Source organism: Lynx rufus, unplaced genomic scaffold (assembly GCF_022079265.1).
Source record: "Lynx rufus isolate CCGP_SWC_20201006 ecotype Redwood Valley unplaced genomic scaffold, mLynRuf1.p SCAF_3, whole genome shotgun sequence".
Taxonomy (NCBI): Eukaryota; Metazoa; Chordata; class Mammalia; order Carnivora; family Felidae; genus Lynx; species Lynx rufus.
In genome coordinates this window covers 150329129-150473307 of record NW_025814845.1, presented here as the reverse complement: position 1 = coordinate 150473307, position 144179 = coordinate 150329129, and the positions used below count along the sequence as shown (strand labels likewise).

Sequence of the window (144179 nt, the reverse complement as noted above, 5' to 3'; positions counted from 1 at the left end):
CTCCAGCTACTGGGTTGCCTCCAAGCTAGACTCAATCCAGCGAACCGAGGACCTCTGCTGGGCTTCCGTGGTCTCTGGCAGTCTTGCAAGCCTCCTGTTCCCTTGTGTGAACTCTATATCCTGGATGCCCTTCTCGCCAGCCTCTCCCATACAGCTTTTTGGGCAGTTACCTGTCACCTCTTGGGCTCTATGTCTACTTAGCTCTGGTCATAGTAACGGGGCCAGGTGGCTCTTCGCAGCTGTTTGGCAATCCTTAGATTCATTCTCAAGTTGACTCCCACCCACTTCCCCTTCCCCTTTTAGCAGATAGATGGTGCCTCACCCCTCCAGGGGAAGAGGAAGAGCCTGCTTTATACCATGTGGTACTCCCTGGTGCCTTGGAGAGAGGATGGGGCTGGGAATCAAGAAAACGTGCGTCATTCCCCCCATCACACGGGGGATTTGGGGGCATGTCACATGTCCTCTCTACCCTTCTGCTCCTTCCCATAGAAAACGAGGGCAAAATCCTCCTGAATAAGACCATCCTTTCTGAGTATCCAGCTGCAGAGGACACAAAGCGAACACGCAGCAAGTGTGGGTTCCCTTCCGGGGACGCTTTACACGCACAGTGATCCCACCAAAGGACATCACTACCTGTATTTTGCACACAAGGAAGTTGATCTGGGGAGATGACATGAATTGCTCAAAATCATGCAGCAGAAAGGCCAGGATTTGAACCCAGGCCTGCTTGGCTCTAAACCGGACCCTCCGTCTACTCTGTCCTGCCTTTCTCCCTGCTTTTCATTCTTCCACTTTTCCATCTTTCCTTACTGTTATTTTTCCCTCTGCCTGTGACATATTCAGGGCTGTGCCACTATGAGAAAGAAAAGCCCCACAGTCTCAAAAAGAAAGGATGTTCTGGTAGACACTGCAACGTAAATAAACCTTGAGGGCATTATGCCAAGTGCAAGAAGCCAGTCCCCGAAAGGACAAGTACTGTATGATCCACTTCCATGAGGTTCCTGGAGTGGTCAGATTCCTAGACACGGAAAGTAGGATGGGGGTTGCCAGGAGTTAGACAGAGGGGGGGAAGGAGCACTTATTTTTTTTTTTAATTTTTTTTTCAACGTTTATTTATTTTTGGGACAGAGAGAGACAGAGCATGAACGGGGGAGGGGCAGAGAGAGAGGGAGACACAGAATCGGAAACAGGCTCCAGGCTCTGAGCCATCAGCCCAGAGCCTGACGCGGGGCTCGAACTCACGGACCGCAAGATCGTGACCTGGCTGAAGTCAGACGCTTAACCGACTGTGCCACCCAGGCGCCCCAGGAGCACTTATTTTTAATGGGGACGGAGTTTCAGTTTGGGAAGATGAAGAGTTCTGTGATGGACGGTGATGATGTTCGCACATCGTAAGTGTGAGTGTGCTTAATGACAGTGACCTGTACAGTTAAAAACGATTAAAATGGTAAATTTTATGTCATGTATAGTCGTCTGTGTAACCACAATAAAAAAAATAAAATGAAAACAAGTACAGTAAAATTCCCATGGCCCGATTTACCACTTCTCTCCCTTTTTCCAAACTCCTAAAAGGAGTACATGAAACTTATGGTTTCCTTTCCTAAACTCCTCACTACCTCATCCCTTGGCAGTCAGGCTTTCGCCCACCCCTCTGCAGTGACCCTCTCCTGAAAGGTCATCCATGAGCCCTTGTCCTCCCCCAGGGCTGGCAGGATGAGCCCTGGGTCTCAACAGCCTGTTGCTGGCCTTTGGGACACTGTCCTCTGTGTTTCTGACCAGCCCTTTGTCTCCTTGCCTGCTGCGGGTTCCCTCTGAGCCTGTCTCCCGGCCCTCGTGCTGTGTGTCCTCCCTCCCAAAGTGATCTCATGCATCCCCCTTCCCACATCTGTATCTCCACCTCTGGCAAGCCTCTGGGCTTCAGATCAGCCTTTAATGCCATGGGAAGGCCAACTCTGCCTAGACATCCTGCCAGCAACTGCAGCTCACGATCAGAAACAGACTTCATTTTCCTGGCACTGAACATCGCCTGCTTCCTGCTTCCGTCAGTGGCTCCACCACGCCCCTCGCCACTGGGCTTAGGCCTTGGGTCATCCTGGACCTCAGTACTCTTGTCCAATCAGACATGGTCCTTGGCCAGCCTTCTCTGAGTGTGTCTCTTTATCATTTTCTTTCCTGGGCTTTGTTAGTTTCCTGAGGCTGCTGTAATGAAGTACCACAGACTGGGCACCTGAAACAACAGAAATCTCTTTCTTCGGAGTTCTGGAGGCTAGAAGTCCAAGATCAAGGTGTCCATAGCGTTGGTTCCTTTTGAGGCCAATCTCCTCGGCTTGTGGATGGCCATCTTCTCCCTGTGTCCTCGCACGGTCTTCTCTTTGTGTGTGCCTGTGTCCTAATGTCCTCCTCTTCTTCTTTTTTTTAATGTTTATTTATTTTGAGAGACAGAGAGGGAGCACACGCTAGCAGGGGAGGGGCAGAGAGAGAGGGAGAGGGAGAATCCCAAGCAGGCTCCATGCTGTGAGCACAGAGCCCGATGTGAGGCTTGAACTCATGAACTGTGGGATCATGACCTGAGCTGAAGTCAGACGCTTAACCTGCTGAGCCACCCAGGTGCCCCCTGATATCCTCTTCTGGTAGGACACTGGTCAGATTGGATAGGGCCCACCCACATGGCCTCATTTTAACTTAATTACCTCATTAAAGACCCTATTTCCAAATACATTCCCATTCTGAGGTATGGGGGTTAGGGCTTCAACATAGGAGTTTGGGGGTCATCACAATTCAGCCCATAGCACACGATGTTGTGGTGGCCTGCTGCCTATTTCTCCATCCCTTGGCTCAAAGCTGGTGGCCATCGTCATGCTGCCCCTGCTACAGTCTTCCTCAAGCACAGTTGTAAGCACACTGCCCTCCTGCTCAGCATCTTACAGAAACATTTCTGCACCCTTGACCTGGCACTCAAGGACCTCCTCACTGTGGCTGTAACCGGCCCGTCTCTGTAGCTCCCCCACCAACGACTCTGCTCTCTGACCACGCTGAGCGGCCATCGTGGGGCGGACACACTTGTGCTCCTGGCTCACTGCACCTTTGCCCTGCTGTGTTCTCAGGGAGGAATCCTCTCCCCACATCTCCGTCTTTTCAAAACCTACCCACAAATGCCACTGCCTTCCCTGAAAACCCACAATCCTTTACGTGTGCCACTAACAGCACTTCTCTTCTTCCCTAGCTTCTCACTGGGGTCATATTTTGTCCCAGCAGTCTCCTGGAGGCCAGGTGGGAAAGATCACAGTATTTTTTCCTCACTTCCCCTTGCAGGGTCACTGCAGGCTGGCTGTGTCCTTCAACCAGAAGATCCCAGCTCTGGTCAGGCAGCCCTCTCTACACACCCCGTTCGTCTCCAGGTTCTGGTAACCCTTCCCTGCCCTTGCCTCCTTCAACTCTATAGACAGCAAGAAAGCCAGCTGGCACTAGGCTCTGAGTACTTCCCTGGGCCATAGCTTTGCAGATAGTCCCTCCATTAAACGTTCCTCGATTAGTCTAACCTGACTGTGCCATCTGTTCCCCCCCCCCCCCCCGCCGCCGGGACATGGATGGCTATGCCATTTTCACCCAGGCTTACCAAGTGCAAATCAACCTGCTTTTTTTTCAAAAATACATATTGAAATACTGATACGTGCTGTTCTTAAGGGGCTGAAAATACAGGAAGATGCAGTGTTGCCTCCATGGGGTCCACGGGCTGGCAGGGGAGGCCGGCAGTCTCATCTCAGGGCAAAAAGGTCTATGCAGAGACCATAAGGCGCAGTGGTGGGGGACCGGGCACTGGAGGAAAATGACTTGATTTGACTCCTGGCCCCTCCACCTACCAACTGGTGGCTCTTTGGCAAGTTTGTCATGCCTCAGTTTCCTTGTCTGCCAAGTGGAGGTAATAATAGTTACTTCACGGGATATGATGAGAATTACAGTACAGTTTCTTGGCACAACTTGGCACATAGCAAGCACTGCATAACTACTGTCCATTAGGTAAACACAGGGTGCTGTGGAACCACAGAGGAAGGTGACTTATTCCAGCTATTGAGGTTGGGATGTTGAGATTCGCTTCTTGCCTATTCCTTTGGCCTTACCTATAGGACTAAGTAAGTTGGAAACTACCAGGTTTCTTCTAAGGAGGAGGAACCTCCACCAGAAAGAAATGTTTCACTGAGCCAGAAAAGATTTTCTCTTGCAATTTTTCCAGCGCATCGAGTCTAGAAAGGATGATGTCTTTTATCTAGGTGAGTCTTTTAAAAGTTATTTATTCCATTTTATTACTGGGTTTTACTTTTTAGAGCAGTTTTAGGTTCACGGCAAAATTGATGAAAAGGTACAGAGATTTCCCATGAACCCCCCTGCCCCCACACATACATAAGCTTCCCTCATTATCAATATCCCCCATCAGAGGGGTACATTTGTTATAACTAATGAACCTGCCTGGACACACCCTTATCACCCAAAGTCCATAGTTTACATCAAGTTTCATTCTTGGTGTTGTACATTCTATGGATTTCGACAAATTTGTAATGATACGTATCCACCTTGATAATGTCATACAGAGTAGTTTCACTGCCCTAAAGCTTCTCTGTGCTCCCCCTACTCACCCTTCCTTTCCCCCTAACCCCTGGAAACCACTGGTCTTTTTACTGTCTCCATAGTTTTGCCTTTTCCAGAATGTCATATAGTTGGAATCATACAATATAAGACTTTTCCAATTGGCTTCTTTCACTCAGTAATATGCATTTAAGGTTCCTTCCTGTCTTATCATGGATTGACAGCTCATTTCTTTTTAGCACAGAATACTGTTCTATCCTGCAGACACACCACAGTTTATCCATTTACCTGCTGAAGGACAGCTTGGTTGCTTCTAAGTTTTGACAATTATGAATAAAGCTACTGTCCAAGGTAATCTTTATGAAATCAGCCAAGTGAAGGAGGGGAGTAGAGGTGAGCAGGCAGGGGGCAGAGGCAGGGAATCGCCAGAGAGAACAGTAAGGGGGGGACTGCAGAAGTTTGGGGTGGTCGAGGAATCGCCACAGCAGATGAGAGAGGACAGTGGGTGTGTTTAGAGCAAGCGTGAGGGCAAGGCCAGAGCCCCTGGGTGCTCTGAGCACTTCCTGGGCATCGGTCAGCTCCTCTGGGTTTCTTTTCGATGCTATGATGTAGAAAGAATTTCAATGGCCTGCTCTTCAGCACGCTTCCTCCAAGGCACAAAGTGGGCAATGGCTTTCTACAGGGAGACACCACGGCAGGAGACTGTGACTTGACCAGACAAAAAACATGAAGAAAACTGCAGGAAGCTCAACTCAGAAGCCAGAGGGCTACTAGCACTTGCTACGTCCTTCTCTCCATTTGTCTTCCCGAGGATTACCTTTTGCTCTTCCTCCCCCAGGTGGATGGTTTAAGATGCTTTATCATGTTTTTAAGACTATGAATGTGGCCGACCTACCTCACAGCCATTTGGGAGCTGGTATGAACTAAATTGTGTCTTCCCCCCTCCGAAACCAAATTCATATGTCAAAGCCTTAACCCACAGTGTGACTGTATTTGGCGATAGGGCCTTTAGGAAGGCAACGAAGGTTAAATGAGATCACAAGTTTGGGGCCCTGACCCGATAGGGCTGGTGTCCTTACAAGAGGAGACACTGGCTCAGTCTCTCTCTTCACAGACACACAGAAGAAAGGTCGTGTGAGGATAGAGCAAGAAGGTGGCCATCTGCAAGCCAGAGAGAGCACTCTCATCAGGAACCAAATTGGCCAGCACCTTGGTCTGGGACTTGCAGTCTTTAGAACTGAGAAAATGAATGTCTGCTGTTCAAGCCACATAGTCTGTGGTACTTGGTCATGGCAGCCTTAGCACACTAGTAAAGGGGCTTTCCCAAAAGGAGTTCCCTCTGTCACCTGGCTTTGTGGTGTGGCCTCTGCGGCCCAATCGTCAATGACTCTTCTTTGGGTCAGCACAAGAAGGCTGGCTGTGACTCCTCCGGATGCCTGTTCCTCCAGAGGTAGGCACAGAGCAATCCCCAAGAAAGACAGCCTCACAGACCAGTGACAGAAGGAGGAGTGAGACCCTTTCCCCCTCCCCAGGAGGCTGGAGTACCAGCAACTGTGAAGGGCGTGAGATTGTACCCTCCTCACAAGCTTATGAGTTAGCCTGCATGGCCTCATGTTTGCTGGTAGAAGATACAAGACTTCGGGGTCAGAGACAAAGGATCCTATTACAGCCACAGCAGTACCCAGAGTATTGGGGTTTGTGCTCGTCTCCCAGGGCCCAGTTCCCACAGGGCCATGTGATGAGGGCCAGGTGCTTCCTGTAGAGGCATAGGGTGGCTTTACTGGGAGTAAGCTCAAGCTTTGTGAGCCTTTTTTTTTTTTTTAATGTTTATTTATTTTTGAGGTGGGGGGAGGGGCAGAGAGAGAGGGGCACAGAGGATCCCATGCAGGCTCTGTGCTGATGGTAGAGAACCCGATGGGGGGCTTGAACTCGTGAACCGTGAGATCATGACCTGAGTGAAAGTTAAATGCTTAACCAACTGAGCCACCCAGGCTTCCCTGTGAGCCTGTCCTTTATGGTGGACAGTAAGCATGTCTGAACATTGCTCCAGGGGAGGCATTATCTTTCTCACATTAGGCAGCCAACAGACCTGCCCTTCACTGCAGAGGCCATACCCTGCTCTCTGTCAACATGGTTTGCTGTGCAAACACCCTGATGGTATATATATGAGATCTAGATTCTAGCAGCTTTGCTGCTCTGACTGACCCCTGGCTGGGATGAACCCTAAACAGTCTTAATATACTGCACTACTTATTATCCACAGTAAATGTTCCTTCCAGATCATTGAAATTGTCTGGAAATCTACACTTGACTATAAATAGGTCTGATATCCTGTGATTTCACAATATGTCTGTTTTAAAAATGTAGGTTTTATGATTATTCAAGTATGGTAAAGCTAACAGATCATGGAAGATTGCCATTGGAATGATCTCTCTCTTTTTTTAAGCAATTAACATTTTTTTAAATTTTTAGTAATCTCTACACACAGCATGGAGCTTGAACTCACCACCCGAGATCAAGAGTCGCGTGCCCTTCTGACTGAGCCAGCCAGGTGCCCTTGAAAGGATCTTTTGCTACTCACAGATTCCAAGAGGAGGGAGTACACTGAGCTATGTGTGTGGGGGGGGGGGCACATGGGGAAGCACCAGAGTCAGTCAGGGGGCAGAAACAGTGGAGGGAAGTATGGTCAAAAGTCTTTATTGTGGTTTCTGTGGGAAGAAGTGGGTAAGACAGGGGAAGAAGGGCATAGGATTGGCTATTCTGAATAATTTCAGTGGGCTCTGGGGTCATAGATGCTGTCCTTAGTTGTCTGGTACTGGCCCTGAGGTGAGTAGGGCAGGTGGATAAAGGCCTAGAGAGTGATAGATAGCCTAATAGAGGAGGTGGTTGGAGATGTGGGCTCCAGATTGGCTGGTTTGCATAAGAAAGTCATGATTTTTGCTGACTCCTTCACTCTAAGAACTGGCAGCCGTGGGAGGGGCCTTTGCTTCAGGGTCAGCAAGGCCCAGACGTCAAGGCATCAGAATAAAAAGACCTGCTTAATGCAAATTCAAATAAAAATAATACCTCCCTGTGAAGTCCTAACTCCTGAAGAATGTGGAAACTAGAAGGTGCATCAGGCACCTCTGGAATTAACAAACATAACATCTAGTCCATTCCATGAGTCGACACTTGTTCATTAAATAGCTGCCATGAGTGAGGCACTGTACTGGATGCTGGGGAGACAGGCGTGAACCCAAAATCCCTGACCTTGCCTCGTGGAGCCCAGGGCTGAGCTGCCAAGCCCACACAGGGACCAGCTACACAGGGTCTTGAGCAGTTGTCTGTGGAGCATAACAGCCCCCTGGGAACACTCACTTGCCATCTGAAAATGGAAGGTGCATTTCTCTGGAACACACTTGAGCCTGAAGGCAGAGTATGTCCCTAACCACAGTGGCATATTGGGCTGGAAAAAATGACCTTGCCTTTTGGAACTCCTCATCCCACCAGAGACATTTCCAAAATTTCCTCAGCAGCCCCGACGACCCGCCTGAATCCTCCCATCTGGGCCTCAGTGTTATTTCTCTGTCAGATTCGATGAACTATGGCTGTAGCTGGTACAGTCCATCACTGCAGTTCTCTGGTGTGCTCTTCTGGAAAAAATGGGAAAAAAAAATTTTTTTAAGTGTTTCTGCAGCTCAGAAGTTCATTTGTCTTAGTCTGTTTGGGCTGCTATAATAAAACGCCATAGACTGTGTGGTTTATAAACAACAGAAATTTATTTCTCACAGTTCTGGAGGCTGGAAGTCCGAGATCAAGACACCAGCAGATTCAGTGTCTGGTGAGAGCCTACTTGGTTCATAGACAGCTGTCTTCTCACCATGTCTTCATATGGTGGAAGGAGTGGAGAAGCTCTCTGGGGTCTCCTCTATAAGGGCCCTAATCCCATTCATGACCTCATCACTCCGAAAGGCCCTACCTCCAGACACTGTCACATTGGGGGTTAGGATTTCAACACATGGATTTTGAGGGCACCCAAATTTCAGCATAAATAGCAGCATCCTAATTTGGGGTTCCCCTCCACTGTTATCTTCCCCCCACCCACCTCCCCCTTCTCTGGTGGGAAGAATAGACTGCTTTAAGAATTTCCCTCTGTAAGAATTTCCCTCTGAGGCCAGGTTGTCTTCAAGCCTTTGATGAAGGCACAGACAGGGGCTCAAGAAAATGCAGGCTACTCATAATTATGCAAATATAAACTTCTGGTAAAATACACACCAGTGCCCTAGTTTTAAAATCCTAATGCAGTGAAATGTTTCAATTTGGGTTTCTGGCAACTACTATGATCATCTTAAGAGATGTATAAATACATGTAAATAAGATATTAACACCACAAGATTGTTTTAGATCATTTCCCCATCTGGTTCGGTCCTGTAATTGTGTGGGAAGGAACAGTTCTTGGAATCTGGCCTGAGCATGAAAATACAGAACAGAACGATCACTCAGGGTTTGCAGCAGCCTGCAAGATGCTTACCTCTGAAAGCCAATTCCAAATTAAGTTATAACATCGTTGTAGTACTCATAGGCATTAGGTCAACATTGTATTGTTGCCGGGGAGAGCGTTTCCAAACCCGGTTGATTATCGAGCTCTCTGGAGAGCTTGTAAAAATTCACATTCTGGGCTCTGCTTTTATCATCTCTTATGATAGTATAGGTGTGAAGTGGGGGCTGGGAGGCTGTATTTTTCAGAAGCTGCTCAGATAGATACCTGTACTGATAAGCTGGTTCGAGACCCGTGGCTTTATTCGGAGAGTCTTTCTGTTCTAAGTAGGGGCCCTTGTCTGGGCAGCTTCAGCATTACCTGGGGGCTTGTTAGAAACACCGACTGCATTTTTACAGCAGCCCCGGGCAATTTGCAGGAAACTGAAGGAGCCCCGGTGGAGGGGATCCACAGGCCAGGTGAAGTCTTTGGGAGACCGTGATGATTTCACCGTTAGCAGGTCAGGAAGGATGTTATAGGGAAGTTGGGCTGCTAAACAGATTGAAAAAAAAAGGCAGGGCAAACCTATTGCTTCTTTTTGACCAACACAGAAATGGAGGAAGCAGGGCAGAAAGGATGCAGGGAATGGGCTACACGTGTTCTATCTCCCCAGTCTTACCAAAAGATGAAATACAAACTTGATTTTTGGGGCAAATCTTTGCTGTTATGTACTCATTATTTGTATCGAGCGCTATAGGTATTCACTGCGGGTATTTGTGGAGCGCACTAATACTACTTGTTTTGTGGGGGCAGTTCTGACTCAACCGAGGCAGCTTGGTGCCAAAGAAAGCCTTGCAGAGATAGGCTGGAGCGAGCACTGGGTCCCAACTTTTTGCTAACCCACTGTCATCTTGGGAGAGTCACGTGGGCTCCCCAGGTCCCAGGTTCATCATCCGTAACACATCTACGGCTCCCAATCTCATCCGACCCTATGCCCTGTTTTGAAATGAACTTTTGGAACATCCTCTTGGCAATCTGAAAATGAAAATCATAGATATACGGATATGTAGAGAACTAGTTATAGACCTAATTTTTATAAACCACTCTGATGCTCTAAAAGTAATTTAAATAGGAAGTTCAAGCGAATAGGTTATGAGAAAATAATACATATTGTAGTACACAAAGGCTTGGGCAGTGTATTAACCATGTCTTTGATGGTCTGTATTCTGATGCTTTGACATCTGGGGCCTTGCTGACCCCGGAGGGGTCTCCACCTGTCTCAGAGCTAGTGAATTTCTAGAGCTTGTAAGCAACTTGCCCCAGAGCAGGCTTCTAAAATGCAAACCAACCAGTCCAGAGCTTACAACCCAACCAAGTCAGGCTTGAGCACTCCGGGCCACCATCCACCTGCCCTTATCACTGTGGGGTCAGGTACCAACAGCTAGGGACAGCCGTTATGCCCCAGAGCCTACTGAAGTTTTTCAGACTAGCCAATCCAAAGCCCGCTTCCCCTGCCTCACTTCTTCCTTCCCGTGGAAACCACAATAGAGATCCATGTGCACATTTTTTCCTTGCTCCCTCTGCCTCCTGACCTACCCTGTGCTTCCCCAAGTGGGCTCCCCATAGCACAGTGCACCCCCTTCTCTTGGGATCTATGAGTAACAAGCTATCATCTCAATAGTAGTCATCTCCTGGTCTGTTGGCTTACTATACCCTGAATTTTCTATTAATACAAATATTTTAAGAACAGAACTATATGGTGAGACATTTGAAAATGGTTTACTGCTCCCACTCACAATGAATAAGCTAAGATTTAACAAAAGTTGGGAGATCAGGAGCTATTTCCTAGAAGGACAGAGGAAAAGAAAGCAGAAGAATGTTACACAGAAGGATAAATGTTCACGGTAAGTATTAACAAAGCTGAGTGATTTGTATATGATAGGACAAAGAGGAAAAACCTTAGGTAGGGATAAGATGCCAAGAAAAGTTATAGACTATATAGGAAAAGGAAGTAGAATATTTTTTAATGTTTATTTATTTATATTGCAAGAGAGAGAAAGTGTGTGTGTGTGAACACATGCGTGTGCAAGTGTGGAAGGGGCAGAGAGAGAGAGGGAGAGAGAGAATCCCAAGTAGGCTCCACGCTGTCAATACGGGGCTTGAACTCACAAACTGTGAGATCATGACTTGAGTCGAAATCAAGAGGTGGACATTTGACTGAGATACCCAGGCACCCCAGGAAGTAGAATATTCTTGCAAATCATCCAGGCTTTATTTATAAGTGTAGTGTCGAAACAATTCCTTTTGATGACGCGGGATTTGGGAGTGATGGACTGTCGTGGAACAGACTTCCCAGATCTTGAAATCCCATGACAGATCGGAGGGACATTCTCTTTCGAAATGTCTGGCAGGACACTGGAAAGTCTTATGGGACCTGGGTAAATTCTTCCTTGTGTAACCTGTGCTGGCATCGAAGGACACTCAGTGTCCCTCCCACTATACATCAGTAGCCACCCTCCAATCATTGTAACAGCCAACACTTCCTCCATGGGCTTTCAAGATACACACATTGGGAAACCACTAAATTGGACAATCCCCAAGATCCTTCCAGAACTAGCTCATTTCAATTCTATGGTTCTAAGATTGTCGGGGCTTCACAGATGAAGTATGTTGCTAACGTTCTTTAAAGTTTGAAAGTTACTATTGCTAAACACCATAAGCCATAGCCATGAACTGAGCAGAGCATGTGAAGACACAAAAGTACCAAAAGCATGGGAAAATGGTGACAAGCCAAGCCACAGTGGCTTACTTTTGACAGCAAATCACAACCTTTAAGTGAACATCAAAAAACTACTTTTAAATCTTACCACCACAATCGGGCAGGTAACTATAGTTCTGGAAGCACAGTTTGGGTGGGCCCTCCTCCAGCCCCACAGCTCTAAGATGCAGAGCTGGTATTATGTCCGTAGTGCTTAAGAACTTGGCTCTGTTATGAGACAGAACTAACTTCAATCCCAGCTTTGCCACTTGCTAGCTGTGTGGCTGTGGTCAATTTACTTGACATTTTTGAGTTAGTTCTATTGTAAGTAAAATTGGAATCAGATACCTGATTTATAGACGATTGTAAGGCTGGGATAATGCATACAAAGGGCTGAGCTCAAACACGGCAGTTAATAGACAACATAAGCTAGCGTTGATTTACTCTGTTTGCTATTTCTATTTCAAACTGTCCACCAGAGGGCGGCAAACCCGGTTCTGGAATTTGAAAAAACTGTTGTCCAGTTCCCCGCCTCCCCACCCCGCAAAAATTCTGTATTTGTAAAACATGCTCTAAAAATCCTAAGTATTGATGTCTGAGAAAAAGAATTTAGCAACATTCCATTTGTTTGCCCTTTCACCCTTGAGGGATCTTACATCTAAAATAAAAATGCTCAACTTCAAGACTTGGTTTAAACAAAGATAGATGTATAACCTTGTAGCTTTGAGGCTACCTCTTAAACTAGTGACAAACCAAGGACAGAGCTGTGACAGCAGTGTGACTGTGGGGCAGGCAGTAAGGAATAGATCTTTTGCAGAGAACTTAAAAGTCAGTTTTTCAGATCACTCTGCCAGAAATTCTGAATGATGTCAGTGATAAAATTCTCCACACACAAAAAAATCTTTTGTTGTTCGAAGTTCTAAACAATTTCTGCAGGTATGATTGCATTTTAGTAACATATACATAAGTTCCACTTGGTACATTTTCTTTTTTCTTTTCTAAAAAATTTTTTTGATGTTTATTTTTCAGAGAGAGTGACAGACAAAGCATGAACAGGGGAGTGGCAGAGAGAGAGGGAGACACAGAATCCAAAGCAGGCTCCAGGCTCTGAGCTGTCAGCACAGAGCCCTACATAGGGCTCGAACCCATGAACAGGGAGATCATGACCTGAGTGGCAGTCAGATGCTAAACTGACTGAGCCACCCAGATGCCCCTTCTTCTTCTTCTTCTTTTTTTCTTTTTCTAAAGTACAGGCACCTCCTTTGGGGCGAACCTATTCCAAGATGTCCTGCCCTTCACAACGAAATGAGAACTCTCTCCCAGGGCTCCCACCAGCTTCTCCGGGATTGGTTGCATTCCTGCACTACATTTTCCTATTTATCCATCAGCAATTGTATTCTGTCTGGAAGTTAATGCAGAGAACTCCCAGTTGTGCAGAAGTTCCTGCCACATGGACCCAGCTCTCTGCATTTTCCTTCTTTTGTACATTTCTGTCCGTTCAGAAACATGGCAAGGGTCTGTAAAGCGACAGTCTCCAACCACTCTGCTTAAATAGTAGACTCAAGGGGTACTTGGCTGGCTCAGTCAGTATAGCACGTGACTCTTGACCTCCCAGTTATGAATTCAAGCCCCACATCGGGTGTACAGACTACTTAAAAAACAAATAAAAAAATAATAGGGGCGCCTGGGTGGCTCTGTTGGGTGAGCATCAGACTTCGGCTCCGGTCAGGATCTCACAGTTTGTGAGCTCACGCCCCACATCAGAGCGTGCTTCAGATCCTCTGTCACCCTCTCTCTCTGCCCCTCCCCTGCTTGTACTCTCTCAAAAATAAGTAAACATTTTTAAAAAATTAAAAAATGATAGATTCAAAACAAACCGTGATAACACGGTGATTGTAAGGATGAAGAATAGGCCTTGAGATGTTTCACTTTTAACATTCTACATGATACAAACTTGGAAGTTTTTGTTTGAGTTAAAAATTTGAAACAGGGGCGCCTGGGTGGCTCAGTCAGTTAAGCGGCCGACTTCGGCTCAGGTCATGATCTCGCGGTCCGTGAGTTCGAGCCCCACATCAGGCTCTGTGCTGACAGCTTGGAGCCTGGAGTCTGTTTCAGATTCTGTGTCTCCCTCTCTCTGACCCTCCCCTGTTCATGCTCTGTCTCTCCCTGTCTCAAAAATAAATAAAACGTTAAAAAAAAAATTTGAAACAGTTCCAGCTAAAGGGTAAATAAGTCACAGGATGTAACACACGGCATGGTGACAGTAGTTAAGAATACTGTGTTGTACATTTAAAAGTTGCCAAGAGGGGCGCCTGGGTGGCGCAGTCGGTTAAGCGTCCGACTTCAGCCAGGTCATGATCTCGCGGTCCGTGAGTTCGAGCCCCGCGTCGGGCTCTGGGCTGATGGCTCGGAGCCTGGAGCCTGTTTCCGATTCTGTGTCTCCCTCTCTCTCTGCCCCTCCCCCGTTCATGCTCTGTCTCTCTCTGTCCCCAAAATAAATAAAAACGTTGAAAAAAAATAAAAAAAAAAAAGTTGCCAAGAAAGTAGATCTTAAAAGTTCTCATCACAAGAAAAAAAATTGTGACTGTGTGAGGTGATGAATGTTAACTAAACTTACTGTTCTGACCATTTCCTAGTATATCAAACTATGTTGTATAACTAAAGCTAATACAATGTTATGTCAGTTACATCTCAATAAAAAAGAATTTTTAACAGTAAAACAGAGAGAAAAATGTGAGATCTAATATCTTCTAGTGGCAAGGGAAATTTTGTTCATCCATGAAATAGGTTACTAAATTTGAATAATGTTAAATTGAAATTTTTTGTCCTCAAAGTTGTGTGATTTGAAACTATAGACTGAATCCAGATTACTACTGGATATTCCATGACCATTATTAAAAGTAATTTCATTGTATAGTGGAAGTGGGGGAGTGGATATTAATTAGGCTAGGTCCCCTTTGGTCTCAGATTCCAAATAATTTGCTTTCCTTCCTTTCTAGGAGGTATCCAGCTGGTGACAGCCATTCAAGAAGAAAAGGAAGTCTTTCATATCAGGAAACTGAACACTGCTTCAGAGAAGCTGGGAGAGCAGTGCTCTGCTGGGAGAAGCATTTCAGAGGTGCAGAGACATGACTGGGGGCTCTAGCCAGGCATGCGCCTTCTTCCCCCTCCAGCCCTCGCCGCAGAGATGGTGTTTGACTTTCCCAATCATGCCCAAAGCCAAGCTCATCCCACTCCCGCACCTTCCGTTCATTTGAGAAAGCCCTATTTGGGAAGATTTCAGAGTATCTGACAAATACCAGCAACTCTGGTCTGTGAGATAGAGGAGGTCCCATCTATGCATCCCAGACGGAGGGGAAGGCTCAGGGAGGGGACCATTCATTGAAAGACCCGCGGCACGTGTGTTCTGGCCAGGAACACGCTCCTGATACACTCCTGATACATGCTCCGTGATACGTGCATCTCGTTAAATCTAGACACACTCTTCAAAGACAGTGTAATTCACCCCTCACCCTGCGACCCCTGCCTGGAGGTCAGTTTTTACCCGTGGAGGGAAACTGACAAGGTTTCTGTCTCTTCCCCTTTGCATTGTTGCAATGTTTCTGCCCCTCAGGTTTGCTTTGGAACCAAGATCCTGCTCCAACTTAGAGGATGTCTGGGAAAACCGCCTTCCTTCTTGTCTGCAGGGCGGGTTACCCCCAGCCCTAGTCAGCTTCATACCCCAGTGGTTTCTGAGCTAACAGCTATTACCATTTATTAAGGATAGGACTGCATGTCAAACAGTTGTACCTGCTTTATTTCTAATTCTTGCCATGACTTCAGTTTGTGGGTAAGGGGATTGAAGTCCAGGAGTCAAGCTAGGTTTTTCCATGTCACCCAGCTCACGATATGCACAGCAAGTCCTCAGGGAAGGCTCATGGGTGACAGGTACTCTTCCAGGGGCGGTTCAGAAATGAGCTCAGTATTCCTCTCCTAAATCTTTTTTCAAAAAAGGTTTTATAATTTTTTCATTTCATTTCATTTTATTTTTCATCATGACAAATGTACTCTTCAATCCCCATCCCCTATTTCCACCACTGGAAATACCTCCCACCTACCTCACCTCTGGCCACTATCAGTTTGTCCTCTATAGTTAAGAGTCTGTTTTTTGGTTTCTCTCTCTCTCTCTCTTTCTCTCTCTTTTTCCCTTTGTCCATTTGCTCTGTTTCTTAAGTTCCAGACATGAGTGAGATCATATGGTATTTTTCTTTCTCTGACGTAGTTCACTTACATTATGCTTTCATGCTCTAAGCTTTTATACATTATTTTTAATTGTGGTAAAATATGCATAACACAGGATTTACCATCTTAACCATTATTTATTTATTTACTTAGTGCAAGCAGGGGAGGGGCAGAGAGAGAGAGAGGGAGAGAGAGAATCCCACTGTTGATGCAGAGCCCCACTGGGGGTTCGAACTCATAAACTGTGAGATCATGACCTGAGCTGAAACCAAGAGTTAGACGCTTAACCGACTGAACCATCCAGGTGCCCCCCATCTTAGCCATTTTTTTTAAAATAATGTTTATTATTTCTGAGACAGAGAGAGGCAGAGCATGAGCGGGGGAGGGGCAGAGAGAGACGGGACACAGAATCCGAAGCAGGCTCCAGGCTCTGGGCTGTCAGCACAGAGCCCGACGCGGGGCTCGAACTCACAGACCATGAGATCATGACCTGAGCCGAAGCCGGATGCTCAACCGACTGAACCACCCAGGCGCCCCTTAGCCATTTTTAAGTGTACAGTTCCAAGGCATTAACTATATTCGCATGTTATGTAGCGGTCACCACCTTCCATCTCCAGAACATTTTCATCTGGCAAAACTGAAACTCTGTCCCCATTAAACTCTAACCCCACATTCTCACCTCCCCTCTTCCTCTGCCAAATCTTATAAGGCAGACCCAATTATCATCACCATCCCCATTTTACAGATACGGAAACTCAAGCCTGGAGAGATTCCATAACTCTCCCGGATCCTAGCTAGTAGGTGACAGAGCTGTGATTCAAAGCCAGTCTGGCTCTGGAGGTCAAAAGCTTAATTACTCTATGGCCTCAGGGACATCTAACCAATACTATGCTTTTCTGTCTTTCTGCTATTGACCCTACTCTAGAAGATCAAGAAACAGAGCCTAGAAAGTTGGAACAAGTTGCAGATAAGTCCTGGTAAAGGCAGGAGGAGGATTCGTGCTCAGACCGCTTGGATCCCAGGCTGATTGGGCCTGTGGTTTCCTGCACAACCACTCAGATGACAGCAGTGAGCCTCTCCCTTTTGAGTCCCACTCTCTGCTTCCATCCATATCCCAAGGCAGCTCTGGTTGTCTCCTCTCAGTCCCGTGTGCAGTCACGGGCTCCAGTTTGCCTGTGATGAGGGAAGTAAGACGCCGGGCTTTGGCCAGCAAGGGGCAAGCTGGGCCTAAAATGAGATGTCCTGTCTTGAGTCTTCCGTAGCTCAGGGAGACGCTGTCTGTCCTAGAGCAGGCTGTGCTGATCATATCAGACCGTGACGACTGAGAGTTAGGGTAGCCATATAATCTATCTTCCAAACTGGAACACTTTTGAGAGTGAAATGGGGGGAGGGGTTATGAATAATTACACTGGAATAATGCATTAGTCAAGGTTTTCCAGAGAAACACAACTAATAGGATATTTATTTGTTTATTAATAATTAATTAATTATTGTAAGAACTTGGCTTCCACGGTTATGGAGGTTGAGAAATCCCAAATCTGCAGTCAGCAAGCTGGGAACCCAGGATCAGATGGTGTAGTTCTAGTTCGAATCCAAAGGCCTGGGATCCAGGAGAGCTAGTGTGAGGAGGGCAGGAAAAGACTAAAAGAGAAAATTCTGCCTCAGTCGCCTTTTTGCTGGATTGAGGCCTTCAACTGATTGGATGGGGCCCACCCACAGAGGGGAGAGCAGTCTGCTATACTCAGTCTTCAGACTCAAATCTTAATCTCATCTAGACATGCACCCTTACAGACACACTCAAAATAATGTTTAACCACCTATCTTGGCCTCCTGTGGCCCAGGCAAAATGGCACATAAAATTAACCATCACAGGCAACAGCATAAATGAGGACTGTGCTGGGAAAACTAGGATGTATTGTCACCCCAAGTAGTGTCCTTTCATGGGGATATAACATGAAAATGCAGAGGCCTTCCAGGAGCTATTTCATAAGGATTCAGTGGTATTTTTTGTTTGTTTGCTTTGCGCAGAGGAATGAATTCTCATGAGTAAAGAGGAAAGAGACCAAAACGTTTCAGTTTCACTCACTAGATTAGCCAATTTGGTTTTGACACTTGTATCAATGTGTTTCACATTTCTGTGTTTGGGAAATGTAGATACAGATATGAACAGTAAAACTGGTAAATGGCCCCAGAAACCAGCCTGATAAGGCAAAAGAACAGTTCAATAGGGGTGCCTGGGTGGCTCAGTTGGTTGAGCGACTGACTTCGGCTCAGGTCATGATCTTGTGGTTCTGAGTTCGAGCCCCACATCAGGCTCTGTGCTGACAGCTCAGAGCCTGGAGCCTGCTTCGGATTCTGTGTCTCCCTCTCTCTCTGTCCCTTCCCTGCTCATGCTTTGTCTCTCTCTGTCTCTCAACAATAAATAAACGTAAAAAAATTAAAACAAAACAACAACAACAAAAAAACCAGTTCAATAAAGTGAGCCTCTGTCTGTGGAGTGAGCTGACATCATTCTCCAGGTTGGAAAGAATGACATACTGTCCTGATGTCTTTGACAGGATAAGGGAGTGCTTTGTGACAGGGAATGACTTCACCTACTCTGAAAATACACATGCTTATGAAGACGTAGTCAAGAAGCACTGAAAATCCAATTCATAGGGACCCAGCAATGTGTAATGTCTTTACCACACCTTTATAGATATTTGAAGGTTATGCTGGTTGCAAGTGAGGCAACTAGTTATGCAAATGAATAAAATTTCCCCACCTCTGGACATTTTTGCACTTGGGTGTTGATTCTTGCCTTTGGAGCCTGCATATGTTCCTCGAGCTTGAGGTATGTATATTCTTCCAGATATCACCAAATGGCCATTTTGGGAAAATCAAAAATGGTAGTCAAAAACCATTTAGGCCATTTTGGGAAAATAAAAAAACCCACCTGGTTCTCAATCTGGGGCTCGATGTCAGAAATACAACTAAAAGGGGCGCCTGGGTGGCTCAGTCAGTTAAGCGTCCGACTTCGGCTCAGGTCACGATCCCACGGTTTGTGAGTTTGAGCCCCTCATCAGGCTCTGTGCCGCCAGCTCGGAGCCTGGAGCCTGCTTCAGATTCTGTGTGTGTCTCTCTCTCTCTCTCTGCCCTTCCCCCACTCACACTCTGTCTCCCTCTGTCTCAAAAAAAAAAAAAAAAAAAATATATATATATATATATATATATATATATAAAGAAATACAACTAAAACCAAACTGAAAATTAGAGGAAGAGGTTTTGCAGGACAGTGAAACTATTCGACACAATACAAAAATCATGGACATGTCATTCCACATTTTTCAAAACCTATGGAAGGTACAACACAAAGAGTGAACCCTAATGGAAACCGTGGACTTCAGTTACTAATAATGTATTAGTATTGGGTAATTATAAAAGAGGTACATTATAATACAAGATGTAAATAATAGGGAAAACTGTGTTGGCTTGGTAGGGGTGGGGTAGGAGTAGATGAGAACTCTCTGTAAAGTTGTTTTGAAAGTTTATTTATTTATTTTGAGAGAAAGAGAGCGCATGAACTGGGGACAGACAGACAGAGAATCCCAAGCTGGCTCTGCACTAACAGTGCAGATGTGGGGCTCAAACCCACAAGCTATGAGATCATGACCTGAGCTGAAATCAAGAGTCAGACGCATAACTGACTGAGCCACCCAGGTGCCCCAAGAACTCTCTGTACACTTAAAAATGCTATAAAAAATAAAGTCTTTTAATTAAAACAGAAGAGAATAGTTAATTTATTAAGATACAAGCAAAGGTACAAGAAAACAAGAACTATCCATTATCTTGGCTGCATGATTAACTGGTCTCATATATTTTATAACAACAATGCCCAAAGGTAATATTACAAACACTAGGAATTTGCATAAAGTCCGGAAGTATCCAAAAGGTGAATCCAACTGTGTACAAATGTTAGTAGTCTTTTCCAGAAGCCAGAGCACCCCCTAGAGTGGGGACAATCTCTAGGGGCTCTACAGCCAGCACAGAAGGGAAATCACAAGTCACCTGGGAGAGCAAAGTTCAAGCCCTCAGCCGGGAGCTCACAGTCCTCTGTAGGATCACCCAGAGGCCTATCATTTCCTCGTTGCGGCAAAGCTCACCAGTAGGTACAGGGCTTGTCCTGGGCACAGCCCTACCCTGCAAGGTCCCATGGCAATCCTGAACAGGTACCGTGCTATTGCGGTGGGGACCCCTCCCCGCAGGCCCTGATGGCCCATCGCCTCTTACTTCCCAGGGCTCCCCCATGACTTGCCTGGATTGGCTTTGTGCCCAGATAATGTTTAAATGCTGATGCTATTTAACCCTTTGAAACTCTAATTTTATACACATTATTCATCTTACCAGGCATGTTATTAGGCAATGTTTATAATAGATCGGTTTTTACTATCTTCACTGAGTGTCCTAAAGATACATGTGTTTGCTTTTTAAATTTTGTAAACATTTTATTTACTTTTAATGATTTTTTTCTTCATTTTTTCATTTTATTTAAATCCAAGTTAGTCAACATATAGTATAATATTGGTTTCAGGAGTAGAACCCAGTGATCCTCACTTACATACAACACCCAGTGCTCATCCCAACAAGTGCCCTCCTTAATGCCCATTGCCCATTGAGCCCATCCCCCCACCCAACACCCCTCTGGCAACCCTCAATTTGTCCCCTTTATTTAAGAGTCTCTTACGGTTTGCCTCCCTCTCTGTTTTTATCTTATTTTTCCTTCCCTTCCGCCATGTTCATCTGTTTTGTTTCTTAAATTCCACATGTGAGTGAAATCATAGGATATTTGTCTTTCTCTGACTGACTTATTTCACTTAGCACAATACATTCCAGTTCCACCCATGTTGCTGCCAGTGACAAGATTTCGTTCTTTTTGATCGCTGAGTAATATTCCATTGTATTTATATACACCACATCTTTATTCATTCATCAGTCGATGGACATTTGGGCTCTTTCCGTACTTTGGTTATTGTTGATAGCGCTGCTATAAGCTTCGGGGTGCGTGTGCCCCTTCGAATCAGCATTTTTGAAGCTACGTGTGTTTATATGGACAAGAAGATGTAGGCCAAAACAACATGAGCATGGGCCTTATTTTCTCTTTATTTACAAATTTGAAATTTTTCCTTTGAAAATTTTCCAGATACATAAAGATTACTCCCTAATTACCTCAGTGGATAACTTAAAGGTCTCAAGCTAAGTAAGAATCTTAGGATTATACTTGAAGAACATATAATCACTGTTTTTATTAAAAATTTGTAAGAAGGGGCGCTTGGGTGGCGCAGTCGGTTAAGCGTCCGACTTCAGCCAGGTCACGATCTCGCGGTCCGTGAGTTCGAGCCCCGCGTCGGGCTCTGGGCTGATGGCTCAGAGCCTGGAGCCTGTTTCCGATTCTGTGTCTCCCTCTCTCTCTGCGCCTCCCCCGTTCATGCTCTGTCTCTCTCTGTCCCAAAAATAAATAAACGTTGAAAAAAAAAAAATTAAAAAAAAAAAATTTGTAAGAAAAACACGACACTTAAAAATTGACCCAGGCAGTAAAGGTGGAGTGATTGATTCTAAAGGCTCACATAATTTGCAGTGTTTCACATGCAGCCATTAGTTGTTGCAACTCTCATTAAATACACATGCTTACATTTACAGTCTTTTACAAAAATTTTTATGTATTTATTTCCTAATGTTTACTTTTTTTCTGGGAGAGAACGAGAGACAGAGTGCAAGCTGGGGAGGGGCAGAGAGAGAGAGACGGAGACACAGAATCTGAAGCAGGCTCCAGGCTCTGAGGTGGCAGCACAGAGCCCGACGCGGGGCTTGAACCCATGAACCTCAAGATCATGACCTGAGCCAAAGTTGGATGCTTAACTGACTGAGCCACCCAGGTGCTCCCTCACTGAAATTTCTATTGAACAGTGCTGATTTAGAGCAATTCTCTGAAACATGGCTTACTACAGGTTAAGCACGAACCCCTACATTAACTTGTATGTCTGCCCTTACAGCTTTTCCCTCTCTCTGCCCTCTCCTTGTAACAGTTTTGTTGAGATATAATTCACATTCCATACCCATGGCCTATTTAAACTATACAGTTCAATGGTTTTTAGCACATTCACAGAGCTGTGCAGCCATCACCACAAGAAATTTTAGAGCAGTTTTATTACCTCAAGAAGAGATGCCATATCCTTTAGCAATCATCCCTTAATCCTCACCATACATACCCTCCAGCTCGGAGCAATCAGCAATATATTTTCTGTCTCTCCGTGTAGATTTGCCTTTTCTAGACATTTCATATAAATGAAGTCATACGACATGAAGTCCTTTATGATTGGCTTCTCATTTAGTATGCTGTGTTCAAAGTTCATCCACGCTACAGAATGTATCAGTTCTTCACTCCCTTTTGGGGCTGAATAATATCCTATTGTATGCATAGACCACATTTTGCTTATCTACTCATCAGTGGATTGACATTTGGGTTTCCACCTTTTGGCTGTTATGAATAATGCTGCTATAAGCATTCTTGTATACATTTTGATTTTAGACATCTCAAGTGGTAGCTCATTGTGGTTTTGATTTATATTTTTCTTATTTCAAGCATTTTTCTTTAAAAAAAGGTTTTTTTTTAAATGTTTATTCATCTTCTGAGAGAGAGAGATGGAGACAGAGTGTGAGTGGGGGAGGGGCAAAGAGAGAGGGAGACACAGAATGCAGAGCAGGCTCCAGGCTCTGAGCTTTCAGCACAGAGCCTGAAGTGGTGCTTGAACCCACGAACAGTGAGATCATGACCTGAGCCAAAGTCCAATGCTTAACCGACTGAGCCACCCAGGCACCCCTGATTTCAAGCATTTTTCATGTGCTTTTTGGCCATTTCTGTATGTTCTTTGGAGAAGAGTCTATTCAGACCTTATTCATCTTCAATTTGGATTATTTGTCTTTTTATTCTTTAGTTGTAAGAGTTTTTAAAAAAAATGTATTCTAGATACAAATCCCTTATCAAATATATAATTTGCACATATTTTAATCCATTCTGTGAGTTGTTTTTTAAATTTCTTGATAGTGCCCCTTGAAGTGCAAAAGTTTTTAATTTTGATGAGGCCCAATGTATCTATTTTTTTGCTCATGTTTTTTGTGAAATATCTAAGAATCTATGTCAAGATCCAACATCATGAAAATTTGGCCCTATATTTCCTTCTAAGAATGTTATAGTTTAAATTCTTACATTCGGGTCTGATTCATTTTGAGTTAATTTTTTGTATATGGTGTGAGGTAGGGCTCCAACTTCTTTCTTTAGCATTTGGCAACACAGTTGTTCTGGCACCATTTGTTTAAAAGAATATTCTTCCCCACTGAATGGTCTTGGCACCCTTGTTGAAAATCAATTTACCATAGACATATGGTTTCTTTCTGGGCTCTCAATTCTATTCCATTGATCTATAACCTATTCTTATGCCATTATCACACAATCTTGATTAGCATTGCATTATAGTAAATTGAATTCAGGAGGTGTGAGTCCTCTAACTCTGTTTTTCTTTTGCAAGATTGTTTTGGTTATTCTGGGTCTCTTGCATTTCCATATGAATTTTATAATCAACTTGCTAATTTCTACAAAGAAGTTAGGTGGGATTCTAATAAAGATGATGTTGGATGTGCAGATCACTTTGGGGGGAATATTGTCTTTTAAACAGTGTTAAGGCTCTCAATATACCAACATGGGATACCTTTCCAAAATTTCATTTAACGATACTTTGTAGCTTTCTGAACATAAATTGTATACTTCTTTAGTTAAATTTATTCCTAGGTATTTTATTCTTTTCTGTAAATGGAATTGTTTACCTTATTTTCAGATTGCTCATTGCACGCATATAGAAATACAATGGGTTTTTATGTGTTGATCTTGCATCCTGCAACCTTGCTGAACTTATTATTTCTAATTGTTTCTTTTTAAGTAAATTCCCTAGATTTTCTATACATAAGAGTATGTTGAGTGTGAATAGAAATAATTTTATTTCTCTATTTTTTTAATCTTTTTTCTAATTTGGATGGATACCTTTTATTTTGCTTTATTGCCTAATTGCCTTACTAGAACCTTTAGTACAATATTGAATAGAAGTGGCAAGAACACTTGGTCTCATTCCTGATCTTAGGGAACCATTAGTATAATGTGAATTGTGGTTTCTCATACATGTCTTTTATCAGGTTCAGGAAGTTCCTTTCTATAGTTTGTTGAATATGTTTTCTTTTTTATTATTATTATTTTTTAATGTTTTGTTTATTTTTGAGACAGAGAGAGACAGAGCATGAGCAGGGGAGGGGCAGAGAGAGGGTGAGACACAGAATCTGAAGCAGGCTTCAGGCTCTGAGCTGTCAGCACAGAGCCTGACGTGGGGCTCGAACTCATGAACTGTGACATCATAACCTGAGCTGAAGTCGGAAGCTCAACCGACTGAGCCACCTAGGCGCCCCTAATATGTTTTCTTTTTTCATCAAAAAAGGGTGTTAGATTTTGTCAACGGCTTTTCCTTCATCTACTGAGATAATTATGTGTATTGTTTTTTTATTCTATTGATACGGTGTATTACATTAATTGACTTTCAGGTGCTAAATTAACCTGCATTCCTGGGATAATACTCACTAGATCATGGTGTGTAACCCTTTTTATATGCTGCTCGATTTGGTTTGCTAGCACTTTGCTGAGGATTTTTGCGCCCATATTCATCAGATATTGGTCTGTAGTTTTCTTGTGATGTCTTTGTCTGGTTTGGGTATCAGGGTAATACTGGCTCATAGAATGAGTTGAGAAGTATCCTCTTCTCTTACTTGTAAAGAATTGGTATTAAATCTTCCTTAAATGGTAGAATTGACCAATGAATCCACCTGGGCCTGAGCTTTTTTTGTAGGTAGTTTTTTTTATTACTAACTTAATGTCTTTATTTGATATAGGTCTGTTTCAATTTTCTATTTCACCTTGAGTTGTTTTCAGGTGTTTGCATCCTGCTAAGAACTTGTCCATGTCATACAAGTAGTCTAAGGTCATCTAACCCTAAATGCATCCGACCTCATCATATATAAATTATCTATATATCACCAATTTTTCTTTTCTTTTTTTTTAATTACCAGTTTTTCATAATATTCCTTATAATCATTTTTATTTATGTAAGGTTGGTGGTAAGGTCTCCTCTTTCATTCTGACTCTAGTAACTTGAGCCTTCTTTCTTTCATTCTTGGCCAATTGTTATTGATTTTCTCAATCTTTTAAAATAATCAACTTTTGGTTTCATTGCTTTTTTTCCTATTGTTTTTGTATTCTCTATTTCATTAATTTCTGTTCTAATATTTATTTAGTATTTCCTTCCTTCTGCTTGCTTTAGGTTTAGTTTCCTCTCTCCAGGATCTTAGGATGGAAGGTTAGGTTATTGATTAGAGATCTTTTCTTTTTTCATATAGACATTTTCAGCTATAAATTTCCCTTCAGGCACTCCCATAATGGCATAAGTTTTGGTATGTTGTATCTTCACTTTCATTCATTGCAAAATATTTTTTTAAATTTCCATTATTATTTATACTTTGATCTATTGGTTAATTAGGATTGTATTGTTTTAGTTACCACCTATTTGTAAGTTTTCCAAATTACTTCCTGTTATTGACTTCTAATTTAATTCCATTGTGGTCATAGAACATACTCGCATAATTTAAATCATTAAAAACTTATTAAGGTTTGTTTTATGGTCTAACATATAATCCATCCTGGAGAATATTCCATGTGCATTTGAGGAGAATATACATTTTGCTGTTGTTGAGAGGAGTGTTCTACAGCAGATTCTATTTTTAAAGTTGTTATGTAAAATTTCAAATGCATACAAAAGTAGAGACAGCTTATGGTGAACCCTTCATGTACTCACCACTCAGCTTCAATAATCTCATGGCCAATTTCAGGAGTTTTGACAGGTAATACCTCGGTGGTTCCCGATCACTGTAACAGCTTGGATTCTCTGGTCAGTGATGGCTTCCCAGGTGAGAAGGTCAAGGGAGACAAAGATCTTTTGGCATGCTGCCAAAATGTCCCCCGCTCAGGAGTTGAGGAGCAAGCTCTGAGTAGTGGGTAATCTCTGTTGGACCTCCAAAAGTGTTAACACAAAGGGAAAACAGAATTAAGCCTTGTCAAAATTTTACGGTACGTATAGTAGACAATCAAATAACAGATCCCCTGAGGGTCTTGGAGGAAAGATTTTTAATGCAGAACTATGTTGTTTACATTAGGTTGTTTGCTAAAGTAAGTGCTTGTAAAATACTATCTTGTCTAATATCAGTTAAGATTTTATGGCCGTATCTTAGCATGTCTTTGCAGAGTGTCGAGCAGATACTCTGTAATTTTTGTTTGTGTATTACAAATCATGGCAGGTCTCCGTTATTGCTTGTAAAGCTGGCAGAATGCTTTCTTGTTTGCTCCAAGGTCATACTTCTAACACCCCATTTCTTTCAATCAATACATTACAATATTTATTTTGCTTCATTTTGTAACGTCTTCAGGCTTTTCCGAATGTTTCTACTGTTTCTTCTTTCCCTTGACTGTCGCTCAAGTGACCGTTTCCTCGTGTGTCTTATAATTTATCATTGTGAGATCGTGTTCCATGGAGCCTATCTGTAATAGTTCTTTGACTCGGGTTTAAGGTGTAATCCTTGAGTGAATATTTACATTTGTTTTTGCAAGCACCTGATGTATTAGCAATCCAGGATGTCTTTAAAGTAAATGATCAGTTTGGTGCTTCCAAGATTCTCAAACAGTATACATTCTGGTCCCACACCTGTGTGAGGGTAAAATGCAAATTCTTAAACATATTTGTCTCCCTTTCACCTAGAGGAAAGGGCAAGAGAGACAGGTTTCCTTAATATCTCAAGAGAGAAAGGATTTTTCCCCTGGATTACCAAATGAGGTGTGGTTTTCAGGGTCCCAGCCTTATAAACAAAGGTCTCTAGGTAGGTAGACTTCTCACCTGTGTGGGTACTAGGCTTTGTCTCCCTTTCCCCTCAACAAAACTATTCATTTGTTATTTTATAAAACTTTTTATTTACTTTAAGAGAGAGGGAGAGAGAGCATGCACAAGCAAGGGAGGGGCAGAGAGAGAGAATTCCAAGCAAGCTCCACACCGTCAGTGTGGAGACCAACTTGGGGCTCAAACTCAAGAACTGTGAGGTCATGACATGAGCTGAAGTCGGACACTTAACTGACTGAGCCACCCAGGTGCCCCCCTTAACGAAACTATTTAAATGGAAACTCCAAGCCTCCAGATGTTCCTTGAGCAGTAACTCTTCCATATCCTTGCTTGTTTCTCTGAATCCATGATTTACATTAATTTTGGTCTTTGAGGATTTTCTTTTACTAAGCTGGCTAGGCACTTAATAGTTTGTTGTTTTTTTAAATATTTGTAAATATTTGTTGTTTTAGGGGCACCTGGGTGGCTTAGTCATGAATCATCTCACTTTGGCTCAGGTCATGATCTCACGGTTCGTGATTTCCAGTCCCACGTCGGGTGAGCCTGAGCCCCACTTCAGGTAAAAACACGAGCCCCGCTTTGGGTAAACCCCACTTTCTCTCTCTCTCTCTCTCTCTCCTGCTGCCCTTCCTGGGATTCTTTCTCTCTCTCTCTGCCCCTCGCTCACTTGCGCCCTCTCTCTCTCTCTAAAAAAATTGTTTTAAAAATAGACAATTGTAGGTGTCTTATGCTAAAAGGATTAATAGGGTTTGCATTCTGCCATATTGCTGAGCATGGTTTCTTTAAACTTAGAGCTTTATTTCAGCTAGAACTTATTTAAAAATTTTTTGATTATTTATTTTGAAAGGGGGGAAGGGAGGGAATGAGTGGGGGAGGGGCAAGCAGACTCCACACTTGCAGCACAGAACCTGATGCTGGGCTCGAACTCACAAACCATGAGATCATGACCTGAGCCAAAACCAAGAGCTAGACACTTAACCGACTGAGCCACCCAGGTGCCTCTAGTTTGAGATAGGGCTATATTTCACTTTTGTAGACTCAAACGGCATAAAAGGAAAGGTGCAATGGGAAATTGGCACTGAGTGAGTGTATGTTAGGAACTTTCATGAGTTCACCTTTACGGACAAAAGGATACACAAAAGCAAATGTCAAGTAATAAACAGATTGCCTTCATAACTTTGGTTACTGTCTGCTACCCACACTAGTCCTGATTCCTTTTGATACAAAAGGTTGAAATGACCTTTATTCTTTTTTGTAGTGCTTCGTTCATTGCATTTCCTCTGTTCTCATACACTAGCTTTTTCCTGATGAGCTTTCCTGCTGAGAAAAACTTCTACTTGTTCTTCCTGACTCCTCTAGGAAGGTGGGACCTAAATAAAGATGGGTGATTAGGATCGTGGATAGATTCAAACACTTCGGACTGAGTTTGGGTTCACATAAAGGCAATCTGAGGGTGCTAAGAGAGTAAGTATTGAATTTTCAAGCCCATCTAAATACAGAAACTTAGAACCCAGGATGAATCCCATTGCAATTAACTTTGGAGAACCATCCTAATTCTTTGATATATCAAATACATATAAATAAGCCATTGACCAGAACTTAAAGGTGGTTTTGCTTCACAGTGATTTAAATTACAATGCACAACCTTTTTAGAAATGAGAGAACACTAAGTGGAGACTATGTTCTGTTTAAAGGTTAAAATATCCAATTTGGGATTCCTTCCTACACTTTGGAATAGAAAAAGTTTAGTCTCTCTCCTTTTTGAGAACACTGTATTTTATTGCAAACTAGATATTGTAATTAAGTTATGTCTATATGATAGAAGTCTAACAGTCTACTTTTACTTTTTTTTTTTTTTCCTGCAGTGAAGCCTATATATCCCTTTTCTTATTTTCTGCTTCTCTACTCAGAAGTTTCCCCTGTTTACTTATCTCTACCTCGCTGGGCTTCATGAAGCATTTGCCATTGTGTTTCCATAGTGCTAACTTACAGACATTCCAATAACTACACACTCCCGATAGTTGTTACAGTCACTATTACAACAGTTCTTCAGGTCCTGCTTTTGCACTTGGCTGGGCACTGCAGAATCATAGCAACCTCAGAGATGTTGTCGAATAAGAAGACAGCTTCCGCCCCCCCCTACCCCCGACCAGCTTTACTGAGTTATTGATGACATAGAACATATGTAAATTTAAGTTGTACAGTGTGGTGACTTGATACAAGCATGTACGGTGAAATGATTTCCACAGTAAGGTTGGTTAACACATCCTGGATGTGCCTTTTTAAGGCTGTGTTTGAGACCTAGCCTAGCTCCTTCTCCTATATGATCTTTTTTTAACATTTTTTTAACGTTTTGTATTTATTATTGAGAGACAGAGAGAGACAGAGCATGAGCATGGGAGGGGCAGAGAGAGGGAGACACAGAATCCGAAGCAGGCTCCAGGCTCTGAGCTGTCAGCACGGAGCCCGACGCGGGGCTCGAACTCACGAACTGTGAGATCATGACCTGGGCCGAAGTTGGACACCCAACCGACTAAGCCACAGAGGCGCCCCTCCTCTATAATCTTTTTTACTTAAATTGTGCAGAACTACCATGAGGGCTCTAAATGGAAGTAGCTGCTCCCATCTCAAGAATCGACCCAGTGGGCTGTTTGGCAATCATCTATATCTTCTCGGGTGTTCCAAAAATTTGGCAAGGACCTGGCTTGTCTGTCAATACCCTGTCTTCCAATAACCCACTCGAATTCGAGAGCTGGACTTCTCACCTGTATTTGGGAAAGAGACTGAGAATAGCATCATGTTGGGACATTTTAATGGCTGTCTTAGACGTCTAAAAGACCGACAAGCTGTGACTGGTAGTATTCCTGTGTCAGGTATTATAGTTCAATCTGATGTCTAGCAGGAATCACAGGTCTTAAAACCAGTCAGTCTTGGGCACAGATTCTAACTCATCCACCAGCTGTGTGGTTTGCACTTTAAAAATTGTTCCCTCATCTGGAAAATGGGGATAACACTAACCACCTCATAGTATTGTTCTGAGGATTAAAAAATAATGTGTGTGAATGATGCCCCCCCCCCCCCGCCAAATATCCAGGTTCTAATCCCTGGAACCTGTGAATATTACTTTATATGGCAAAAGAGACTTGGCAGATGTGATTATTAGAGGCCCATTGAGAGGATGTGACCCACCAGCTGGACCCAGACAACTGGAGGCTCTTCACCCCCTTCCATGTGCTTGGAATGTACATTCTGCCACCATTTCCACAATGGTGTTTTCAAGAATGCAGCCTTGAGAGAGCAATGTGTTTTTGAGACCACCTAGATAGTATATGTGATCAAACCCAGTTAAGGCCTCTGTTTAAACTTTAAGTTTCTGGTGGGTGAGCATGGAGATCCACTGGTCTTGCAGCTGCCTGATAGGAATCCTGTGTGAATTTCCCTTGTTTATTACACCTGTCATCTACCAATCTGGAACGGTCTGCCTCTTTCTTTGGTCTCTTCTTATGCTCCACGTATGGGGACCGATTTGTAAACCAACAGTAATTAAGTCGAAGATCTTAAGATGGGGAGATTATCCAAGGGGCACTTGGGTGCCTCATCAGGTTAAGCGTCCAACTCTTGGTTTCGGCTCAGGTCGTGATCTTGCAGTTTTCTGAGTTCGAGTGCCTTATCGAGTTCTGCGCAAGCAGCACAGAGCCGGCTTGGGATTTTCTCTCCCTCTCTCTCTGCCCCTCCCCCACTCACACTGTCTCTGTCTCTCTCAAAATAAATAAATAAACTTAAAAAAATAAAAAGATGGGGAGATTATCCTGGATTATTTTATTCAATCATAAGTATCCTTATAAGAGGGAGGCAGAGGGAGCGTTGACTACAGAGGAAGAAGGCAAGGTGGCTACTGAAGCAAGATGCTTTGAAGATGGAGGCAGGAGCCCCAGGCCAGGGATGCAGCTGTAGAGGGTAAAAAAGGCAAGAAGCCTTTGGGAGAGTGTGGCTCTGCCCACAAGCACCTTGATTTTAGCTTAGTGAAAATGATTCAGAGTTCCAACTTCTATAACTGTGAGAGAACAAAGGTGGGCTGTTTCAAGCCACTAAGTTTGTGGTAATATGTTACAGCATCCATAGGAAGCATACACAGTATGTAAGGGCCAGAACATAGTAAATGTTCAATAACTATTGTTGCCTCACCTCCCCATCACATACATACGCTAGCCACCATTAGTTGAATACTCACTGTATCAAGGTGACAGCATCTGCAGCTTCAGAGTCACCTGAGGAGCTAGGGGAACAAGCATAGGCTCCCAGAGGTTCTGATTCCATAGGTTTGGGGAGGAGCCTGGGAATCTGCATGTTTCCCTCTGCCCCCGCCCCCCGCCAAAATTCTGATATAAATGTTCTGCACACAGTGTAAGAAACACTGCCTACAGCTAAAAATAATCTGCAGTCACCGCCAAGGTGACCTCAAGGGGGTGAAGGCAAGCAGGAGGAGGCTCTCTTCAAAGGCAGTTCAAGAACAAGCTACAGAAATCAGTCTCCACACCTGTAGGGGCGGCCTCCAGCATTCCAGACCTGCCCTTCTAGAGGACCTGTACAGGACACCTGGGAATGAGATACACTATCAAAATGCCCTTTCCTGGAATCTATAAAAATGGTCACAGGAAAGGTCTTGGCAATCCTCCTAGGAACAGAAGGAATCTGCATTTCTCACCATCATAAACAGTTCAAATTTACAGGAACGGTCCTAGGAGTCAAGGAGAAGGTGCCCAGAGGACCAAAAAACAACAATGCCCTGTTTCCAATTTTATCAATACTTGAGATGTAGCCAGCTGTGTGCTAAGCCTGTGCTGGCCGCTTTATGAATTTCAAATAATTACATAATTCCATTTCATCCTCTTGACAGCATGTGGGGCCAGTAATTTTCATTTTATAGGTAGGAAAACTGAAGTTCAGAGAGGTTCCGTAAATTGCCTGAGGCCACACAGTTGATAAGTACTGAGGCAGGCCTCCACATTCTTTCTCTGAGTCGACTGCCTGTGGAAGAATTCTGGATTGCCACAGGGTACAATCTGACCCACACAGCAGCATCTCTCTGCCACTGGCCACTGCTGTCCCCAGGGTGTGCCCTCTGATAAAGTAGTATGGACCTAGGGGTCCAGCCTGCTTAGTCCACGGCATTCTCCAGTTTCCTCCATTGATTTTCTTCTCCCATGGTGGGCAGGCATGGAAGCTTGTGTCCAGGATAAGGGCTACTGCCAGGGTGGGGAAGCTATGAGGACAAACTGATGAGCTGTGGCTCAAACACGACCCAGAGGCGAGAGTCATGTCACATGGAGAACCATGATGGAGGAGTAAGGGACACCGGAATCACCCGGATTGTTCTTGTCAATTTTGTCTTAATCTTTTGTGCTATATAGGTTTTGTTTTTGTTTTTAAATAACAGGATGACCATCTGTTCTAGTTTGCTAGGGCCACCATAAGAAAATACCAGCCTGGGGGCTTAAACAACAGTTTATTTTCTTACGTTCTGGAGGCTGGAAGTCCAAGATCAAGGAGTTGGCAGGGTTGATTTCCCCTGAGGCCTCTCTCCTTGACTTGCAGGTGGCCATCTTCTTCCTGTGTCCTCACATGGTCTTCCCTCTGAGAGTGTCTGTGTCCCACTGTCCTCTTCTTATAAAGACATTAGTCATATTGGATTAGAGCCCACCCCCAATGACCTCATTTAACTTTAATTACCTCTTAAAAGACCTTATTTCCAAATACACATCCTGAGGCACTAGGGGTTAGAACTTCAACATATGAATTTGGGAAGGACACAATTCAGCTCATACCTGCCTATTCAAGCTTTCTCCCACTCCTCCTCAAAGGAGAAAATAGTGGTTAAAGCACAGATCATCAGAGCTTGGCTTCATTAAGTCCTCCCCTATCATTTTCTCCTGCATGACGATAACCCGCTAGCTTCTCTTATGTGTACCTTAATTTCCCCTCTTCCTGCGTGACTAAAACAATGAGAAGATGCCACTTGGGTTGAATGTACCATCATTCCAACAACACACTCAGCTGTAATAGAAACCTAAACATCATCTTCGTCTTATATTTCCATGGCACCTTACAGTTTACAGCTTTATTTCATAAACAGTACTCAATGCTTAGCATAACTTGGTTCTGTAGGAGTTGCTAGCCTGATTTTGCAGGTAAGACAAGAGTAAAAGTAACCATCCCACCCCTATGTGACTAGTAGCGTGTGTTAATATGATCTGTTGAGGCCTCCCTCTAACCCTAAACACACATAGGGGAGAAAATGTTGTTTTACTACAGAGTCAATTTTCCTACCAATGGCCAGGATGGGTAATAACACTGTTTTTTTCTTTTTCTTTTCTTTTCTATTCTATTCTTTTCTTTTCTCTTTTTCTTTTTCTCTTTCTCTTTCTCTCTAAGAATGAATTCTCTTTGGTTCTTTAGAAAACAAGGGCAAATAACTATCTTTGGTGATGGTGGTAGAGGATGCCCCAAGGAGATTATTCCTTTGAAATCAGTAGTGTGTCAGAACTTCCCTCACCTTGCTTCCCCAACTTTATCTTCTGGCCTTTTGGAGCTGATGACCAACATGGTTACCCCTTTTTTGATTGTTCCTTTATTTCATTAACATTTGCCCAGTGTCCTCTATGCACCTGGCACTGTGAGGAGCTCCGAGAGGGGAGGAAGCACTGAGATAAATAGGATATAGACCTGTCATTCTAAAAAAGCATATGGTCTAGTGAGAAACTAATATGACTGGGAATATTACAAAGGAGAGAAAGGAGGGAATGAGTAAAGGAATGTCAAGTGTGAGCCACATAGATATGTGGCCATATTCAGTTTTCAGATTTAAAATTTGATGGCACAGAGGATGAGGCGCATTTAAAAAATATGTTTCATGTTTCCTTGGTAGCGATGACAGAAAGTCTCTCCTCAGTCAGACTCTAGTCAGGTCATCTGGGCCTTCTTGATCAGGCCTCATCCTTGGTCTGTAAAAACTGCAGACTCTGCACAAATGATTTTATCCAACCCCCTTCTTCCCCTCACCCCCACTCTGAATCCTTGAATACACACTAACTTGATTTCTTTTTTTTTTCAAAGGATACATGTACCCCTATATTTATTGTAGTATTATTTACAATAGCCAAATTATGGAAACAGCCCCAGTGTCAATGTAATGGAATATATGGTCCATCAATGATAGTAATATTCATATATATTTTTTATATATGGATGATCTTTTTTGTGGCTGAATAATATTCCATTATTGTATATATTTTATATACACACTAACTTCATTTCTAACAGTTCAAGACCACATCCTTGGATGACCCTTACCCACCTTAAAACACAAAAGCTCAAGGTGGCCAAAAGAATTTACTGTTTGGGTGCCTGGGTGGCTCAGTCTGTTGAGCCTCCTACTTCAGCTCAGGTCACAATCTCACAGTTTAGGAGTTCGAGTCCCACATCAGGCTCTGTGCTGATAGCTCAGAGCCTGGAGCCTGCTTCTGATTCTGTGCCTCCTTCTCTCTCTCTGCCCCTCCCCCGTTCATGCTCTGTCTCTCTCCCTCTCCCCAAAATAAATAAATGTTAAAAAAAATTTTTTAAAGAATTTACTGTTTGTTCTAGCCAACACCTGATGATAGGCCCCCGTCAGCCTCTATGGAGCATTTGCTAAAAGGGGCTTACAATTGTGAATCCTTCCTCTGTCCCTCTGGATGGATATGTATCTCCTACAACTCAGGAATGAATTTCTCACAGACCTGAAAGCCATTCTTTTGAAATACAATCCTCAGGAAGTATAGGGCCCCTGTCTCCCAGTCTGTGAGAGGATAGAACCTTAAATTCGATTAACTGTCCCCTAACAGACACAGCTGGCCTAATAGCATTTACACTGACCAAGCTTTTGTAATTTTTCACTTCCATGCCTCTGTGCAAGCCCCCTTCCTATTCTCCCATTCTCCCTTGGAAATGCCCAGTCACCTCTGAACAAACTGAACTTGAGTTCAGTTCACTCTGGACCCTTCCCTACTGCAATAATGTATTACTGATTACAATCTGTCCTGACCACTTTAGCTCGTGTCTGGCTTTTTTCATCTTTGACACTGATAATGACAGAATATCCTCTTAAATCTTCGGGTAAGAAATTGAAAGTTGTATAAAATAGACTTCCATTGCTCCTTAGAAACAAAACTCTGAGGGAGGGACACACACACACACACACACACACACACACACACACACACACACACTGAAACCAAGGAGAAAAAGTGACAGTAAATCAAGGTACCGGAGACTTTTCACCAGGGAGACACTGATTAAAAATGCAGCAGAAATCCGGCAGAGGATGCAACTACCACATCTTTCCTGGTGCCTAGTCACATACACCTCCATTCTCCTTGGGGATGAGCAGATGGAGGAAGTGGAGAGCAGAGGCCAGATGAAGAGACATGTCCTGGGCCATTAGCTGGTATGTGTAGACAAACTGGCTTTTCATTCTTTTCCTGTTCCCCAGCCATCCTATCTCAAAAAATAAAAACTAAACTAGACTTAAGTGATGGAGAAGGAAGCTTTGGCAGTAGAAAGAGCACTGAGGGGGCGCCTGGGTGGCGCAGTCGGTTAAGCGTCCGACTTCAGCCAGGTCACAATCTCGCGGTCCGTGAGTTCGAGCCCCGCGTTGGGCTCTGGGCTGATGGCTCAGAGCCTGGAGCCTGTTTCCGATTCTGTGTCTCCCTCTCTCTCTGCCCCTACCCCGTTCATGCTCTGTCTCTCTCTGTCCCAAAAATAAATAAACGTTGAAAAAAAATTTAAAAAAAAAGAAAGAGCACTGAGAAGAAAGTTATAAGAAGGAGCACCTGGGTGACTTAGTTGATTGAGCATCTGAGTCTTGCTTTCAACTCAGGACATGAGCTCAGGTTCATTAGATTGAGTCCACGTCAGGCTCTGTGCTGACAACACGTAGCCTGCTTGGGATTCTCTCTCCATCTCTCTCTCTGCCCCTTCCCCAATTGTGCTCTGTCTCTCCCTCTAAACAAACAAACAAACAAACACCCAAAAAAAGAAAGCCCCAAGGAAATGGGTTTCCTTCCTGGTCTGCCACTCACCAGTTGTTTGGTTTTAGGCACGTTGTTTTGCATCTCTGAGCCTCGGTTTCCTCATCTGTAAAATGAGAGGGTTGGATTAGATTATTCTATTTCATTTACATGTATTTATTAAATATTTATTATGTATCCATCACTGTGCTCAACTCTGGGGCTACAAAGATCAGTGGAACCCAGTCCTTGCCTTTATACAGGTGAAGGAGTGAACACTAGAGTGTCCCGGAAGCCACGGACGAGGGAATGGGGCCTGCACAGGGAAGTAAGTGAGTTAAAGAAGGCTGACAGGGACTCAGAGTCTACCTGAGAAGGGCAGGTTGAGTGTAAAAGAAGGCTAGGAAAAGGAAACTGTGGTCAGAAGGTGGAATTTCAGGATTTGAAAATAGATGTACAGTAATTCTGGCTGGTATAAGTTTACACTGTGTGGACTTGAAATTTTGAATGCATGATTTGGCAACTCATATTTGAACTCCTACCAGTAACCCCTTACAATAAAACAATAAAACAATAAAAAAAAAACAATAAAACAATGAAGTTCACAGCAGGAGTCACTAGTGCCCAGTCTTTCCGTAGTCTTTGATGATCTTTTGGAATCTAAACTTTCTCAGAAGGGTCTTCAATTATACTTCTCTGTCAGGGCTGTATTAAAGTCAAATTGCCAATCCAGGCCACTCCAGACTAGATACAGTGCTAAGCCACAGCTCCAAGTCTGCTATGGTGTTTAGCTGCCAGAACTTGCATTAATGACCATTATATTACAGTATGTCTTTTTTTTAATTTTGATTCTTTCAATCTCAATTTTGAAAAATGTCTGAATATAGAAAAGTTGGAAGATTGGTACCTGAGATATCCTTAAATCCTTCCCCCAAATTAACCAATTATCAATAATTTGCCACATTTTCATCCTGTGTGTGTGTGTGTGTGTGTGTGTGTATTCTCTATGTATGTGTATATGTGTGTGTTCTCTCTATGTGTGCATGCATATATATGCACACATATACAATCCATATATATTTTTCTGAAACATTTGGAAGCTGCAGACATCGGGATACTTCATCTTTAGACATTTCAGCATGTATCTTGAGAAAGAAGACAATTTCCTCCTACACAATCACATTATTATTATCCCATCTATAAAAAATCAACATTAACTCAATAACGTCAACTAACATACAATCCATGTTCACACTTCGCCCCAAAGTCTTCTGTAGTTTTTTGGGTTTTTTTTTGGGGGGGGCCAGGGATTTAATCAAGTTTCTTGCCTTGCACGTGGTTATTACATCCCTTTCTTTACCTCCTATGAATCTGGAATGGGCCTCTTGCCTTTCGCTTTTGTTTTGGTGTTCCATGGCACTGACTTTTTAGGGGAGCCCAAGCCAACTGCCTTGTAGAATATCCCATCCTGTGGATGTGTCTGGTGGTTTCTCAGGCTTAGATTCGAGGTAAGCACATCTGGCCAGGGCATATCCCAGGAGATGTTGTGTGTCTATTACTGCCTCACAGCAGGAGGCTCAGAATGACTGGATGTTGCATTGTTGATCACTTGGTTATCGTGACGATCACCAGATCTCTCCATTATAAAGATATGCTTTTCCTTTGGTAATTACTTTGTGATCTGTGGGGTGACACTTGTGGATCTGTCCTCTTTGGGTGGTCATCTCTGAGAAAAAACGATGGGGTAAGAAGAGCAGAATAGGATGGGAAAGGAAAGGACAGTGGAGGAAAGCCAAAGGAAGCACAGTAAGGGAAGACATAGGGAGGGAAAGTGGAACAGTTGTCATAGTCTATTGAACAAATTAAAGGACTGAAAACAAAACTACATGTCACATTTAAAATTATATCTAAAGCCTCCTGTAAATAATGTGGGGGAAAAAATGGGAAGCGACGTAGCTGGCACTGAAAGAGTCGAGGGCAGACTGAAGTTGCTTCCCTGCTTTATTGGACACTGACCCCAACTTAGGTTCAGTGACGATAAAATAAACTCCAATAGTGATCACTTAATTAGCATTGTTGACATTGCCACCTAGTAAAATCTCCCACTTCTTAATTATGCCTTTATTTTAGATGTGACTCTTTATTTTAATTATATCCAATTAGATGTAATTGCATATTCTTAGTTCATTTCATTATGGCTATGAGCAGAGAAGCACTTTGCCAAAAAGAGTGTGTTGACTTTCTGAATATTCTCTTTATTCCTCTTTGCAGCTGCCAGAGTGTGCAGGGGTGGTTGAGTTCATACATAGGTTTCCCACTATCAACTGCATCCCTGTGGCATGCATTCATTTGACATTGCTCCTGTTGAGACATGGGGTCTACACCCTCTCCCATTGAAACTGGGTGGGGTTTTGTGCGGTTTAAAATCAAGACAGTGCTGTGGAATTGACATTATGTGACATCAGAGTCTAGGTCATAAAAGTTGATGCAGCTTCTGCTTTACCCTTGGGAATATTCACTCTGGACTCCAGAGTGCTTTGTATGCAGCCCAACTGCCCTGTGGCCAACTTACTAGGAGAAATACCAAATTGACTCCCAAGGAAACCATGGGAGAGTCCCGGAGACTACAGAGAAGGGTGCTGGGCAGTGCCCAGATGCTTCAGCCTCTCCCCCTCCTACTACCCCAGCTCTAGCTACCAACTGCTGGATGTTGTTTTAAGCAACCATGCTTGGGCTGATTTATTTTATGTGCAATAGCACCAGTCCCTCATCCGTCCAGTTTGTCACCTTCTTCTAAGATGCCGGGTTGCTGTTCTGATTGGTTCCAAAAACCAAAGTGGCTCAGTGAACAGACATAAGGAAAGTGGCTATTAGAATGTATCTGAATATAGGCCCATCGATCATATCATTGTCCCCAGAGCTCTCCTTTTGTTGTGGTTGTGTCATGAAACTTTAGCCCTCCTTTGCTGACATAGCAGTGGCTATCTTCTCCTAACACCCACAGCTCAGGATCTCAACAGACAAAAGCAGTGCAAAGTAAGTCTAATTACATTAGTGTGATGGCACTGAACTTTAGACTCGTAAGTGTTGTCTTTGGGTTTCTGCCTTTCTGCTTGGTTTTGCCATTTAAAGGACATCACCATCCCTTGGGCTCAGTTCTCCCTCTCTGAGCCAGGAACAATTCCACTCCAACCTACTTCACCAGGTCATTGAGAGAGGCATATGTGATAACATATTTGAAAATATAACGTGAATTGTAACATAGTGACCAAACCAACCTAAGAAATTATCATCATCACTGACAAGTTATTCATCTGCTTTTAATTTCCTCATCTGCAAGGTGGGAAAAATATAATACCACCTTCCTCCTACTCTCATCAGAACACTGCTATAAACATCTGCAATAATATCTAAGATCAGTCAGATTTGGGAGGAGAGGCCAGGGTGAAATATGTTCAGTAAAATACAGGGTATCTATTCAACAAATATACATTGAATGGCTTCTATGTATAGACACTAAGCTGGTTGCTGGACATACTATAATCAAGAAATGGTCCTTGCCCTCAAGGAGCTTATTGTCTAGTGGAATGTTATGGACACCTCAGGAATCTATTTCAATACAGTTTATTTATTTATTTTTAGGCTTATTTATTTATTTGAGAGAGAGAGTAGGGGGGGAAGGGGCAGAGAGAGAGGGAGAGAGAGAATTCCAAGCATGCTCCACACTATCAGTACAGAGCCCGATACCGGGCTTGAAACCATAGCTGTGAGATCATGACCTCAATCAAAACAAAGAGCTTGGACATTTAACCCACTGAACCACCCAGGTGCCCATATTTAGTTATTTTTTTAATGTTTATTTATTTTGAGAGAGAGAGAGAGAGAGAGAGCAGGGGAGGGGCAGAGAGAGAGAGGGAGAGAGAGAATCCCAAGCAGGTTCCACGCTATCAGCACAGAGCCTGAGGTGGCGCTTGATCTCACAAACAATGAGATAACAACCTGAACTAAAATCAAGAGTCGACGCTCAACCCACTGAACCACCCAGGCGTCCCTCAATACAGTTTATTAAGAGGTGAAATCAGGGAAAGTAACCAAGGTGGGCTCAGGTCTCATGGGTGGCAATGGAGCATGGTGGTGAAGAGCACAGAGTCTGAACCTAACTGCCTGGGTCTGACTCCTCCTTCCACCACTTATTTCTATCTGTCCTGGGAAAACTTATTAAGATCTCTGTGCCTCAGTTTCCTCATTGGTAAAAGGAGAATACAAACTAATCTCAGAAAATTGTGCAAGGACTACATGAGCCAATACATGCAAAGCATTTAGCACAAGGTCTGGAACACAGTGTGAACTATTGTTACCATTACATAATGCTGTGGAGCCTACATAAAGTGGAGCCCATAGCTTTGGGGGTTTTGGCGGGTGTGGAATCAGGAGAGGCTTCCTAGAGGCAGTGACAGCTGAGAGGAGATCTGAAGGATGACAGCAATTAGCAGGCCAAGGTACAAGGTATTGGGGGTGAGGTGAATGTATACTAGGCAGAAAGAACACCCAGATTCTTTAAATCAGTGCTTTCTCAAACTTTGATGTTCATAAAAATCATCTAGGCATCTTCTTTAAGTGCAGATTCTGATTCAGTAGTTCTGGAGTGAAACATTCCTTTTTTTTTTTTCTTTCTTTTTTTTGAGAGAGAGACAGAGAGAGTGTGAGTTGGGGAGTAGCAGAGAGAGAGGGAGACAGAGAATCCCAAGTAGGCCCCGTGCTGTCAGCACAGAACCTGATGTGGGGCTCAAACTCATGAAACCATGGGATCATGACCTGAGCTGAAATCAAGAATCAGACGCTTAACCGACTGACCACCCAGGTGCCCATGGAGTGAAATATTTCTAATAACGTTCCCAGGGAATGCTAATGATGCTGGTCCCTGTCCTACACTTCCCCACCAGAGCAAGGTTTGAACTGGGTGCAAAATCTCAAGAGGAAACTGTCAGTTATTTAAGGATAGCTGGTGTGCAAACTGCTGGGAATGGGGTTTGGGAACTGTCGTGCCAGGTAGAGAGAGAGAATAGGAACGATGAGATCTGTGATGCTGATCACTGCCTAAGGGGCTAGATCACAAAAGGACCTACAAGAAAAGAAAAAAGAAATTTAGAACATAAAGAGGGCTTTAGCTACCAAATGGAAAAATAGTCTTGAGGGAAACCCTGTTGGAAGAAATGAGACCAACTAAGAGGCTTTCTCCTTAAGTACTGTGAGAGATGGTGGTGGCATCAGCCTTGGTGATGGAGAGAGGTGGGGGATTTCAAGAGTTATTAGATCACAATTTGGTGATCGATTTGCTTACGGGATGAAGGGAGGGAGAACACAAGGAAGATAGGCACGAGGTGATCAAGTTTGACTCAGCTGCCTGCTACAGTCAAGCACATGAGAAAAACTGCTCATCGATGGCACATACAGGCAGTGTCGTCTCTATCTCAAGTGCTCCTGCTACTTTTGGCAACTGTAAATCAGTTTTCTTCAAACTACTTTCAAACGCTCCATTTCTACTAACTACCCAAGGCCTGGTAGAGAAACACAGAGCCAGGAAAGTAAACCTGTACTTCAAAATTTCCGTACTTACTCTCTTAGTTTTTGTTCATTAGTTGTGCAGGGTGTGTTGGCCTTCCCACATTAGCTGTTACTTTTTGAGGGCAAGTGCTGATGACCCAGTAGGCACCTAATACATGCTAGGTGACTATTTGATAGAATACAAGATGATTACACATTAATGCCATTTATTATCTCACAAAATAATAATAAAAGTAATAACATCTGTAAGGTGTTGAGTGTTTTACATGCATTATAAATGCCATCATCTTCTTTTGTTTATCAGAATCATCTGAGACCCTTACAACCAGGCTGTTTGTTTTGACTCCAGCCTCCTCGAATTTAGTGTAATAGAATGGAAGCCTGTCCTATTACTGTTGAGCTCGACTGCCACCTACTGTTGGGTACTTACTACACACTTACTACTGTTGTGTACTTACTAAGTTCACAAATGGCGCTCCGTCTCGGCTCTATTCTTTGCTATTGAATATTTGTTTTCTACAGATCTCAGGGGCTTTCTATGCTTTGAGTTTCAACCCAGAGTAGGTGTAATTTTTTAAGTTTCCGGTGTTCCATTATAGCAATCCAACATGATACTGACAATTTTCTCTTGTGGGCAAAGAGTTTATGCCTTTATGGAATATTAAACATTTTAAAATGTCATGACACACTGGTTTTTTTTCATAGGCTTTTTTTTTTTTTTCAGTTAAACTGAAAGAAAAGGTCACAGAATTTTGGAAGAATTTTTCCCTACCTCAAGCAGACATCATTAACTTAAGACAAGACAGACATCTTGGCTACATTCCATTCAGAGTGTAAATCTTACTCATCCTTCAAGGTCATTGTTTCAAATGATATCTTCTCCATAAAACTTTCCCTGATTCCTCATTCTGGAAGTAAATTCTGAATTGTTACAATGAATCACAAAGTGGAAGGACGATAAAAATTCCAATTCAAAAAATAGCTTTATAAACCAATTCCCTCATTTTCTCTTTTCTGTTGGTTCCTTTTTTTTTTTTTTTTTTTTTTTCGTTTGGAGACAAATAAAACTGGACTCTCAGCTGTAACAATCTTATTAAGTGTTTGTTTTAATAAAGGAACATTTTAGGAAGGGCAAGGCCAGAAGCAGGGACACTGTTGGGTGATGGGGTGAGATTTTATTTATTTATTTCTCTATTTATTTATTTATATATATCAGGTGAGATTTTAGGCAATTCATTTTGACTTTGATTGCTGTGAAACTTTAGCCTATCCGTTGTCCTTAGGTACTAGATGGTGAGGATTTCAAAGGTTAATGAAGTTATGAAAATAGTTTAAAGAAGGGGGCACTAAGCAAGAAGAATTTATTTGAGTAAATTTCTGGTATAATTTAGGTATCTGGGAGTAGTTCAGTGGCACTGTATTTAATGGGGTGGCTATGTGGTGGTGACCAATGTCCTCCCCGCCCCCCGCCCCAGGTACCCTGATTTCACAGATCTAGATGGAAGTCCAGTCTCCGCTACAGACTATTTAGCAAGTCATTTGAGCTTCCTCGCAGGATAGGATTAAATTTTTCCTCTTCTGCGCATTGTGTGTTATTTCTACCTAGGTCCCTCTCATAGGTGTTTGCATGCTTTTTCTTACTCTCGTTCAAGGTCACAGAACCTTGGCGCGGCGCTCTCTGGGAGTCTGCGGTGCCGGCCCTGGGTTCCTCCCTTACACCTGCGGTTTCTCTACGGTCACAATCACTGATTCGATCGCACACTTGCCATCTCACGGAGAATGGAAGAAAATCCTCACACTTTACGTCAGCCCCACGTTGTGACGAGCCCTTGCAGGGACTACTAAAGTGCGGGGAGGCAGGCAAGGACCTCTTCTCGTCGTCCCTTCTTCCCCGGCCTTTTCTGATAAACATTTGGAAGGGGTGAGAGGGACGGCGGTGGGCGTGAAGGCAGAAAGGCTCTTCTTCCTGGTAGGAACACAAACCTTCGGGTCCTTGTTTCCGGAAACATTCTCTTCGGACCTGGGGAGGGGACCGACTTCCGGCTCTGACTTCCCTGCCTTTCGAGTTTCGAGCTCCACCGCTTCCGCCCGGAGTTGCCCTAGGCCCCGGCTCCGAGCAGCTACTTCCGCCAGGAGTCCCAAGCAGCTCGGTCTCGGAAACTGACCCTAAAGCGGCCTCCTCCTTCTCCCTCCAGCCTGCCCACCTGAGGCCGGGTCCCCAGGTGGCGGCAGAGGCTTGCTGGGCCTGTCGCGGAGCGTTCTCTCGGCCCGAGACCTGCACCTGGGGCACCGGGAGCACAAGAGAGACGCCCGGGCCTGGCCCAGCCCCAGCCCCTGTCTTCCCGCGGCCAGTGACGGTGGCCACAGGCCTCGCCGCGCCCACCCTAGCCTGGGGCGGGGCCCGGCCTCCCCGCCCCGTCCCCGCCCCTCCGGCCTGCCCCGAGCCAGGTCAGTCTGGTCCCCAGCCCTGCGGCGGTGTAACCGCCTCGGACCTCCGGGACTCTGCAGTCCCGTGGCTCTGGCCGCGGGGCAACATGGAGTTTGCGGAGCTGATTAAGACCCCGCGGGTGGACAATGTGGTGCTGCACCGGCCTTTTTATCCCGCCGTCGAAGGGACCTTGTGTCTGACTGGTCACCACCTGATCCTGTCTTCTCGGCAGGACAACACCGAGGAGCTGTGGCTTCTCCATTCAAACATCGACGCCATCGACAAGCGGTGAGTGCCCATCCCACCCCCTTCCCGTAGGGAGCTTGGGGGTCCTTAGGTGGACGTTTGAGGCCACGCGATTCAGTGTTTTCCTTGCGCCCCATCGCCTAACCCGCCAGCAAAATTGAGCCCTCTCTGGCCTAGATTGAGGATAGGAATTTTAGAAAGCAGAAAACCATTCAAACGAGATGCCTGATTTCCGTTAAATCTGGGTGGAATTTCCAGGGTTGTCACATGGTTATCCTGATTATCATTTTTAGTACATAACATCATTTGGGTGGATTTTCAACCTTAAAAAAAATTTCTTCTTGCACCATCATATTCCTTGTATTATTGATTATTGATTGCCCGTCACAGTTCTTGAAGTGGTTGAGTGTGATTTAGGTAAAGTCTTTAGTTGCCACTTTTGAGGAAAACTCCAAGAACTTCGTGTGTAGTGTCTAAAGTTCACAAAACTTTTTTTTCCTTTCCCTCAAACATGTTTAGTTGATCATATTTCTCCTTATTTCTTACCTTCTGGGTCATCAATTGAATACTTCCTACTATAGGAGATTTAATATCTTTTATTTATCCTTACTAGGGTTTGCTTTTGGAAGAAACAGAATTGGCTCTTAATCAAAAATATTAATTCGTTAACCTCTTTTTTTTTTCTTTTTGCACCCCAGACTCTGTCTTTCCAAGGTGGTGTCTCAGAGTCAAAAAGTTATACATCCATCTGCAGTCAAAATTCTTACTTCCCCAATGGCTCTGTGTACTTAACTCTAGCCAGGAGAAAGTGAATTGATCATCCACTTTACACTAAAGTGTAAATGAATGACAACAGCCTTTTTTATCACCTCTCAGGAAAACTTGGATATTAAGAAGATTCCTAGAGGGGTTATGCCTTAAAAGAAAATAATTTCTAGTGGTAGAATTTGAATGGTATGGATGCATTGGTGACAGATTTATTTATTTTTTTTCAAGCAGAGGATTCTTGCTAGACTCCTCAGATCAACCTTCTCCTGTGTAAAAGTTTTCGATGGTCTCTTCCTGGCCTGCATAATAAAGCATAAACCTCTTAACTCTGTCATTTGTGGTGCTCCGTGTCTGGCCCTAACTTACTTTTCCCACTTTGGTTCTTGCCATTCCCTTTCACGAACCCTTTTTATTAGCCAGTCCTCACTCTTTATTTTTGCTCGCCGTGTCCTGCATTCTCTTGTGTATATCTTATCGATGCTCTTCCTTCTGCCTGGAATGCCGTGTTCCTCCCCAGTTTGTTAAAGATTTATTGAATGTTGTTAGGGTCTAGACATTTTGGGAGGCTTTAAGAACATCGAGATGAATAAAATATAGTTCTTGTCTTTCAGGACTTCATAGGCCATCATCCAACCTCTACTCGTCTATCAATATTTAGTTTAACCCTGTTAACTGCCACCTCTTTTTGTAGGTTCTTCCTACAAAGAAGGAATTTCCACAACTAGAAGTAATTCTCACCTTGAAATCCTTTAGTCTGTAATTATACCTCTTTAATAAGTGTATGTTACCATTTGTATTTTGATAGTTACATAGATGTTAGCTCCTTGAAGTCAGTACTTAACATTTGGTTAATTTTTATCTCTTTCAAAACTCCTAACGTGGGCAGATAGGCATATAGGAAGTATAAGATGGATTGACCCCCAAATGGTCTGTGGTGCTATAGAATACAAATTACTTATTTATTTTTTAAATTTTTTAAAAATGTTTTTTATTTATTTTTGAAAGAGAATTAGACAGAATGTGAGTAGGCGAGGGGCAGAGAGAGAGGGAGACACAATATGAAGCAGCCTCTAGGCTCAGAGCTGTCAGCACAGAGCCTGACGCGGGGCTTGAACCCACGAACCCACGATATCATGACCCAAGCCAAAGTCGGATGCTTAACTGACTGAGCCACCCAGGTGCCTCTGAAGCAGAGTTTCTCCTCACCACCAACTCCCTTTTCTTTTTTTCTTATTTCTTTTTCTATGGTTGCTTTTCACACTTTCATTTCATCATATTTACGTAGCATTTACTACATGCCAGGCCTGGTAAGGCTAACAAAGTATATAAGACATGACATTTTAACCTGTTAGGGCAGAAATGACAAATTGTGTATACATTTACCTTTTTCCCCAGGAAGCAGCATGATGTGATGGAAAGAACACGAGCTAGGTGGTCAGACCAGAGTTTGTTTAATTGTTGTGGTCAAGAAATACTTCCATGTGTCTTCTATGTGCTGACCACTGTCTGGGCTCTGCAGGTACAGTGGTGACTAAGGTTGAAGAATTTGTGTACCAGTGGAGGAGATTCAAATAAATCAACAAATAAGTAGATAACGATGTCAGGTAATAAGTTCCGGGAAGGAAAATAAAGAAAGATGGGAGGGTAGAGAATGCCAGTGTATTTAGAAAGAATTTCAGAGAAGACAAGTGACATTTAAATGAATGACATCTGAATGAAGAGAGAAAGCTAGCAGTGTGAATATGGGAAGAAGGAGCATTCCAGCCAGAGGGATCAGGGAATGCAAAGATAGGAATATGCTGGGATTAGACAAGGAAAAACAGAGACCAGTTGGCTGGAGGGCAGTGAGCAAGGATAGAGGCTAGAGGCATAGCAGAAAATGGTTGGAGGGATAAGCAGGGGCCAGATGGTGTAGGGCTTTATTTGCCGGTGTGATGGATTTCACAGGAAGCCCCTGGAGAGTTGAAAGCAAGGAAGTAAGAGCAGACAGACTTTGTAGATGATTCCGGTCGCTGGCAGAAAATGGATTGCAGAGGGGGAAGAGTGGAAGCAGTGGGCCCAGTTAGGAGACTGTTGAATAGTTCAGGGAAAAGGTGGTGGTGACTTTAGAGTGGAAGCGGGGGCACCTGGGTGGCTCAGCAGGTTAAGGGTCGGACTTCTGCTCAGGGCCTGATCGCACGGTTCGTGAGTTCGAGCCCCGCATCGGCTTCTGCACTGGTGATGCAGAGCCTGCTGGGAATTCTTCCTCTCCCTTTCTCTCTGCTCCTTTCTCCCTTTCTCTCTCTCTCTCTCTCTCTCTCTCTCTCTCTCTCTCTCAATAAATAAATAAATAAACAAACAAACTTGGAAAAAAAAAGGAGTGGAAGCAGTAGTAGCGTGATCAGAAGCAGGCCAGTTTGGGGTGTGTTTTGAAGGCTGAGCTGCCATGCCTCGTGAGTGAGTTGTAAATGCGATGTGAGAGGAAGAGCAGTATTAAGGATGCCTCTTTTAGTGCTGCCTCCGGTGGGGTAGGTGTCCTTGGACAAGCCACTTAACCTCTCTGAACATCACTTCTATCACACAGAGGAAGACAGCCCTTCTTGTATCTAGTAGTAACTTCTATTTGGGTAACACGTCACAGGCTCATGTAGTGCTGTCATGCACGTTGCATACATAATTTGATGTGGTCCTTTTAGCACGCAAGGTGTTACACAGGTTTTACAATTATACCTTTTTCTTTTCATGGACCTCACATGTAGAGAGTTGAGTTAATCCTACTCAGTTGATGATGCGTCATTTTCAGGATGGATTCATTACAAGGTTTTCTTGTTGTTTTTTTTTTTTTTTTTTAATTTGATTCGTCTTCAAGCCCTAATTTTCATGCCTGTTTTCTACCTCATCCTCAGTCCCTATAGGCAAGTAATGCTGAGTGTTGCTATTTGTCCTTGGATATATGTATATTCCTATAAAATATATAGCACTATCATGTGTGAGTTTAATTTACCTCAGTATGAGTATGTTGCAGATCTTGTTCTATTTCTCAACATTAACTCAGTACTCTTGTTCAGGATCTCTTCCTATTGCTGTGTGTACATCCATTTCACTGCTTCTGATGGCAGAATAGAATCCCAAATTATCTACCACATTCTGCTTTTCTGACCCTCCAGAGAACCTCCAACTTCCTGCTGTCATGACATATTCTGCCCCTCCCCCGCTTCATGTGTAAATTCTCTCTCTCCCTCTTTTTAAAAAAATTTTTTTTAAATGTTTATTTATTATTGAAAGTCAGAGAGAGTCAGAGCGTGAGCAGGGGAGGGGCAGAGAGAGAGGGAGACACAGAATCCAAAGCAGGCTCCAGGCTCCGAGCTGTCAGCACAGAGCCCGACGTGGGGCTCAAACTTACAAACCTCCAGATCATGACCTGAGCTGAAGTCGGATGCTTAACCGACTGAGCCACCCAGGCGCCCCTCTCTCCCTCTTAAAAAAAAAAAAAAAAGTGCTTAAAAGTTAGGTTTGTTGTCTTTCTAGCATTGATTTGCACCGGTTCTGTGTATACTCTTGAGGTATTATTCTTTACTTGGACATGGCAAATGTCTTCTAGTCTCTCACCCATTTGTTGACTTTTCTGTGGTGTTCTTTGTTGAACAAAAGGCCTTAATTTTAATTCAGAATTCATCAATTTTTACTTTATTGTTTTGCTTTTTAAGTCATACTGAAGAAGATCGCTAGGATATTCTCTACATTTTCTTCCATATTAGCTTTATCCTTTTACCCTTCACTTTTAGTACTTTAATTCATTTGGATTCTACCTTCATTTCAAGTGTTTTTCTCCATGTAGCAAGCCAGTTTTCTTAATACCATTGTCTAGCAACCCATTCTTGACTGATGCATCATAACATATATCAAGTGGTTTCATATATGTATAGCTTTCTCTGTGTCCCATAAGTTTTGTAATGTTATGTGTTTGTTTCCATTTGTTTCTATTTTTTCTAACTTACTGTGTGATTTTTTTTCTTTGATCCATTGGTTGTTTATGTGTTTAAAAAAATTTTTTTTAATGTTTATTTTTGAGAGAGAAAGATAGACTGTGAGCAGGGGAGGAACAGAGAGAGGGGGAGACACAGAATTGGAAGCAGGCTCTGGGCTCTGAGCTGTCAGCACGGAGCCCGATGTGGGGCTTGAACCCACAAACTGTGAGATCATGACCTGAGCCGAAGTCGGACGCTCAACCGACTGAGCCACCCAGGTGCCCATGGCTTGGTTGTTTATAAGTGTAGTGTTTAATTTCCATAATTTTGTGAATTTTCCAGTTTTCCTTTTGTTGTGGATTTCTAATTTCATCCCATTGTATTCAGAGAAGATACTTTGTAAGATATCTATCTTTTTAAATTTATTGAGGCTTTGATTTGTGGCCTAACATATGTCAATCCTGGAAAATGTCCCATGTGTATTCTGTTGTTGTGTAGCATGTACATGTCTGATGTATCTAGGTGGTTTATTGTGTTAAGTGTCTATTTCCTTATTTATCTTTAGTCTGGTTGTTCTAGCCACTATCATGAATGGGGTATTAAAGTCTCCAACTATTTTTTCCTTCAATTTCTGTCAGTTTTTGCTTCATATATTTTGGTTGCCTGTAATTAAGTGTGTAATATTTATAATTGTTATATCTTCTTGCTATGATGAATCTTTTTTCGTATATAAAGCCCTTCCTTGTCTCTTGTAACCACTTCTGATTTGAAGTCCATTTTGTCTGAGGTTAGTATAACTGTACCTATTGTCTTTTGGTTACTGTTTGTGTGGAATATCTGTTTTCTGTCTTTTCACTTTTCACCCCTTTGTGTCTTTGAATCTTGAGTCTCTTGTAAGACAGCGTATTGTTGGATCATACATTTTTTTAAATGTGTATTTATTTTGAGAGCAGGGAGACAGAGAGAGAGAGCAGGGGAAGAGCAGAGAGAGAGAATCCTAAGCAGGTTCCATGCTGTCAGTGCAAAGCCTGACACAGGGCTCCATCTCACGGCTGCGAGATCATGACCTGAGCTGAAATCAAGAGTTAGGTGCTCAACCAACTGAGCCACCCAGGTGTCCCTAAACACATTTTTTAAAAAAGTTTTTTATTTTATTTTGATAAGAGAGAGTGTGTGAGTGGGGGAGAGGGGCAGAGGGAGAGGATCCGAGGCAGGCTTCACACTCAGTGTGGAACCCAATGCAGGGCTCGATCCCACCTGAGCCAAAATCAAGAGTAGGATGCTTAACCAACTGAGCCACCCAGGCACCCCCAGATCATGTTTTTATTCATTCTTCCAGTCTCTGTCTTTTGATTGAATGGTTTGTTTAATACATTTACATTTAAAGTAATTTTTGATAAGGAGGGACTTCTGTTACTGTGCTGTTTGTTTTCTTTTTTTTTTTAATTTTTTTTTTAATGTTTATTTATTTTTGAGACAGAGAGACAGAGCATGAATGGGGGAGGGTCAGAGAGAGAGGGAGACACAGAATCTGAAACAGGCCCCAGGCTCTGAGCAGTCAGCACAGAGCCCAACGCGGGGCTGGAACGCACAGACTGCGAGATCATGACTTGAGCAGAAGTCAGACACTCAACCAATGGAGCCACCCAGGCGCCCCTGTACTATTTGTTTTCTATATGCCTTATAGCTTTTTAGTCCCTTAATTACTGTTCTATTTTGTAGTTGATTTTTTGTAGTGAAATATTTAAATTTCTTTCTTGTCTACTTTTATGTATATTCTGTAGCTATTTTCTTTGAGATGATCATAGGCATTACATTTAACATCCTGAAGTTATAACACTCTAGTTTGAATTTATACCAGCTTAACTTCAATAGCATACAAAAAATCTACTTCTTTATAGGTCTGTCCCTACTTTTTTTTTTCATTGTTAATGTCACAAAATTACATCTTTATACATTGTATGCCCCCAAACATAAACTCATAATTATTGAAAATGCATTACTCTCTTAAATTATGTAGTAAACAAAATTTGGGGGTATAAACCAAAGTTACAGTAATACAATAATATTAACTTTTATACTAATAATTTTTTCTTTGAATGTACTAATCTGTTAAATCATGTAGAAAACAGAAAGTGCAATTACACACCATTATTACATATTAACTTTTATAATTACCCATGTGTTTACCTTTATTGAGATCTTTATTTCTTCATATAACTTCAAATTACTGCCTACTGTCCTTTCATTTAATCCTGTAGGACTCCCTTGAGCATTTCTTTTTCTTTTTCTTTTTTTTTAAGTTTATTTTGAGAGAGAAAGCATAAAGTGGGGAGGGGCAAAGAAGGAGGGAGAGAGAGAGAGAATCCCAAGCAGGCCCTGCACTGTCAGCAAAAAGCCTGATGCAGGGCTTACACTCAGGAACCATGAGATCATGACCTGAGCTGAAGTCAGATGCTTAACTTACTGAGCCACTGAGGTACCCACCCTTGAGCATTTCTTGTAAGGTAGCTCTAGTGGTCATAAATGCCTCAACTTTTGTTTATCTGGGATTATCTTAATTTCTCCCTCACTTTGGAAGGACACTTTTGCTGGATATAAGATTCTTAGTTGACAATTTTTTCTTTTAGCACTTTGAATATATTAGCTCACTGTCTTCTGGCTTCCAAAGTTTATGATGAGAAGTCTGTTTATTATCTTATTGTGGCTCCCTTGTATGTGACAATTTACTTCCCTCTTGCTGCTTTCAAAATTTTCTCCTTGTCTTTTGAAAGTTTGATTAAAATGTGTTTTGATGTGGTTCTCTGAGTTTATCTTATCTGGATTTTGTTGAACTTCTTGGATGTTTATATTCATGTCTTTCATCAAATTGGGGAATTTTTCAGCTATTATTTCTTCAAATATTCTCTCTCTCCCTTTCTCTTCTCTTTCTGGGACTTCCACAATGTGTATGTTGGTTCTCTTGTTGGTATCCCACAGGTCCCTTAGGCTCTGTTCTCTTTTTTTCAATCTTTTCTCTCTGTTCCTCAGACTCAATAATTTTCATTTTCTTATCTTCAGTTTCATTGATTTTTCTTCTGCCTGTTCACATCTGCCTTTGAATCCCTCTCGTGAATTTTTCATTTCAGTTATCGCACTTTTCAGCCCCAGCATTTCTTTTTGGTTTCCTTTTAGGTTTTCTCTCTCTTCATTGATATTTCCATTTTGTTCACACATCACATTCTTGACTTTCTCTACATCTTCCTTTAGTTCTTTGAGCATCTTTAAGACAATTGTTTTAAAATCATTGTCTAGTGTATCTGCCATCACGTCTTTTTCAGGGAAAGTTTCTGTTGATGTATTTTTTTCCTTTGACTGTCCCATACTTTCCTGTTTATTTGTATGCTTTGTGTGTTTTTTTTTTTTTTTTTTTTTTGGTTGAACATTGAACATTTGATCTAATAATGTGGTGATTCTGGAAATCATGTTTTTCTCCTTCCCCAAGGTTTGCTCTTTTTTTGTTGTTGTTTTGTTGTTTTTACTTATTGTTGTTGTTGATGTTGTTATTTATTGTTGTAAGCTTTCTCTATGCCAAGGATCAGCCTAGAGTATAAATTTAAGGTCATCTTAGGGTTTTTTCTGAGCCTTTCCCTGGGCATTTACAATCCTAATTTTCCTGATTTATGTAATTGTCTTTGAATGTCTTAGTCTTTAATGTCTGTCTCCTGAAAGGAGAAGAGTGAAAAACGAAATGCAGGCAGGGAGGGGAAAGGGGACTGTTGTTTAAAACTCTGGAAGTCACTTGTTGGGGAGAGGCTTACAACAATGGGGAAAGATGCAATAACAGATGCAATAACCAGATATCCACTGGCCTCTGCTCTTCTGTGATCAGAAGCAGCAATCAGTTATTAGCACACAAATCCTGATATTTGTAGGACAGGATCTCTTTTCTCTGATGTTTGGAGGACAGGGTCTTTTTTGCCCAACCTAGCTTCTGCAAGCTGTTTGTAAGTTGCTCCAGGAACGTGTGCACAGCTGCCCACCTCATGGGTAGGATGCATAGCTGCTATTTTGCTAAGAGCTGAATGTATCCAAAACTTACCATCCAGGTCTCTGGAACTCTGGAAGTTGCAAGCCTTAATAGACTCTACAGTTATAAAACAGTCACATCAAACAGATCACGCCAATGAAATTGCTGTCTAGGTTGGGAGACAGATTCCTGGTGCTTTCTATTCCACCATCTTCCCAGAATCTTTCCCTTTACTGAGTTTTGAGTGTTTTTAAAAATATATAGTTTAGGGGCGCCTGGGTGGCGCAGTCGGTTGAGCGTCCGACTTCAGCCAGGTCACGATCTCGCGGTCCGGGAGTTCGAGCCCCGCGTCGGGCTCTGGGCTGATGGCTCAGAGCCTGGAGCCTGTTTCCGATTCTGTGTCTCCCTCTCTCTCTGCCCCTCCCCCGTTCATGCTCTGTCTCTCTCTGTCCCAAAAATAAATAAACATTGAAAAAAAAATTAAAAAAAAATTAAAAAAAAAATAAATAAAAATATATAGTTTAGATACAAGTCTTTTATTATATAAGATCTGCAAATATTTTCTGTCTGTGGCTTGGCTTTTCATGCTCTTTAACAGTGTCTTTCAAAGAGAAAATGACTTAAATTTTGAAGAAGCCCAATTTACCAGTTCTTTTATAGATTGGGGTTGCGGTGTCTTATCTTAGAAATCATTGCCTAACCCAAGGTCACAAAGATTTTTTCTCTTTATCTTCTAGCACGTTTATAGTTTTAGGTTTTATCTTTATGTATATGATACATTTTGAGTTTTTATATATGGTTTATCATATACATATATATGTGTGCATGTACATATATTGCATATAGATATCTGATTGTTTTGCCCTTTTTTCAATGCATTGTCTTTGCATCTTTGTCCATATATAAATAGAACTGTTTCTAGACTCTTTTTTCTGGTTCATTGATCTGTTTATCTTGATGCTGTTACCACACTACCATACTGTCTTAATTACAGTAGCTTTATATTAAGTTGAAATTATGTAGTATTACATAATTGTTCTAATTAAAATTGTGTCTATTTCAGGTCATTTGCATTTCCATATGAATTTTAGAATCAGCTTGTCAGTTCCTTTAAAAAAAGCCTCTGATTTTGATGAGAATTGTGTTCAATCTGTTGATAAATGAATTTGGTAAGAGTTAACATTTGATATCTTAATATTGAGATTCTTAATATTAATTCTTAATATTAATTCTTAATTCTGCCCCATGAACAAAGTGAATCTCTCCATTTATTTTATTTAGGTCTTCCTAAATTTCTTTCAGTGATGTGTTGTAATTTTCACTTACAGATCTTAGGCATCTTTTGACAGATTTTCCTCTGTTCCACATTTTTAGATGCTCTTTCAGATGGTATTTTAAAAATTTCAATTTCTAATTGCTCATATGTATTAATTATGTTTTTTACTTTCTGTATTTTATAATACATTGATGTCTTAAGCCCCTTGCAGACCTGGAGTGGGACTGCTTCCACTCAGGGTTAGCTATTTCCTAGAGATAGCAAGAAAATTGCCTGCAAGCACACCTTTGATATGCAGACCAACCAATCTCAAGTCCATACCTGCATCTGCTTCCTCTTATCAGGCTTCTGCAGTCAGGACCACTATTCTCCTGTCCTAAATTCTTCCAGGGCCAGGTACCAGACAACCAGGGATCACTGGTATAACCCAGAGCCTGACAGAATTATTCAAACTCTAATCCTAAACTTGCTCGGCTCACCTACCCTGCCTTTCCCATTCTTTTCTGTGAAACATCACAGAAGTTCTGGCCCATCCTTTCCTCTCGCTCTTTCTGCCTCCTGACTGTCCCAGATGCTTCCCCATGTGGCTCTGAGTGACATAGTTTGCCTCTCCTGTTGGGAAATGTGAGTAACAAAATAACTTTTCAGTGACAGTTATCTCCTGATCTATCAGCCTCACCATCCTGAATAAAACCCGAATCCTGGGTGTTTTAAACAATTGTTGCGATAGTGTATAGAAATACTATTGATTTTTGTGTATTGAATTTGTATCTGGCAGCCTTACTAAACTCATCTTTTAATTCTAATAGCTTTTATGTATTTTTCATTGGCTTTTCTAAATAGGCAATCATGTCATCTGCAACTAAAGACCATTTTATTTCTTTGTTTTCAGTCTGGATGCCATTTATTCATTCTGGTTTTGTTTTTTTGTGTTTTTTTTTTTGTTGTTGTTGTTGTTTTCTTTTGTTTTGGCCTTATTGCACTGGCTATTAACTGTCAATACAATGTTGAATAGAAGTGGTGAGAGTGAACATCTCTGTTATTTCTGATATTAGTGAAAAAGTATTTAGTTTTCACTGTTAAGTCTGTAATTAGTAGTAGGGTTGTTTTGTTTTTGTTTTGTTTTGTTTTGGTAAATGCTGTTGAAGATGTTTCCTTTTGTTCCTAGTTTGCTGAGAGGTGGGGTTTTTTGTTTTTGTTTTTTAAAATCAGGAATAGATGTTGACTTTTGTCAAATGCTTTTTCTATATCTATTGAGATGATCATGTGGTGTTTTTCTTTTTTAATTTGGCAATATGATAAATTGCTTTGATTTTCAAATGATAAACCCCAATTGTTTATGATGTATTATCCTTTTCATGTATTGTTGGATTTAATTTGCTAATATTTTGTTTAGAAATTTTGCATCTGAGTTCATGAAATATATTGGTCTGTAGTTTTCTTGTAATGTGTTTTTTTTTTTAATAAATATATTAGGGTTATGCTGGCCCCATGGAATGAATTGATAAATAATTGCCTTTTCTTCAACTTTCTGGAAGAGTTTGTCTTGAATAGTATTTTTTCCTTAAACGTTTTGTAGAATTCATCAGTGAAGCCACCTAGACCTGAAGGTTATTTTGTTTTTGTTTTTTGTTTGTTTGTTTGTTTTGGTGGTAGTAGGGAGGAGATTTTAATGAACATTTCAGTTTATTTAATAGCTATAAAACTAATTAGGTTCTCCTTGAGTTTGTGTCTTCTAGGAATTTGTCCATATCATTTCCCTTGTTGAATTTATTGGCATAAAGTTGTTACTAGTATTTCCTTTAATGTTTTTAATGCCTGTAGAATCTGTAGAGATTCTCGTTTCTCTCCTTACTGGTACTGGTAAATTGAGACAGATTTTCTTTTTTCCTGATCACTTTGGCAAGTGGTTTATTGCTTTTATTGTTTTCAAACAATCATTTTTGCTTTTCTTGTTCCCTATAATTTTCTTTTTTCTCTTTCATTGATTTTGGCTCTGATCTTTATTATTTAATGTCTTCTGCTTTGGATTTAATTTGCCCTTCTTTTCCTAGTATCCTGGAATCTGAAGTCACTATTATGAAACTTTCTTTTTTAATATAGATGCTCTCCTCAGACTATCAGCCCCACCCAGGTTCCCTCTCCTGTGGCCTGGAACTCAAAACAGTAAACTGGGGTATTTGTAGGACTCATCTTGTTTCCCATCTCCCAGAGATCTCTGTTCTTTGTTGCTTGATGTCCAGTGTCTTGAAAACTGTTCTTATATTTTGTCCAGTTATTTTGGTTGTTTCAGGTGGGAAGGTAAGTCTGGTCCCTGTTACTCTACCTTTGCCAGAAGTAGAAGTGCCAAGAATGTGAGTTTTCAAAATAAATTTTATAAGCGGCATTCTAGTGTGTTGATAGGTTGTGGATGTCTGGTGGAATTATCTTTACTAGGATTTGACCCGTGCTGATAACGTCTGCTTGTCCAAATTAACAACGCAGTGGTGAGAGGCATAGGGATGCTTACAATTCAGATGGCGTTCAGAAGAGTGGCTGTAGGAGATGTCTTTCTAAACTGGGCAAAAAGTAGGTTAAATGAACAGCATTTGGACAATCTAAGAATTCCTAGTTAAGGAATACCCAGAACTATTAATGGAAAAGATTTAGGGCCAACCAGTGGCAAAGCAAAAGAAAAATCAGAGCTGTTAGCAAGTACTGACAAAACAAAACAACTACAATAAAAGATGAAAATTCCAATAAAGGTAAAGTTACATTTGCACAAAATTTACTGATACAAAATTTGTGATTAGATATGACATTGATTTAGAGTAGATATTGCAAGCTAATAGTTTTTAAAGACTGAAAAAGAGATATTTATATTTAAAATCAACTATTAAACTTGGAAGTAAGTAAAATCTGAAATGAAGTGTTTTCCTATGTTTCAGAAATACCTCTGTACAAACACTTACCACATTAATTACAGATCTTTTTTCTTCATTCTTTGAAGCAAGGTCCCAAATAATTTTCATTAAATGAATTGGCCTAGTATGAATTACTTTATGAATTTGAAATGTTTTTAAGTACATATATTTAGAATAATTTATGGCTCACATTTTAGTAATGCAGGCTTGCCTCTTCCCTAACTAGACTAATTGGGGAGAAGAAAGGTGAATGTAGATGGTAATTCTTTTTTCTACATTCTTTTTTCAAGGAAATAATCATATGCTTAAAGATAGAGACATATATAGGGGTGCTTGGGTGGCTCAGTTGGTTAAGCATCCAGCTCTTGATTTCAGCTCAGGTCATGATCTCTTGGTTTGTGAGTTTGAGTCCTGTATTGAGATTCACACTGACAGTGTGAAGTCTGCCTAGGATTCCCTTTTCCTCTCTCTCAAAATAAATAAATATACTTTTTTTTAAAAAAGATAGAAATGTATATGTTCCTAAGCATAATTTGTAATTTTTTACAGATTTGTGGGACCACTGGGTACCATCATCATAAAATGTAAAGACTTTCGAATAATTCAGTTGGATATTCCTGGAATGGAGGAATGTTTGAATATTGCCAGTTCCATTGAGGTAAATGTTTCAGAAGCAAAATCTGGTGAAAGTAAATAGTAATAAAAAAGAACCTTATATTCTTACTCAGTATAGCTCTTATGTTTGTTTTACTAGATATTTGGTCATGTTCTATGACTCACATATTGAAAATTGTTAGGAAAAGCCTCACCCGGATTCATTGTTATAGGAATGTATTAGGATTTTATTGACTTACAGCAGTTTTTAGTGTTCTGGGTTCCTTGTTCCTCCAGGTTCACTCATTGTAGCATTTGACAGAATTTCCTTCCCTTTTAAGGCTGGATGATAATCCATTGTATGTGGATATGGTAAGGCTTTTGTTGGAAGTTACTTCTTTTATCAAAGCAAATAATTATCACCAGTGATTATAGCCCTGTGTTTGTTTTTAGCAAGTCTGAAGCAAACAGAGAATGTTTGCTTGTCTTAGGCAAATGTTTGCCTAAGACTAAAAAGTGTGTTTGTTTTATATTTGTATAAACAGTATTGACTGTCTCTTCAGATTTCAAATAATAGAAATTTTACTTGGATAATTTAATATTTAAATTGAGGAGCTCACTTCATTTTCTTCCCCATTCAAACCAACTATTTTGGTTTACACTCAAATTTTAAATTGCCTTATTTTAAATCATTGCTACTAAATTATAGTAATTAACTTTATGTTTATGGTATTTTCTAGATAATTATAGACACACTGATTTCTTTTCCCTCCGGCTATGAGTGACTAATCTGGTCTTTGTATCCAAAACAAATGCTAGTGGCTTAACTATTAAAAGGAGGCAGAAAGGTTTAAAAATCTAGAACTAGGATCATGTTTGGTTTCTAAACAAGAATAGAGAAATAAAAAAACAACTGTTGTGGTGCTGAGAAAATGGCATGTAACCATTTTACCTTCTGCCTTTGCTAAATTTTCCCTAAAGGAAATGAGAAGATGAGCTGAACTGTTTGTCTTACATATCTGTCATTTGGAAGTGACAGAGTAATGTTGATTTGGCCACATTCGCTAACATGGGTAAGAAACACAGTGTGGTTTCTAGGCAGTTAAGCTGAAATACTGTCCTGCTCTTTGGGCGAGGAAATGCTACCCATTTCATTTCAGCCTGTTTTTTGTTTTTGTTTTTTTTTCAGTTGTGGGTTTTGGATTTTCACTGGCCAGTCTGCATTTTTCTTTTTATCTGTTTTATGGGTTACAAGATAGCTGGTTGGTGGGTGTCAGTGAAATCGCATATGGTGAAGGATAGTGGTGAAGAAATATAGGGCAAAGCTATTAACCCACTTTCTGATTGCATTTACTTAGCTTTGTTAGCATCTGACACTAATCAGTTGTTTCATTAGCTGTATATAGTACCTAAAATCCTTTAGAAACTGATTATATAGAAACCCTTACAGCTGAAAAGAAGCTATGAATTACGAGCCATTCTCCTAATTTGACCTTGGGAAGTGAATGCTCTGCTGGTTATTTTTATAACGTAGTAAATGTCCATAGTGAACGTGGCCTCTTGCCTTTTGCTGGTATCTAATTTCTTTCCCATCTCCCCTATATATCTTGATATAACTTGGAAGTAATAAGTGAATTTCTTATATAGCACAGTTGAACTGTTCTTTGCAATCAAGAATCCATATACCCAAATATATTCTGCTGCCATAAATAGAATCCCACTGGAGTAATAACTTGCAAGTGCTCATTTTTCTAAATCGTAGTAGGAAGGCTGATGGAGCTTTTTTCTATGTAGTTTCTACTGTCTTTTGGAGTTGAAATGTTTTCAGTTCTTTCAGCGTTAATGAGTTTAAAGGAAAAGTCCTACCTCTAGCGGTACAAATTGTGATCACAACAAGTCAGAATATGAGTGCTTATTATCTGCTAAAGTGACTGCTGACTTGCATTAAAAATCACGGGGCACCTGGGTGGCTCAGTTGGTTAAGCGTCCGACTTCAGCTCAGGTCATGATCTCACCCTCTGTGAGTTCGAGCCCCGCATCGGGCTCTGTGCTGACAGCTCAGAGCCTGGAGCCTGCTTCAGATTCTGTGTCCCTCTCTTGCTCTGCTCCTCCCCCGCTCATACTGTCTCTCTCTCAAGAATAAATAAAACATTTTAAAAAGTTAGAAAAAAAAATCATGATTGTACCAGTATGCAAACAGTAGGAGGTTCCTTAAGAAATTAAAAATGGAACTACCATGTGACCCAGCAGTCTCACTTCTGGATATATAGCCGAAGAAAACAAGATCATTATCTCAAAGAGGTATCTGTACTCCACTGTTCATTGCAGCATTATTCATATTCGCCAAAATATGGAAATACCCTAAGTATCTGTAAACAGATGACTGGATAAAGAAAATGTGACACATATCTATATATATAATGGAATATGATTCAGCCTTAAAAAACAGCAATCCTAATATTTGTGACAACATGAATGAAATTGGAGGGCTTTGTGTCAAGTGAAATCAGGCAGAGAAGACAAATAATTGCATGTTATTACTTATAGGTGGAATCCTAAAAAACAAAAACAAAACTTAATAGAAACAGAGTGGAAAAGTGGTTGTTGCAGGCTGGGGAAATAGGGACAGGTTGGTAAAAGTTACAAACTTGCAGTTATAAGATGAATAAGGTCTTAAGATCTAATATATACCATGGTCCCTCCAGTTGATAACACTGTATTGTATAACAGACATTTTCTAAGAGAGTAGAACTTAAATGTTCTTAACAACAAAAGGTAAATATGTGAGGTGATGGACATGTTAATTGACTCAATGGGGGAGTCCTTTCACAGTGTGTCAGATCATCACTTGAAATATCTCTTAGTTTTGGTAGTTTTACCTCAGCAAAGATGAAAAAAGATTTTTTAAATATTGCAAAAAATATCTTAAACCAATTAAAAAAGTAAACCAATTAAATAATGTTTGTCCTGAACGATGACAGTTCTGGCCTAGGTCAGATGTGGACACTGGCCATTCTGTTTCTGTTTAGTGTGATTGGAAGCCAAAGACTCTACAGGAGTGGATAATGGATTATCCAGCCCTGCTTCTCCATATTTTCTGTTTTATGAGCTCTGGGGGGAAGTTGTCATGATTTATGAACAGACAGAAGAATAGCTTTGGATGGGGATGTTTTTGTTAAGTTGTTGAACTACATGTCCAGTCTATTTTTTACTAAGGCTTGGGCCCATTCTTTTGTGAGACTGATCCTTCTGTGACCTAGAGGGAGGTAGCTTTATTCTGAGAGTTTTGGGGAACTAGCATGATGTTGGGGCCCCGCCCTCCTCCAGAAGAGTGTCTCCATAATTCCTGGAATTTGAATTATGCTAATTGATTTTGGTGCCTTTTTTTGCGGCCATAGAAGTGCTTTTCATAACTCCCCTGTCAGAAGGTTGAAATAGCCTCCATCACCTGGAGGATATTTCATCTGTCTGTTCCTCCCATTTAGTCAGATTTTCTTGGTGGTATTACCCAGAATTCAAGAGTTCCAGATGAACACAGGCTCTTTTGGGAACCATAGAGTTAATGCCGCAGCTTGAGAATGGGTCATTGTAACATAAAGATGATATGATACATGACCAAATGGCATATCATTCTAAGAAGGTAGAACATGAACATTGATGGAGCATATGTGGTGCATAGGATATGTGAAGCATATAATTGCCAAGATCAATTTCAGGGTTTATCATGTGCCAGGCACTATTATTAACAGGCCTGTTATATACGTTATCTTTCTTAATGCTACCAATAGCCCTATGAGATAGGTATTTTAATTCCCCCCATTTTTGAGCTAAGGAAATGGAGGCATTAGAGTGGTTACATTAGTTAACCATTATTGCACTGGGATCTGGAATTTGAGTCTAGCAGTTTGGCTCTAGTCTGACTCTTTGGCCACTTACCTGTGACACCCTTATTTATGGTTATTAACAGACACTGATTTTATGTAATTTACATATGTTGATACAGTTGATAGCTGGGATTTTGAGCCATGACCTTGCTTGCTAACAAAATGTGTTTATTTTCTGATTTCCAGAAATATTTGGACCTTTTTATTAGGCTTTGTTAAGTGGTGTCAAAAGGAGTTATTTAGTTTTTCTCCTAGAATAGGTGTACACACTTTTCTTGTCCTTGTGTTCATTCAGCAAATGATAACTGAGTGTATGTTATGTGCCAGATACATACCTTGTTAGATGCTAAAAGCATGGAAATTAGCTTCAATAAACTATATATCTAGTGGTAAGTGCAACGTTAGAGAAATATATTGGGTGTGTATCATTATTGATCATATTTAATACCAATTTGGCAGTTAGAAAGTGTTGAAATTGCGGTATGTTCCTTTTCCTTTCTTTAATTTCCTTTTTATGCCCTAGGCACTGTCTACCTTGGACTCTATCACTCTGATGTACCCTTTCTTTTACCGACCCATGTTTGAAGTGATAGAAGATGGCTGGCATTCTTTCCTTCCTGAGCAAGAGTTTGAACTCTACTCTTCAGCTGTGAGTTAACTTTTCTGAGAGATCTATATGTAATGAGAAATAACCCAGCACCTTACTTGTGAAAATGATCACTTCCTTTTGACAAGTAATAAGGTGTTGTTGGCTTATCTATGCCTAAAAGAAATTTCTGGTAGTGATTAGTAATGCAACTTCTGCCATTCAGAGATTTGCGTAATTTATTTTCAATGCTGTAGCTCAAGTGATTTTTCCACTAGTGGATTTGCTGTATTCCAAATATTACTTTTTTAATTTCGAAAATGACATTGATAAAACATTAAGATCTTCATAAAGGTAATCCTGACATGTTTGAATTAATTGTTGATTATTTTAAAAGTGTCTCCATAGATATAATTTTATATGTAGTAATTAGGGTCTGAGCTATCCCAAAGAAATCTGTTGAACCCACTGTGTACCTAAGACAGCATTAGAGAAACATAGATCACGTTTGTTTCTGTGGGATAATTTTTATGTTTTTAAAACTTGGGTTATTAAGACCATGTTACTAGAACCAGGTTTTCTTTCTCATTCTTCACTATTTTACTTCTTTCTTTTTCCATCACACCTATGTAAATGGACCCAGTGGGGGTGGGGCGGGGTATGGGGATGAAGAAGTAGGGACCAGGGTGCTATGTAATTTAAAGAATAAAGATGTTCATGGCAAGCAAAGTGTCAAAGGAACAAGAAGTTCACATTCTTATTTATGGGGCATTTTTGTGTAGTTTGTGGATAACTACCTGTATTTACACTTACATTTAGTGTTTTTATTGCATTACAAACTGCATAGTAAACATTCTTTTAAAAAAAATTTTTTTTAATGTTTTAATTTATCTTTGAGAGAAAGAGAAAGAGACAGAGAGCAAGCGGGGGAGGGGCAGAGAGAGGGAGACACAGAATCCAAAGCAGGCTCCAGGCTCTGAGCTGTCAGCACAGAGCCCGACGCAGTCCTTGAACTCGTGAGCTGTGAGATCATGACCTGACCGAAGTTGGACGCCCAAACGACTGAGCCACCCAGGTGCCCGCATAGTAAACACTCTTAAATGCATGATGCTTTTCTGTTGTGTCAACTGCCACCTAATGGTTACCTTAGGGGAATCCTCAATTATTTCCTAGGTGGCAAATGGCTGTCACATGCTGGTCAGAAAGAGAGATGTCTGGATGATTTGCTTGGTTACCCAAAACTGTCCATACAGATGACCTGCCTGTGATTTATCTTGGAGATAGGTGCTGTGAGTGAACCAGTGTAATTCTACATTCTACAACTCAACATTCAAGTTAGTCTCCTATTCTGTGCAGAAATCTCCTGTTCGAAAAAACAACCATGATGTTGTTGTTTAGCCTCTGCTTGAACTCTTAGTGCAGGAGAATTCGCAAAAACACAATGATGCCCCGTTTGGGGACAGCTCTTATGCTGAGCTGAGCTCTGTCTCCCTGTACACAGAGCCAATGTTTCTGATGTTACCTTGTGTTACCCAATTTATCTTAATCCTCTACCATGAACTGTTCCTCAAATTAAGAACTTTTATGTTCCCATGAAGTTTTCTTTTCTGTAGATTAAATGTCAGTATTTACCTCAACTTTTCTTCTAGTAACAGTGACCTCAGGTCCCCACACTATCCTGGTTGCTCTTCCCAACAGGGCCTTCAGTTTGTCATTTATTCTCTTAAACATATGGTACCCATAACACTTGGTGTAGATTGGAACTATGGCTGGTACTTTAAGGCAGCTTAAGTTTGAATCAGCATTTTTGAGAATTAAGTTACTAATGAAATAAGTGAAATTTCCTGCATCTCACATGTGTTACTAAGGGATCCTCCCTATGTTTCTGTTATTTTATTTACGTACTAATTTTTACTCAGATTCATTACTTCTCCTTGTAGACATTTTCTTTTTGGCTCAGCTAATTATTTAAGCACTTTGTATGTTTGAAGTTCTGGTATTTTCCTGCAAATTTTGTAATCCACAGATTTAATGAGAACATCTTCAATGCCTTGTTTGAGGTATTACTAGATTATGGAAATTTAAGATGAGCAAAGCATGGTTCCTTCCTTCTACTTGTTCAAAGTCTAGCAATTATTTAAGTAATCAAGTACAATAAAAATAAGTGCTGACAAAAGTATCCGCAAGGCACAGGGAAAATGCCATAATTAAATTTGTGTTACAGAAAATCAATTCTGAAGCAAAATGCCAAGAAACTGCTTAAGAGGCTACTGTAATAATATAAAGGTGGTTGGATATAGCACAGAAAGATTCAGAAAGTAGAATTAAAAGGCGTTGGTGACCCACTTACTGGATGTGAAAAGGATGCTACCACTGAGATAGGAAAGGCAGAAAAAGAAATATGTGTAGAGGGAATGAGTTCAGTTTAGTTTGGGGCATGGCAATTTGAATGGCCTGTATGGTACACGTCATTGAATGTATACAAGAGATAGTCTAGAGCTTACTTGAGGGATGTGTTAAAAATGAAAAACTGAGACTAACCAGCAAATACATTGTAGAAACCATGAGGAGAAACTGAGATTGCCTAAGGAGCATCTAAAGTAAAAAGGATGCTAAGGATTGAACCATTTAAGAGGTAAATGGAGGAAAAATCCAAGAAAAGAGCAAGTTTCACGTAGGAGGGAGTCAACAGTGTGGACAGCTTCTTACTCATTGTTTATTTTCTCTTTCACGGCATAGAATATAAGCTGCTAGAATATTAACTTTACAAGGGCAGGAACAATGTCATTCTTGTTTTCTACTGTATTGCTAGCATATGATCAACGAAGAGTAAATATTTGTTGAGTGAATGAATGTAGGAATGTGTATTTATTCAGGATAGGGCAGAAGGACAGGAAAGCCTTCTATGTATCATTAAAAATCCTCTGCCAGGTTAGACATCTATCACTTAATATTCTTTGAGTAAGTTTTTTTTTTTTTACCATGTAAAAACTTTATAATATTAGCCAGTCCCTACTTCATTATTATGTCCAAAAGAAATGTGTGGTATTGAATTAGTACTAAAACTAGCTATCAGGATATTGTGGGTTGCATCCCAGATATATTATTGGCTGCTTGACTTTCTGGGACTCCGATTCAATGTCTACAAAGTGAAAGTATTGAACAAAGTGATCTCTAGAGTTCCTCCTATGTTAAGCATACTTTTTATTCTAGGATATCATGAAAGATTGTTTCAGGTACTTTGTTGAAGTACACATACACAGTATATGTGTACTCCCCCAATCTACCACTTTAGAAATTATATATAAAAAGGTGATGAGGTCCTCCTTTTGATTGAGTAGCTCCTATCTCACAAGACCTCCTGCAGAGATAGATGACAAACTATGAATAAAACACAAAAAAACTGCCATCTGAAAGCTCTGGTAATTGAACAGAAAGCAGCATTATTTTGGAGGAATCAAAACATAGAGACAGTGAATGCCAGAGTGGGATTTCTCTTTGGGCGGCTTTGTCCTCAGGTCAGCATAGTTGTGGCATTGATAATGTGGAACAGCTAACGTTCCAATAGAAAGCCCACCTTCTTCTGGTGGGAGGAGCCGGGTGAACCGTTTGGGGCAACCAGAGAGCCAGAGAAGGGGAACCTTGATTTTGTGTGCAGCCTTGAACTTCAGGCTGATCTTGAACCTTGCTTGCATGGGGTAGACTGAGATCAGTCAGAACCAAGATCTGAGCTGCCATGCACCTCAGGTGTGACAGAATTTGCAGTTTAAATCTAATGAAGTTATTTGCCTACTGAAACAAAAAACATGAACTCTCTTCAGAAGACTATAATAGAATGCAGGGTTTCCACAACATAACATTGACAATGTCCAGGGTACAATCTAAAATTGAGCTAGGGGGCGCCTGGGTGGCGCAGTCGGTTAAGCATCCGACTTCAGCCAGGTCACGATCTCTCGGTCCGTGAGTTCGAGCCCCGCGTCAGGCTCTGGGCTGATGGCTCGGAGCCTGGAGCCTGTTTCCGGTTCTGTGTCTCCCTCTCTCTCTGCCCCTCCCCCGTTCATGCTCTCTCTCTGTCCCAAAAATAAATAAACAAAAAAAATAAATAAATAAATAAATAAAAAATAAAATTGAGCTAGGATATTATGACCCATTCTGAAGAAAAAAGTTGACAAGTACCAACCCCAAGATGGGTCATATGTTCAAATTATCACACAAAGACTAAAAAGCAGCTCTTAAAACTGTCCAATTTCTCAGAAAGGAAAATATGCTTAAAACCAAAGAAAAGACAGATAATATCAACAGAGAAATAGAAAATATTAATCTGAAATTAAAAATTCACTGGCTGAGCTAAAAAGTAGAGATGACAGAGGATAGAACCAATGAACTTGAAATTAGAGCAATAGAAATTATTTAGTAGAAAGAAGAGGGAGGGAAGAAGTTACACTAAAATAAGCAGAGCCTCAGAGATGTGGAACAATATCAAAATGCCTAGCATATGTGTAATTGGAGAACGAGAAGGAGAGACTAGAGAGAGTAAGGTAGAAAATATATTTAAAGAAATAATATTTAAAACTTTCCAAATTTGATGAATGAATATAAATTCAACAAGATTCAGCAAGCCCCAGACAGGATAAATTTGAAGAAAACCATGCATAGGCACATCATAGTCCAACCATCAAAAAACAATGGTGAAGAGATCTTGAAAGCTTCCAGGTAAGAACACCACATTACATACACAGAGACAACAATTTAAATGAACGTGGACTGTTGATCAGAAATCATGGCAACCAGAAGAGAAAACTATAAAGTGCTGAAAGGAAGAAAACCTGCCAACCTTGAGTTTTGCATGTGGTGAAAGTATCTTTCAAGAATGAAGGTGAGACATTTTCAGATTAAAAGGAAACTAAGAATTTGTTGCCAAGAAGACTTTACCATAAGAAATGTTAAAGGAACTTCTTCAGACTGAAGGGAAATAATACCAGAGGGAAACTTGAATATTTAGACTTATTGAAGAATATTGGAAATGCTAAATACGTAGGTAAATACAACAGGCTATTTTTTTTTTCCTTTTTAATGTCTTTAACATATACGTGATTATTTGAATAAAGGTTACAGCTTGCCTCTGTGATGTTAATAGTGTATGTAGATCTATTCTGTTTGGAAATTGTGGCTTTTACTAAAGGTGACTGCTATGGTGTGGCTGTTTGGGTAAATCTACTTGTACAATTTTAAGGTTTTTACATTTTATATAATGTGGGCAAATATTTAAGTTAAAGATATATATTGTAATACCTAGAGCAGGGTTTCTGAACTTTGGCACTATTGACATTTACACTAGATAATTCTTTGCCGTGAGAATGTGTCCTGTGCCTTGTAGGATGTTTGACAGCATCTTTGGCACCACTAGATGCCAGTGGGATTCTTTTCACCCCACCTATAGTTGTCTCCACACATTGACGAATGTTATTCCTTGGCAAAATCACCCCTGGATGAGAACCACTGTCCTAGAACAATCCCTTTTTAAAAAATGTGAAGAGGTATAATTTAAAAAGTTAATACGTACATCGAAATGTAATTCTAAAAAGTATTTAAATCTAACAGAAAGTGGGAAAGAAAAAATAGCAATAGAAACTGAAGGGACAAACAAATAAATGGTAGTCTAAATTCCAGCCATATCAACAACTATTTTAGTATTAATGAGCTAAACACTCCGATCGAAAGATGAAGATTGTCAGAGTGAATTAAAGAAAAAAATGAATTAAAGATCTAAACATAAGCCATGTACAAAAGATGCATTTTGAATATGAAGACATAGGTTGAAAATAAATAAATGGGAAAACATGCCATGGACAAAAAAAGCAGAAGTAGCTGCATTTACTCCAGATTAAAAAAAAATACTCCAAGACACAAAATATCAAATAAAGAGGGTCATTCCATAATAATAAAATTTTGAAGATAAAACTATATATAGCAAACATTGATGGAAGTTATGAGTAATTCTGTGATCATGGTATGAGATTATTAACACTGTCCTCTCAGCAATTAATAGAACAGCTCGACTAAAACAAAAACAACTAGACAACAACAAAACAAGACGTGGAAGATCTGAACAACACTATCTGATATTTATAGAATGCCATTCCTAACTTCTGTACAATATATACAGTATTCAAGAGTACATGGTATGTTTCCCAGGAGAGACTGTATGCAAGGCCATTAAATAAATTTCAGTATTAGAAAAATTGAAACTGTACAATGTGTAATATCTGACCACAAAGGAATTAAATTAGAAATCAATAACACTAAGGTATTTAGGAATACCCAGAATATTTCTAAATTAAACAAAATGCTTGTAAATAATCTATGTGTCAAAAACGAAATCATAAGGGAGATTAGAAAATATTTTGAACTGAGTTATAAAAATGCAACATCATAATTTGTGGAATACAGCTAAAGTTTAAAGAGAAACTTACGGCTTTAAATGCTTACATTAAAAAAAAGAAGAAAAGGTCTAAAATCACCAAATTAGGCTAGGGGGAAAAAAAAAAGCAAAGTAACTAGAAAGAATGAAACCATAAAAATAAGATCAGAAATTGATAAAATACTCATAAGCAAGTTTAGTAAGGGTGATCAATATAAATATACCCACAATATAAATATACCCGAACTAAATTATTGGCAACAAGCAATCTGAAAATGAATAAAACACTTGGGAATAAATTTAACAAAATAGGTACAGATTCTGTACACTGGAAAACACAAAACATTGCTGAGAAGTTAAAGGATATCCAAATAAATGGAGAGATACACCATGTTCATGGATTAGAAGACCATAGGGTTAAGATCAGTAGTGGGCTGACTTACATAGTGGACCACGAAGTAAATATTTTAGGCTCTGTCGGTCATGCAGTCTCTGTTACAACGACACCACTCTGCTGTTGCAACGTGAAAACAGCAATAGGTAACATGCCAATGAATGGGTAGTGCTATGTTCCAATAGAACTTTATTTATAAAAACAGGCAGTGGGCTGGATTTGGCTTGTGGACTATTGTTTGCTGACCTCTCATTAATATCACAGTTGTTTCCAGATTGCTTTATAGATTCAGTGCAATTCCTATGAGAATTCCAATAGGTGTGTTTAATAGAAATTGACAAAATTATCCTAAAATTTATGTGGATATGCAAAGTTACTAGAATAGTCAAAACAACTGTGAAAAAGAAAGGATTTACATTATTTGATTTCAAAACTTAATGTAAAGTTATAATAATCAAGAGAGTGTGGCATTGGTATAAGGGCAGACTTATTGACGAATGGAATAAAAGCTAAAACTATAAAACTTCTTGAAGAAACCACAGGAGAAAATCTTTATGACCTTGGATTAGGCAAAGATTTTTTAGATAGAACACCACAAGTGACTGAAAAAAGATTAATGATTTCCTAGTTTGAGATGTGGAGGAGAGGATATGGACTGCAAAAATACACATGGGATTTTTGTGGGAAATGATTGAAATGTTTGTTATCTTGATTGTGGTGGTGGTTTCATGAGTGTATATAGCTGTCAAGACTCATGAAATCATGCACTCTAAATGGATCTAGTTTATTTTTCCATACAAATAATAAAATCTCAAAATTGATTAAAAAGAAGAGAAAAAACTTAATGTAAGGTTAAGTACCTGATTGGAAACAAAGAGTGATCTAGAATACAGATCTGAAGTCATTGCTCAGAGTGCAGAGCAGAGAAACTAGGAAGATGTGCAAAATGATAGAGAAGTTAGACACATGTATGAATGATAAAGGGAGAAGATCCAATATTCATTAAATGGGAGTTCAAGAAGATAATAGAGAAAATGGGAGAAAGGCACTATTCAAATAGGTAATGGTTGAGAGTTCTCCAGAATTGATGAAAGCCACAAACTCTTAAAGTGTCCCAGGAAGCACTATGCAAGACAATAAAAAATAAATCTTTAGTTAGATGTGTTGTAGTCCAGCTATTAAATCGTAAGGCAAAGAGAATACCACAAAGTAAGTCGGAGAGAAAAGAGAAACTACATATATGGTGTAATAAAATTAGAATAGAAAAAAATTGGATAGAATTAGACATCTATTCATGATAAAAGCTCTTAGCGGAATTGGATTTGAAGGGCATTTATATAATCTGATAAATGCTGTCTGATAAGTCTGATAAAGCTACCCAAAACAAAAACATACAAAAAAGCAAGTCTTTTATCATTCTCTTTAAGTTCAAGACTGAGACAAGTTTGTCCACCACCACTACTTGCTGGTTCATTGAGACAAGAAGGAAAAATAAAAGATACAAAGATTGAAATGAAAGAAGCAAGACTGTCATTGTTACTTATATGTTTGTCTACACAGGAAACTGAAAGAGTCTTGAGATTGTGAGCATTTCTGTATACCAACCACAGTTTTGAAAAACATATAACTAAAATGCAACAAAAATATAAGGTTTCTAGGAATATATTGAAGAAAAGTTAGGCAAGGCTTTTATGGAGAGAATTGTACAACTTTGTTGAAAAAATTAAGTAAGCTTTAAAAAGGTGAGAGACACTATGCTCATGGACAGGGAGATAGAATATTTTAAAGATGTCTTTAAATGAATCCATAAAATCAATGCAGTCTTAATAAAACCACAATGGGTTTTTACACGCAATTAGATAAAAGTTGCACAGAGAAGCTCAGGTACTCTTGAAGAACAACAAAGAGGGAGGAGGAGACTTAGCCTACTAAATATCAAGTTTATTCTAAAAGCTATGGGACTTACTACAATAAACCAGTGGGACAGAATAGCAAACCTTCTACGTATGGGAACTTAATTTAATATATGCCGGAAGTGGCATTGCAGGTCAATGGATGATCATACCATTCTCCAGAGTAGGAAATCAGTAAGTAATGTCTAATAGTGAAATTCAAGAAGTAACAGTATAATCACGTTATTTAGAAATTTGGATGTAGGGCGCTTGGGTGGCTCAGTCAGTTAAGCTTCCGACTTGGGCTCAGGTCATGACCTCACGGTTGGTGGGTTTGAGCCCCACGTTGGGCTCTGTGCTGACAGCTCAAAACCTGGAGCCTGCTTTGGATTCTGTGTCTCCGTCTCTCTCTGCTCCTCCTCCACATGTGCTCCATCTCTGTCTCTGTCTCTCTCTCAAAAATAAAACATTAAAAAAAATTAAAAAAAAAGAAATTTGGATGTAAACACTGGAAATAAAAAGCTATAAGAGTTGAAAATGATTACCTCTGGGGAAAGGGAATTACGAGATGGAGGTGAACAGGAAACAGGTAAATTCCTTTTTTCTTTTTTTAAATAATGAATTTTTTAGAAACTGTCTTTAAAATTGGTAAGAGAATAACATAGAAAAGTGTAAGTGGTTTAATTAAAAAATATATTGTATCTTGTAAAAAGGTTTTTAAAAAAATTCTCTTTTCCTATAGTATGTTGAATATGCTTCAATTTTATCTTCCTGGTACTGCACCACTTGGCCAATATGTCAAGCCAAATCTGATTTATCGGAATGTATCAAAATTTGCATATTCATAACTTTATTTTTTTAACTGTAAAAAGTTTTTTTTACTGTCTTCAAGTGGTTTTTATTTTTGATGTTTTTTTTTTTTTTTTTTTTTTTTTTTTTTTAAATTTTTTTTTCAACGTTTATTTATTTTTGGGACAGAGAGAGACAGAGCATGAATGGGGGAGGGGCAGAGAGAGAGGGAGACACAGACTCGGAAGCAGGCTCCAGGCTCTGAGCCATCAGCCCAGAGCCTGACGCGGGGCTCGAACTCACGGACCGCGAGATCGTGACCTGGCTGAAGTCGGACGCTTAACCGACTGCGCCACCCAGGTGCCCCTATTTTTGATGTTTAAAATAAGTTGTCATTTGATAATCTTATATTGTATACTCTTAGTCCTCAGTATATTGAGTTAGAAATTATTTCATTGATTCCTAAGTATAATTTTTTTTAGCATTAAGTGGTTATTGTTTTAAGAAAGATATCACCAGTCTTTCTACATTTTTAAATAACAGAAGGGAACAAGGGATTTGATGTAGGTAGTAGCTCTATTGTTATCATCTGGCTAAGCATTATCTAGAATATTACAGTCTTCCTGTTGCTGTACTTAAGAATACCAAAAATAAAGTTAAATGCTCCCCCAAAAAGGATGAATGGGATGATATTGGCCTTGATAGCATGGATATGCTTAAATATATATTACTTGGAGAATAGGCGACTACAGGGGAAACAACTGTCTTTCACATATTTAATAGGATGCCACGTGAAATAGGAAACTGGGACTGAAGCCATGTAAAAACAATAGAGGAAGTTACAGAGCCACATTTGCCCAAAATAAGGAAGCACTTTCTAGGAATGGAGAATACCTAGCAATGTAGGAAACGGACTCTGAAGAATAGAACTCCTTTAAGTATGGGTTGGGTATCCTTATATTAAATTCCCGAGAGATGGCTTCTTCATTGTATGAAAATTGATGTCTAAGGTCCTTTAAAATTTTCAGATTGTTTTGTAACATTAAGATACTTGCTTAGCTTTGAAGTATTTTGTGTTTTCCAGACCAGTGAATGGAGGTTAAGCTATGTCAATAAGGAATTTGCTGTCTGTCCTTCTTACCCGCCAATTGTCATAGTGCCCAAATCCATTGATGATGAAGCTCTTCGGAAGGTAGCTACATTTCGGCATGGAGGACGCTTCCCAGTACTCAGCTATTATCATAAGAAAAATGGAATGGTAAGTATACAGTATTGCTGCTTGATCTGTGAATGCCTTGGTTTGCAGATCTTTCCTTAGAAATGTTCCACTTTCTGTGTACTTGTTCATTGATGCGATTAGTCTCCCTTGCCAGAACTTCCTTCTTTTAAACATTAGGGAATCAGGAGTAGAGTGTTTTCCGTGATTAGGATATGACTTTGAATTCTTCTCATGATGCTGCTCAAAATTAGAAAGGCCAGACAGGTGGGGCGCTTGGGTGGCTCAGTCGGTTAAGCGTCCGACTTCAGCTCAGGTCATGATCTCGCAGTCTGTGAGTTTGAGCTCTGCGTCAGGCTCTGTGCTAACAGCTTGGATCCTGGAGCCTGCTTCGGATTCTGTGTCTCCTTCTCTGTCTGGCCCTCCTCTGCTCTCTCTCTCTCAAAAATAAATAAATATTAAAAAAAAAAAAAAAAGACCAGGCAGGTTTATCTTAAGGACTCAGTACTAAGGGAACTAATGTTTATTTGATACTTAAAATAACACTGTTAGGTAGAAAAATAAATTTCTCTGACCAGAATAATGGTAGAATTCTTTTTTAAAATTACTTTTACCCAAATTTCCCTGTAAAAAGTAAATTGAGCAGACATTTTTATTTTCAAAAAGGAGAAGAATGACACGTTATTAGTTACAATTTAAGTAAACACAGGAGTCAGTAATTGAATAGTGCTTGCTGTATGTATGTTTCCTAAATATTTTCTAAATCTGTTTCTGTCCTCTTATTTTCTCTCAGTCAATAAACTCAGCTTCTCATTTTGAAACCAATAGTAAAATAGTGGATAAGTTATGGTCATTTTCCGTTGCCTTTTTTCCCCTGGATAATAAGTCAAGCATGGATATTTAGTGTAAAAAAATTTCCAAAAAATTTGCTACTTTGGCATCAGATCATCTATCCCATTTGCATAGTAATATTTCTGTTTGTTAGAGAGTTCATTACAAAGCATTTTAAAAAGGGATATTAAATATACTATATGTCCATTTACATGGTTAGTGCAGTCTGGGAGTTAGCCATTGTCATCCTCTGGATGACCTTTCTTGATCATATTAAATTTCAAGGTAGTTAAGATAACAGCATATATTATGGGGAGAAAGTGAAATAACTCTAAACCATTCACCAAGGAAGAGATCTGTATAATATTAATTTCTTGAGAAAATGAACGGTTTCAAAATCAAACCTTTCAAAATATATAGTTGATGGTCTTTGGAAATAAGTTTCTAAATCCTGAAATACTGAACAGGGTGAAAGAGGGTAACAGGAGAATAAATAATAGACAAGCAGCTTTTTTTTTTTTTTTTTTTTTTTTTTATTTTATTTTTGGGACAGAGAGAGACAGAGCATGAACGGGGGAGGGTCAGAGAGAGAGGGAGACACAGAACCGGAAGCAGGCTCCAGGCTCCGAGCCGTCAGCCCAGAGCCCGACGCGGGGCTCGAACTCACTGACCGCGAGATCGTGACCTGGCCGAAGTCGGACGCTTAACCGACTGCGCCACCCAGGCGCCCCCAAGCAGCTTTAAAGATATTAAAGATGATTCCCCAAACACAAATAGTACATAAACTTTATTTTACCATTGGTGGCGTTTCTCTTTATAGTTTTTCTCTCTTTATAGTTCTTTCTTTTTTTATTTTTATTTTAGAGAGAGAGAGCATGAGAGGGGAGAGGGGTTGGGGGCAGGGGGGAGAGAGAGAATGAATGTGAATGAATCCCAAGCAGGCTCCACACTCAGCACAGAGCCTGATGCAGGGCTTAATCTCATGACCTGTATCATGACCTGAGGTAAAATCAAGAGTTGGTTGCCAAACCTACTGAGCCACCCAACCGCCCCTCTTTTTCTTCTTCTTCTTCTTCTTATTTTAGAGAGAGAGAGAGTACACTTGAGCTGGGGAGAGGGACAGAGGGGGAGAAAGACACAGAGAGAGAGAGAGAGGGAGGGAGGGAAGGAGAGAGGGAGGGAGAGGGAGAGAGAATCCCAAGTAGAGCATGCTGAGCATGGAGCCTGATGCAGGGCTTGATCCTATGACCCTGGGACCATGACCTGAGCCAAAATCAAGAGTTGGACGCTCAACTGACTCAGCCAGCCAGGTACGCCATCTCTTTATAATTCTTGATTAAACCTGCCAACGCTCTTTATGTAGTTGAAGCAAAAGTTTACTGGCACATAGGCCATTATTATTATCTCTGTTACAGGGCCATGTCCAGTAAACAATTTACTAACTAAACAAATTGTGATAATTGATCTTTTTAGCAATTGTAATTTATTATGTGGAAGTATTTTGAGAAGTAGGAAGAAGAATTGTGTTAAAGTGCAAGGCTTATTTTTGTTTTACAGTTATTAACTATTGCAAATATGTGGAAATCCTTCTTTGTTTTACGATCATATTCATCTTCAAAGTGCCACACAATTGTTTTTGAGATACTCTTAATCTAGCTAATTTATTTCTATTTTCAGAAACTTTCAAAGCAGCTACTCTTAAATTTTAAACTGCATCGTGCTTCTAGGTAATCATGCGAAGCGGTCAGCCACTCACTGGCACAAATGGGAGAAGGTGCAAAGAAGATGAAAAGCTGATAAATGCTACCCTCAGGGCAGGGAAACGTGGCTACATCATTGACACACGGTCTTTAAATGTAGCTCAGCAAGCTAGAGCCAAAGGCGGCGGCTTTGAACAAGAAGCCCATTATCCCCAGTGGAGGCGGATTCATAAGTCCATTGAGAGGTAACAGACTCTGGAGACAGTAGTAGGCTCTTATTTGAAGCGAATTAGAATGGGTGAGCCCTTAGCTGCAAAAATCACAAGTTCTCAAATGAACCTACGCATTAACTTAGAGTCAGAAATCGGCTGGATCTCCTGTCGCGTTTTATAAGATAAGCAGGAAACTTATCTTGGATGCCCACAGCTGACTTTTAGTCAGGTAGCATGCTTTCTCTCTCTCTCTCTTTTTTTTTAATGCTTTATATATTTATTTATTTTTATTTTATTTTATTTTTTTTTAATTTACATCCAGCATGCTTCCTCTTAAGTTAACTCTGAAATTTCATCTCCGCAAGGTCAGAGGTCTGCTCCTCTCCTTGTAAGATCAGTGGTCATCAAACTTACTGAACAGATACGCCACGGATAAGTATATTTTTCTAAGTCAGAAGACTAGACACTTTCCCCCACACCCACCTATTCTCCCACCCTGTTTCCTCCACCTACATCTTGTTTATGCCTACAATTAGAGGTTTATAGGGACTTCTGGAAGGGTGGGTGGGAGTTGGAGCTAATAAAACAGTGGGGTCTGAGCTGGCCCTGGGGATCCCTGCTAAAGGTACTGGGTATCCAGTGTTGGATCTGTGGAAATAGGATTGCAGATGTCAGTGGTGCGGCCTCGTGACTTCTTACAAAATGTGGTGTTCTGGCCCACTCCCCAGTCAGGTAATTTAGCTATGTAAACTGGGTTTAATCTGTTCAGGTGAGGAATGGTTTACCATGACAGGCATTTTAAGTATCTTTGCTGCCATGTTTACATATTATTTTTTCAGTGTTTAATCATCAAGTTATTGTGTAGTAAGGTAAATATTTTTATACCATTTTGAGCTACTTTTCCTCTTGGATATATTGGAGGTTGAAGTTTTGGTTGGTTTCTCTCTTCATCAGTGTGTTTTCTATTTTCTTTTTACTTTTTCTTATTTTTTAAAGGTATCACATTCTTCAGGAGAGCTTAATCAAACTCGTGGAAGCTTGTAATGACCAAACACATAACATGGACAGATGGCTCAGTAAATTGGAGGCTTCTAACTGGCTGACTCACATCAAAGAGATTCTTACAACTGCGTGTCTAGCGGCTCAGTGTATCGACAGGTAGAGTGTATTTCGGTGTTCTGAAATGGGACACGCAGCGCTAACTAGACTTTGCTTTTATCCAGATATGTGTTTATCTATTGTGTTAAAAGTTTGTGTCTAGTCTCTATTCTATGTTGAGATGATTGCATAAATTACTGTATAAGATGGTCAATGCCATTCAGTGCTATCAATGAAGTGTGTGCATAGAGTCTGGCATTTAATTGGTGATTAATGTTTGTTGAACAAATATGAGCCACAGGCACACATCTTCAAGGACACAAAGTTTTTAAATACTAAAGGAACTCTTTTTTTCTATAAAATCCTTGAATTGTGAATCTACCTATTTTCCTTTGCTTAAACTGTGAACAAGAATGAAAAGAAGTTTTCTTATTTGTTCTCAGAAGGCCAGGCTTGCCTTCTTACTTTCGAAATATCAATGAGAGGAAACATGTAATTTTGTTACATGGTAAAATGATTCTTTCTAATCTCTCAGATATCTTATTACAAAGTACTTGATACGTGCCATTATAACAGGATCTCAAGTTGAGAAAACCCGATGGCAGTGACGTAAAGTATATGAAGTGATTTTAGTTTATTCATTCAGCTGAAGGTTGCTAATCCTTGAGACTTGAAGCAGAGGACTTGAACAGAGAACTGGTATAAGTTGTTGCAGAAGCTTAGAATGCCCCTTTTAAGAAGGGGATTCTTCTGAGACAATAGGTAGGTGTAAGTATTGCCACTACATAGTTGGATGACACTTTTCCTTGAAACTGTAATTTGTCTTATTGGTGCTTCCAAATTAGGGAAATAGACATATGTAACTTTTTTGTGGTTAGTGAGAAATTGGTAATAGAATGGGTTGCTTAAGGTCATGTGGTAAATTAGTGACAACACCAGAAATGGGTAGAGATTTTTGGTCTGGATTCTCAGGCTGTCACTAGTTTTTTGTTTTAGGCAAAACTCAAAGCTCATTTATCTAACGAAATATGGGAGTTAAAGAAGAGGTTCTATGGCAGACAAATCAATACTACAGAATGATGAGGTGTTGTTATTAAGGGTTCTGTTTCTTTTTAACCCAAGTTAAAAAGATTTCCCCTTACATGATGAGTACAGAGCTTCTGTTTTCTTATGAACCATAAATTGTAATAAACATTTCTCACCGTGTTGTCCGAATTTGCAGCCATAATAATGGGATGCTGCACATTAAGGGAACCCTAGGTGCAGAACAGTATTTGCTATCTCCACCTTTGTTTAGAGTCAGCTGGCCACCTTAAACAAGGACTTCCACATTCTTAACAAGAGTTGAAGGTTTTGGTTTATTTTGCCATGATTGAGTTACCTTTTCTGATATTAGGCTTATTATTTATACCTCCATAAAAGTCTGCCCTTATAATTAACTGCTCAAAATGTAAAAATAGACCTTAAATGAATTGAATTGAATTTCAAATACGCCACAGATAACTAAGATATATAGATTCAATATATACATCAGAAGCCTTAAACTATTTACTCATACCGTTCTACCTAGTCACGAGATTTTATTCTTAGAGTAAGGTTGTTAACCTAACCAGGGACCTTTATTTTCAAATTAAGAACTCTCAAATGATCCAGCAAAAGACAAAAATCTAAGTATGTCATCTGTAGTGTAACAAAAATTGACAATGACCTAAATGTCTAATTCTCAGACATTTCAGCAAATTATAGTTGATCACCTAATAGAATATTATATACCCATGAATACAGTACTTCTAAAGGTGGTATAGAAACATGGGAAAATGTTTATAATAAAAGTGGAAATAGTAAGAAATTACCTTATGTTATAGCTATGTAAAGTATATATATGTGGGAAAAGAATTAATAGTAACCAAACTGGAGACTCTTCTGGGAAATTTTATTCACTGTCCTTTCAAGATAAGAGGTAGAAGGGGAGAGGAAAAAATGTAGTTAGTTTAGTTTTTGGTGTTTCCTTCCACTCTCTTTAGAATATTGGGCCCCAGACTCCTCCTAAATATTGTGGTATAATAGTATCATTGCCACTGAGTTTCTAGATTGAAAGTTTTATGTTTTGTTTTATGTATCTTGTTTTCATGTTTCTAAAAATGCGGTTTAGGACTTGTTTCCTAGATTCATTACGTTACAGTTTATGAAGGCATCCTTACAGTCAGCTGAGGTGGAAAGATAGAATCAAGGTCAGAGAGATACAGAAAAATAACTTTAAGTGTGTGTTCCTAGGTGTGATGAGAAAAGGCTTTAGTTAACTTAATAGGCAGAAAAGATAAGTGCTTACTGTGCATGATAAGGACTGCTTTTGGGTTTTGTAAAGGGAGAAAAAATTCAACTAAAAAGTTTTGTGAAATTTGTTGTAAGTTAAAGAGGTTCTTGCCATGTGAAATTTGGAACTTATAGTTTTATTTATTTATTTCTCCTAAGAGAAGCTCTCTTCATTTGCCTTACTTATACTCTAAACCCTGCTGGACAGAGCAGAATGTATGAGTTTGAAATACTGTACTCAGTAAATGTTTATTATTAACAGAGTTGACTGACCATGTTGGGAGTATCCCATTTGTACTCTGGATTTTCCTATCAGGGAAGGGGCATCCATATTGATTCATGGAACAGAAGGAACTGATTCCACACTTCAGGTTACCTCCCTGGCCCAGATCATCTTGGAACCGAGAAGCAGGACCATCCGTGGTTTTGAGGCCCTGATAGAAAGAGAGTGGCTGCAGGTGAGAAACACTGTTTGATGTGCACAGGAACTGCTAATAATAATGGGTGTGATCCTAGTTGTAGGACAGACATAATGTATGAAGTTTTGATTAAAATGTTTACATTATATGTTTAGTTTTCTGGAGGCAAATAATCTGTCTTCCTCTCAGTAAATGTTTATAATCTTTACTGCCTCTCAATTTTGTACCTGTCTTTGCTTATATTGCTCATTTGGCATTTTATTCCCTTAACAAGCTCTCACTAGTTGTACTTTGTTACCTACAAGGGAAAGAACAAAGAGCGTACAACGTAGTCTCTGTCTTACAGAGCTTAATTTTGCTAGAGATAAAAAACATAAAGCAGGAAAGGGATGCGGGGATTTGTAATTATAAGACGTGTGCTTTAGTGCTTTCTGCCTTTTGCTTGTCTGGTTCCCCTCTATCCTCTTGCCCAACCAGGTGAAATCCTTCTCATGCTTTAAGATACAGCTAAATGTCACTGCTGTCCTGAAGTCTTGGGACCTTTAAAATTCATCCATTGTCTTCATGATTTGTTTCCTAGACCCAAATAAAGTGATTCCTTTGAGGTCAGGGAACCATGTGCAGCTGCTCTATTATCCCTAGGACATGATGCAGTCCTATCACATAATGCTGAATGACAACTGAAAGAAAGTTCTCATGAAATAGATTGAAACCTCCAAGTCAGAGATTAACTTATAAATGTATATACACTGTGTAACTTAGCAAATAATTGTGATTGAGAACAGATGTTTAGATGTATCTTGAAAGTGGAAGTATCTCTGGAGAAAAATCTTTTCTGGACCTTCTAGTTAAAATTCAGGTTTGTTGCGTGTTAATGCTGTTATGGATACCTTGTCTATCTTGCCTGACAACTGATTTGTATCTCTGTTCAAATCAGACCATCCCAAATATTTGGCAAAAATCTATTCAGCCACATTCCTCATGATGCATAGCAAACAAATAAAATGAATGTGACTTACTTACTCATATATTACCATTTTAATGAGTATCGAAGTACCATTAGCCACTAGAAAATGCTGATGTCATTATCTTTGTCTGGTAAAGTAGTATAAGGATCCAAAGATAAAGCAAGTTTGTGAAATACCTAGAAGGGTGTCATTTGGGACAAGGTCAGTACTCAGGTTCTGGGTGGGCCAGAGAGCCAAATGATCCTTGAATTTCCTTTAGTCAGTACATGTCAGACTCCTCCAATTCTTTTTGAGAGAAGAGAGGAACTAGGGACAATTCTTATCTCTAATATAAAAGTATTCATAAATATCTCTTCATGACACTAACTTTTTTCCCATATGTAATTAAAAATTGAATATCAGGAGTGACTTTACAAAGTTTGTCTGTGAGAGCCCCAGATTTCTTTCTTTTTTTTTTTTTTTTCAACGTTTATTTATTTTTTTTGGGGACAGAGAGAGACAGAGCATGAATGGGGGAGGGGCAGAGAGAGAGGGAGACACAGAATCAGAAACAGGCTCCAGGCTCCGAGCCATCAGCCCAGAGCCTGATGCGGGGCTCGAACTCACGGACCGCGAGATCGTGACCTGGCTGAAGTCGGACGCTTAACCGACTGTGCCACCCAGGCGCCCCCCAGATTTATTTCCATTTAGTGGTGAGGCTTACGTAGCTTACAACAATCTGCAGTGCTTTGGACAGATAAAACGTGATAGCTGTCTTTTGTTTTGTACTTGAAGACCTTACATTCTTTGACTTTGCTACAAATTACAGAGACCTAGAAAATTTTATTTTATGAAGTTCACCAAGGATAATTGCAGTTCTTATGGTTATGCCGTAACTGCATGGCCTTGTTACATGTTTGGAAGTTGTGTTTCTTTCCTTAGATGCTAAAAATTGTTTTAAGCCAAGAAATCATTAATGTAAACAGCAGCCATCCAAATTACATGATGTTCCGTTTAATAAGTTTTGTTGTAACTGTGTGAAATATGTTAATAGAATGTGCTGTAATGTGATCTCAGTAGGCTATGACTGTCACCTTTCCATCTTCTGTCTTAGGCTGGTCACCCATTTCAGCAGCGCTGCGCACAGTCAGCCTATTGTAATAGTAAGCAGAAGTGGGAGTCACCTGTATTTCTTCTCTTCTTGGACTGTGTGTGGCAGATACTTCGTCAGTTTCCTTGTTCTTTTGAATTTAATGAGAATTTCCTCATCATGCTCTTTGAGCATGCATATGCCTCACAGTTTGGAACATTTCTCGGCAACAATGAAAGTGAAAGGTGAGTACACTGTTTACATGGGATGGGGGCCATTTTGTTTGTAATTGTTTTGGTCACCTCCTAAAAGAGACCAGGATTTGGTTCCATGTTAATGTTATTTGTAAGATGGTAGAGGTTACAATTAGTATAGATAAATTACATAACGTGTGTTCTTATTATGAGCCTATCACATGCTAGGTGAGAACATGTCCTAGATTTTGTTCTGTTAGATTAAAATTAGTCTACCTACTGATTTAAAAGCTTTGAGTAAATTCGGCAACCATTTTAAATGTTAATTTCCTTGTCTAAGATCATGGTAATCTTATATCTGGAAGAGGCCCCTCCATCCAATTTTATAGATTAGGAGGGTATCCAAAAAGTTAAATGACGCAGCCAGTTGGTCACCAGTAGTAGGGCTAGGATACAGGTCTTCTACTCCTGCTCCAGACTTTCTTTATTACACCTGGAAACTGCCCTCAGGCCCAGAGTGACAGTCTCACTTCACAGCCTAAACTCTGTCAAGTTCATAGGTTTATTTAGAAGATTCATATCAGAATGATCTTTAAAGGTGATCAACTGGTAATTTCAATTGGGTACAGTCAAAAGGCTTTCTCTTTTTTCTGTTGTCATTCTAGCTAAAGAGACAGTTTTGTTGATCTTTTCAGAGAACTGACTTTTGGTTTCATTGATGCTCTCTATTATCTGTTTATTTTCTGTTTTGTCCATCTACTCTCTACTGTTCATTTTTTTCTTTCTGCTAGCACTGGTTTAGTTTCCCCTATTTTTCTAGTTCCTTAAGATATAAAGTTATCGATTTAAAAGTTTTGGGGGCGCCTGGGTGGCTCAGCTGGTTAAGCCTCCAACTTTGGCTCAGGTCATGCTCTCATGGTTCATGTGTTTGAGCCCCATGTCGGGCTCTGTACTGACAGCTCAGAGCCTGGAGCTTGCTTTGGATTCTGTGTCTGTCTCTGTCTGCCCCTCCCCGCTTGCACTCTGTCTCTTTCTCTCTCTCTCAAAAATAAAAAAACAGACACTAAAAAAAAATTTAAGTTTTTGATTTGAGGTATTTGTTCTTTTTTAATAGAGGTTTTTACTGCTATAAATATCCATCCGAGCACTGCTTTTCACTGGGTCCCCATACGTTGTGTTAGCACGTTGTGTTTTTCTTTTCATTCATCTGTTAAGTGTTTTCTAATTTCTCTTGTGATTTCTTCTTTAACCCATTGGTTGTTTAAAATTGCTTTATATAATACCACATGTTTATGAATTTTCCATTTTTTCTTATGTTATTGATTTTTAATTTCATGCTGTTGGAGAAGATACTTAGCTGGCTTTTAAACTTTTAAAATTTATTGAGATTTATTTTGTGGACTAACATGTGATATATCCTGAAGAATGTTTTATGTACACTTGAGAAAAATGTGTACTCTGATGTTGTTGAGCAGAGTATTATATATTTGTTTTACATTTTATTCAAATCCTGTTATTTCCTTATTGATCTTCTGTCTAGTTCTATACATTATCAAAAGTGGGATATTGAAGTCCTCCACTATATTGTAGAATTATCTATTTCTCTCTTCCATTACATCAGTTTTTGCTTCATATATTTTGTGGCTCTGGTGCAAAGTGCCATAAATTATATGCTTGTAATTATTTTATCTTCTTCATGGATTGACTCTTTTTCCAGTTTATAATGTCCTGCTTTGTCTCTTGTAAGAGTTTTTGTCCTTAAGTTTATTTCATCTGATGTAATATGTCCTCCTTAGCTCTCCTGGGTTACTATTTGTATGAAAAATCTTTTTTCTTCCTTTTACTTTCAGTCTGTTTGCATCTTTTGTAGACAATATATAGTTGGATCATGTTTTAAAATCCATTCTGCCAATCTCTGCATCTTGATTGGAGAATTTACTTCATTTATATTTAAAGTGATTACTGAAAAGGAATGGCTTATTTCTGCCAGTTTGATATTTGTGTTCTGTTTATTTTATACTCTTTTGTTCTTCGTCTCCTCCATTACTTGCCTTCCTTTGTGTTTAATTGATACCTTATAGTATACTATTGTGATTCCCTTCTTGTTTCCTTTTGTGTATATTAAAACAGTTTTTTGGGTTTTTTTTTTACTGGTTACCAGGTGGATTTCAGTTAACATCCTAAATTTATAACAATCTACTTGACTACAAACTTAGCTTCAGTAAGCATATGGCATACAAAACTTTGCTCTTCTATAGCTCCACTCCTCTATGTGTTGTTATCCCAAGTTATATTCTTATATATGCCCATTAACATGGATTTATTATTATTTTTATCCATTTGTCTTTTAAATTATGTAGGAAATAAAAAGAGGAGTTACAAATCAAAAATACAATAATAACTTTTATTCTTTCCTATGTAATTATCTTTGCCGAATTGTATGTTCACATGGCTTGGAATTACTGTCTAGTGTCCTTTCATTTTAGCTTGAAGGATTCCTTTTTGCATTTTTCTTGCAAAGCAAGTCTTCTAGCAATGATCTCCCTCAGTTTTTATCTTATTGCCAGATGTGGAATTCTTCGGAGGTAGTTTGGTTTTCTTTTAGCACTTTAAAAATGTTATTGCCCTCCCTTCTGGCCTCCATGGTTTCTGATGAGAAACCTGTTCTGGAGGGATCATGTAGGATCCCTGTATTTGAGAAGTTGCTTTTCTCTTGCTGCTTTCAAGATTCTCTGTCTGGCTTTGACAATTTGATTATGGTGTGTCTCAGTATGGGCAGTGAGTTGCTTTTATCCTTCTTGGAGCCTGTTGAGCTTCTTAAATATGTAGATTTGTGTCTTTTATCAAGTTTGGGGAATTTTCAGTCCTTAATATTTGCATGTGTGTGTGTGGTTCTTTTTGTGTTTGTGTTTTTTCCCCCGTTTGTGTTGAGGTATAAATGACAAATTGGCCATGAATTCTTTATATATTCTTTTGTTCCCTTTCTCTCTTCTGTCTCTGGGACTCCCATTATGCATATGTTGGTATATTGCTTAGGCTCTGTTCATTTTTCTTTATTCTTTTTTTGTTCTTCTCAGAGTGGGGAATTTTTGTTGACCTGTCTTCAAATTTGTTTATACCTGTGCCTGCTCAAATCTGTAATTAAAACCCATCTAGTGCGTTTTTTTTTTTTAATTTCAGATATTATACTTTTCAGTTTCAGAATTTCTGTTTGGTACTATTTTATAATTTTGTCTATTGATGTAGTCTAGGTTTTGAGGCCTTGTTCTCCTGGTTTCCTTTAGTTCTTTGTCCTAGTTTGTTTTGTTTTGTTTAGCTCTTTGAGCATATTTCAGACAGTTGATTTAAAATCTAGTAAAACCCAAGTCTGTGCTTTCTCAGGAACAGTTTCTGTTAATTTTTTCCTATGAATGGGCCATACTTTCTAGGGTTTCTTTTTGCATTATTTGTAATTTTAAATCTGGACATTTAAAATATTATAATGTGGCTCTCTGGAAATCAGATTCTTCCCACTCCTCAGCATTTGTATTTATTGCTTGCTGTGGGCTGTAGCTGTTTATTTAGTCATTTCTGGGTTTTTTTTAAATATAATTTGCTGTCAAGGTAGCTAACACAGTGTGCTCTTGGTTTTGGGGGTAGATTCCCGTGATTCATCGCTTTATTTAGTCATTTTCTAAACTATATTGTAAAGCGTATTTTTTTTTTCATGTGTGGTTTCTGAAGTATCTGTGCTTTTAGTTTGTGTTCATCTAGTGTTTGACAGCAATTTTCTTGAGTGCCAGGAACCAAAAGAGAGAGGTGAAAAGAGGGAGGGAAAAGAGAAAGGGAAAACCACTCAAGACAAAGAAAAAATCCTTTTGCAGTCTTTGCAGATGGGCTTTGTGCTGGAATATTTCTTCAGTGCTTAAGCTTCAGCCTTCACTTCCGGCTCTCACTGAGCCTTGAGATCAGCCAGAACCAAAATCTTGGGATCTTCTTCGGCCCTTTCGAGCAGGTTTCCTGCATTGGGCATGCATGTGGCTTTCTGAATTCCTCAGTATACATGGGCACCTTTGAATACTCTGGTTTTCCAAAGAATCTTATTCCCTAGGCTTTTGGTGCTCTGGTGTTTCCTTCACCCATCATCTTTTCCCCTAGAAGACTGCAGGTTGCCCGCTCATCTTATGTTTTCTAAGAATTCCCATCACCTTTCCGCCCACGGTGATTTCCAAGTTAGACATGACAAAGACAAGTCCTAACCCTTGGATAAGTTAGAACAGAGAGACACAATTCTTTGTGAATAAGGACTGCTGTGTTCCCTCTGGAGCTGGGACCAGGGTCCCATACTGAGAACATGGGCTGCCCTCTTCAAGACCTCCAGGAGCTAGGAAATGGGTGAGGCAAGAGCAAATAAAAATGCCATAAAGCTTTGTGATTGTTTTTAAGTCCCCTTTTCCTTGAGTCTTCATTTGCTTGTGTGCTATAAACTTTGGACTATTTCTGAGAAGTCTGACAAAGTAGGGTTTTTTTTGTTTTTTTTTGTTTTTTTTTTTTTAATGTTTATTTTTGAGAGAGAGGTAGACAGAGTGTGAGCCAGGGAGGGGCAGAGAGAGAGGGAAACAGAATCCAAAGCAGGCTCGAGGCTCTGAGCTGTCAGCACAGAGCCCGATGCAGGGCTTGAATCCACAAACCGTGAGATCATGACATGAGCCGAAGTCGGATGCTTAACCAACTGAGCCACCCAGGCGCTCCTGACAAAGTAGGTTTTAACAGTTTCTGCTTGCATTTTCAATGTTCCTGTGGAGGGATGGGCATTTGGAGCTACCTACTCTGCCATTTTTTCTGGCATCACTCTTCATTTTTGAAGTAATAGTCTTTATCTTGCAGCACTTTGAACATGCCATACCTGCTTTCTGGCCTCATGGTTTCTGATAAGTCAGCCACTATTTTCATTGAGGGTCCCTTGTACATAATGGATCATTTTTCTCTGCTTTTACAATTCTCTTTTTCTTTGGCTTTTGACAGTTTGACGTTGATGTGTCCTAGTGTGGAACACTTTGAATTTATCCCACTTGGAGTTCCTTGATCTTTTAGGGTATGTAGATAATGTTTTCATCACACTTGAGACATTTTTAATTTTTTTTTAACGTTTATTTTTGAGAGAGAGAGAGAGTGAGAGAGACAGAATACGAGCAGGGGCAAGGCAGAGAGACAAGGGAGACACAGAATCCGAAGCAGGCTTCAGGCTCCAAACTGTCAGTACAGAGCCTGATGCAGAGCTCGAACTCATGAACAGCAAGATCATGACCTGAGCCAAAGTCGGATGAGCCACCCAGGCTCCCTGAGAAGTTTTTAGACATTATTTTCCAAACGTTTGTTCTCCCTTTTTCTCTTCTCCTTCTGGAACTCCCATTATGCATATGTTGGTATATTTGGTGGTATTCCATGGGTTTGGAGATTCTTTAAAATTTTCTTCAATTTTTCTTTCTTTTCCTCAGAAATTAATAATCTCAATTGACCTATCTTCAAATTCTAGCTTACATCTACTGTTGACCTCCTATGGTCATTTCTTCATTTCAGTTATACTTTCAAATCAGGGTTTCTGTTTGGTTCTTCTTTATAATTTTTACTTCTTTACTGATATTGTCTATTTGGTATAGCGTTGTTATCATACTTTAACTTTTCAGGCATTTTTCTTTAGCTCTTTCAACATATTTATGATAGATGATGTAAAGTCTTTGTCTGGTAAGTTCAATATGTCCTTCCTCATCCAAGGGGCAATTTCTTTTGACTGCCTTTTTTTTTTTTTACCCCTGAGTATGGGCCATGCATTCCTGTTTCTTTATGTGCGTTTCTTTATGTGCGTTATAATTTGTTTTTTGGAAAACCGATGTTTTAGATAATATAATATGGCAAATCTGGAAATTAGATCTTCCACCCTCTGAATGAATAACTCATTCACCCTTTGCTGAGGGGCCCTATGTGTGTGTTAGGCATGACTTCAACTCGCAGGTGGTTTACAACTCTGCTTTAGCCTTCAGCTTGTACAGGGCCCCAGGTTCAGCCAGAGGAAAAAGACTGGGGCTATCTCAAGCATTTTCTGGGCATGTGCACACCCGTTTAAATTCCCAGCAATATGTCAGAGCTTCACATAGCCCCCCCCCACCTCACCCCCATCCCCTGTTGCCCATGGCCATCTCATTCCCCAAATCTTACTTTTACGATTTTTCCCAGGCTCTTATTTGCCCCAGTTGTTATGGCAGCCTCAAGCAGCTGTGATGTTAGTTTCTGCTCATTATTTTTGACAAACACCCTGGGGAATAGGGTTTTTCCCTCCAAGAAAACTGTGAGTCAAGTCAGATAACTACAACACTCTGCAAAGGAGGCTTTGCCAGGGAGCTGTAAGATGCATCAAATAGTGCCCGTGCTCTGGGGGTGGTATTTTTTTTTTTAATTTTTTTTAACGTTTTTTATTTATTTTTGAGACAGAGAGAGAGACAGAGCATGAACGGGGGAGGGGCAGAGAAAGAGAGGGAGACACAGAATCGGAAGCAGGCTCCAGGCTCTGAGCCATCAGCCCAGAGCCTGACGCGGGGCTCAAACTCACGGACCGCGAGATCGTGACCTGAGCTGAAGTCAGACGCTTAACCGACTGAGCCACCCAGGCGCCCCTGGGGGTGGTATTTTTTGAGGAGCTCCAAACTTGGCCTGCCCTTCCGGTGGCTACAAGGCTACTGCAGAGCTGGGGAAAGGGTGTTGGCATTGACCAAGTTAAAATGCCACAAATCCTGCTGTTCTTTCAGAGTCTCATTAGTTTTTCTTGAATGAGTATTCCTCAGATTGTCCCAAGCCTTTTGTTAATTCCCAGAGTTTTATTTTTTTTTTTTTAATTTTTTTTCAACGTTTATTTATTTTTGGGACAGAGAGAGACAGAGCATGAACGGGGGAGGGGCAGAGAGAGAGGGAGACACAGAATCGGAAACAGGCTCCAGGCTCTGAGCAGTCAGCACAGAGCCCGACGCGGGGCTCAAACTCACGGACCGCGAGATCGTGACCTGGCTGAAGTCGGACGCTTAACCGACTGCGCCACCCAGGCGCCCCAATTCCCAGAGTTTTAAAAGTAATTAATTTTGACCATTTTTGCCACTGTTTTCATGACTTTTTAGAGAAGATATACAGAGATCCTCACTACCATTCCAGAAGTCCCACACCCAAAGGCAACATTTTAAAATATACTCCGAGAAACTTGAGGGACTTTTCTTTTTCACTGCCATCAGCCCCTTCCTCATTCTCTCCAACGTACTTTAAAAGGAAAAAGTTCAGGACTTGAAGTTAGGAGATTTGAGTTTGAATCTCCACCATACCACCTACTAACCATGTGACTTCTCTGAATCTATTTCTGTTCATGTTAAAAGCAAAAATTAATCTCTGCCAGACTGGGTTATAGGGAGGTTCAAATAGCACACATGTGAAAATTCCTAGCATACCTTTCACAAAATAGGCATTTAAAAAATGTCAGTTCATTCATTCATTCCTCCTTCAGTCTTCTATCACCTGCTTAGACATGAGCCCAAAGCTTACCACTGATTTACTGTGCTCTTTGTCACCTGATGCTTAAAAAAAAGGAAAGAGAATTGGTAACCTTTAGCAGTTGGGAGTCAGCATGTGAAATGAAATGTATTTACAGTTTCTTTGATAGACACTAATACCAAGCAATGTTAAAAGGTATTACACCAAAAAGGATTCGTGGTCAGAAATACTTTTTAAATGCTGAGCAAGGGGCATGTGGGTGGCTCAGGTCATGATCTGGTTCGTTAAGTTCGAGCCCACATTAGGCTTGCTGCTGTCAGCGCAGAGCCGGCTTCAGATCCTCTGCCCCTCCCCCACTTGGGTGGGCATGCTTGCTGTCTGTCAAAAAGAAACAAACAAAATGCTGAACAAAACAGGGGCACCTGGGTGACTCGGTTGATCCTCCAATTCTTGATTTCAGCTCAGATCATGATCCTAGGCTCATGGGATTGAGCCCTGCATCTGGCTCCACACAGCATGGAGCCTGCTTAAGATTTTCTTGGGATGCCTGGGTGGCTCAGTTGGTTAAGCATCAACTTCGGCTCAGGTCATGATCTCACAGTTTGTGGGTTTGAGCCCCACATTGGGCTCTGTGCTGACAGCTCAGAGCCTGGAGCCTGCTTCGGATTCTGTGTCTCCCTCTCTCTCTGCCCCTCCTCCACTCGTGCTCTGTCTTCCCGTCTCAAAAATAAATAAACGTTAAAAAAAATCTTGAAAAAAAAAAGATTTTCTCTCCCTTTGTCTCTTTCTGCCTCCCCTCCTCTGCCCCTCTCCCCTGCTTGACAGTCCCTCTGAAATAAAAAATAATTTTTTATAAAAATGCTGAGTTAAAATAATAATTAAAATAAAATAAAGAACTGAACAAAGTCGTATGTCAAGGCTTTGATGTTTTATTTTGGTTTTGGCCTGTTTTTTAGGAGATTAAAAATTACATCCCAATAATCATCACAAAGGCAATTCTTTTTATGGCACTTAATGTTTTAGAAATCTTTTTTTTTTTAATTTCTTTTTTTAAATTTTTTTAATTTTTGAGAGCTAGACAGAGCACGAGAGACCTGAGCTGAAGTCGGACACTTAACCGACTGAGCCACCCAGGCGCCCCTCTCCTGCCATTTCTTAAAACATATTTGACTCAGCCCTGGACTATACTCTGATGGGGCAAGGAAGAGAATTGATGATTTACATAGATAAATTTGGGGAATGTGGCATAATTTAGTCCCCTCTCAGAGTCACAAAATAATTATTAAAAGCTTTAAGACACTCTTCAATAAAGCAACGTACGTAACTTTAATTCAGCATTTATTTAGTTAGTTTTTAAAGTTTACCTATTTAAAAATTTTTTTTTAACGTTTATTTATTTTTGAGACAGAGAGAGACAGAGCAAGAACGGGGGAGGGTCACAGAGAGAGGGAGACACAGACTCTGAAACAGGCTCCAGGCTCTGAGCTGTCAGCACAGAGCCCGACGCGGGGCTCGAACCCACCGACCGCGAGATCGTGACCTGAGCCGAAGTCGGACGCTTAACCGACCAAGCCACCCAGGCGCCCCTAAAGTTTACCTATTTTAAGGGAGAGGAAAGAGAATCCCCAGCAGGCTCCACACTGCCGGTGCATAGCCCCACATGGGGCTCAGTCCATTGAACCGTGAGATCATGACCTGAGTTAGCCAGATCCAGTGGGATGCTTAACCACTTAAACGACTGATTCACCTGGGCGCCCCTTTAATTCAGCATTTAAATTAAGTTATACGTTTGACTATGGATTTCTTTTTGGAATTATACTTACTAACATCCTTCAGAACTAGCTTTTAATAAAGGGGTCACAAATGCATTTTATCTCACATTCTGATTGCCATTTGGTAGATTCTACCAGCAGGGCTGATTGAGAAGGATTCTAAAGCTGTATGGGGTGGGCTCAGGTGGGAAAAGTTCAGTGATTGATTAGGGCTGGGGGGCAGGGCCAAACCACTTTCTGCAGGAGCAATTGGTGCAGTGGTTTCCTATTCTCGCCATGCCTCGTTTTGGGGGACATAGTACAGGACTTGCTATCCTAGCAGTTAAGTTCCAGCACATGGGTTCTGGGATTATGTGGATTGTTTTTATTGCTGGCATAAAAAGGATGCACATAATTAACTTGTGTGAACCTTATAAATGACCAAGTAGTTTCAGAGACAAAACCAATCTTATAGTAAAACTTCAATAGGATCCTGTGAAAATTGAATGTACTATCTTTTCACTTAATGTAAGGTTTTGACCACAAATTATCTTCCAGTTGTTATTAAAATTTATTTTTCAAAAAATGTACCAGTTTATTTTCCATCCCTGTGAGTTTATTCTGTGATAAAAGAGTGTTACAGAACTTCAGGGTTATTATGAAGCTGTTCATTGTATATAAATGTAGATTAAATCTGTATTTGTATTTACACAAGACACATCTTTATTTTTAATCTTTGACAGTCCATGTATATTTTATGTACATGTAATTTATTTGTCCTAAAATCTCAGTGTCTAAAATTTTTAAGTTTTGAGATCTGACTCAACCTCCGTTTGTAGTATGTCTGTAATCTGTTCTTTGTATTTTAGACTTGTCAAAACAAAAAGGAGAGTTAGTTTTATATTTAGCTATTTTAAATTAAAACACAATGCCAGATGCAATAAAGGGCTTTTGGGTATAGTAATGTTCTGCTTAACACCATACCTGACATGACCAGATTCTGGTTTTATCCTTTTGGCTGGCTTTGAGAGCCTGTGGAATAGTTTTGTTGTTATTGAGAGTTGTAATGTTGGTTGAACTTTCTGACAAATATTTTTATTTTAAAGTTTATTTACTTATTTGAGAGACACAGAGACAGCACGAGTGGGGGAGGGGCACAGTGAGAGAGAGAGAGAGAGAGAGAGAGAGAGAGAGAGTGAGAGAGAATCCCAAGCAGGCTCTGATGCCAACACAGAGCCCGGCACAGGACTCGAACCCACAAAACCTCGAGATCATGACTTGAGCCGAATCAGCCACTCAGTGGACTGAGCCACCCAGGCATCCCACAAATACTTTTATTTTGCAACATTTTATTCCTCTGTTAAAAGTCCTGTGTTCTGCCTTCTAACACACGTAGAGAAGCACTTGTCCTATTAGGAGCATTTAATAGTGGTGGTTATAATTTAACTGCATTAATGGCAGTTTTCTTCCTTAATCAGATGTAAGTTAAAGCTGCAGCAGAAAACGATGTCTCTGTGGTCCTGGGTCAATCGGCCCAGTGAACTGAGTAAATTCACCAATCCTCTCTTTGAAGCCAACAATCTCGTCATCTGGCCTTCAGTTGCTCCGCAGAGTCTTCAGCTATGGGAAGGTAAGCTGTGCATCCTTTGTAAATTTGTTATCAGTAGCCAAGGATCCTCTGTGAACATGCTGTTGTTTGTATTTGAAGATGGTAGGTGGTGGACCTGACCCTCAAACCTGTGTGTTATTGCTGTTTTTTCTCAATGTGGGGAATGGTTCTCTCTTTCATATCCATGATCTGGTCACACTTTTTTTGTTCAGTCCCCATTTCAGACATTAACGGTGATAATTCAATGGGTACTGCTGTTTATGTTGGTTATTTTCCCCAGATAGAAAGATACATTTCTATTTTTAATTGTGATTACAAATTTACCAACTTAACCATGTTTAGGTATACAATTCAGTCTTGCCAAGTATATTTATACTGTTGTGAAACAGGTCTCCAGAACTTTTCATCTTGTAAATCTGAAACTCTCTACTCACTAAACAACTTCCCATTGTTCCACTCTGCAGCCCCTGGTTAACTACCATTCTGCTTTCTGTGTTGAGTTTGACCACTCCAGGTACCCCATATGAGTGGGATCATACAGTATTTGTTTTTTGGTGATTGACTTCTTTCCCTTCACATCATGTCCTCAGATTCATCCATGTTGTAGCATATGAGAGGACTTCCTTCTTTCTAAGGTTGAATAGTTTTCCATTGTATATGTAGACCACATTTTGCTTACCCATTCATACTTCGATGGGCAGCTGGCTTGCTTTCATCTTTTGGCACATAACCCTGCTTTTGATTCTTTTGGGTTTGTACCCAGAAGTGGAAATTGCTGGATCATATGAGAATTCTATGTTTAATTTTTTAAGGAACCTCTGTACTGTTTTCCATAACAGCTGTACCGTTTTACATTCCACCAACAGTGCACAAGCGTTCCAGTATCTCTACATCCTTGCCACCACTTCCTATATTTTTGGTTTTCTCCCCGCTTTGGTAGTGGCCAGTCTGATGGGTAATGAGGGAAAGTACATTATTTTTTGTCTGAGAGAGTTGGTAGGTAGCTGGGACAGGAATAAATTATAAGCTCCAAGGAGATGGTTTCTATTTCCTTTATTAAGCAGCCATTAGGATAGGTTCTTCTGTTGAAGGGTTAATTAGCTAGTCATTCTAGTAAGGTTCTATAAAATACTAAAGCTGCTTCTTAAAAATATAACCAAAATCTATCTAGACTATATTAGCTGTCCATTAAACAAAGACTATAAAATACCATTTCTTTTTAATCATCTTGAAGGTAGTAATGCATCTTTATTCATCTTTGTATTAAACAGCACAGAGCCTACACAGAGGAATGGTAGCTGTTTGGTAATTGAACTGAATTACCTACCATACATGTCAGTTAACTATACCACGTTTTCATATGTTATGCCCACAGGGCAAATCCATGTGTGGGAAACTGCCTTTTGTGTGCAAAAAGGCCTCAGATCATTTTGCTCTCTCAGTTTGGGACTGAGTCTGTTTCTGTCACTTCTTTGAATGTCAGCCCTCAGGTCTTGTTCCTCTTGGCATATCTGTCATTAGCTGCTTCCTTCCTCCTCAATTTATGCTTCTAATCTTATCTGTTGAGGTGTCCCCAAGTTAGAATTGTGGGGAAAGTATCCTCAGAGAGTCTGCAGATTCTCTGAGCCTGAGCTTTGGTGCTTTGGGAATTTTGGGCTGTTCAGAACTTCTCTTTGCTTACTTTCTTGGTTGTTGTAGATAGTCACAGGTGCAGGATAAAGTGATTTCTTTGTTGAAGATTTCTGGGCAATTTACCTAGAAGCCACTGTCATGTTTAATAACTGAAGTGAGAGACTAGCTACTTGGGAGAAAAGCCACATTTTGGAATTGAATGGCCTGAAGGACAGTTTAACTTGTTTACTAGTTACAATGAGTAAACCTCATTGAGAGTTTAGAAATTAAGAGACTGGAGGAAATCTTTGTTGTTACATGAATAAATTCCTACCACTCCATAAAGAACAGAGTTTCCATATGTGTTTAGTGCCTCAGCTTAGAACTGGAAGAAATTTTGTTAGGGAAAATCTTCCCACAGTAGGTATTTGGATTGTATAATGAGACTACTCTTTGACCTTAAAATGTCTCTCTCCTGTTTATATTTACATCATAGTTAACCATTAATTTAAGGTAATTCCTGGGTTGAAGAACAGGATTTTAAATACAGGTTCATATAACAGAAAAATCAACAAAGGAGATAGTTTTTAAGCTATGTTTCTATTTTCCCTTTCTGATAAAGAGTAGCATTTGGACATACAGGATTTAAGGCCCTGGCAGTTTGGTTTGTAAAAAGTGTTTTAAAGAAACATAAAACCTTTGTGAACTTACCAGCTACTGACATGTTGCTGCCTGGAAAGTTTCTGTACCTCCTTATTTGACTATCTTTAAGCCATTATGTTGGGCTGATATAGTTAACGTAGATCTATACAGAGGAGAAAATGTCTCCTTTTAGTCTATAATAAAAGGATAATTATTAATGGGGGAAAGAAGACTTGCCTGTAGAATTGGAAGACCACCTCTTAAGAGACAGGCAGGGAGAGCATTATTTTTTCTATCCTTTTCTTTAATTGGAGTGTAGTTGACATATATTAATTTCAGGTATACAACACAGTGATTCAACATTATGTATGTTACAAAGTGATAACCACAATAAGTCTAGCTACAACCTGTCATCAAAGGCATTACACTATTATTAACTATGTTTCCTCTGCTATACGTTGCATCCCTGTCTTATTTATACCTAGAAGTTTGTGCCTTTTAATCCCCTTCCCCTGTTTTGTCCGTCGCCCCACCTCCCTCCCCTCTGGCAACCATCAGACCATTCTCTGTATCTGGGAGTCTGTTTCTGTTTTATTTTGTTTGTTTTGTTTCTGTTTTTTAGATTCCACAAATAAATGAAATTCTATGGTATTTATCATTCTCTACTTGACTTATTTCACCTGGCATAATACCCTCCAAGTCCATCTATGTTGTTGCAAATAGCAAGATGTCATTCATTTTTATGGCTGGGTAATATTCCATTGTGTATGTATACCACATCTTCTCTATTCATTCATCTATCGATGGACACTTAGGTGGCTTCCATATCTTGGCTATTGTAAATAATGCTGCAGTGAACATAAGGGATGCATATATCTGTTCGATTTGTGTGTGCATTTTCTTTGGATAAATACCTAGAAGTGAAAATGCTAGGTCATATGGTAGTTCAATTTTTAATTTTTTGAGGAACCTCCATACTGTTTTCCATAGTGGCTATACAATTTTGCATTTTCACTTGCAGTGCATGAAGGTTCCTTTTTCTCCGCATCCTTGCCAACAGTTGTTATTTCTTGTCTTTTTGATAATAGCCATTCTGACAAGTGTGAGCTGATTTCTGATTGTGGTTTTGATTTGCATTTCACCCTGATAATTAGCGATGTTAAGCATTTTCTCGTGTGTCTCTTGGCCCATCTGTATGCCTTCTTTGGAGAAATATCTATTCAAGTTGTCTGCCAGTTTTTTAATTAGATTGTTTTTTTTTTATTTTGAGTTATAGGATTCTGTTATTTCTTTTGGACGTTAACCCCTTATCATTTCTATCATTTGCAAATATCTTCTCCCATTCATTAGTTTGTGTTTTGTTGATGCTTCCCTTTACTGTGCAAAAGCTTTTTAGTCTGATGTAGTCCTATTGTTCATTTTTGCTTTGTTAGCCTTTGCCTGAGGAGACATATGCAAAAAGTTATTGCTAAAACTGACGTCAAAGAGCATACTGCCTATGCTTTCTTTCAGGAGTTTTATGGGTTCTGTTCTTACATTTAAATCTTTAGTTCATTTTGAGTTTATTTTTGTATATGATGTAAGAAAGTGGTCCAGTATCGTTTTGCACGTAGTTGTCCAGTTTTCCCAGCATCAATCATTTATTGAAGAGACTGTCTTTTCCCCATTGTATATTCTTGCCTCCTTTGTTCAAGATTAATTGACCATCTAAGTGTGGGTTTATATCTAAACTTCTTTTTTTTTTAATTTTTTTAATGTTTATTTATTTTTGAGAGAGTGAGAGAGAGACAGAGCACGAGTGGGGGGGAGGGGCAGAGAGACACAGAATCTGAAGCATGCTCCGAGCAGTCAGCACAGAGCCCGACGCGGGGCTCAAACTCACAGTGAGATCATGACCTGAGCCGAAGTCAGATGCCCAACCAACTGAGCCACCCAGGCACCCCTCTGGACTCTATTCTGATCTATATAGATCTGTGTATCTGTTTTTGTGTTGTTAGCCTACTGTTCTGATTACCGTAGCTTTGTGTAGTATAGGTTGGAATCAGGGAGGATGATACCTCCAGCTTTGTTCTTTTCTCAAGATTTCTTTGGCTATTTGGAGTCTTTTGTGGTTCCATATAAATTTTAGGATTGTTTCATGTCTGTGAAGAATGCCTTTTGATAGGGATTGTATTGAATTTGTAAATTGCTTTGGGTAGTATGGACATTTTGACAATATTCTTCAATCCATGAACATGGTATGTCCTTCTATTTATTTGCGTTTTCTTCATTTTATTTCATTAATGTCTTACAGTTTTCAGAGTACAGGTCTTTTACCTCCTCAGTGCAAGATCTTCCTCCTATCCCTAGGTACTTTTTTTTTTTTTTTTTTCAACGTTTATTTTTGAGACAGAGACAGAGCATAAATGGGGGAGGGTCAGAGAGAGGGAGACACAGAATGTGAAACAGGCTCCAGGCTCTGAGCAGTCAGCACAGAGCCCGACGCGGGGCTCGAACTCACGGACCGTGAGATCGTGACCTGAGCCGAAGTCGGCCGCTTAACCGACTGAGCCACCCAGGCGCCCCATTAGGTACTTTTTTTAATGCAACTATAAATGGAATTGTTTTCTTAATTTGTGATAGTTCATTCTTAGTATACAAAAATGCAGATTTATTGTGTTAATTTTATATCCTTTAACTTTACTGAATTTATTAGTTTTAATAGTTTTTTTGGTGGAGTCTTTAGGGTTTTTTATATATAGTATCAGGTCATCTGCAAATAGTGGCAGTTTTATTACTTCTTTTCCTGTTTGGAAGCCTTTTCTTTTACTTGTCCCATTTCTCTGGCTAGGATCTCCAATATTGTGTTGAAGTGGTAAGCCTCCTTGTCTGTGAGCTAGAGGAAAAGCTTTCAACGTTTCCCTGTTGTATATGGTGTTAGCTGTTGGTTTGTCATTTATGGCCTCTATATCCACTTTGTTGTGAGTTATCATAAATGGATGTCGAATTTAATAAAATGCTTTGTCTGCATCTGTTGGGATGATCATTATTTTTATCCTATTTGTTAATGTGCCGTATTGTGTTGATTGATTTCTGGATATTGAACCATCCTGGCATCGCTGGAATAAATCCCACTTGATTGTGGCATAAGATGCTTTTAATGTATTGTTGAATTCAGTTTGCTAAAATTTCATTCAGGATTTTTGCATCTATGTTCATCAGGGTTATTGACCTATAATTTTCTTTTTTTGTGTTGTGTTTGGTTTTGGTATCAAGGGTAATGCTGGCCTCATAGAATGAGTTTGGAAGCATTCCTTTCTTTCAAGTTTTTGGAATGGTTTGAGAAAAATAAGTATAACACTTCTTTAAATGTTTGGTAGAATTTACCTCTGAAGCCATCTGATCCTGAACTTTTGTTTGTTGGGAAGTTTAGGTTTTTAAATAACAGTGTGTGTAGTTTTGCTGTTACCGTAACCGTCATTTTCCCAGTGAAAGCGATTTTATACATGTATGAGGTCCTACAGGTCTGAGTAAAGTTCTATAATTGAATAAAAAATTTATATTGTGAAACTGTAAAGTTTATGGCATTGTAAATTATCAGCTTATTTTCCTGAATATATCAGAAAATGGTATTGTAAAATCATAATTTTATGGGGGGGTTGAAGAATGAATGATTATGTACATAGAAATAGTGATGTTTTAAATAGTGTATTTAGTTATACTCTTTCAGTACGCCAATATTCCTGCTTATTTCAGAGTATGGTAAAATAGATGTGAACTGTAAAAAAAAAAAAAAAAAAGAAGAAGAAAAGTAAAGAGAAAAGAATGTATAATGCATGGAATAATGTCAGTGTTAATTCACCATGTGTATCTTTTTCCCTTCTGTCTTCCTTTCCTGGATTCAATAGGTATTTTCCTACGTTGGAACAGATCCTCCAAGTATCTGGATGAAGCGTATGAAGAAATGGTTAACATCATTGAATATAACAAGGAATTACAAGCAAAAGTAAATATCCTTAGGAGGCAGTTGGCAGAACTGGAAACTGAGGACGAGATGCAGGAGAGTCCGTGAAAGATCTCCCTACGACCTACGTAAGGACCTTCCTGGACCTGTATCCACCTCTCTTTCTTTGGCCCTTCAGTTCACTTTTACACAGTAGCCTTGAACTTAAGGCTTTAGATGTGAGAACCCTCTAAATGTAGTGGATTTCTCAATACTTTATGAGTGAAATATACTGTAATTACTCATGTTTCATGTGGCCTGTTAGGCCTCTTTACTTTGGGAGCAGAAAGGAGGTGCTAGTCATTTTATTTTATGTGAAACAGGTGACCTATTTAATGCCATTTGCGTTATATGCCATTTATTCTTCTGTGTCTACTTTCCAAACACTGCTCTAGACTGGTCAAGAATATGATTAATCTCTTTAGGAAATATTTGGTAGTTTTAAAAAAGATTAGACTTTTAAACACTCCAAATATAGAAATATTTTTCAAAACTGAAATGGTTGAAAAACCAAGAATTTTGTGATTAACATGCCATTTCCAGTACCTTTGCCCTTCTCTTTAAAATAGCTTTGGATTAACAAAGCTGAATTCATTCTCATTCTGGTTTGTCAAGAAAGGAAAATCTGAATATTTATTCAAGGTAAATTATTTTTGCAAGGGTTATAGGTTTAATCCTCTGATATTTACGTTAAGAAGTAAATTTTAACAGTAGACTGTAAAAGTATGTGCAATATAGAAACAAAGTAGGAATTTGTTACTGATATGGTATTGTTACTGTTGAGTTGATTTTTCAGGTTTTTGAGAATACATAATAAAGTGCATATCAAATGCTGGATATCGTATTAAACCATCATTTAGGGTAGATGTTAATTTGTTATAATTAAGCTACAAATACAGTTTCCTTAAACCAGAGATGCACTGCCCTTGTCTGAAATTCTTATTGCACTGGTTTATGTATCTGTGTTTGTTAAGTTTTATTGTGTCTTATTTTTAAGTATTCTGAGAGTTTACTAATACTAAGTTTAAAACTTTCATGTTGGCTTGAGCCTTTTGAACATTTATCTGGATTCTGCTGATTTGTCCATTATATGTTAGGCAAATCTACTTGAAGTGGAGGTGAAAGTTTATGAACATGACAAAGCTATGTTTTAAACTTCAGAAACAGATTGAAATGTTTCAATGTTATGACCGTATGCTATGCTAGTTCATGCCTGCTACTCTTAAAGTCTGTGGTTCAGTTCCTTCTATATACATTTGTTTTGTGACACTGTTCATTTTAACAAATACTATGAATTCTAGTTTTCCATTAAAAGGATAGTTGAAGAATAATGTTTAATACTATTTCCACCCCATCTGTATATAACCATTTCAGTGTAAAGCACACCAAAACTGAACCCTGCTTTAGAGCTGTGTATTAAGCTAAAAATATAATTTTAAAAAATCACCTCTAGCATCATCTATGGCCACATTCAGAAGCCTTAGAAAGTAGCAAAATACTTTCTATCTCCAGTTGCCCAAGCTTCATCTTTTTTTTCTGTTTTCTCAGACTTGTAGCAAAAGGCTTGGAAAACCATGCGTATCAGAACTCTCTTTTGGTATATTTGCCTGCCTTCTCCTCCAATCCCATATTTATTCTCTTATTTTCTTGGCTATAGTTATGAGTCTCCAGGCATGAAAGCTCTCACAAAAAGGCTAAGGCAAGGAGCAAAGGAAATCATGCTCTCAGTATCTCTGTATTGTACAAAATGTTTATATTAATACTTTAAAAGAGGAAATATCCTGGCTTTTTTATCACCCCTCAAAATTGCTCTCTGCATTTGTTCATGCAGCTGACCTTTTTGTTTTCTCCTATTTTTGTCTCAAGAGTAGATATGAAGGAGCCTTTTTCTTCTCAGCTAACAAATCCATAAGGGAAAACATTTAGAGAGTTTTCTTTTTTAAGTGATTCTTTAGAAGTGACTGCCACTGATGATATTGATTGGCCGTAGGGCTTCTGTGGGTGCAAGTTTTTATTGGGCTTGATCATGGAGAAATTGTATGCCATCGATTTATACCTGTCTTCCTGATGAACGTTTTATTTGTGAGCCAGAGTCCAATAATAGAATAGTGTTTCAATTTCTTTTTTTTTTTCTTATTGAGACAACAATCTTAAGCTGTTTGGACAAGTTTGCATTTTAGTACTAATTTATAATTAAGGGTTGTAACCTTCAGTTCCGTTTATAGGTCATAAAAACAAACTTTGGTATCCATTTTCAAAGGGGACATCTAATGCAAATATTAGGATTTTCCCAAACTCAAGAACCATGTCAAAAGTACATTATCAATATAATTTAAAGAGGGGTTTTAGTAATACTATGAAGTTACTCATCCCTTGCATGAGAAGAATATATACAGTGGATATACTCATGAGAAAATACTTACTAAACATTAAGTTTGGAGAATCACCTTTGATAAACGTGGCTTTAAAAACTTTAATGAAGGGGCTCCTGGGTGGCTCACTAGGTAAGTGTCCTACTTTGGCTCAGGTCATGATCTTGTGGTTCACGAGTTCAAGCCCTGCATCAGGCTTTGTGCTGACAGCTCAGAGCCTGGAGCCTGCTACAGATTCTGTCTCCCTCTCTCTCTGCCACTCCCCTGCTCGCGCGTGCGCTCTCTCTCTCTCTCAAAAATAACATTAAAAAAAAAAAAAAAAAAACCTTTAATAAAGAGAGTGGTGGCAGAATTAGCAAACAAATTGCCCCACAGGAGCCAATAATAATCAAGTGAGATATAATCAAGTTTATGTATATTAAGCATACTATAAATGAATGCATAGTAAAGCCTGGCTTACATTTTTGGGATGCAAATGAAGGTCCTACAAAGAATATTCTAAAAATACAAAAGATTACTAAAGTCCTCTGTCAGCAATACAAGGATCCTTAGATTTTAAATTAACATTTTTGTAGAAATCAGAAGAACATAGTGGGTTGTTAAGACTTTGAAACTTTTTGGGTGGTAAGACTTTTCAGTAATTAATTGATCAGAATTTTTCATTCTGTTTTTATTAAATGGGAACAAAAGCAGAAATTATAAAATTTAGCAGGATTAAAACACTTATAAATGGATGTTACTTCTAAGAAAAATTAGGCTTTGAAGCAAGAGTTCAAAGTGATTTTGGGGAAAACTTTGGAAGACAACAGATTAGGATCATTTCAGATCTCATATGGGTAATTTAAAAGCTTTTCTTTGAACTCTGAATCCTGATTTAAAGAGGTGATATGTTATTGCTTTTCATTTTAAAGGATGAAATTTAGCGATATTTTAGTCTTTGATTCACTCATTATTTATGTTACATTAAAAAATCAGTGTCATGGAAAAGATCTGACCAGCAGTTATCTCTTAAAGTGAAAAATAGAAGGAACATTTTGCTGCATTTAAAAAAATCTGCTTAAAGATGTAACTCTTGGGACGCCTGGGTGGCTCAGTCCATTAAGTGTCCGACTTTGGCTCAGGTCATGATCTCACGGTTCATGAGTTCATGAGTTTGAGCCCTGCGTCGGGCTCTGTGCTGACAGCTCGGAGCCTGGAACCTGCTTCAGATTCTGTGTCTCCCTCTCTCTCCACCCCTCCCCTGCTCATGCTTTCTTTCTCAAAAAAAAAAAAAAAGAAAGAGAAAGAGAAAAAGAACAAAAGAAAGATGTAACTCTTGTAGTTAATCTGGTTTGGGGATTAGCTATTTTATTATTATTATTATTTGTTTAATGTTTAGTTAGTTTTGAGAGAGAGTGAGAGAGAGAGACTGAGTGCGAGCAGGGGAGGGGCAGAGAGAGAGAGGGAGACACAGAACCTGAAACAGTCTCCAGGCTCTGAGCTGTCAGCACAGAGCCTGACCCGGGGCTCTAATTGGAGATTGGCAAGATCATGACCTGAGCCGAAGTTGGATGCTTAACCAACTGAGCCACCCAGGTGCCCCCAGGATTAGCGATTTTTTTTTTTTTTAAAGAAGTCTTTTTTTTTTTTTTAATTTTTTTTAACGTTTATTTATTTTTGAGACAGAGAGAGATAGAGCATGAACGGGGGAGGGTCAGAAAGAGAGGGAGACACAGAATCTGAAAACAGGCTCCAGGCTCTGAGCTGTCAGCACAGAGCCTGACGCGGGACTCGAACTCACAGACTGTGAGATCATGACCTGAGCCGAAGTCGGCTGCTTAACCGACTGAGCCACCCAGGCGCCCCCAGGATTAGCTATTTTAATTGTCAGGTTTTTTAAAAAAATTTTTAATGTTTATTTAGTTTTGAGAGAGAGAGAGAGAGAGACAGAGCATGAGTGGAGAGGGGTAGAGAGAGAGGGGTACATAGAATCAGAAGCAGGCTCCAGGCTCTGAGCTGTCAGCACAGAGCCTGATGCAGGTTTTGAACTCATGAGCATTGAGATCATGACCTGAGCTGAAGTTGGATGCTCAGGTGACTGAGCCACCCAGGCGCCCCTTATTGTCAGTCTTAACCAGGTCATCCATCAGGTTACTTATTACCAGACCCCAACCTGAGGCAAAATTTTGTTATTTACCCATATCCAGATTTAATGAGTGAAAACTAAGAGGGTGTTATGAGCACCCTTATCGGAAGTTATTTCCTGGACAAAAAAAATCGGCAAATTTTAGAATAGTAGATCCCCTGTTCTGGCAGCTTTGAAATTTACCAGAGGATGAAGTCATTCAGTACATCTGGTACAGGTTTATGCCATACCTCAAGATAACATAGATAATTTATTTATTCTTTGACATAGGTTAGATCTTTTCCCCTCTCTGGAGCTGATATGCTAACTTATTACCAGATAGTATTTTTATGTAATTCACCATCTTAAAAAACATTTAAAGACTGATTTCTCCATTAATATTTATTCTCAGATGACACGAAATGCTAATTTTCTTACAGTATCAGTTTTCTGATTTTTTTTTTTTTCTTGAATAAAACTACCGTTACTCAGTCTTTATGATCTAGTGTCCACCACATCTTCTTCTTTGAAACCAATGGCTGGGAAGAGACCCTATGAAACTGTAGGATGAGGTTTTAGAAAGTTTGAACTTAACTAAATTCCCCTTTAAGAAAGTACCATTTTTGAACTACATTGTAGAACTATAGTTTGTATAGTGAAAGATAGTGGGGCTCACTGTAGACACTACATTGTCGTGAAAAATAATTCCTGGAGCTTACGGACTTCTAGAACCATTTTGTCTAGCCATCTATGAGTATACAGATGAACTGTGTTGGTAATTTGTAATAAAAGCAAGTTGTGCCACACTGCCTGTGTCTTTCTGCCCAAGACATTTGTCATTTGTTTCACTTTTAAAGTGCACATATCTTTGGAGACGTGGATTATTCTACACGAATACACCCTGAGTTCTGTTGCTTCGAATCCTTATAGATCTATCACCATCTACACTAAAAATGTTGTACTTGCACAATTTAATTACATAAAAAAAGAATATGTATTTCTTCAATAGCCAGGTATTTGGATTGTATTCTTGATATATTTGAATGTGACTCTTGGATTTAAGTGCACTATGATTCATGTCTTACACAATAAAATTGCACTGTATAGCAAATATGTCTATAATGTATGCTTTGCTAAAACATCTGAGTGCTGTAATGTACAGGTTTCTATTATGTGAACCATGTCTATATATAGTCTTAGGAAAAAATATAAACTTTTTAAAGTCTCTGTAACATTTTAATATTGTTTGTAATGTTCCCTATGTAGTAAGTTCACTTATGTCCTAAAACTGGAATCATCCATCGTGAGTTGGCCGCTTTGTCAAGCTTGGTTTACTTTATCATGAAACAGTCTTGTTGAACATGGTACCGTTATCTTAGTATGTAAGATTTGTGCGGTGTGCTCTCTGCCTCAGAGGACTGTTGCACAGATGCTAGTTTAAATGTCTATAGACAATGGTAATAAAATTTGAATATATTCAAATGCTGGTAAATTAAACCTATAGGCTGACTTTAATTTTTTTCCAAATATTCGTGAAGGTTTTGGCAGTGCCTCAATTAAAACTGCTATGTCTAGACCTTATATTTTGAAAAAATTCAGATCCACAAAAACAGTTACAAAACAGTACAATGATCTCCCATATATTGTTCACCTAAATTGAATAATTAACAATTTTCACATTTAACTTGGCACTCCTAATTATGTGAGTATGTATGTTATTACTATTATTTTGCTGAAATATTTGAGGGTAAGCTGTAGACATCATGACCTTTCTACATAAATATTTCAGAGGTGTCTCACAAGATTTAGGTGTATGTCTTATTCTATTTACCTAGTTTGTATTGATATGAATAAATCAGTAAAGAAAAAGAGAAATCTCTCTGTTAGAATAGATTGCCAACTAGGAGATATAGGAAGAATGACAAAATTAGAAAGTCACTATCTTGCAGGCATCGCAGTAATAATTGATCTAGGTGGTCATCATCTGTGGGTGCTAAAATTGGCAGGTGAGTTTGTGAGGAAAAGCATATAGTCCCAAAGTGTCTTTCCATAAAACACTTACTAGTTAGAAAGGGGGAAAATAATATGTGGAGAACCTGAAATCCTTGTGGACTCTTTGCTGGGAATGTCAAATGGTACAGCCACTATGGAAAACAGTATTAGCAGTTCCTCAAAAAACTAAAAACAGAATTACCATATACAGCTACCCCACTTCTGGGTATATATCCAAAAGAATCTAAAATAAGAGATATGTGGACACCTATATTCATCGTAGTGATATTCACAATAGCCAAGTAACCCAAATACCTATATCTATCAGTGGATAAACAGATAAAGAAAATATGATATATACATATAATGTAATATTCAGTGTTTAAAAAGGAGTTTCTATCACATGCTACATCATGGATGGAACTTGTTTTTATTACATTTTTATTATATTTCATTTAGAAATAAGCCAGTCATAAAAAGACAAATGTAAGATTTCAATTATGTAAGATATCTACAGCAGTCAAATTTGTAGAAACAGAAAGGAGAATGGTGGTTGCCATAGGCTGGATGGAAGGGGAAATAAGGAGTTACCGTTCAATGGTATAGAGTTTCAGTTTTGCGAAATAAAAAAATTCAGTATTGTTAAGTATATTCACGTTGTAGAAATTCACAATTTGGATATACTTAATACTGAACTGTACACTTTAAAATGGTTAATATGGTAAATTTTATGTTATTTTAAAAATGTATAATGAAATAACATGACTTTAATATACCTACTTTCCAGTTTACAAATATTTTTAAACTATTGCAATGTTCGGAATAAAATCACTGAAAATGCATATACAGTGATATTAACAAATTGATGGAATAGGCAGATCTAACCTTGTATCCTCACACAGAAACGTCCAAAAACAAGTTCAGATCCAAGCTTGTCAGAACTCTGGAAAAGAGTCAAAGGTTTGTAGCAACAAAGCAAATGCTGAATAAATTAAAAGATGACTTGAAAACTCGGGAAAATTTGTAGCATTTTACATGCCACTGTCCCACCCCATCTCCAGCACAGTGGCAGTCTTGAAATAGGGCCAGCCTATGTTAACCATCGTGGACCCTGGTATCCGGTTCTGAGGAGAGCAGAGTACACTTGAGTCAACAATACACTTAAGTCTGCTGTAACCTGTCTAGAGGATACCTGAAGGGCTAACAACGTGTTCATCTCTCTTTTACCTAACTCAGAACTCAGGCTGAAAGGCAGTGGGGCTTTGATCCAAAATACTGTAAGGAGAACTAACAACCAGCAAACACCTGGGGCAAAATATAGTCAAGATATGTAACAGTCAAGATACTTAAGGCCTGATAGGAAAAGCTGGGGAAGATTCTTTGGGAAATCAAGACATTCAAAAGAACTTGTATACATACCTAAACGAAGATGCATGTTGAGAAAAGTATTAAGATCCTAAGTTTTCACTTACAAGTGATCCCTAGGGTCAGTGCAAGACTAGTGTTGGAGGGCACAACACAGAACAGATATGCAAAGACTGGAAGAGGGATTTTTGTTGGTTTGTTTTCAGTTGTTTTTTTAAGCTCTTAGCATTCCAAGAAATCTCTGCCAAAACATTAAGCTAACAGGAGCTGAAGGAACAGAGACCTCAGTGGCCACACATGACAAGGAATACAGTTCTTGCAAAAATAGTTTGGGAAAGTAACAAAACAAATAGACTATTACAACCTTAAATAATAATAAAACAAAAAGCCCCTAGCAAACTCTGGGGAAGGGTAAGAATCTAATTTCCAGTGACCACATTATAACATTTAATTTTTAACAATAACAGTAAAAAAAAAAATCTCAAGGCATGCAAAAAAATAAAACCTAAAAAAAAAAAAAAAAAGGAAAGTATGACCCATTCAAAGTAACAAGTTTTACGAAATTTAACAAAATAGTCTCCCTGAAAAATTCTAGACATTGGAGTAACTAGAAAAAGATATTAAAATCACCGTCCTAAATAGGCTTAAAGAGCTAAAGGAAAACATGGACAAAGAACTGAAGGAAATCCAGAAAATGTATGAACATAATGCAAATACCAATAAAAAGATAGAAATTATAAAAAGGAACCAAACAAATTCTTGAGCTGAAAAGTACAAGTGAAATGAAAAATTCACTAGCAGGAGTCAACAAATTATTTGCTCAGGCAGAAGAAAGAATCAGCTAACTTAAAGATTGGTGAATTGAAATGATTAAGGAGCAGGAAGAAAAAGAATGAAGAAAGTGGACAGGCCTATGACACCGATGGGACACCATCAAATGGACCAACATGGGAATCAAACAAAGAAAAGTTAAAGGAGTAGAAAGATTATTTGAAGAATTAAGGGATAAAAACTTTCAAATTTGAAAAAGAGACATGAATTTAAGAATCCAAGAACCTCAATGACTTCCAAGTAGCATAAACTCAGAGACCCGCAGTGAAACACATTATAATCGAACTACTAAAAGTCACAGAAAAAATCTTAAAAGCAGTAAGAGAATCAACACATACAAGGGATCTTCAATGATATTATCAATTTGATCTTTCATTAGAATCCATGGAGGCCAGAAGACAGGTAGATGATACATTTAAAATATTAAAAGAAAAAATCTCGTCAACTAGGAATTCTATATACAGAAAAATGTCCTCAAAAACAATGGAGAAATTAAGATATTCCCAGATTAACAAAAGCTCAGGGAGCTTCTTACCACTAGACCTAGTCTACAAAAACTACTAATGGAAGTCATTCAAGGTGAGGTGAAACAACACTAGTTGATAACGAAACCCATAAGAAGAAGTAAGTATCTCCAGCACATGTAAAATAATGGACAAATATAAAAACCAATCTTACTGTAATTTTGGTTTGTATCTCCACTTTAATTTTCTACAGAATTTGAAAGACAAAGACATAAAAAAATAATTATAAATCTATGTTATTCAGCACACAATGTATAATGATGTAATTTGTGATAACAACAAAGAGTGAGAGACAGAACTACATAAGAGCAGAGTTTTTGTAAGCTCTTACAGTTAAGTTGATGTCAATTCAAATTAGAGTGTTATAACTTTAGGTTGCTATATATGAGGCTCATAGTAACCACAAAAACAATATCTACAGAGGAGGAAATGAGAAGAAAATCTAAAGCCACTACAAACAATAAACACAAAAGATAGCAATGATGGAGGAAATGAGGTACAAAAAAGCTATAAAATGTACAGAAAACAAATAGCAAAATGCAGAAGTAAATTTCTTTTTTATCATTAATTATTTTAAATGTAAATAGATTAAAAATTACAATAAAAGGAAGGTAATAGAAGGATAAATTTGAAAAACACCATGATCCCCTGGGTATGCAAGTTTGGTTCAGCATTCAAAAATTAACTAATGTAATTCATCACATCACAGAAAAACAATAAAAATCACATGATCCTATTAATGGATTCAGAAAAAGTATTTGACCAAAAGCAATTCCAATTCATTATAAAAACTGAAAGCAAACTAAAAATAGAGGAAGTTCTTCCTCAGCTTTATAAAGAACATCTACAAAAAAGCCTACAGCAAATGTCATACTTATTGGTAAAAAACAGACAAAAAAACCCAGAAACTTTCCCGCTAACATCAGGAACAAAGCAAAAGTGTCCCCTCTCACCACTGCTTTTCAACATTATACTGGAAGTCCTAGCTAACTCTATAAGACAGGAAATGAAATTAAAGGTATACATATAAAAAAGGAAGATATAAAACTTTTTGCAGCTGACATAATAATCTATGTAGAAAATCAGGAAGCATTGACAAAAAAATGGAGCTTATAAGTGATTATAGCAAGGTTGCAGGATACAAGGTTAATATACAAAAGTCAATAATTTTCCTATATACCAGCAATGAACAAGTGGAATATGAAATTTAAAACAATACCATTTACATTCACACCTCCCCCAAAATGAAATATTTACAAAATCTGTACAAGATCTCAATGAGGAAAACTATAAGATCTAATGAAAGAAATCACAGAACTAGATAGTTTCCATGTTAATGATAGGAAAATTCAATACTGTCAGCATGTCAGTTCTTCACAAAAGGGTCTATAGATTCAATGCAATCCCAAGGAAAAAAATGTGGTTATTGACAAAATGATTCTAAAGTTTATATGAAGAAGCAAAAGAAGCAGAATAGTCAACGTAATAGTAAAGGAGAAGGCCAGAATCAGGAGACTGATGCTACCCAACTTCAAGATTTACTATAAAGCTACAGTAACCAAGACAGTATAGAATGAATAGACAAATAAATCAATGGAACAGAATAGAGACCCCAGAAAGTTATACAAATATAGGCAATAGATCTTTCATAGAAGTACAAAGGTAACAATAGAGAAGAGTCTTCAATAAATTGTGTTGAAACAGCTGGACATCCATATGCCCTATACACACACACACACACACACACACATAAATATATATAATATATAATATAGACACAGACCTTACACCTTTCATAAAAATTAACTCAAAATGGTTTATAGACCTAAATGTAAACAACAAAACTATAAAAATCCTACATAGGAGGAAACTTAGATGACCTTAAATATGGTGATCACTTTTTAGTTACAACACCAATGGCATAATTCATGAAAGAAACAATTGGTAAACTGGACTTATTAAAACAAAAACTTCTATTCTGCAAAAGACATTGTTAAGAGAATGAGAAGACAAACCACAGAGAAGGAGTTATTTGCAAAAGACCTATCTGATAATGGACAGTTATTCAAAAAGTATTTTTTAAAACTTTTAAAACTCAAAAATAAGAAAATGTACAACCAGTTAAAAGCGAACAAGAGATCTGTACGTATATCACACCAAAGAAGATTGATGCCAAGCAAATATATGGAAAGATGCTTAAAATCATGTCAATAGGGATTTGCAAATTAAAACAAGATACCACCACACATGTGCAGTGAATATCTAAAACAACACCAGAGGGGTGCCTGGGTAGCTCAGTCGGTTAAGCGTCCGACTTGAGCTCAGGTCATGATCTCGCGGTCCGTGGGTTCGAGCCCCGCGTCTGGCTCTGTGCTGACAGCTCAGAGCCTGGAGCCTGTTTCAGATTCTGTGTCTCCCTCTTTCTCTGACCCTCCCCTGTTCATGCTCTCTGTCTCAAAAATAAGTACATGTTAAAAAAAAAAAAAATTAAAAAAATAATAAAAAATAAAACAACACCAGGGGCACCTGGGTGGCTCAGGCAGTTAAGCATGCAACTTCGGCTCAGGTCATGATCTCACGGTTTGTGGGTTTGAGCCCCGAGTTGGGCTCTGTGCTGACAGCTCGGAGCTGGGAGCCTGGAGCCTGCTTCGGATTCCGTGTCTCCCTCTCTCTCTGCCCCTCCCCCACTCACACTCTGTCTCTCAAAAATAAATAAGTGTAAAAAAAATTAACTAAAAAAAATAAAAGCAACACCAAATGCTGGTGAAGATGTATCAAGCACTTTTATTGTTAGCTGGTAGCAATGCAAAATGGTACAGCCACTTTGGAAGACAGTTTGGGAGTTTTCTCACAAAACTAAACATACTCGTACCAAACAATCCTGCAGTTGTTCTCCTGGGTATTTACCCAAAGGAGTTGAAAACTTACGTCCACACAAAAACCTGCACATGGATATTTACTGCTGTTTTCTTCACAATTGAGAAAGCTTGGAAGCAACCAAAATTCCTTGGAAGCAACCAAGATTACAAGGGAGTGGTGAATGGTTAAACTGTAGTATGTCCAGATATTGGAGTATTTTTCAGTGCTAAAAAAAGCAATGAATATTATTCAGAATTATGACAAGACACGGAGGAAACTTTAAATGCATATTACTATGTAAAAGAAGCCAATGTGAAAAGGCTACATAGTGTATGATTCAGCTAATGACATTCTGGAACAGGCAAAACTATGGAGACTCTATGATGGTTAGTGTTATATGTTAACTTGATGGGGCCATATGGTGCCATGATTTTTTTGTTTGTTTTTTAATTTCTTAAATTAAAAAATTTTTTTCTAATCTTTACTTTTGACAGAGACAGCATGAGCAGGGGAGGGACAGAGAGAGGGAGACACATAATCTGAAGCAGGCTCCAGGCTCTGAGCTGTCAACACAGAGACCGACGTGGGGCTTGAACTCACGGACCGCGAGATCATGACCTGAGCCAAAGTCAAACGCTTAACCGACTGAGCCACCCAGGTGCCCCTGGTGCCATGATTAAATATTATTTCTGGGTGTCTGTGAGGATGTTTCCGGATGAGATCAGCATTTGAATAAGTGGGTTTAGTAGACTGCCCTACTCAGTGTGAGTTGGTATCATCCAATCCATTGAGAGCCTGAATAGAACAAAATGCAGAGGAAGGGAGAATTTGCTCCCTGCAGCAACTATTGCTGTGGTGTTCTTACAGGGAATGTCTATATCCCTCATTTCTTCTACATTTATTAGTTGGAATTCTTCTGTAAGAAAGAGTTGTCTCTTCTACTTCATTTATTTACTCATTGTTTATATCAATATAGACTAGAGGATATTTATATTATTTTTTATTATTTGGGTTTGTGATCTGAGAATGAAAACCTCAACCCTGAAAATGGAGGGAAAGTCTGAATATTATCAGAATCTAAATTAGAGTAACAGAAACCTTCTCTGATGACTTAATCCAAAGGATATGAGGAAGACAGACTTGGCAAAGCTGGAGAATTAGCCTGGAAAGGCGTCTGGGAGTCTGGAAGCCCCCAGGCAGTGGCCCCCAGGCAGGACTGACCTTCTTGGAGGGGACCTCGGTTGCTGGGGACCGGTTCTGCTGTTTTCAGCCTCTCTAACCACTCCAACCAGGATTCAAATCCACTGGAAGTGCCTCTCTCTTGGCTGGAAGAGGAAGAGGGCTGATGATGTTACTACCAGACTGTTTCCGTGAGAAAGAGAGGAAATTGATGGTAGGTAGCCAGAAACCACGCAGCTTTCAGTCCCTTGTAAATCCACCCTCCTCCTTGCCCTGGTCCTCGGAAACAAAGGCTTAAGCCACGCCTCTCTCTCCCCTACCCCATCCCGGATCCCGATCAGCAGCAAAGTCAGTGGGTTGCTCCACTCAGCAACTTCCCCACCTCCAACCCCACTCAAAGCAAGCTCCGGCTCTCTGATGCCATCACAAGGTTTGAGGAAAACAAACAAACAAAACCAAACAACAAAAACAAAAAACTAAACCTCGTGATACGATACGATGTATTAGAAAGGACCCAGTGCCTGGGGCAGCATTCTAGTCCCTTGGCCTTGAGCAAATGTCTTTACCTTCTGGAAGGGTCTTTGCCTTTTCCACTGTGAAGGGGGTATGGTGCCCTTCATAATCTCTGAAGTCTCCTGAGAGGTTAAAAAGCCTGTAATTAAGATTTTAGAGTTCAAGTGCAACAGAGAAAACACATAATGAGGATTATGTCATATGAAAAAATGTTGAAGAAATGGAGCATTCTAAGTGTCTGTAAAACAAAATTAGACCTATTTAATGAGGTCATAGATTCTTAATGTTGGAGGAGACCTTCCTTAGAGCTGTTTCCCAAAATCCTGATGTGCGTGAGAATCGCTTGGGGATCTTTTAAAACGCAGACAGTGATTCAGTAGATCCGGGTGGGGGGATGGGCACTGCTTTGTCTCAGCTTTGACTGCACATTGGAATCTCTTGAGCTTTTAAAAAATACTTAAGCCTGGGCTCCTCCTCCCCCAACCCCACAAACGAGATTCTTATTCATTTGATTCAGAGTACCGTCTGGTTATTGGGAGAGTCAAAAACTCCCAGGTGATTCTAACAGGCAGCGAAGTCTGAGAACTGGGGCCTGAGACCAGCGCTTCTCCAACTTTAGCGCGCATGAGCATCACCTGGAGGACTTGTTAAAACACAGCTGGCGGGACCCCGCCCCCAGAGATCAGGACTCTGCAGGTCTGGGATGGGGCCCCGGATTTTCGTGTCTAACAAGTTCCCAGGTGATGCTGACTCTGCTGGTCCGTGGCCTTGGGGGCCATCTACTTTGACATTGATGTTTCCCATGTGGGAAACCAAGATGAAATGACTCGCTCAGGGTCTTCCCATACCAGGTCTCCTGTCTCCGGGTCCCGGGGTATTTCCTGAGCCAATCCTTCCAGCTTCCTCTTCGGCGTCCCGCCTTCATCCCCAGGTTCCCTGCGGAGCCGCTCAACAGCAGCCCGAGCCGGCTCTCAGGCGTACGGCGGGGCCGATTTCCGTGTAGTGGGACGCCCTCGCAGAGCTGCCGGCACCCTGAAGGTGCCCCGTGAAGGCTGGCAGGCTGGCACCGCCGAAGCCCGGTACACCGCGCGCGTCGCTCGCAGTGGCTTAATTCTCCACCGGGTCGGTCGGAGGCGGAGGCCTATACTGGCGGGGGAGGGTTGCCAAGGCAACGGGAGCCCTCCCTCCGCACACACCCCTCCCGCACCCCGGCCCCTTGCTGACCTGGAGCCGCCGCCCGGGCGCGGGCTGAAGAAAGGGATTGGTGAGCGGAGGGGCGGGTTCGGGCGCAGAGAGGATAAAGGCGCTCGGGTTTCCGCTCGCGGCGCTAGGATTTCGGGCCACGTGCTGCTGCAGCGTGGGCTCTCGCAGCTCAGCATCTCTGGGAGGCTCCTTCGGAAGGTCAGTGCGGAGGTGGCCGGACGCTACCCCGGCGGCTGTACCCAGGAGCAGATCCACCACCGCCCCCGCCCCCCGCCTTCCCCGGCTCCCGTTGGGACTCCGATCGATGTGACCCGGCCGTGAGCGCGGGTCTCCAGCCGTCGCCGCGGAGCTGGGAGCCGGGAGCCCGGGCCCGGGGGCGGGGGTGGACTGGGAGCCGCTCGGTCAACCGGACGCGACCCCCGACCCCTTCCACTTTGCAAGGGCAACCTCCACCAAGGAATAGAGATAGGCGCGGCTGTTCTCGTAAAACCGGTTTACCCGGTCAACTCCCAGGGAGGATGGGACCCCACACCCTTTTCCCCGGGAGCCAGGCTGAGGTCGGGAGACCCGTGTGCGGCTCACCCCCCGCGTCTTCTTGGGTCCCCTCTCCCCGGCAAGTGTGCATGGGAGGAGGACACCCGCTCTTCAGAGCCGGACTGCCCTCTGAGACCCTCTGTATCTCATGCTTTTTAAAACTCTGGCATTTTTTTCTAGACCATTTCTGGCTTTCGGCTCATCCCCACAGTAAGTCCAGATTTTACCAGCTCGTTGATGGAGTCTTTGCGTTTAGCAGTGTGGCTAAGTGCTCTAACTAGATTGCTCCATTAAATCCTCTCAGTAATCTAGTGTGGTGGTCCCATCATTTTCCCCTTTCTAAAACTGAGGAAACTTGAAGTTTGGCAAAGGCGTGTAGGCAGGCTCTCACAGCAAGAGAGTTGGCGGTGTCCTGAACCCCTTAGGCTGCTCGGGTGTCCTCCTAGGGAGGGGCGCAGAGGAACCGCATTGGAGGGGGCTTGGGGGGGCATGTGGAGGGTACCTTCTGCGCAACCACGGGGATGTTCCTCTTTGTCGTCTTCTTGGGTACCTGATCGCATCTCTTTTCTTGTAGGAGAAGAGTAGGGATGGTGGGAAGGAGCGTTTGAGACTCAGCGAATCTGGTTTCCTACCCCTTCTTGGTTAGTATTTGCCTGACCTTGGACAGGTCAATTCATCCTGCCAAACGGAGAAAAGATGTCAGCTTCAGGGTTACCGTGAGGGTTCAGTAAGAGTTCAGGAAAGCAGGTGTTTGATCAATGGTCAGTAGTTATGAGGTGCCTGGTTTTTCTTTGGGTCGGTACTGTTAAGAGTACACATTTAGTATTATTTAGTCAACCGGAAGATTGAAAGGAGAGATTGCCTTGCATGTGTTTTATAAGTGTTATTGGTCCTTAAAACAGGCTAAGAGGGAGAAGTGAAGGTGGGCGTGGTCAGCAGTTTACTGGAGCAAAGAAAGTAATCGTCCACTAGGCTAGGGCACATCTTCCTTGAAAGCAGTTTCACCGATTGCAGGGTTAGGAAGCCCCACTTTGAGGAGTAGGGAATGAAGGTTGGGAGCAACCGGTGGGTCCTGGAGACACCTGAGACTGGGAGAAAAGATGAAGCCGGTAGAACACAAGAGGTTTCAGCAGAGGGAGGAGAACAAATTGGGGAGTTAAGTGGGAAAAGGGCTTGGGAGTTTGGGTGAGACTGGAGTTTGGTAGGCACCAACTGAACTGTTAGGTCTCTGGAGACAGCATTGATCTCTACTGGGCAAATTTTCTAGCTCCTTAGCAACATATGTCTGTGTAGACCATTTGTTGGTGCTGGAAACTTTTTCTAAAAGTGCATTTAGGGGTGCCTGGGTGGCTCAGTTGGTTAAGCGCTGGACTCTTACTTTCGGCTCAGGTCATGATCTCAGGGTTGGTGAGATCCAGCCCGGTGTCAGGCTCCCAGACCCTGTTTGGGATTCTCTCTCTACCCCTCCCCCGCTTGCACACAGTGCTCCCTCTCAACTTGTTTATAAACATTTTTTTAAAAAATGGATTTAAATTTTATTTTAAATTGTGGTTGCAATCGCATAATGTAAAATTTACCACGTTAACCATTTTTAAATGTACAATTCAGTGGTATTAAGTATATCCATGTTACTGTGCAACAGATCTGTAGAACTTTTTTCATCTCAGAAAACTGAAATCATATGTCAATTAATTAAACACTGATATTCCTTCCCCGTTATCCCCCACTCCTTGGCAACTACCTTTCTACTTCCTTTTTCTGTGATCTTCATTACTTTCGATACCTTGTAGAACTTTTAAGAGTGGAGTCATACTGTATTTGGCCTTTTGTGACTGACTCATCCGTTTGGCATGTTCTGGGAGTTTATCCATGTTGTGGCATGTGGCACGATCTCCTTTTTCAAGGCTGAATAATATACTGTTGTGTGTATATACCACATTTTGTCTATCCATCTGTCAGTGGCTGGATACTTTTACCTTCATGCGTTAGTGCTGGAGATATGACTTAATAGTTCTTAGTTAGTATCTCCATGGCTAAGAATGATTAGGGCTAGAATCGAAGGAGATCACAAGGCAACAAGCACATGAAGGGAAATTGATGGTGTACCCTCAAGGAAAAGGCCTATTTTGTTGGACTGAAGTGTTTCAATTTAGAGTTTCTTTTAATATTCCTGAAGCAGAATTATCTATCTTCAGAGCAATCACAAGTGAAGTAAGTTTTTCCCCTGAGAAACTGAAGTAATTTTTTTCAGAGAACAGGGGCATTCTGTATTTTTTGTGTGGTGTAGACAAACCCTTGATATTTCCTGTTTTCTCCTTCCGGTCTATCTGTTCCACACGGTGTTTGGTGAGTACTGACATACATCAGGTACTCCTAGGAACTGCTCATAAGCACTCACACAACTTTATGAGAGAGACAGCCATATTGTCTCCTGGCACCGAAAACCAACATGTCCAAATCCAAACTCCTTGTCTTCTCACCTGATCTGCTTCTCCAGGGAGCCCATTCTTACTGTAGCACAAATTAGAGACCTCAGTATTATTCCCCTTAATTCCTTAACTAGCCCTGCCATATCTGTACAATGACCAAAGCCACTTGAGCTCTGAGTCTTTATCTGTATCACCCCCACTCTCTTCCTGATGTCACTGCTGTCTTAGAGTTCTGTGGTTCATGCAGATAGGGTACATGCCAGGAGATGGGAAAAGTGTTATAGTAACCACCCTGGAGAGGCCTGGGTTCGGGAGGCACTTCATTATTTCTGGGGAGGAGTCTGTTGTTGACGTTTTTCTTTTTCATCCCTTTGCAGTTAAAGTAAACAAGGTGCTTGGGAGAGAGTCTACGGACTATAACCTGATCTTTAAAGAGGGACAGAGAATCTTTGATGGTTTCCCTTTATACATTTAATAACTAGGTTGGCAAGGCAAATTTTACTTTAGAGCAGCTCTCCTCAAAGTATGAGACAGACTTTAGGGTCTATGAGGTCAAACTTTTAAAAATAAGACTGAGATGTTATTCGCCATTTTCATTCTTTCTCTGACAAGCATACAGTGGGAGTCTCCATGACTTGTGATGAGCCTTTCCTCTGATGGCTAATGAAATGTGTGCTTGTGTCTTCTAGAATCTCATGTTTCTAGAACTTTCTAAGGGTAAGTAGGCTTGGAGTATAAATATGTGTTTTCAGAGATAAACTCAGTTTATTTTTAGTACTTCTACTACATGCTTACTAGCTATCCAGTTATACCTACAATCACCTCTGTGACCTCGTTTTCTTTTATTAAGTCATTACTTTGAAATCTCTAAGTTTTGCATATATGGAAAAAAAAACCCCACAAAAAGTAAGTATGCTTTGTAGTCTTGATTTGAAAACTTTTCTAAATTTTTAAATGCTATAAAATTATTCTAAAATAAAGGATATTTATATATTTTTTTTATATAAGGATAGATTGTTGGCTAAACAGGAAGATATTAGAAAACTTGATTTTTTTCTACTCAAAAATGTACCATTCATGTCTATAAAAGCTGGGGGAAAAAAAATGAAATGATCTATCAAAATTGTCTGCTGTGAGTTCGAGCCCCGCGTCGGGCTCTGGGCTGATGGCTCAGAGCCTGGAGCCTGTTTCCGATTCTGTGTCTCCCTCTCTCTCTGCCCCTCCCCCGTTCATGCTCTGTCTCTCTCTGTCCCAAAAATAAATAAAAACGTTGAAAAAAAAAAATTGTCTGAATAATGGAAGGGAGGAATTTACTCCAGAGAAGTAGACAGAACTAAAAAAGACGTAAAAATGTGACAGATTGTGTCAGTTTTACATATGTTAGAAATTTACATTATATGTCTTATGCAGCAGAACCTTTTTTGAATAATATTATGGTACCAGTAGCATTATTCTGAGATCAACCATGCAGAGTCCTCTAAAGAAAAAAATGAATTGAATGGCTTAAATGTAGCTATGATGAGCTCTTTAAAAGCCAGAAATGATTTGTCACAGCTTTCCAAACTAGCAACGAAAAAGCTATTGAAGCTTCGGGCAGGCTAGGTTATCCAATTGCGGTGGCTGGAGAAACACAATACAGCCTTGTTGGGATGAAAAAGTATTGAAAGGAATCATTAGCACTGTCACTTTCTAATAATACAGAAGCTTGTCAAATTAAAACTTTCGCTGCACACATGAAGACCGCATTAGTATCTTAACAGAAGTGAATTTTACCTTACAAATCAATGGAAGAACTAGCAGCCTTGGCTAGATTTGTCATTTTGTTTGTATTCCTTTGGTATCAGCACCAAACTGCTCACCAGAGAGCATCTTTTCAGGAGGTGCTTGGCACCAAATACAAGTGGTGCCAAAGTATTCAGCATAGAAGAACACTTTTAAATTTCAGGCTTTATCTGGGGACGACTGCATTGAATTTGCACTGCTGGGGCAGAAACAGTGTTGACTAAAACTACTGGTGCCTTTACAGGAATCAAGGCCGTGGCATCAAACGACCAGTAGATGGTCTTCTTCGTGGGCTTTCAATAAAAAAATAGAAAAGAAAAGAAAAATTTGCCAGATTTACTTAGGAATGCCCTTTACATAATAGTAAAAATGTGAAGCTTTATTAAATCTTGACCCCGGAGGACCTATCTTTTTAGGATGCCATGTGGTAAGTGGATGCACCTGTTCTATGTCGAGGTGGGACGGCTTACTTGAGGTGAAGCACCTGAATGATTGAATTGTGAGGTGAACCACCCTCCTTCCCCACCCCCCCACTTTGTTTTTAATGGAAAATTATTTTTGTTTCAATGAATAACTGAAAATCTAGGGTTATTCATACTTGGATGGTTGGAATACATTTTCTTTCTCTCTCCCAAAAATAAACATTAAAAAAAAAAAAGAGTATGTGAGTGCAAGCGGGGGAGGAGGGCAGAGAGAGGGGGACAGAGGATCTGAAGTGGGCTCCCCAATGACAGCAGCGAGCTCAATGCGAGGCTTGAACTCACAAACTGTGAGATCATGACCTGAGCCGAAGATGGGCCCTTAATCAACTGAGCCACCCAGGCGCCCCTGGAATACATTTTCTAAAAAAATGAACCAAGTGAGCTTGTCAATTCAAGAAAACAGCTAATGGTGTTTATTGCCAAGTAACTTGTATCCACCACTGCGAGCTTGATAGCTTCCCAGTATTTAGAAGTTTTCTGATGAGATCAGTGTGACTTGTTGATATTGTATAGTGAAGTGTGTTAACATTTGGAAGCCCTGCTTAACTTGCTGAACCAGTATATGAGATTACAAAATCATTCAGGGGTAAAGGATCCATTCAAAGCACTAGATAGACCAGTGGGTTTTAATGTAATGGGGTGCATTGATAATGGCTTCAGATTCTACTTTGCAGGTAACCTTTAAGAAACTACCATGTGTTGAGTTTGGGATAGCAAAGATGAGTATCCAGAATTCTCTGAAAAGGCTTTTATTTATTTTATTTTTTTAAGTTTTATTTATTTATTTGAGAGAGAGAGACAGCACCGAGTCGGGAGAGGCAGAGAATCCCAGGCAGGCCCTGCACTGCCAGCTCAGAGCCCAACGTGGGGCTTGAACTCACTATACTCTCGTGGCCTGAGCCAAAATCAACAGTCTGATGCTTCACTGACTGAGCCACCCAGGCACCCTTGAAAAGGCTTTTAAAACACTGCTCCCTTTCCCCATTCTTTTGCCGTGTGCTGGAGTTTTTTATACATACTTCAATTTAAGTCACAGATGGGGTGCAGAAACGTGTGAGAATCCAGCTGTTTTCCATTAAGGCAAACAACAAAGATGTACAAAATGTAAACAGTGGCACTCTTCTCACTAGGTTTTTTAAAAAATGTGGTTATTTTCTTTTTTTTTTTTTAATTTTTTTTTCAACGTTTTTTATTTATTTTTGGGACAGAGAGAGACAGAGCATGAACGGGGGAGGGGCAGAGAGAGAGGGAGACACAGAATCGGAAACAGGCTCCAGGCTCCGAGGCATCAGCCCAGAGCCCGACGCGGGGCTCGAACTCACGGACCGCGAGATCGTGACCTGGCTGATGTCGGACGCTTAACCGACTGCGCCACCCAGGCGCCCCAAAAATGTGGTTATTTTCATAAAAATATGTTTATCTGTTTATTGGTTTTAAGTGAATTTTATGGTAAACGTTTCTCGATTTTGCTTTCTAACACAACAAACGTTGTCCGATGTAACCCACATAAACAAAAGCTCTTTTTCATCTTCAATTTTTAAGAATGTAAAGGGGTCCTGAGACCAGAAAACCTGAGAATTGCTGCCTTAAGACTATGAGATTGAACTTGGCCGTAAGTAGCGAGGTGATCATCTTGACTTGGAGAAGCGACATGCTATAGTTGGTTGGGAGTTTTGTTTTCAGTGCCCATGCATGGTTAATCAGAGTGGTCCCATGATGGCGACAGTACTGTGGCTTGGTGTTTAAGACCTAACTGGTTGACTCCCTGGCCCGTGGCATATAGCGGGAGTGCGAGTTTCAAATGTTAGCTGTTAGTAGTAGTGAGATAAGAAGAACCAACTCAGTTATGAATTGTCCACGTTGTTAACCTAAAGTGCTTTATATTCGTTTAAGAATGTGAGCCTCCTCCATGCTTTCTCCTTGTGGGGAAAGAGATGAATGGAGTCGCAAGTCTTTTGTATCTTCAAGGTTTGCTTTTTCCCTGACTTCAGTCTGTTTAACCTTTATTTTCATTTCTTTAAGGTTTATTTTGGGGGGGCAGGGGCAGAGAGAATGGGGGACAGGAACCGAAGCTGGCTCAGAGCTGACAGCAGAGAGCCCAGCCCATGGCTCTGACTTATGAACCGCAGGCTCATGACCTGAGCCGAAGTTGGACGCTTAACCAGCTAAGCCACCCAGACACCCCTTCTTTAACCTTAAAAGAAGAAAAACTAGAGGCACCTTGGTGGCTCAGTTGGTTAAGCGTCCAACTTTGGCTCAGGTCATGATCTTGCGGTTCCTGAGTTTGAGCCCCCTGTCAGGCTTTGTGCTGACAGCTCAGAGCCTGGAGTCTGCTTTGGATTCTTTGTATCCCTTCCTCTCTGCCTCTCCCCCACTTGGGGTCTCTCTCTCTCTCTCTCTCTCTCTCTCTCTCAAAAATAAACATTAAAAAAAAGAAACAAACCCACCTTTTTCAACTAGCCATCCATTATTTGCTATGGGGAATGGAGAATTGTCTTTGATATTTAAATGTTCTGCCAAATCTATCTGCTTCTTGGCTTCCTTGCCGTCCCCTTGGCACTTGCTGAAAAAAGCAGCTTTAAGCGCCAGAAATCTGGGTCCGAGTGGGGCATGCTGGGTGGTGGCATCTCAGAGACCAGCATGCAGCACCAAGGAGCAGACGGCAGAATCCCAAGAAGCTTTTCCACCATTTGGCAAGGATGGTGATGGAACCATAACAACAGAAGCTTTGGGAACTGTAACCGGGTCTCTCGGGCAGAATCTCCCAGAAGCAGAGTTACAGAACACGATCAGTGAAGTGGATGCTGATGATAAGGACACACTTGACCTCCTGGAATTTCTGACAATGATGGCAAAAAAAAAAAAAAAAAATGAAAGGCACAGTGAAGAAGAAATTGGAGAAGCAGTCCACGTGTTTGTTAAGGATGGCAATGGCTATGTGAGTGCAGGGCTTGGCCATGTGATGACAAATTTGGTGGAAAAGTGAGCAGATGGTAGGCTGATAAAACGATCAGGGAAGCAGATATTCAGTCCAACTATGAGGAGTTCGTACACACAGTGACAGCAACGTGCAGATACTGCACAATGTGTTCCAAGTTATTTGCCTTTTTTTGGTAACTTGTCTGTAAAAGGTTTCCCCCTGCTGTCCAACAATATGCATGTATAGCAATAAGGACTTCATTCCACCGTGTTTCCTTCCCTTATCTTACTGTCATGGTCCTGAAACCTTGAGAAAACTGATCTAGTCACATGTGGCATGCAGCTGCCTCTGGATTAATCTAGGCCCTTCTGAACACCTAAACTGAGATGGAGTGGGTCAAGGAGGAAAGATCTGGGTTATGCCTTTTTTTTAAGTAGTTTTCTTTAGGAAATGTCAGCATGTTGTAGAAGTGAGGAGCCAAGACTCAGTGTGGAGTATGGACAGTCAGCAATATGTACTTGAGCGTTGCACTATTGCAAAATGGGTGTATTATCCAGGTATTCACACGCTGTTTCTTGCACTACTGGTCCCATACTAGAAACATTTTTTTGATAGCTCCTTACTTTTTGAAGAGCGTTTTGTTTTTGTTTTTGTTTTTTTTTAATGAGCGAGAGGAAGCGGGGGAGAATCTTAAGCAGGCTCCACGCTCAGCCTGGAGTCAAACACCAGGCTCCATCCTGTGACACTGGGATCGTGACCTGAGCAGAAATCAAGAGATGTTTAACCCACTCAGCCACACAGGCGCCCCACTTGCTTTTTAAATTTTGTGTAGCCACTTAAAGTGCTATGGCACAGTTTGCCTCGAATCCATTCCAAGTTGTGTGTTTGGTTTCCAATTTAAAAAAAATTACAATTTACTCCACCCTGCCTCCCAACCCGGCCCCGCAAAAAAAAAAAGAAGAAGAAAAAGAATCCTGTTCTTACCTGGTGTCGGGTGACAACCATGACTAAAAGGATGATTTCTCCAAACAAAGGTCTTTCTGAGATGCTTGGGCCTTTCCTGTAATGCAGTCCAGAGGAGGGGGGGCCTTTTGTCCAGTCCTGACCACCCCCACAGCAAGCTAGAGAGGCTCCAGCAGAAGGCTCTCCTCTGCTTGTTTGGCAAAGTTGGCTGGGACTAAGGGCCCCCGTGCTTTGAAGGGCTGTGTTACTGTTCCTGCCTCAAGGCGCTGAGCGGAGCGTGGTAGCTGGCCAAGGTCAGATCTAAAACTGGCATCTACCTTTTCTCCTTGTATGATGCAAAACAGAAGGTGGTGGAGATCTTGTCAGCTCTTTGTAACGGGGCAGGCCAGCAGGATTGGCTCTGAAGCTTTATCTCCCAGCTCTGTTGGAAAGGTTACTGTGGAAGCCACAGGGCTGTGTGCAGAGTGCGGTAGGCCTGACTTTAGAGGGTCGGAACCAGCAAAGCAAGCGGGGTAGCTCTGATTTACTCTTGTGACATGCTTGTCTGGGTGCAGGGCATGGAATCAGGAAAATGGAAGCCCTGCATGCGGATCTGGTCTCAAGCCATGTATGATTGGACCATCTTGGCCTCCTAAGGCCAGAACTGATTTCATGGTCAGTAAGCAATAAAACTGGTGAGGAAGAGGAGGGAGACTAAAATGTACGTGATCTGGAAGGAAAGGAGAAGATGGCTTTTTTGTTGTTGTTTATTCATCTGTTTTTGAGAGAGAGACTGAGAGTCCCCAGCAGGCTCAGCACTGTCCGTGTAGAGCCCGACGCAGGGCGGGAACTCACGAACCATGAAATCATGACCTGAGCTGAGAGAAGAGTCAGATGCTTAACTGACTGAACCACCCACGTGCCCCAAAAATGACTTTTCTAAATGATCCTTTCTAAGGAGATGGCAGTAAACAAAGTAGTTACAGCTTATTAAATATCGCCAAGGGCCTTTTTATCTTAACCATCTGCTTTTCTAGTCTGGTTCATTCTAAAGGTAACATCTGAGTGTTAGCACAAGATCTACAGGGCACTGGCTTATGAAACCTGGGACCTGTTTGTGCCTTGTGATGGTGCGTGGACAGACTGGTAACAGTTGTAAAGATTTGAAGGCTTCACTGGAATCCACTGACTTGGTGTTTCTGGCTGTATATACGGTCACCTCCACTGTGACCGTTAGATGCCATTGATGTCCGCATTGTGCGATTTCAGTTCTAAATCTCTGCCCGGCTTTTGTTTGCCTACAGTGTTTGATGCCCTTTTCACAGAGCACAGCTCATGGCAGGCTCTTGACCGGCTTCCCACTCGGTAGCCTCTTTAGTTCAGTTCACGACTCCAAACGGTTTTTGGGTCATGAGCTGACAATCTTAGTGTTCATTTCAGTTAAAGAGCTTGAGTCTGGACGCGTTGGGAGAATAGAAGATTGTGTAGTGAGCTCTGCTCCTTTATTACTGCAGGGTATTTGAAGAGCGATGCCGGTCGCCAGGATGCTGCGGCAGGTTGTGGGCCAGATGCCGGGGAGACCAGCCTGTGGCTGCTGGACCTCTGCCCCGCTGGCCCGGTTTCTGGGCACCTCCCCTCGGCAAATTCCAGCAGATGCCAACTTCTACTCTTCCTCTTTCTCTGGAACAGACCAGCCACGCGTCTTAATTACAGGTTGGGGTGTTTTTTGTTCTTGTTTTTTGTTTCTTTTTTCCACATTTGAAACTTGATTCTTATTTTCTTTTCTGTGCTGTCTCTGTGTGACTTTGTGTTTGGAAGGTCTGCCATGTCACCAGCTAACACATTCATCAGAAACTACCTGTTCTGCTATTGGCTTCCTCCAGAATCTTGCAAGCCCCAAATCCTTATTTTGTCACGGTTGCCGGTGCTTCATTTTCTTGTCACAATCTTTTTTTTTTTTTTAATGTTTGTTTATTTATTTTGAGAGAAAGGGGGGTGGGGAGAGCACGAGCAGGGGAGAGGCAGAGAAAGAGGGAGAGAGAATCTCAAGCAGGCTACGTACTATCAGCGAAGTGTGCAATGGGGGACTCAATCCCATGAACTGCGAGATCATGACCTGAGCCGAAATCAAGAGTCCGATGCTTAACCAACTGAGCCACCCAGGTGCCCCTCCTTGTTGTAATTTTTTATGGTCTGAAGGGAGGATAGAGGGACCTGGGGGCCAAGAAGCTGCTGTGGAGCTCCGGTGTCCTTGTCTGCTGGGATGGCCTGGGGGGCGAGGGCTCACAGATAGGTCATATGCAGGGACTGGGGCATGGACTGTGCATCAGGCACAGCTTTTCTTGGCCAAACCCCTCAACCTGAACCTGGCGTCACCTGTCCCAAGCAGCTGCTGCGTGTTTGTGTGTGGGCAACAGAGAAGGCAGGTCAGGGCCTGAGGAACCCGTTGCCAACATCGCACAACGTTGTTGATCTTGCCGCTGCACTCACTCCCTGTGCTCCGGGCCTCGTGTACACCCAGCCCCTGATGTACGCTCCTCGCTCTGGGCTTCACAGGGCGCTCCGCGTCCTTCCAGCCCCCCCAAGCCCACCTCCGATTTGACGGGCACGCTTTATTTCCTCCTTCCTGCCAGATTGTCTTCCCTTGGCTTCCTACCTTCTTCACACTGTGTGTGTGTGTTTCTGTCACTGCCGCTGCCTCTTCTCCTGCTGGAGACTGACTTCAGGTGTAGTCAGTTCCCCGCTGCACTGTCCTCCCTGGTTTACCTGCTTCTCTGGTTTACTCCTTCCTGCCTCCACCAATAGAGCATCTTCTAGAACCCAGTGGTGATGTTAGTGGGCTTGGCTCTAGTCCCACGGTAACAAGTGCTTACAGGAAACCCCACTTTCTGTATCTCTCCACCTCGTTTATTTCTCTCAGATGGAATTTGCTGTCACATTCCCCCAAATGTACCCATAGCCCCAACCTCTCCCACTTCTGTCAATAGCATATTTTGTTTTCAATGTTTATTTACTTCTGAGAGTGAGCGAGCATGCACGCAAGCAGAGGAGGGGCAGAGAGAGAGGGAGAGAGAGAATCCCAAGCAGGCTTTGTGCTGTCAGCACAGAACCCAACACAGGGCTTGAAGTCACAAACCGTGAGATCATGACCCGAGCCAAGATCAAGAGTCCGACGCTCAACAGACTAAGCCACCCAGGCGCCCCCGCCAGTGGCATTTTTAAGCCTCTAATCAGGAAGCTCTAAGATACATTTTTAATTTTCTTCATAGCTCCTTGTCGATTCAGATGTTTGCCCCCTTTTCAGATGACTTCCTGGTTTGTCCCCTCTTTCTTCTCTCCTGTCAGCCCAGTTCTGCTGGAGGATGGGCTTCTGGATAATCCCACTGGAGGCTGACCTCAAACCCTTATATTTGAATGTCTTGGCACCTGTCGCACACAAGCATCAGAGCCCATCAAATAATGAGAGGCAATTCCTGGTCCAGGGAGCTAGGAAGTTGTCCGGCTTTCTTGTGATTTTTCTCTTCCTTCACCCTTGCTTTCTTTCCCACAACTACTCCATGCTGGGAAGAGTTTTGTCTCTGAAACTAATGTTACCTGCATTGATCTCTGTCTTAGCTTGGAGGAGGTAATTTAGTTCTGTCAGGTCAGACTAGCACTTTCCCTAATTTAATTAGCTGAGATTGTCATATAGTCGTCGTGTGTCATTGTGTTCTGGGAATAATTGAATCGGTTAGATTTGGATTAAAGGTCCACTTTTTTCTTCTTCATCTAGGGGGTCTTGGCCAGCTTGGAGTGGGGCTTGCTAACTTTTTGAGGTAAGAGCCCAAAAAGCTAAGATTGAAAATCTGAATTCTTCAGTATGTACAACTTGCCTTTGGTGCCATTTTATTATTTAATTTTTCTCTTCCTTCTTGCCCCTTACCATTTTAAAGGTGTCCCAGCTAACTGGCTGTTTAGAATACGTTTTATTTTGCCTCTTAACATCATACACTTGTAACAGGTCCATGGCTCATCCTCTCCCACGCTGGTCCTTTTCCCTGTTGAAAGAGTGTTTTCATCGGACCAGTTATATCCTAGATGTACCTACTCATGTGTTTTGATTTTGTCCTTCAGGAAACGATTTGGGAAGGACAATGTGATTTTGTCCGACATAAGGAAACCACCAGATCACATCTTCCACGGTGGTAAGAGATCAATATGTCTTGCTTTTGTTTTATCTCTTGATTTTCAGATTCCAGTTAGAGAGGCAGTTCATGGAATCACTGTGTACAACAGCTCATAACCAGGCTTGTGATGAAAAGAAAGGCATTATTGGGGTGCCTGAGTGGCTCAGTTGGTTAAGTGTCCAACTCTCAAGCTCAGCTCAGGTCTTGATCTCAGGGTTGTGAGTTCAAGCACCGTGTTGGGCTCCATGCTGGGAGTAAAGCCTACTTTAAAAAAAAAAAGAAAAGAAAGGAAGAAAGCACTTTTGAGGCAGAGTTGTGTCACTATTAAAAATCTCCTATGTTGTGGATGCCTGGGTGGCTCAGTCAGTTAAGCATCCAACTTTGGCTCTGGTCATGATCTCACCTGAGATCATCTATGAGGTGTCCAAGGTCCACATGGGACTGTGCTGACAGCTCAGAGCCTGGAGCCTGCTTCAGATTCTGTGTCTCCCTCTCTCTCTGTCCCTCCCCTGCTCATGCTCTATGTCTCTCTCTGTCTCTCTCTCTCTCTCTCAAAAATAAACATTAAAATAATAAATGAATAAATAAATAAAATAGAATAAAAATCTCATACATTTGTCCCTAGTAGTTCTGGGAAATGTCTGCAGTGATGCTGTTGTTTGCTCAAGTGTTACAAGAACAGGAGAGTTCTGAACATGAAGTAAAGTTTTGGAATATTTTGGATGTTATCTGGGATAGTATTTTTGGAATAAAAACTTTGATTCTTGCCTTTTTGAGTGCTTAGTTAACTTCTTGGCTCAGAGGGAAAATAAACAAAAATCAAGTGCTCTAATGAGGAAAGGGAGCTTTAAAAATTTATAGAAATTAATAGAAATTAATCTATTTCTGCATAGGCTTGCTCTTAAATTGCTGTGCATACACACAAGGCCTCCAGACTCCTCTACTCAAGTTTTCTCCTACCTTGGAAACCTTTTTATAATGTCTGCGAGTCCTTTGTGGCTCCACGTCAGCATTTGGCTTACCGGTACTTACCATAACACCAAGTTTGAAAATTATTTCCACCAACTGCCAGTACTGGGAGCCTGAAAGACTAGACCAGTACACAGAAGAGAGGCAGCAATGGAGGAGAGGGTGCCATTCGAGGGGCCTCTAGGAAGGGTTGAGTGTTATCATGTGGCCCCTGGGGGCCGTGGGGGAAGTTGCCACTGAACGAAACTGGCTCTTCCTCCAGCCTGACCGGGTATGATGAACTCCTGCTTATGGTTCTTCTCTACCAAGCTGTATATTCTTTCAAAACTCCACTTTTATATTCCTTTTAAAATAGGTAACTTTTCAACAGAGTGAAATCACTGTGTGCATGTCGGGTAGTATTAACGGCACCAACTCTGGAACCGGCTGCCTGGTTGTGACCCCAGTTCTTCCACTTGCTCTCTGTTTCATCCTGACTAGTTCTTACTTCTCTGTGCCTCAGTTTCCTCCTCGATAAAATGTATCTCCCTGAAAAACTGTAGGAGAGCTAGAGAGAGAGAAAGCCCGTAGGACAGTGCCTGGCAAGCGTAGGTCTTGTGTAAGCATTAGCTATTAGTACCTGTGGGGTGGTAGGGGTTTGTTACTCTTTTCATAAGAAAAATGCTGCATGTTGTCCAAGTGGTTTAGTTACCAAGTTGACCCTACTGGAATTCACAAGCCAACAGGAGAGGAAGAGAAAGTTCACTTGGCTTTTTAAACCCCAAACTTGCGCATCTGTGGTCTTGCTGTGTTCCTCGTAGGCCCATTTATTTATTCTGACATTCTGGATTACAAGAATCTTCGGGAGATCGTGGTAAACAACCGCATTACCTGGTTGTTTCATTATAGCGCTTTGCTCAGTGCCATTGGAGAAGCAAACGTGTCCTTGGCCAGAGCCGTAAACATCACCGGTAAGTTTCTTGCCCCAAATGATCTGTTTGCCAGTTTTTTCAGTTCACCGGGAAGCGACTTTTCAGACTGTGACCATGTCTCTTCGTTTCAGGATTGCATAACGTCCTGGATGTTGCAGCAGAGCACAATTTGCGATTGTTTGTGCCTAGCACAATCGGAGCTTTTGGACCTACTTCTCCCCGGAATCCAACTCCCGATATCTGTATTCAGAGGCCCAGGACTATCTACGGGGTGTCCAAGGTCCATGCGGAGCTCATGGGAGAAGTAAGCATTGCTTGGCAAGATAACTCCGTGTTGCCTTTTCTGTTCGTTTTTGCCTCCAACACTTGCTGATTCATCCTTGGGGTGACTTTTCCCTGCCCCCGCCCCTTCCCAGCCCCCAGAAGTGCTCCTAAACTGATTGTGTTTGCCAAGTGGTGAGTCCTGATAGCTCCAGAAGAACTCCTCAGCCCTTGGCCACATGATAACACTCAGCCCTTCCTAGAGGCCTCTCAAATGGCACCCTCTCCTCCACTGCTGCCTCTCTTCTGTGTGCTGGTCCAGTCTTTCAAAAAGCTCCCGGTACTGGCAGTTACTGGAGGTGATTTTAAAACTTTGTGTTCTAGAGAACGTCAAATGACTTTGGGTTTTAGTTTTTTAAATAATCGTTGTCTTTATAACTCTACAGCAAATGTCAATTGGTGTTTGCTCCTTTAGCTGATATATCAGTTATTGCTCTCCTCTCCTCCTGCCCCCCCACCCCCTGCACTTTCTAGTGCTGCATTGCAGGAACATGCCCGTGGAGAATTGTTCAGGACAATGAGCAGTGACTTGCTTCCAAACAAAGTCAGAAGCCTCTAGTGCGGACTGATTTATTATTTACCGTGTTAATATGTTACCAGAGTGATGATTTTTTGAAGAGAAAAACCTCAGGATTATTTATTAAAGAAAAATGAGTGACTCTTAGAAATCCTACAGTCTCCTTTCCTTAAGGAATATTTTAATAGAACTGCATGGAAAGATCTTTCACCAAAAAAAAGCGTTTTTTTGTTTGTTTGTTTTCTTTGCTCTGTCTGATTGAAAAGACTGGTTTTAAAGTAGTTTTTCTCTTTTCTCTAGTATTATCATTACCGGTATGGGTTAGATTTCCGATGCCTGAGATACCCTGGAATCATCTCCGCGGACTCCCAGCCTGGTGGAGGAACAACTGGTAAGTGTTGTTTTCTGTTTCTGTCCCATGTGAGAAGGGCTTTCTTAGTGCTGTGAAGAGGTGAGGGACTGGCTGTCTTTTAACTGTGTGCTCACAGATGTCCCACATCCCTTCTGGGAGGTGCATCTGAGAAGCTCACGGAATCCTCTTGACTTGAACTTGTTAAGGGCAGCTCATGCTGGTGCTGCAAATCCAGCTCAGGATTGGCCACCCACAGTGCTGGAATCAGATCGGGTGTGAGGACATATTTGTCACCCGCGATGTAGGAAGACACCAAATAGGAAATAGCCTCTTTTTTTTTTTTTTTTTTTAATGCAGCCTTTGTTTCTTCATGCAGAGAGGGTTGAGGTGTTTTTTTTTCCATTTTTTAATTTTTTTTAATGTTTATTTATTTTCGATAGAGAGACAGAGTGTGAGCAGGAGAGGGGCAGAGAGAGAGGGAGACACAGAATCTGAAATAGTACTGACAGCTCAGAGCTTGATGTGGGGCTTGAACTCACAGACCTTGAGATCATGACCTGAGCCGAAGTTGGATGCTTAACTGACTGAGCCACCCAGTCGCCCCAAGAGCTTTGTTTCTTAATGCAGAAAATGGACTGTATGCATTGCATATTTTATTTTATTTTTTATGATTTTTAAAAAATTTTTGCATACAGCGCAATATTGGTTTCAGGAGTAGATGCATTTTATTTATTTATTTTTAATTATTATTTTTTTTAACATTCATATTTATTTTTGAGACAGAGAGAGACAGAGCATGAACAGGGGAGGGTCAGAGAGAGGGAGACACAGAATCCGAAACAGGCTCCAGGCTCCGAGCTGTCAGCACAGAGCCCGATGCGGGGCTTGAACTCACGGACCGCTAGATCATGACCCGAGCCGAAGTCGGCCGCTTCACCAACTGAGCCACCCAGGCGCCCCAGTAGATGCATTTTAAAAGGAGCTTAAGTATTATTATAATTAATTTGGACTCAAGCATGCATTATATTCAGTAACCCCTATATGAGGGGTCCTGAGATACAATATAAAAGATAAATCTTGACAAAATCTGAGGGATTTTAAAGGAGATTTTGGTTTGGGTTACTTTTGAAAAAGCTTTTGCCTTAATACAGTGCCTCTCCTAGGAATCCCTCAGGATCTTTGGTGTTTTTCAGGGGGTCTCAGAGGTCAAAACTGTTTTCATCTCAGTACTAAGATGTTGTTTGCCCTTTTTTCACTCCCTTCTATGAGGGCACGGAGGACTTTTGTAAAAGGCTGGGTGATGTGTGGTGGCCCGTGGCCTGGACGCACAAGCAGGCCTCAGACCCCGGCTGTCTCCTTCTAAACCAAGCAGTGGAGAGATTGTCAAATGAGTAAAACATGCCATTTTTTTCCCTAAATTTTCTTTTGTTTGGAAAATATGTTCTTCATATAAAATATCATATATATATGAACATGTGATGGGTTTATTGTCATTTTAAAATGTAATATTTTTTTTAATTCTCAGTTAATTTCTCGTGTGGTAGGTACTGGTGTAACTCCCACTAATAAGACCTCCTGGAGGGGGGTCCTCAGTGTTGTTTAAGAGCATAAAGAAGTTCTGGGGCACCTGGGTGGCTCAGTCAGTTAAGCGTCCAACTTTGGCTCAGGCCATGATCTCATGGTCTGTGGGTTCAAGCCCCGCGTCGGGGTCTGTGCTGACCGCTCAGAGCCTGGAGCCTGCTTCGGATTCTGTGTCTCCCTCTCTTTCTCTCTCTCTCTCTCTCTGCCCCTCCCCTGCTCATGCTCTCTCTTTGTCTCAAAAATAAATACAAACATTAAAAAAACATTTTTAAGAGTTGGATGCTCAGGGGCACCTGGGTGGCTCAATCAGTTGAGCCTCCGACTTCAGCTCAGGTCATGATCTCTCAGTCCAGGGGTTTGAGCCCCGTGTCAGACTCTGTGCTGACAGCTTGGAGCCTGGAGTCTGCTTCGGATTCTGTGTCTCCCTGTCTCTCTGCCCTTCCCCTGCTTGCACTCTCTCTCTCTCTCAAAAATAAATAAACGTTAAAAAAAGATTTTTTTTTAAAAAAGAGCATAAAGAAGTTCTGAGACTAAGGCTTCTGAGAACCACTGCCCTAATGCAAGAGGTTCATTCACTGTTTTAAGAAGACCCACAGACAGGATTCTCTTTCAGACTATGCAGTCCAGATCTTCCACGATGCTGTAAAGAATGGCAAATTTGAGTGCAACCTGAAATCCAGCACGCGGCTCCCAATGATGTATATTGATGATTGCCTCAGGGCCACCCTGGAAGTCATGGAGGCCCCGGCAGAGTCCCTGTCCATGAGGACCTACAATGTCAATGCCATGAGTTTCACCCCTGAGGACCTGGCCCAGGAGCTTCTCAAGCACATACCAGAATTCCAGATCACGTACAATGTGGATTCTGTTCGACAGGCCATAGGTTGGTACATTGTTGCAAACCCCATGACAACCAAAGTTAAGCTTCAGTCTGGGCTGAGAGTCCCCTGAGGACACAAAGCGTGGTGGATAAGGAGGGCCTGACACTTTCTGCAGAAGGAGCTGCTGTTGAGCCAACAGTTGCTACAGTTTGGGGAAATCCTACCTAAAGGGGGTGGAATAGTTCTGTTCCAAATAAACAGCTTATCAGCATTTTGCCATTTTATAGTTTAGACGTAAAACAAGCAGACAGTGTAAGAAAATATCCCTGGGGTTTCCAATGCTGGGACTCTGCCACTGTGGCCCTTGAGCACTGTTTGAGTATAAGATTCCTACCTTACAACTTCGTGTCACATTTTCATAGTGTGTCACAATTCACAGTGTCTGACAGGAGGCATGTTAAGAGAAGGTGGCTGTGAATGCACATGATGGCCACTCTGGTCTGCTCAAAGGAAGAATTTCTAAGAGTGAATTTCCTTGGTGTACCTTGTACAGGAGACCTTCATATAAAATGTTCTAGACCTTTTTGCAAATCTAGAACCTGAGTAACTTAAGTTTCTGTTCCATGTTTTTTCCTAGCGGATAGTTGGCCGATGAATTTTGATGACAGCAATGCTCGGAAAGACTGGGGGTGGAAACACGACTTTGATCTTCCAGAGCTGGTGACGACGATGTTGAACTTCCATGGCTCTGATACCAGAGTTGCCCAGGCTAACTGAGAGAATCATAAGGGAGGACTCCTGTATCCTGGACAGCTGTCAAGGGAAAACCATAATGACCCCAAGGTTATATACCCCAAGGAACCTCGATTATCAGGAGTGCAAGGACTAATTGGAGGAAATTTTGGCAGCTCATATTGAATTGCCAGATTGGAGAATCAAGTTGGCTTTTGCATTTTCAAAGTGCTATAGGTTTGGTGGTAGGAGTTCTCAATCTTTGCTGTTTGCCTAAACTTGCCCAAACACGCATATCACAGAATGAAGGCTTAAGTCATAATAGTTTCCATTTAGGTTAATTAAGATGAAGTGACCATTTTGGGGAAGGTGGAAGTATGTGATGTTTGTCTTTAATTAAATTTAATTTTTGTATCACTCCTAAGACTCCATTATTCTCTTGACTAGAGACCAAAGATTACATTTTAAAGACTATCCAAGATGATCTCCTAATTTGTAAGTATACTTTACTATCCCATCAGGACTTTAAAAATGTTTGACATATTCATGTTCATAATATACGTGAGATTTTAATACTTCTTCAACAATTATCACTTCTCATTTATTTTTCTGTAAAAAGACATATCTGTAGGACATTAGGAGTATCAAAGATGATCTAACTAATAATGGGTAGCACCTCCTACTTTGATTACCTTCCTGGTCGTGAGCTAAGTGTTGATTACCAGGACTGTAGTTCTCTCACCTGGCCTTGTCAATCTCCCCGAGGAGCTTCTCTCAATGTTCAGGTTTCTGGGCCCCATCCCTTCAGATGACTCAACAAATGGGGGTGGGAATTTCAAAAGGCCACTGGTTATTCTATTCCAGCTATGGCCTGCTGGACCAGGTCCAAACACTATTTTCTAAAGAGAACTTTTCTTGTGATAGCCTTTTTGTTACACACTTAGGCTGAGCTTTCAGAAGACCTGCTCTATACCCTCTGAAGCAATTCCTATGTAAATATATACAGGTTGACTTTTTTCCAGCTACCTCCGGATACCTGTGGAATTACTGGAGAGTGAAATTCCAAGATTAATCATGAGCATATTGGACAATAGCTGTCATGGACTAAAAGACATTTCTATTATGTGCTTACTGTCAATGTTTTGTATTTGGATTTTTTTTTTTAATGTTCATCTTTTTTTTTTTTTTTTAATTTTTTTTTTTCCACGTTTATTTATTTTTGGGACAGAGAGAGACAGAGCATGAACGGGGGAGGGGCAGAGAGAGAGGGAGACACAGAATCGGAAACAGGCTCCAGGCTCTGAGCCATCAGCCCAGAGCCCGACGCGGGGCTCGAACTCACGGACCGTGAGATCGTGACCTGGCTGAAGTCGGACGCTTAACCGACTGCGCCACCCAGGCGCCCCTTAATGTTCATCTTTGAGAAAGAGAGAGAGAGAGTGTGAGTGGGAAAGGGGCAGAGAGAGAGAGAGGGAGACGCAGAATCCGAAGCAGGCTCCAGGCTCTGAGCTGTCAGTACAGAGCCCAACGTGGGGCTTGAACTCATGAGCCGTGAGATTGTGACCTGAGCCAAAGTCAGATGCTTAATCAACTGAGCCACCCAGGTGCCCCTGTATTTGGTATTTTTAACTGCAGGGTAGAAATGTGAACTTTTTTGGAGGTATAACTGGATTTAAAATCTATTTAACTTTTAACTGGAGAACTTCTAAATAATTGAATTATTGGGGCGCCTGGGTGGCTCAGTCGGTTGAGCGGCCGACTTCGGCTCAGGTCATGATCTCGCAGTCCGTGAGTTCGAGCCCCACATCGGGCTCTGTGCTGACAGCTCAGAGCCTGGAGCCTGTTTCAGATTCTGTGTCTCCCTCTCTCTGACCCTCCCCCATTCATGCTCTGTCTCAAAAATAAATAAACGTTAAAAAAATTTTTTTTAAATAAATAATTAAATTATTTAATAGTTATTTTGATATAGTTTTTTTCCCTACTTAATATAATGAAGCTTATATTGATGTGTATTATTTTCTAAAGCCAAACAGTAATGAGTTCTTTTTTAATGTTTATTTATTTTTGAGAGAGAGAAAGTAGAGGAGGGGCAGAGAGTGAGGAAAAGAGAGAATCTCAAGTAGGCTCTGCACTATCAGATCAGAGCCCCATGTGGGGCTCGAACCCACGAACTGTGAGATCATGTCCTGAGCCGAAGTCGGATGCTTAACTGACTGAGCCACCCAGGTGTCCCGTTTTTTTGTTTTTTGTTTTTGTTTTTTTTTTACAACTTTATTGAGATATATTTCATGTGCTGTTGAATTTACTCATGTATAGTTTTGTTTGGGTTTTTTTCCAGTTTTATTGAGAAATAGTTGATGTACATCACTGTATAAGTTTAAGATGTACTGCGTGGTGGTTTGATTGGGAAGTGATTATGACAACAGGTTTAGCTAATAGCCATCATCTCATAAAAATACAATAAAATGAAAGATAAAAACGAATAAAGAAAAAAAAGTTCTCCTTGTGATGAGCACTCTTAGGATTGACTGTTAACACCTGTCCTATAGCTCATACAGCAGTGGTAACTACAGTCATCGCATTACACATTATATCCCAAGTACTTATTTCTCTTATCATTGGAAGTTTGTACCTTTTGACCACTTGCCTCCAATTTCCCCTTCTACCATCTTCTACCTCTGGTAACCACAATTCTGACTGATTTCTTTTTCTATGAGACTGGATGGGTTTTTTCCCCCACTGTCCTAGGCTCTAAGTCTAAAGTTCTCTTTTGGCCAGCAAAAGAGCAGACACAGGATTAAAGCGAGAGATGGCTAATGTCTGGGAAAAGACAAGAGCCCCGAATAAGGGTCCTTGTCCCGTATTTATTCAGATCAGAAGGCTTACAAATGTGATGGACGTGTACAAAGAGAGAAACTGGGAACATTAACTTGGGGACGTGAGGGGAAAGGGGGTTTTTGAAGATACAGTGTTTGGGGTTTGGGTCAATATAAAACAAAATCTGGGCGCCGGGCAAGTCGGGAGGAAGGTTGTTAATGGCAGACAGGAGGTGCCTTGCCTGTTATCTTAGCTAGCCTAGAGGATAAGACCATGGGAATAACCTCAGGGTTAATAAGGCACTTGTTCTTTTGTTAACCATCTCCTCTCTGGGCTGATTTGCCTGCACGCAGTGGTCCATAATCCAATTCACCAATTTACCTAACCTGGTCCTATTCTGTGAAAGCAGCTTTTCTGCCATAGTACTAAATTGGGGGTGCTTCTGCCCTGAAAATCTAATCTTGTTCATTTCATATACCTGAATATTGGGCACCTTTGTGCCATTTCTATTTTAGGCCTTTGCCTCTCCCTCTATTTTGGGGGCTCTGCACCCCCTCTCTATTTTGGGGTGCCTTTGCACCTCCCTAATCCTGGCACCTTTGCTCCTCCCTACTCTTGGGGTGTCTTTGCACCCCCCCCATTCTTGTGGTGCCAATCTGATTTACCCAAACTCAGGAGTGAGCATTTTATGACTTTGTATTTCTTTATGGCTTGTTAACCCATTGGTGTAAACCTGGGGGATTCCTAAACTTTATCCCCCACACCCCACATGTTAACTGAGGTCATACAGTATTTGTCTCTGTCTGACTTATTTCACTTAGCATAATGCCATCGAGGTCCATCTATGCTGTTGTAAATGGTAGGATTTCCTCGTTTTTCATGGCTTAGTAATATTCCATTGTGTATATATACCATAACTTCTTTATTCATGTAGCCATTGATGGACACTTAGATTGTTTCCATGTCTTGACTCTTGTAAATGATGCTGCTGTGGACATGGGAGTACAAGTGTGTTTTCAAGTTAGTGTTGGCTTTTTTGGATCTATTCTCAGAAATGGAATTGGTTGATCATATGGTAGTTGTACTTTTAATTTTTGGAAGGATCCTCCATACTGTTTTCCATAGTGGCTGCACCAGTTTACAATCCCACCAACAGTGCAACAGTACATAAGGGGTCCGTTTTCTCCACACCCTCGCTGGCATTTGTTATCTCTTGTCTTTTTGATGATGACCATGCTAAGAGATGTGAGCTGATACCTCAGTGTTGAGTTTAATTTGCACTCCCCTAATGACTAGAGATTGAGCACCTTTTCATGTACTTGTTGGCCATCTGTATGTCTTTAAAGAGATGCCTATGTAAGTACTGTGCCCACTTTTGAATTGAGTTATTTGGTTTTTTGCTATTGAGTTGTATGAGTTCCTTATACATGTTGGACATTAACCCCTTATCAGATGTGTGCTCTGCAGATACTTTTCCCATTCTGGAGGTTGTCTTTTCACTTTGTTGATGGCTTCTGTTGCTGTGCAGAGCTTTTTAGTCTGATGTTTTTTATCTTTCTGTATGAGCTTTAGGTGTCCCTGTCACATCCAAAAAAAGGACATCATTATCAAGATGCAAGTCAGGTGGGAGGGGCCAGGAGCTATCCTCAGACTTGACTATGGATTAATCCCCCTGCCTGTATGTGTGCGCACAGGACCGTCCCATGTATGGTACTGGCTTTGCTCTGGGAGCAATTGGCTCTGCCCACCTGCTTGTCACTTCAACCACCGCTGGACCACATAGCTTCCAGCTTCTGGTCTGATGGGACTGCAAGACACTGTCTCCAGTGGGTGGGACTGTGATTCAACGCCTTGCCTGGGTGTGGGGAAACCAGGCTCTAAGGCTGGCAAATTTTCTAGTTTCAGGATCTATATCAGGCAGATGTATCTACACCCCGCCAAGGCCCTTAGAGTGCATCCCCAACTTGGTTCTGGAGGTGAGCAGTGCTGCTGGCTGGGATTACTACTTGGGGACTACAGATATGAACTTAGTCTGCCAAAATCTGTGTGCTGCTGTGTTGCAAGCCCCTCTGTCCTCTATCACAATCAAATTCCCAGTGGCTGAGCCCTGTAGATTCCCCAGCAATCCCTGTGGTGCAACATTAGAGTAGAGGCTCCTGCAAAGTGACCCACAATGCTGGCGGTAGCTGGTGGTTACCTTTGGGTTCTCTTCCTCCTGGAAGAACCGAGAGGCTCAGGGGAGGCCTCCCTCCATGTGGCGCTGCACTGGCCTGGGGAAGGGGCGGTCAGTTCAACGTGTAGCTGCCCCCCTTACCCTTCTAATGCAGCATGTTTTGGTCTGTGTGATGAGAGGTAGAGGAGAGGTGTGCTACTGCCTCAGCCCTCTGTTCTAGGATTCTCTCAATGGCGTCTTGTTCTTGAAGACTCGTTAGTTCTTATGAGGGAGGGTGAGTAAAGTCAGGAACAACCTGTGTTGGCATCCACTGGAGTTTATAGTTCAGTGATTTTTCAGTATCCTCACAGAGTTGTTCAACCATCACTGTAATGTTAGGCCATATCAACATCCCACAAAGAAGTTGCCCATTAGCCCTCTCTACTTTAGGCAAGCATGTCTTTACTTTCCTTGTCTGTGGCTTTGCCTGTCCTGGACACTTCACATAAGTGGAATCATAAAATATGTGGTCTTTTTTGGAGTGGCTTCCTTAATTTAGCATAAAGTTTTAGCATCCAAGTTCCTCCATGATGTAGCATGTGTCAATACTCCATCCATTTCATTGCTCATAGTACTACGTTGTATGGGTCTACTCCATATTGTCCTTCAGTTGGGAGACGTTTAGCTGGTTTGCATCCTTCAGTTATGGATTAATGCTGTTACAAATATCTGTGTAGATAAGTGTGTTTTGAAGCTCACTTATTATTGTTCACAGTTTGAAAAATAGTTCTTAAGCTCCCCTGATTTACTCTCTATTATCATAAAGGAACAGAAGTCAATTCTTTCCATGAGAAGGGAAGAAGCAACTGACTTGAGGCTGACCTTTGACTCTGAGACCTTAGTCTCTAGTGTTTCCACCAGCTTCCTTGAATGACCTCACAATTGGGGCCCTTTGGAGGGATTTGTTCTAGAATGGCTTCCTTCAGTCTTTCTAAATCTATATGTGCACCTTGAGGAAAACCTGAGAGGAGTGTAAAAGAATAATGAATACTTAAAAATATAGGAGTTCTTCTGCACTGGCATTTTGCACTCTAAGACTAAAATTAGAGAGGTGCCTGGGTGGCTCAGTCAGCTGAGCATCCAACTTTGACTCAGGTTGTGATCTCATGGTGTGTGAGTTTGAGCCCCACGTCCAGCTCACTTTTGTCAGCGCAGAGCCCACTTCAGATCCTTTGTCCCCTCTCTGCCCCCCCCACTTTCTCTATCTCATAAATAATAATTTTGGGGCACATGGGTGGCTCAGTCGGTTGAGCGTCTGACTTTAGATTTCGGCTCAGGTCATGATCTCACGGTTTGTGAGTTTGAGCCCCACATCAGGCTCTGCACTGACAGCACAGAGCCTGCTTGGGATTCTCTGTCTGCCCCTCCCCCACTCATTCTCTCCTTCTCTCTCTGTCTCTCAAAATAAACATTTAAAAAAATAAATAATTTAAAATGACTAAAATTAGAGTTGCCCTTTCTATTTAAACATGCAATATCTGGGGCACACCTTGGGATCCCAGGAGATGACTCAATGTTGTGCTATAAAAGACTCCTTTCTGTTGGGAGAAAAGGTTTTTTACAGTTCATTTGGAAATGATCTGGGGAAGGAAGCCTGGGTGGCTCAGTTGGTTAAGTGTCCTACCCTTGATTTAGGCTCAGGTCACTATTTGTGGGATCGAGCCCCATTTGGGGATTCTCTCTCCCCCTCTCTTTGCTCCTCCCTTGCTTGCATTTGCTCAGGCTCTCTGTCTCTGTCTCTCTCGAAATAAATAAAAACATTAAACTTTAAAAAAAAAAAAAAGAAGGAAATGATCTGAAGAGCTTCTTAGAAGGGGAAAGTGGGGATTTAACTACAAAAATAGTGTTTTGATTTTAAATGAAAAAAGGAAAACTATAAAGGTTGACTTTGCTTGGCTGTCTTAGATCTTGAAGATTTCCCCAGACTACCAACGTGGCCGTTAGTCGTGCTGCCATGTTTTCCGTGTGGCATGGCCACAATGTGCCTTTGTGTCGCTCCACAGACGGCACGGCTCACAGCTACCATCAGGAAAGTTCAAAATTGAGAAGCAGGCTCTGAGCAGAGAGTATTACTGCTGTTTTGGACATTTCCTGTAGAAGGGGGTGGACGCTAATAGTTTTTTAACTTGCATAGGCCAAGTTGCCGATTTGTTACTGTATTTTATGGTAAGGGCATGAGTCTTCAAAAACAAACAAAACCCTTTTAGATCTTTTAAAAATATTAAGAATTCAAACAATTAAAGATATATAATGAAAAAAAAAAGTTGTCTTCTCTAAACCCAATCAATAAGTGATGTTAACAGCATAATGTGTATCTATATTTCCCCCCTGTGCCTCTACAGTATAGTATCAGACAATCAAACTTTTTTTTTCTTTTTTAAACTGTAAAAGGGCTAAGACAACATTGCCAAACTTCTTGGGAAAGAATCACTTGCAACCTTTGCCACCTAACATACTAGTTTTTTTTTTTTAATATTTCCATCCAGTCTTCTCATATGTGTTCCAAGTAACTTACATGTAGTTTTAATAGTTACCACTTAAAAAATAGCTGCTTAATAATCCATTGAATAAAATACCATAATTATGTAACAATTTTATATTTTAATTGCTTTTCTTTGGAAACTAGAAATACAATCGCTTCTCAGCCTTTTGGCTAAGTGTGGAAACTAGAAATACAATTACTTGGCCAGAGTATGTGAACACTATTTGCCTCTTAATTTTATGTAGTCAAATGCTATTGAGGGACACTTCGGTGGCTCAGTAGTCTAATAGTCCACTTTTTTTTTTTTAACATTTATTCATTTTTGAGAAACAGAGACAGAGTGTGAGTGTGGGAGGGCCAGAGAGAGAGGAAGACACAGAATCCAAAGCAGGCTCCAGGCTCTGAGCTGTCAGCACAGAGCCTGATGTGGGGCTCGAACCCACGGAGTGGGAGATCATGACCTGAGCCAAAGTCAGAAGCTCAACCGACTGAGCCACCCAGGCGCCCCTGCGTCCAACTCTTAATTTTGGCTCAGGTCATGATCTCCCAGTTCGTGAGATGGAGCCCTGCGTCGGGATTTTCTCTCTCCCTCTGTCTATGCCCCTCTCCCACTTGTACTCACTCTCTCTCTCTCAAAATAAATGAACATTTTTTAAAAATGAAAGAAACTGCTATTGAGAAAAAATTGAATTAATGTATGAAATTAGAAATTCTGCTCTACCATCAACATTCCTTCTTGTGGTACATATTTATTTACCATGATATGGTCTACATTTCTTTAAACGTTTTGCTTAAAAAAAAAAAAAAGTTTTATTTTGTAAAAATTTTGGGGAATATAAACTTAGTTTTTTGCTGGAGAATCTTAAGAGTCTAATTGAAAGAGATTTGAACTAATGTAATAGATACCAGATCTTGGATAACTACCTCTAGCTCGGGGTATTGGTTCCATAAGCCACCCATGAGATAGTAATCCTGTTTTTAAATCACATTTTATTAAGATAATGTTGGGTACTCACTTTTTTGAAAATAGACATATGTCAGTTTTTGTGGTTCTAATATGTGTGCTTGACCATGAGGGACTAAATTAAACAGGCAATGCCTCATCTTTCCACTGTGAAGATCCCCCAAAGCCTTTCTGCCCAACTTAAATATATAGCTTTTAGGGTTGCAGATGAGATTATAAAATATATACCTTTAATATTAGTTGTGTGTTTCAAATTTGTTCATCTGTTAACCAAGAAACGAGATTTTTCCTCGTTATATTCACCTTTCATGAATGTTATTCAAATATCAAATTCACTTTTGACATTAACTTTTGTGTTTTCACAAGTCAAGAGCAAATAATCTTTTGTTCCAATTTGTTTGACATGCAGCGTTGTTTCTGTTTTATTAAAGTAAACTCTACCCCCAACATGGGGCTTGAACTCATGACCCTGAGATCAAGAGTCACATGTTCTGCTGACTGAGCCAGTGGGGCGTCCCTACATGCAGCCTTGTTTAATCTATGTGTGATGCTGTGGGTGGAAATTTAATCCCAAACCACAAGTACTCCTCTGCATAATACCATTCAAAATCCATCCTGTGATTGCCACACAGTCACTTACAGTATTGCTTTCAGGGATTTTTAAACACCTAACACTTGAAATTGTAGCTTCATGATCCCAGGGAGCATTCGCAAATACGTTAATTTACCGCCTTCTTTAAAGTCTGTTCCACCAGCACCAGGTAATTAGCATCGCTGAAGGTCGTCTGAGGCTAAAAATAGATTTCCCCAGACAGCATTCTGTTCAGGTTATTGAGGTGCTTAGGGTATTGAAAAGACTTTGTGATGTCTCATTTATAAAGCGACCCTCTCTAAGGGATACTTTCGGAAGAAAAATTTGCCTTATATTGGGGCACGTGTAATATATTCTCTATTGATATATTTAAGTCCTTGAGAAAAAAGGATTTAGGAAATGTATTAACAAGAAACAAACATTTTTATTTTTTCCCAGTTCTTTATTTAAATTTAAGTGTAGGGCTGCCTGGGTAGGGCTCAGTCGGTTGGGCATCTGACTTCAGCTCAGGTCATGATCTCACAGTTTGTGAGTTCGAGCCCGCGAAGGGCTCTGTGCTGACAGTCCAGAGCCTGGAGCCTGCTTCAAAAATTCTGTGCCTTCCTCTCTCTCTGCCCCTCCCCCACTCATGCTCTGTCTCTCTCTGTCTCTGTCTGTCTCTCTCTCAAAAATAAACATTAAAAAAAAAAAATTTAAGTGTACTTCTCACGTAACTTCAGGAATCTATACAGATTATTGAGAAAAGTTTAAGGATAATTTACAGTGTGCAAGAATTCACCAGGGTAAGCTCCCCTCCCCCAAGAATTGTGCTTTCCCAATTTTTTCACACTCAAGGCACTGAGAAAATATATCATTAAAAGCATAATTTTAAAATGTCATTAGAATATGCTATTTTTTGTAACACACCATTTTCCACTAAGAAACAAAAAACTTTTCCAACTGAACAGACAATGCTTTTACATTGCTTGGAGTTTTTATTTTATATCTTACTGGAGCACTCTTTTTGTACTAGATACAGATTTTTATCACTTGTGCATACATAAAAAGAGAAATAGTCAAATGCATCTTTGGTATACTTAAGACTTGGGGTCTGACTTTTCTGAATCTCTTTTGACTCAGTGTCTCTTTTTCTACCCAGCATTATTCTCTTTGCCAACAGGAGTATTGATGATAGGGCATTTCTTAAAAGAATTCATAAAAACTAAAAATCATTGGTGCTGTAAATCAGCTTTACAATTACACCAAGTTAGTGTACTTTTGAACCTACTTCAGGAATGTGACTAAATAGATCTGATTCACCCCAACCTACACCCCTCTGGCTCCCAAGGGTTTGAAAGCTGACACCCACCCTGCAGATTTCTAGACTGTGCTTTTGACGGTGCCTTGTAGGCGATGCCAACACTATGAACACTGTCACTGGTCAACAGCAGTTATAAGCAGCTTGATTTCAAAGACATTAAAGTGTGGAAGACAATGTTGAGTCTTAGCACAGGTAGCTATGATGGATAGATATGGTTGCATTTGTACCCACTGGAGTCCAAGGGCAGCCCCCACCCTTCCCTGGGTGTCATTTTGAGGGCTGAAATGAAGAAGGAAGCTCAGCCGTTGTTGGCCACTGTTGGGCCAACTACCTGCCTTTGACATTGCTGGTGGGTGGACAGGTAAGGCGGGCACCAGACTTGCTAAGGATGCCACTTCTCTTGAGAGACATTAAAGTTATAATAAAGATGAGCCAATATTTCCATTTCTTTTTTTCCGTTAGTGTCAAAATACTTTTCTTAAAATTATTTAGCACGTTCCTATGAAAGCG

At 40.7% G+C, this 144179-nt stretch overlaps 2 protein-coding genes across 5 annotated transcripts; both read left to right on the top strand.

Annotated features, from left to right (window-relative positions):
- Positions 1-43780: 43780 nt before the first annotated feature.
- On the top strand, positions 43781-99020 carry MTMR9 (myotubularin related protein 9). Its single transcript, XM_047091338.1, has 10 exons — positions 43781-44356; positions 57767-57875; positions 62219-62344; positions 72862-73035; positions 75552-75769; positions 76733-76894; positions 79464-79605; positions 81628-81848; positions 92536-92687; positions 98807-99020. The coding sequence occupies exons 1-10, from the start codon at positions 44175-44177 to the stop codon at positions 98968-98970; spliced, it is 1650 nt and encodes a 549-aa protein (XP_046947294.1). The 5' UTR covers positions 43781-44174; the 3' UTR covers positions 98971-99020.
- A 14961-nt stretch (positions 99021-113981) lies between these two features.
- LOC124520307 (L-threonine 3-dehydrogenase, mitochondrial) lies at positions 113982-133719 on the top strand. Of its 4 annotated transcripts, XM_047091103.1 has the most exons (11): positions 117412-117523; positions 118833-119015; positions 121829-122008; positions 124447-124645; positions 126705-126747; positions 127046-127116; positions 128868-129017; positions 129110-129282; positions 130117-130207; positions 132363-132632; positions 133208-133719. In XM_047091103.1, the coding sequence occupies exons 4-11, from the start codon at positions 124462-124464 to the stop codon at positions 133345-133347; spliced, it is 1122 nt and encodes a 373-aa protein (XP_046947059.1). In that variant the 5' UTR covers positions 117412-117523; positions 118833-119015; positions 121829-122008; positions 124447-124461; the 3' UTR covers positions 133348-133719. The 4 variants fall into 4 exon arrangements, with proteins under 4 accessions (XP_046947061.1, XP_046947062.1, XP_046947059.1 ...); XM_047091104.1 differs by lacking the exon at positions 121829-122008; XM_047091105.1 differs by lacking the exons at positions 117412-117523; positions 118833-119015; positions 121829-122008 and adding an exon at positions 113982-114041.
- Positions 133720-144179: the final 10460 nt, after the last annotated feature.

Bases quoted from the DNA above. Each gene is read 5' to 3' on its own strand.
- LOC124520307 (XM_047091105.1), top strand. From the start codon at position 124,462: ATGCCGGTCGCCAGGATGCTGCGGCAGGTTGTGGGCCAGATGCCGGGG. The intron at 130,208-132,362 runs GTAAGTGTTGTT...ATTCTCTTTCAG, and splicing joins GCCTGGTGGAGGAACAACTG to ACTATGCAGTCCAGATCTTC. The intron at 132,633-133,207 runs GTTGGTACATTG...GTTTTTTCCTAG, and splicing joins TTCTGTTCGACAGGCCATAG to CGGATAGTTGGCCGATGAAT.
- MTMR9 (XM_047091338.1), top strand. From the start codon at position 44,175: ATGGAGTTTGCGGAGCTGATTAAGACCCCGCGGGTGGACAATGTGGTG. The intron at 44,357-57,766 runs GTGAGTGCCCAT...AATTTTTTACAG, and splicing joins ATCGACGCCATCGACAAGCG to ATTTGTGGGACCACTGGGTA. The intron at 79,606-81,627 runs GTGAGAAACACT...CTTCTGTCTTAG, and splicing joins TAGAAAGAGAGTGGCTGCAG to GCTGGTCACCCATTTCAGCA.